The sequence below is a fragment of the Gobio gobio genome (assembly GCF_949357685.1).
Source record: "Gobio gobio genome assembly, chromosome: 11".
Classification (NCBI taxonomy): domain Eukaryota; kingdom Metazoa; phylum Chordata; class Actinopteri; order Cypriniformes; family Gobionidae; genus Gobio; species Gobio gobio.
In genome coordinates, this window is record NC_137104.1 from 12,624,002 (window position 1) to 12,768,180 (window position 144,179).

A 144,179-nucleotide genomic window follows, 5' to 3' on the forward strand; every position below is an offset into this window, starting at 1 on the left:
GTTTGTGCTAACATCTGGGTTCTGTTGTGAAAATGCAAAGCGCTGATTTATTGGATCGTATGATCTGTGATAAACATTAAACATTTGGTACTACGCAAATAAGCTGTACTTATATGACAATATTTATTATGCTTTCTAGTATTGTAGACATTACTGAAATGTTGTTATTTTTTTTCACAGAACTCTACATATAATATACAGATAAAAATATATAGTACTTGTTAAGAAAGAGCTTCTCAGTTTCTGTCAGATTCCAAGAGAAAATTGACTTCTAAATGAACAAGACCTGTGTTTATAAAATGTCCTCCGTGTCCTCCACAGTGTTTCTAGCATTTCTGGGACAGCAGCAACAGCAGCGCCGTCTGATCCAGTGCAGTAGCCTCAATCTCCATGAAGTTGGCCCAGCCACGCCCTCACTATGGGATTCTCCTCTCGCTCCTTCCTCCATGTCTTCACTCAGGACGTCCAGAGAAATCTCCACCCTTCCACTGACACTTTCCACCTGTTCTGTCATCACTCTCTGAGCTCTTCCAAACTGCTCTCCATCTCCTTCAAACATCAGCGTTTGCACTGCTCTGTCCGTGACCTGTCTGAATCGGTCCATCCTCACCGCTGCATCACCGACGAGGCGCTCCATCATCTCCAAGTGCTGTGTGCTTGTTTCTGTCTCTTTGCTGTTCAGTCGATTGATCTCAATCAGCATACACTCCCTTAACAGAAGTACTTCCTTCTCTTTTTCCATGAGCTTGAGTCGGTCGCTTTCTCTCTCATGCCGGAGTGCTTCATTATATCGTTCAATCTCAGCTTTCCGTAGCTCCAACTCGATTTTTTCTCTTTGCATGCCTAGTCTTTCCAGTTCCTTTCTTTGGATGTCTTGTAATCTGTTCTCTAGTTCACCTTTCATTTCCTGTATTCTCCTTTTCATTGTATCTATCTCTTCATACTGTGGTAGAGCTTCTCTTTCTTGGTCTTCAGTTTGTGTTTCTTGGGTTCTCCTCTGCTTCATTTCTTCGGTATGTTCTTGAATGTATTCTATAGTCTCTACTACTTCTTGGTCTTCTAGTTGGCTCTGAATATCCGTTTCTTGTTGAGTCCTCACAGTCCTCTTCATTTGTCTTTGTATGTCAGTCTCTATTTGCTGCAGTTCTCTTCTTTTGCATTCACAGCTTTGTGTGAGATGCTCAATCTCCTCTGTAAGTCTTAAGATCTCGGCTTGAACCTTCTCCAAACTGTTCCTCCTCCTCTCAATACTCTCCAAGATCACTGACTTTTCTTCTTCAGCAGTTCTACATTCATCCCTCACTTTATGCAGGTCTTCCTTTGCCTTCTCCAGCTCAAGAAGGCCAGTTTGTGTGATCTTCATTTTATTCTCCATTTCATCACGTTGCCTCTGTAATTCAACTCGCATGTTGTTCAGCTCATCTTGTTCTAGGATCGTGTCATCCATTAGCTGGAGAACTTCTCCCTCAGTTTTAGATGTTTGTGCCTTGCTGTCTCTGCCTGTCTTTTTCTCCTCTGTAGTGTCTTGTACTTGTTCCAATGATGTTCCAATACCATCTGTCTGTCTCTGGATTTTTAGTCTCTCCTGTTCATTTTGTTTTTGCCGAAGCACCTCGTTTTCAAATTCTTCCTTCTGTTTTTCCATTGCAGCTATAGTTTTTTCCAGTTGTCCCATCTTTCTCATGAATGTTTCAGTGATGCTCTCTATTTCCTTATTTTTCTCATCTAGGGTTTTTGATAAATCCTGTTTGTCTTGTGTAAGTAGTAGCAGTTTTTCTTCATTTCTTGACCTCTCACTCATGGCTTCCTCCATGTTTCTCTCAAAGTCTTGCTTCCTCCTTTGAATGTCAGTTTTAACTTGTTCCAGTTCATCTCTCTCCTTTTTCATCATTGTCTTCATTCTCTCCAAATCATCCATTTCTTTACTTAAAGATTCCCTTATTTCTTGCACCTCAGATGTGTGCGTATCCTCCAACTTTGTCTCAGTTGGTTGTTCTTTCTTTATTGCAGCTGTTTCTTCTTTTAAGTCCTTTTGTCCACTATCATCTGTTTTCTTAGTGTCATCCGTTTGCGTTTCAGCATCTATTGAGATGGTCTTCAGTTGATATATCTGGGTTTCATCTGCATTTTGTTCCTCTCTTAGGACATCAGCATCCCTCTTTGTTTTTATCTCTCCTGGTAAGTAATGGATTTCTGCTTCTTGTCTCTTTAGTTGAATCTCCATGTTTAACGTCTCCAGTTCGGATAATTTTCTGTTTATATGCTCTTTGAGATTATACAGTTCCTCTGTTGTTCTCGCTTTTTCCTCTGTAATGCAGTCCATGTCTTCTTTTTCCTTCTGTATCATGTCTTTATCTTGTTGCAGCAAAGTTCTCTCATGTTGTACACTTTGTCTGCTGACTTCAACCTCTTCCTTCAGTCTGTTTAAATCAGCTCTCTCCATTTCGATGTGACATTTTTCACTATTGATGCTCTTTTTGCTGTTTTCAATCTCTGCTCTGTCCTTTTGAATAGCATTATTAAGCTTGTCTCGTTCTGTCTGCATATTTTCTTTGAGGATGAGCATTTCCTTCTTTAAAGCATCAATCTCTTCTCTTTCCTCTCCAAAATGTTCTTTTTCCCTCTTTGTATCTGTTGTGATTGTCTCAAGCTCATCCGTCTGTTGCCCTGCATCAACCTTGATTTGATCAAGAACATTCCTCTGGTCTTCAAATGTTTTAATGTTTTCTTGCAGTTGCTGTCTCTCTTGTTCCAGATGAGTTTTCATGCTATCTAGATCATTTCTCATTTTTCTGTTTTCAGCAATCAAGTCATCAACCTCCTTCTGCTGTTGATTTATAACATGTTGCCTCATTTCCAGCTGCTTTTTCTCAGCCATCACAATGTTTCTTAGGTTATCCATATCTTTTCTTTGTGTGTCAAGTTCTCTTTCTTTGTTTTTCAGTGCATGTTCTTTAAGTCTTATTTCATTCTGTGTGTTTGCTAATGTGTCTCTCTGCTGTGTTATGTCAGTTATTATCTGCTCCAATGCCAGCCTCTCTTTGTGCAGTTCTTGCATTGTCAAGTCATTCTTTTCTCTTTGTTTTTCAAGATCTTCTCTTAGCGTTTCATTCACTTCATTGCTCTTCTCCAAGCTCTCTTTTTGTGTCTGAAGTAGCAGTAGATCCGATTCCAGAAGCTTTGTCTGCCTTTCAATGTCAGCACGCATAGTACTGAGCACTTCTTCCTTTCTCCTCATGTCGTCCAGACTCTTCTGAGGGTCTTCTTTGTCTTTAAACATTTGAGAGGTGGTTTGCTCTGTTTTACTCATTTCCTCATGAAGCTTTTCAGCCTTTCTTTGTAAATCAGCCTTGATCTCCTCCAGGGAGTCTTTTTCTTTTTGAATATTTAATTTGTCCATGTTCATCTTCTCTATATCGCTGTCCAGTTGAGATCTTTTATTTTCTATTTCGTTCATCAATTGCTTCAACATCATCTTGTCCTCGTCTACGCTTTCCTTCTCCAACTGTAACTCAGTTTTTAGTTGATCCATTTCATGTTTTTCCATTGACAGTCTGTCCATCATGTCTTTCTTCCCTTCAATTTCATTTCTCAGCTTCTTCAGGTCTTCCATCTCACTCTTGGCGGTTTTCAGAATGTTTTCCATCTCTTGTTTTTCGTGTTGTACATCCACTTTCTCTCTGTCAAGTTCACTTTTCTCTCTTTCTAAGATGTTCTTTAGCTCTTCTGCCTCATTTTTCTGTTTCTGTATATCTGCTTCCCAGAGAGTTACTTTCTCCCTCTTGTTTTCTATTTCGGTGGTTTTCCTTTCTAGCTCAACATTCATCTTCTCCAGAGCCTTTCTTTCTTTTTGCATGTCATTCTCTTTGATTTTAAACTCCTCTTGCTGTTTTCTGATTATTTTCTCTAGTTCTTTGCTTTTAGTCTGTAGTTCTGTATTCATCCGATCAACGAGTTCCCTCTCTTTTGCCAACCCGACCTTGTCATTTTCTATGTCCTCTAGCTGTTTTTGAATCTCAGCTTCTGCACGCTCCTCTTTTCTTTTGTTTTCTTTTGCTAGTATATCTATCTCTTCTCTTTCTTGTTGTTGTTGAATTGCTAAAGCATTCAGATTGTCCCTATCTTTTTGTAAGTCCTGCACATTTTTCTCCAGAGCATTTGTTTTGTCCTGAATCTCAGTTTGTATGTCTTCTAATTTTTGTTTTTCAAGCTCTATTTCTTCTTTTTGGTCATCTAACTGGGTTTGCATCTTTTCAATGTGCTCCATCTCTCTGTTAATTCTCTCTTTGGTGGTTTCAACATCCTCTTTCTCTTTCAGTAATTTATCTTTCAGCTGTGTGATCTCTTCTCTCTCAGTTTTCAGGATTTGCCTGTTTTCTTCATCATGTTTGGTCCTTTCTGTGGCTACCTGCGTCTCATCCCACTTCCTTTCTGAAGTTTCCACGATGTATTCCAGTTGTTGTTCTTGTTTGTATATTTTAACCTTCTGTTGTAGCTCACTCTTCTCCATAGTCACTTTCTCCAGAGTTTTCTTCTCTCTCTCCTCCATCTGGGACTTTTGAAGAGCTTCTAATTCCTTCAAGTTAATATTCAGTTCATTCACCAAATCCTGTAATCTTGCCTCCAGTTCTATTTTTTCTCTTTCTAGTATATGACAGTTGCTTTCCATTTCTGTTTTTTCTCTGATCAAATTCTCATTCATCTGTTCCAGGTCATTTTTCTGGCTCTTGGTTTCTTTGAGGATTGCTTCAATCTTCGTAATTTCATCTTGTAAGTTCCTGTCACTGTCCGGGTCCCTTATTTCTGCAGTCATTTGCAGCATTTCAGCTTTCTTGTGTTCCAGCTCACCCTTCTCTCTTTTAATAATGTCCCTCATGGTTTCAATTTCTCTCTGCTCGTTCTGAAGGTCAGCTTTCATCCTTTCTATTTCTTCTTTCTCTTCTTTCAATGAGTCCATAACATCGTGGATTTCATCATATTCCACTTCTGCATCTGTTTTCTGTGTTTTTTCTTTCTGCAAGTCTGTTTTCATTTGCTTCAGTTCATGTTTTTCTCTCTCACACTCTTTTCGTATTTTCTGAATTTCTCCTCTTTCAATGTCAATTTGGGTCTTCATTTTTTCAAATTCTGCTCTCCTCAGCTGAAGCTCTTGATTTTCACTCTCTTTCATGGTTTTCTGTTCATCTAGCTCTTTTAGTTTAAGTTCTTCAATGCGCTCCATTTCTACTTGCCTTGTTGTAATTTCCCCCTCAATCCGTTTAATCTCCTCCATCCATTTATTTGTCTCATTCATAATCATTTTAAACTCTTCTTGTTCTTTGGAAAGTTGGGCTGCTATTTTTTCTACCCTTTCCTTTTCTTTATGAATGTCCTCCAAAAGGCTCTCTGTGTCCTCTGCTTCCCTTAACCTTGATTCCAGCTCATCTTTGTCAGTTTCTATGTTTTGTTGCATGCGCTCAAACTCCTCTTTTTGTATCTCCAGATCGACTCTCATTCCATTTAGCTCATTTCTTTCTGTGTTCAACATTTCCTGACACATCTCAATTTCTGTTCGCTCCCTCTGCAGCCCAGCATGTATTTTTTCTATTTCATCCCTCTCCTTTTGTAATGCCTCTTTTTGGTTCTGTATTTCCTCCATGTGTTTTTTTACAATCTCTCTTTCCAGAAGAATGTCAATGAACTCATGTTCCTCCGTTCCTTTGGCATCCCCCATGCCAGGTCTCTTTCTTTTTATCTCTGTATTTATGAAGTCCAACTCTTCTTGTCTCTGTTTCATCTCATCTGAGATGGTTTCCATTTCTCTCTTCTTCTCTTGAAGCTGAACTTCCATGTTTTCTATTCTCTCCTGTTTGCTCTTGGTCTCCATTAGAATATTTTTAATGTCCATCTCAATTTTTTCTTGAGTCATTTCTAACTCAGATCTTTCATTTTCCATATTCTGTATACATATCTCCATCTCTTCATATTGTTTCTCAAGAGCGGCTCTATGGTTCTCTAGATCGTTCTTCTCTCTGTCAATGTCATGTCTCATTTTCTCAATCTCTTTCTGGTCTCTCTGTAAAATAAGTCTTGTCTTCTCTAGTTCTCTTCTTTCAGTCTTCAGCATCTCAGAAAGGCCTTTGATTTCATCTTTATCGAACTCCACCTTTACTACCATGGATGGATCTGGTACATATTTATATTCACTTGTTGGTGTAGTGTCCTCTCGGCTTGCCTCCATTTCGGTTTCTTCACTTCTCATTTTGAGCTCCATGCCCTCCTGATCGCTCATTCTCTCTAGTTCATCTTCCTTCCCTTTTGTTATGAAAGTTGTATATTCCTTATGAATGTCTGCTTGTTCCTCAACAATCGCTTCTTGAGGGGCTGAGATGTCACCTACAGGTATGTCATCTATATCAGATGTTTGTGTTGCAGAACTAATCAAAATGATTTCCAGCCTCTGTGTTGGTTGTATACTCTTTATCTGTTCAAGTGCCTCTCTCTGATGTTCAAAGATTTGTTTGTTTCTTTCAAGTTCCTCCCGTTCCCTTTGAATCTCAGACAAGAGTCTGTTGACTTCATCTATTTGTATCTGTTTTCCTTGAGAGATTGTTTCTTCTCCCTTCCGTTGAGCAAGCTGTTTAGGTAAACTTTCCTCTTTTAATGTTTCAAATGCTTCTTCCTCTTTTTCTAGTTGATGGGTCTGATCTTTTATGATCTTTATTTCATCAGCCTGTCTCTTGATTTCAGCCTTGGACTGCTCCAGTTCTTTCCTCTCATCTTGCACTATTTGCATTTCCAGTTTGATTTCCTCCTCTTGAGCATTCAGTTTGGCTTTTGTTTGCTCCATTTCATTCTTTAGGCGGTCTAGCATGTCCTTGCTCCTACCGGTTTCTTTTTGTTCCATCAATATCTTGGCCATCAGTTGATCAAGTTCCTCTCTCTCCATCTTTGCTTTTATTCTCATCTCTTCTATTTGTTGTCTGTGTGTTTCAAATTCGTTCCTCATGTTCTCCAGATCTCTCCTCTCCTCATTCATGGCTCTTAAACTCTCCTCTAGTCTGTGCTGCTGTTGATTCTTTTCAGTCTGTAACTCATTTTTTATTTCTTCCATTTCATCTCTTTGTTTCTGTATTTCCTTCTGAAGAACATCCAGCTCATTCCACTTCTTCATTACATCCTCTTTTTCTTTTTCCAGTTCATCTCTCTGTTTTAGGATTTCATCAGCTTTCTGTTCAAGAAGCTTCTTCTCATCATCCATTGCTATTTTACTCATCTCTTCTTTTTCTCTGTGTGTTGTCATGTGCATCTCCAGATCATCAGCTTGTCTCTGTAACTGTTCTCTTTCCTTTTTGATTTTATATCTCTCTTTGTCCAAAAGATCTTTCTTGGTATCAATCTCTTGATTTTCATTTGATTTGTCAAACATGATTTTCTCTAATTCATTCCTTCTCCTGTTTGTTTCTTCTATCACACTTTCATATTCCTGGTTAGCCTGTTTAAGTTTTTCTTCCATTTCTGTTTTTTCTTCATCCTTTCTGCTGTCCTCCTGAATGTTCCTCATGGACTCAGTCTTTGACTGCTCATATTCATCAATTGTCTGTTGTAACTGTGTCCATTTATGTTTTATATCTTGTCTTTCTTGTTCTAGAAGGTCTCTACAGTTCTTCAACTCTTGTTTTTGTTCATTTAAATCTGCGTTTATCTTTTCCAGATCTTCTTTTTGTCTTCTTATTTCTTCAGTGACATTCTCAATTTCTCCTTTGTCCTTTTGTAGATGAGCTTCCATTTCTTTCAGTGTTTCTCTCTCCTTCTTTATTTTCTCCTCCATGTATCTGATTTGTTTACTTTCATTTTGCAGTTCAGTCTTTCTTTGAGCCAGAATATCTTTTTCAATAGTGATATTTTGTTTCTCAAGGTCAAGTTCTTCTTTCTGGAGTTTAATATCATGTCTCTGTTCCTCCACCTCATCCATTATTTTTTGAATTATTTCTTTATTCCTTTCAATTTTGTCCCTTTCTAGATCAATCTCTTGTATTTTCTGGTCAAGTGCTGATCTCTCTAGCTGGATTGCCTCTCTCATGTCTTCTTCCATTTTCTGTCTTTGTGTCATTATTTCAGACCTCATCTTCTCCAGGTCATTTCTTTCCTGTTCAATCATTTTCTGCTCATGATCAATTTTAGTTTTCTCTCTCTCCAGTTCACTCTTTATCTGATCAAGTTCTTCTCTCTCCATCTTTGCTTTTACTTTCATTTCTTCATCTTTCTCTCTTTCTTTCATAAACTGTTCTTGCAGTGTGTTTAATTCTTGTGTTTTTAGGTTTATATCATGATGTTTCTGCTCAGCTTTCGTCTTTAAATCCTGGATCTCTGCTTTGGTCTCTTCTAGACTTTTTCTTTCTTCTTCCATCTTCTTCTGTTCTATTATATCCTCTTCTTTCTGTTTTCTGATTTGAGCATCACATTCATCAATTCTCTGTTTCAACTGTGTCCATTTATGATTTATCTCTTCTCTTTCTTGTTCTAGAAGGTCTCTGCAGTTTTTCAACTCTTGTTTTTGTTCATTTAAATCTGTGTTTATCTTTTCCAGATCTTCTTTTCGTAGCCTTGTTTCTTCAATGAGACTCTCAATTTCTCCTTTGTCCTTTTGTAGATGAGCTTCCGTTTCCTTAACTTTTTCTCTTTCCTTCTTTATTTCCTCCTCCATGGATCTGATTCGTTCACTTTCATTTTGCAGTTCAGTCTTTCTTTCAGCCAGAAGATCTTTTTCATCTGTGATCTTTTGTCTGTGAAGTTCAAGTTCTTCTTTCTGGAGTTTAACATCATGTCTCTGTTCCTCCACCTCATTTATTAAATTCCGAATTATTTCTTTGTTCTTTTCAATGCCGTCTTTTTCTAGATCAATCTCTTGTATTTTCTGGTCAAGTGCTGATCTCTCTAGTTTGATTGCCTCCCTCATGTCTTCTTCCATTTTCTGTCTTTGTGTCATTATTTCAGACCTCATCTTCTCCAGATCATTTCTTTCCTGTTCAATCATTTTCTGCTCATGATCTATTTTAGTTTTCTCTCTCTCCAGTTCACTCTTTATCTGATCAAGTTCTTCTCTCTCCATCTTTGCTTTTACTTTAATTTCTTCATCTTTCTCTCTTTCTTTCATGATATGTTCTTGCAGTGTGTTTAATTCTTGTGTTTTTAGGTTTATATCATGATGTTCCTGCTCAGCTTTCGTCTTTATATCCATGATCTCAGCTTTGTTTTTTTCCAGACTTTTTCTTTCTTCTTCCATCTTCTTCTGTTCTATTATATCCTCTGCTTTCTGTTTTCTGACTTGAGCATCACATTCATCAATTTTCTGTTGTAACTGTGTCCATTTATGATTTATCTCTTCTCTTTCTTGTTCTAGATGGTCTCTGCAGTTGTTCAACTCTTGTTTTTGTTCATTTAAATCTGTGTTCATCTTTTCCAGATCTTCTTTTCGTCGACTTGTTTCTTCAATGAGACTCTCATTTTCTCCTTTGTCCTTTTGTAGATGAGCTTCAATTTCCTTCACTTTTTCTCTTTCCTTCTTTATTTCCTCCTCCATGTATCTGATTTGTTCACTTTCATTTTGCAGTTCAGTCTTGTTTTGAGCCAGAAGATCTTTTTCATCTGTGATCTTTTGTATCTCTAAGGCAAGTTCTTCTTTCTGGAGTTTAACATCATGTCTCTGTTCCTCCACCTCATTCATTAAATTCCGAATTATTTCTTTGTTCTTTTCAGTTCTGTCTTTTTCTAGATCAATCTCTTGTATTTTATGGTCAAGTGCTGATCTCTCTAGTTGGATTGTCTCTCTCATGTCTTCTTCCATTTTCTGTCTTTGTGTCATTATTTCAGACCTCATCTTCTCCAGGTCATTGCTTTCCTGTTCAATAATTTTCCTGTCTTCATCCATTTTCCTCAGCTCATGATCTATTTCATTTTTTTCTCCTTCCAGTTCACTCTTTATCTGATCAAGTTCTTCTCTCTCCATCTTTGCCTTTACTTTCATTTCTTCACCTTTCTCTCTTTCTTTCATAATCTGTTCTTGCAGTGTGTTTAATTCTTGTGTTTTTAGGTTCATGGCATGATGTTTCTGCTCAGCTTTCGTCTTTAAATCCTGGATCTCAGCTTTGGTTTTTTCCAGACTTTTTCTTTCTTCTTCCATCTTCTTCTGTTCTCTGATATCCTCTTCCTTCTTTTTGCTGACTTGGGAATCAAATTCATCAATTCTCTGTTGTAACTGTGTCCATTTATTATTTATTTCTTCTCTTTCTTGTTCTAGAAGGTCTCTGCAGTTTTTCAACTCTTGTTCATTTAAACCTGTGTTCATCTTTTCCAGATCTTCTTTTCGTCTCCTTGTTTCTTCAATGAGACTCTCAATTTCTCCTTTGTCCTTTTGTAGATGAGCTTCCATTTCCTTCACTTTTTCTCTTTCCTTCTTTATTTCCTCCTCCATGTATCTGATTCGTTCACTTTCATTTTGCAGTTCAGTCTTTCTTTGAGCCAGAATATCTTTTTCATCTGTGATCTTTTGTTTCTCAAGGTCAAGTTCTTCTTTCAGGAGTTTAACATCATGTCTCTGTTTCTCCACTTTATCCATTAATTTCTCAATTATTTCTTTGTTCTTTTCAATTCCGTCCTCTTCTAGATCAGTCTCTGGTATTTTCTGGTCAAGTGCTGATCTCTCTAGCTGGATTGCCTCTCTCATGTCTTCTTCCATTTTCTGTCTCTGTGTCATTATTTCAGACCTCATCTTCTCCAGATAATTTCTTTCCTGTTCAATCATTTTCTGTTCATGATCTTTTTCGGTTTTCTCCCTCTCCAGTTCACTCCTTATCTGATCAAGTTCTTCTCTCTCCATCTTTGCTTTTACTTTCATTTCTTCATCTTTCTCTCTTTCTTTCATAATCTGTTCTTGCAGTGTGTTTAATTCTTGTGTTTTTAAGTTTATATCATGATGTTCCCGCTCAGCTTCAGTCTTCAGCTCCATGACCTCAGCTTTGGTTTTTTCCAGACTTTTTCTTTCTTCTTCCATCTTCTTCTGTTCTATGATATCCTCTTCCTTCTTTTTGCTGACTTGAGAATCAAATTCATCAATCCTCTGTTGTAACTGTGTCCATTTATTATTTATTTCTTCTCTTTCTTGTTCTAGAAGGTCTCTGCAGTTCTTCAACTCTTGTTTTTGTTCATTTAAATCTGTGTTCATCTTTTCCAGATCTTCTTTTCGTCTCCTTGTTTCTTCAATGAGACTCTCAATTTCTCCTTTGTCCTTTTGTAGATGAGCTTCCATTTCCTTCAGCGTTTCTCTCTCCTTCTTTATTTTCTCCTCCATGTATCTGATTTGTTCACTTTCATTTTGCAGTTCAGTCTTTCTTTGAGCCAGAAGATCTTTTTCATCAGTGATCTTTTGTATCTCTAAGGCAAGATCTTTTTTCTGGAGTTTAATATCATATCTCTTTTCCTCCACCTCATCCATTAATTTTTGAATTATTTCTTTGTTCTTTTCAATTCCATCTTTTTCTAGATCAATCTCTTGTTTTTTCTGGTCAAGTGCTGATCTCTCTAGCTGGATTGCCTCTCTCATGTCTTCTTCCATTTTCTGTCTTTGTGTCATTATTTCAGACCTCATCTTCTCCAGGTCCTTTCTTTCCTTTTCAATCATCTTCCTGTCTTCATCCATTTTCTTCAGCTCATGATCTATTTCAGTTTTTTCTCCTTCCAGGTCACTCTTTATCTGATTAAGTTCTTCTCTCTCCATCTTTGCTTTTACTTTCATTTCTTCATCTCTCTCTCTTTCTTTCATAATCTGTTCTTGCAGTGTGTTTAATTCTTGTGTTTTTAGGTTCAAATCATGATGTTCCTGCTCTGCTTTAGTCTTAAAATCCTGGATCTCAGCTTTGTTTTTTTCCAGACTTTTTCTTTCTTCTTCCATCTTCTTTTGTTCTATTATATCATCTTCATTCTGTTTTCTGACTTGAGCATCAAATTCATCAATTCTCTGTTGTAACTGTGTCCATTTATGATTTATCTCTTCTCTATCTTGTTCTAGATGGTCTCTGCAGTTGTTCAACTCTTGTTTTTGTTCATTTAAATCTGTGTTCATCTTTTCCAGATCTTCTTTTCGTAGCCTTGTTTCTTCAATGAGACTCTCAATTTCTCCTTTGTCCTTTTGTAGATGAGCTTCCGTTTCCTTCACTTTTTCTCTTTCCTTCTTTATTTCCTCCTCCATGGATCTGATTCGTTCACTTTCATTTTGCAGTTCAGTCTTTCTTTCAGCCAGAAGATCTTTTTCATCTGTGATCTTTTGTCTGTGAAGTTCAAGTTCTTCTTTCTGGAGTTTAATATCATGTCTCTGTTCCTCCACTTTATCCATTAATTTCTCAATTATTTCTTTGTTCTTTTCAATTCTGTCCTTTTCTAGATCAATCTCTTGTATTTTCTGGTCAAGTGCTGATCTCTCTAGTTTGATTGCCTCTCTCATGTCTTCTTCCATTTTCTGTGTTTGTGTCATTATTTCAGACCTCATCTTCTCCAGGTCATTTCTTTCCTGTTCAATCATTTTCTGCTCATGATCTATTTTAGTTTTCTCTCTCTCCAGTTCACTCTTTATCTGATCAAGTTCTTCTCTCTCCATCTTTGCTTTTACTTTAATTTCTTCATCTTTCTCTCTTTCTTTCATGATATGTTCTTGCAGTGTGTTTAATTCTTGTGTTTTTAGGTTTATATCATGATGTTCCTGCTCAGCTTTCGTCTTTATATACATGATCTCAGCTTTGGTTTTTTCCAGACTTTTTCTTTCTTCTTCCATCTTCTTCTGTTCTATTATATCCTCTGCTTTCTGTTTTCTGACTTGAGCATCACATTCATCAATTCTCTGTTGTAACTGTGTCCATTTATGATTTATCTCTTCTCTTTCTTGTTCTAGAAGGTCTCTGCTGTTCTTCAACTCTTGTTTTTGTTCATTTAAATCTGTGTTCATCTTTTCCAGTTCTTCTTTTCGTCGCCTTGTTTCTTCAATGAGACTCTCATTTTCTCCTTTGTCCTTTTGTAGATGAGCTTCAATTTCCTTCACTTTTTCTCTTTCCTTCTTTATTTCCTCCTCCATGTATCTGATTTGTTCTCTTTCATTTTGCAGTTCAGTCTTGTTTTGAGCCAGAAAATATTTTTCATCTGTGATCTTTTGTATCTCTAAGGCAAGTTCTTCTTTCTGGAGTTTAACATCATGTCTCTGTTCCTCCACCTCATCCATTAATTTTTGAATTATTTCTTTGTTCTTTTCAGTTCTGTCTTTTTCCAGATCAATCTCTTGTATTTTCTGGTCAAGTGCTGATCTCTCTAGCTGGATTGTCTCTCTCATGTCTTCTTCCATTTTCTGTCTTTGTGTCATTATTTCAGACCTCATCTTCTCCAGGTCCTTTCTTTCCTGTTCAATCATCTTCCTGTCTTCATCCATTTTCTTCAGCTCATGATCTATTTCAGTTTTTTCTCCTTCCAGGTCACTCTTTATCTGATCAAGTTCTTCTCTCTCCATCTTTGCTTTTATTTTCATTTCTTCATCTCTCTCTCTTTCTTTCATAATCTGTTCTTGCAGTGTGATTAACTCTTGTGTTTTTAGGTTTATAGCATGATGTTTCTGCTCAGCTTTCGTCTTTAAATCCTGGATCTCGGCTTTGGTCTCTTCTAGACTTTTTCTTTCTTCTTCCATCTTCTTCTGTTCTATTATATCCTCTTCTTTCTGTTTTCTGACTTGAGCATCACATTCATTAATTCTCTGTTGTAACTGTGTCCATTTATGATTTATCTCTTCTCTTTCTTGTTCTAGAAGGTCTCTGCAGTTGTTCAACTCTTGTTTTTGTTCATTTAAATCTGTGTTCATCTTTTCCAGATCTTCTTTTCGTAGCCTTGTTTCTTCAATGAGACTCTCAATTTCTCCTTTGTCCTTTTGTAGATGAGCTTCCGTTTCCTTCACTTTTTCTCTTTCCTTCTTTATTTCCTCCTCCATGGATCTGATTCGTTCACTTTCATTTTGCAGTTCAGTCTTTCTTTCAGCCAGAAGATCTTTTTCATCTGTGATCTTTTGTCTGTGAAGTTCAAGTTCTTCTTTCTGGAGTTTAATATCATGTCTCGGTTCCTCCACTTTATCCATTAATTTCTCAATTATTTCTTTGTTCTTTTCAGTTCTGTCCTTTTCTAGATCAATCTCCTGTATTTTCTGGTCAAGTGCTGATCTCTCTAGTTTGATTGCCTCTCTCATGTCTTCTTCCATTTTCTGTGTTTGTGTCATTATTTCAGACCTCATCTTCTCCAGGTCATTTCTTTCCTGTTCAATCATTTTCCGCTCATGATCTATTTTAGTTTTCTCTCTCTCCAGTTCACTCTTTATCTGATCAAGTTCTTCTCTCTCCATCTTTGCTTTAACTTTAATTTCTTCATCTTTCTCTCTTTCTTTCATGATATGTTCTTGCAGTGTGTTTAATTCTTGTGTTTTTAGGTTTATATCATGATGTTCCTGCTCAGCTTTCGTCTTTATATCCATGATCTCAGCTTTGTTTTTTTCCAGACTTTTTCTTTCTTCTTCCATCTTCTTCTGTTCTATTATATCCTCTGCTTTCTGTTTTCTGACTTGAGCATCACATTCATCAATTCTCTGTTGTAACTGTGTCCATTTATGATTTATCTCTTCTCTTTCTTGTTCTAGATGGTCTCTGCAGTTGTTCAACTCTTGTTTTTGTTCATTTAAATCTGTGTTCATCTTTTCCAGATCTTCTTTTCGTCGCCTTGTTTCTTCAATGAGACTCTCATTTTCTCCTTTGTCCTTTTGTAGATGAGCTTCAATTTCCTTCACTTTTTCTCTTTCCTTCTTTATTTCCTCCTCCATGTATCTGATTTGTTCTCTTTCATTTTGCAGTTCAGTCTTGTTTTGAGCCAGAAGATCTTTTTCATCTGTGATCTTTTGTATCTCTAAGGCAAGTTCTTCTTTCTGGAGTTTAACATCATGTCTCTGTTCCTCCACCTCATCCATTAATTTTTGAATTATTTCTTTGTTCTTTTCAATTCTGTCTTTTTCCAGATCAATCTCTTGTATTTTCTGGTCAAGTGCTGATCTCTCTAGCTGGATTGTCTCTCTCATGTCTTCTTCCATTTTCTGTCTTTGTGTCATTATTTCAGACCTCATCTTCTCCAGGTCCTTTCTTTCCTGTTCAATCATCTTCCTGTCTTCATCCATTTTCTTCAGCTCATGATCTATTTCAAATTTTTCTCCTTCCAGGTCACTCTTTATCTGATCAAGTTCTTCTCTCTCCATCTTTGCTTTTACTTTCATTTCTTCATCTCTCTCTCTTTCTTTCATAATCTGTTCTTGCAGTGTGATTAACTCTTGTGTTTTTAGGTTTATAGCATGATGTTTCTGCTCAGCTTTCGTCTTTAAATCCTGGATCTCGGCTTTGGTCTCTTCTAGACTTTTTCTTTCTTCTTCCATCTTCTTCTGTTCTATTATATCCTCTTCTTTCTGTTTTCTGACTTGAGCATCACATTCATCAATTCTCTGTTGTAACTGTGTCCATTTATGATTTATCTCTTCTCTTTCTTGTTCTAGAAGGTCTCTGCAGTTGTTCAACTCTTGTTTTTGTTCATTTAAATCTGTGTTCATCTTTTCCAGATCTTCTTTTCGTAGCCTTGTTTCTTCAATGAGACTCTCAATTTCTCCTTTGTCCTTTTGTAGATGAGCTTCCGTTTCCTTCACTTTTTCTCTTTCCTTCTTTATTTCCTCCTCCATGGATCTGATTCGTTCACTTTCATTTTGCAGTTCAGTCTTTCTTTCAGCCAGAAGATCTTTTTCATCTGTGATCTTTTGTCTGTGAAGTTCAAGTTCTTCTTTCTGGAGTTTAATATCATGTCTCTGTTCCTCCACTTTATCCATTAATTTCTCAATTATTTCTTTGTTCTTTTCAGTTCTGTCCTTTTCTAGATCAATCTCTTGTATTTTCTGGTCAAGTGCTGATCTCTCTAGTTTGATTGCCTCTCTCATGTCATCTTCCATTTTCTGTGTTTGTGTCATTATTTCAGACCTCATCTTCTCCAGGTCATTTCTTTCCTGTTCAATCATTTTCTGCTCATGATCTATTTTAGTTTTCTCTCTCTCCAGTTCACTCTTTATCTGATCAAGTTCTTCTCTCTCCATCTTTGCTTTAACTTTAATTTCTTCATCTTTCTCTCTTTCTTTCATGATATGTTCTTGCAGTGTGTTTAATTCTTGTGTTTTTAGGTTTATATCATGATGTTCCTGCTCAGCTTTCGTCTTTATATCCATGATCTCAGCTTTGGTTTTTTCCAGACTTTTTCTTTCTTCTTCCATCTTCTTCTGTTCTATTATATCCTCTTCTTTCTGTTTTCTGACTTGAGCATCACATTCATCAATTCTCTGTTGTAACTGTGTCCATTTATGATTTATCTCTTCTCTTTCTTGTTCTAGAAGGTCTCTGCAGTTGTTCAACTCTTGTTTTTGTTCATTTAAATCTGTGTTCATCTTTTCCAGATCTTCTTTTCGTAGCCTTGTTTCTTCAATGAGACTCTCAATTTCTCCTTTGTCCTTTTGTAGATGAGCTTCCGTTTCCTTCACTTTTTCTCTTTCCTTCTTTATTTCCTCCTCCATGGATCTGATTCGTTCACTTTCATTTTGCAGTTCAGTCTTTCTTTCAGCCAGAAGATCTTTTTCATCTGTGATCTTTTGTCTGTGAAGTTCAAGTTCTTCTTTCTGGAGTTTAATATCATGTCTCTGTTCCTCCACTTTATCCATTATTTTCACAATTATTTCTTTGTTCTTTTCAGTTCTGTCCTTTTCTAGATCAATCTCTTGTATTTTCTGGTCAAGTGCTGATCTCTCTAGTTTGATTGCCTCTCTCATGTCTTCTTCCATTTTCTGTGTTTGTGTCATTATTTCAGACCTCATCTTCTCCAGGTCATTTCTTTCCTGTTCAATCATTTTCTGCTCATGATCTATTTTAGTTTTCTCTCTCTCCAGTTCACTCTTTATCTGATCAAGTTCTTCTCTCTCCATCTTTGCTTTTACTTTAATTTCTTCATCTTTCTCTCTTTCTTTCATGATATGTTCTTGCAGTGTGTTTAATTCTTGTGTTTTTAGGTTTATATCATGATGTTCCTGCTCAGCTTTCGTCTTTATATCCATGATCTCAGCTTTGGTTTTTTCCAGACTTTTTCTTTCTTCTTCCATCTTCTTCTGTTCTATTATATCCTCTGCTTTCTGTTTTCTGACTTGAGCATCACATTCATCAATTCTCTGTTGTAACTGTGTCCATTTATGATTTATCTCTTCTCTTTCTTGTTCTAGATGGTCTCTGCAGTTGTTCAACTCTTGTTTTTGTTCATTTAAATCTGTGTTCATCTTTTCCAGATCTTCTTTTCGTCGCCTTGTTTCTTCAATGAGACTCTCATTTTCTCCTTTGTCCTTTTGTAGATGAGCTTCAATTTCCTTCACTTTTTCTCTTTCCTTCTTTATTTCCTCCTCCATGTATCTGATTTGTTCTCTTTCATTTTGCAGTTCAGTCTTGTTTTGAGCCAGAAAATCTTTTTCATCTGTGATCTTTTGTATCTCTAAGGCAAGTTCTTCTTTCTGGAGTTTAACATCATGTCTCTGTTCCTCCACCTCATCCATGAATTTTTGAATTATTTCTTTGTTCTTTTCAATTCTGTCTTTTTCCAGATCAATCTCTTGTATTTTCTGGTCAAGTGCTGATCTCTCTTGCTGGATTGTCTCTCTCATGTCTTCTTCCATTTTCTGTCTTTGTGTCATTATTTCAGACCTCATCTTCTCCAGGTCCTTTCTTTCCTGTTCAATCATCTTCCTGTCTTCATCCATTTTCTTCAGCTCATGATCTATTTCAGTTTTTTCTCCTTCCAGGTCACTCTTTATCTGATCAAGTTCTTCTCTCTCCATCTTTGCTTTTACTTTCATTTCTTCATCTCTCTCTCTTTCTTTCATAATCTGTTCTTGCAGTGTGATTAACTCTTGTGTTTTTAGGTTTATAGCATGATGTTTCTGCTCAGCTTTCGTCTTTAAATCCTGGATCTCGGCTTTGGTCTCTTCTAGACTTTTTCTTTCTTCTTCCATCTTCTTCTGTTCTATTATATCCTCTTCTTTCTGTTTTCTGACTTGAGCATCACATTCATCAATTCTCTGTTGTAACTGTGTCCATTTATGATTTATCTCTTCTCTTTCTTGTTCTAGAAGGTCTCTGCAGTTGTTCAACTCTTGTTTTTGTTCATTTAAATCTGTGTTCATCTTTTCCAGATCTTCTTTTCGTAGCCTTGTTTCTTCAATGAGACTCTCAATTTCTCCTTTGTCCTTTTGTAGATGAGCTTCCGTTTCCTTCACTTTTTCTCTTTCCTTCTTTATTTCCTCCTCCATGGATCTGATTCGTTCACTTTCATTTTGCAGTTCAGTCTTTCTTTCAGCCAGAAGATCTTTTTCATCTGTGATCTTTTGTCTGTGAAGTTCAAGTTCTTCTTTCTGGAGTTTAATATCATGTCTCTGTTCCTCCACTTTATCCATTAATTTCTCAATTATTTCTTTGTTCTTTTCAGTTCTGTCCTTTTCTAGATCAATCTCTTGTATTTTCTGGTCAAGTGCTGATCTCTCTAGTTTGATTGCCTCTCTCATGTCTTCTTCCATTTTCTGTGTTTGTGTCATTATTTCAGACCTCATCTTCTCCAGGTCCTTTCTTTCCTGTTCAATCATTTTCTGCTCATGATCTATTTTAGTTTTCTCTCTCTCCAGTTCACTCTTTATCTGATCAAGTTCTTCTCTCTCCATCTTTGCTTTTACTTTAATTTCTTCATCTTTCTCTCTTTCTTTCATTATATGTTCTTGCAGTGTGTTTAATTCTTGTGTTTTTAGGTTTATATCATGATGTTCCTGCTCAGCTTTCGTCTTTATATCCATGATCTCAGCTTTGGTTTTTTCCAGACTTTTTCTTTCTTCTTCCATCTTCTTCTGTTCTATTATATCCTCTGCTTTCTGTTTTCTGACTTGAGCATCACATTCATCAATTCTCTGTTGTAACTGTGTCCATTTATGATTTATCTCTTCTCTTTCTTGTTCTAGATGGTCTCTGCAGTTGTTCAACTCTTGTTTTTGTTCATTTAAATCTGTGTTCATCTTTTCCAGATCTTCTTTTCGTCGCCTTGTTTCTTCAATGAGACTCTCATTTTCTCCTTTGTCCTTTTGTAGATGAGCTTCAATTTCCTTCACTTTTTCTCTTTCCTTCTTTATTTCCTCCTCCATGTATCTGATTTGTTCTCTTTCATTTTGCAGTTCAGTCTTGTTTTGAGCCAGAAAATCTTTTTCATCTGTGATCTTTTGTATCTCTAAGGCAAGTTCTTCTTTCTGGAGTTTAACATCATGTCTCTGTTCCTCCACCTCATCCATGAATTTTTGAATTATTTCTTTGTTCTTTTCAATTCTGTCTTTTTCCAGATCAATCTCTTGTATTTTCTGGTCAAGTGCTGATCTCTCTAGCTGGATTGTCTCTCTCATGTCTTCTTCCATTTTCTGTGTTTGTGTCATTATTTCAGACCTCATCTTCTCCAGGTCATTTCTTTCCTGTTCAATCATTTTCTGCTCATGATCTATTTTAGTTTTCTCTCTCTCCAGTTCACTCTTTATCTGATCAAGTTCTTCTCTCTCCATCTTTGCTTTAACTTTAATTTCTTCATCTTTCTCTCTTTCTTTCATGATATGTTCTTGCAGTGTGTTTAATTCTTGTGTTTTTAGGTTTATATCATGATGTTCCTGCTCAGCTTTCGTCTTTATATCCATGATCTCGGCTTTGGTTTTTTCCAGACTTTTTCTTTCTTCTTCCATCTTCTTCTGTTCTATTATATCCTCTTCTTTCTGTTTTCTGACTTGAGCATCACATTCATCAATTCTCTGTTGTAACTGTGTCCATTTATGATTTATCTCTTCTCTTTCTTGTTCTAGAAGGTCTCTGCAGTTGTTCAACTCTTGTTTTTGTTCATTTAAATCTGTGTTCATCTTTTCCAGATCTTCTTTTCGTAGCCTTGTTTCTTCAATGAGACTCTCAATTTCTCCTTTGTCCTTTTGTAGATGAGCTTCCGTTTCCTTCACTTTTTCTCTTTCCTTCTTTATTTCCTCCTCCATGGATCTGATTCGTTCACTTTCATTTTGCAGTTCAGTCTTTCTTTCAGCCAGAAGATCTTTTTCATCTGTGATCTTTTGTCTGTGAAGTTCAAGTTCTTCTTTCTGGAGTTTAATGTCATGTCTCTGTTCCTCCACTTTATCCATTAATTTCACAATTATTTCTTTGTTCTTTTCAGTTCTGTCCTTTTCTAGATCAATCTCTTGTATTTTCTGGTCAAGTGCTGATCTCTCTAGTTTGATTGCCTCTCTCATGTCTTCTTCCATTTTCTGTGTTTGTGTCATTATTTCAGACCTCATCTTCTCCAGGTCATTTCTTTCCTGTTCAATCATTTTCTGCTCATGATCTATTTTAGTTTTCTCTCTCTCCAGTTCACTCTTTATCTGATCAAGTTCTTCTCTCTCCATCTTTGCTTTTACTTTAATTTCTTCATCTTTCTCTCTTTCTTTCATGATATGTTCTTGCAGTGTGTTTAATTCTTGTGTTTTTAGGTTTATATCATGATGTTCCTGCTCAGCTTTCGTCTTTATATCCATGATCTCAGCTTTGGTTTTTTCCAGACTTTTTCTTTCTTCTTCCATCTTCTTCTGTTCTATTATATCCTCTGCTTTCTGTTTTCTGACTTGAGCATCACATTCATCAATTCTCTGTTGTAACTGTGTCCATTTATGATTTATCTCTTCTCTTTCTTGTTCTAGATGGTCTCTGCAGTTGTTCAACTCTTGTTTTTGTTCATTTAAATCTGTGTTCATCTTTTCCAGATCTTCTTTTCGTCGCCTTGTTTCTTCAATGAGACTCTCATTTTCTCCTTTGTCCTTTTGTAGATGAGCTTCAATTTCCTTCACTTTTTCTCTTTCCTTCTTTATTTCCTCCTCCATGTATCTGATTTGTTCTCTTTCATTTTGCAGTTCAGTCTTGTTTTGAGCCAGAAAATCTTTTTCATCTGTGATCTTTTGTATCTCTAAGGCAAGTTCTTCTTTCTGGAGTTTAACATCATGTCTCTGTTCCTCCACCTCATCCATTAATTTTTGAATTATTTCTTTGTTCTTTTCAATTCTGTCTTTTTCCAGATCAATCTCTTGTATTTTCTGGTCAAGTGCTGATCTCTCTAGCTGGATTGTCTCTCTCATGTCTTCTTCCATTTTCTGTCTTTGTGTCATTATTTCAGACCTCATCTTCTCCAGGTCCTTTCTTTCCTGTTCAATCATCTTCCTGTCTTCATCCATTTTCTTCAGCTCATAATCTATTTCAGTTTTTTCTCCTTCCAGGTCACTCTTTATCTGATCAAGTTCTTCTCTCTCCATCTTTGCTTTTACTTTCATTTCTTCATCTCTCTCTCTTTCTTTCATAATCTGTTCTTGCAGTGTGATTAACTCTTGTGTTTTTAGGTTTATAGCATGATGTTTCTGCTCAGCTTTCGTCTTTAAATCCTGGATCTCGGCTTTGGTCTCTTCTAGACTTTTTCTTTCTTCTTCCATCTTCTTCTGTTCTATTATATCCTCTTCTTTCTGTTTTCTGACTTGAGCATCACATTCATCAATTCTCTGTTGTAACTGTGTCCATTTATGATTTATCTCTTCTCTTTCTTGTTCTAGAAGGTCTCTGCAGTTGTTCAACTCTTGTTTTTGTTCATTTAAATCTGTGTTCATCTTTTCCAGATCTTCTTTTCGTAGCCTTGTTTCTTCAATGAGACTCTCAATTTCTCCTTTGTCCTTTTGTAGATGAGCTTCCGTTTCCTTCACTTTTTCTCTTTCCTTCTTTATTTCCTCCTCCATGGATCTGATTCGTTCTCTTTCATTTTGCAGTTCAGTCTTGTTTTGAGCCAGAAGATCTTTTTCATCTGTGATCTTTTGTATCTCTAAGGCAAGTTCTTCTTTCTGGAGTTTAACATCATGTCTCTGTTCCTCCACCTCATCCATTAATTTTTGAATTATTTCTTTGTTCTTTTCAATTCTGTCTTTTTCCAGATCAATCTCTTGTATTTTCTGGTCAAGTGCTGATCTCTCTAGCTGGATTGTCTCTCTCATGTCTTCTTCCATTTTCTGTCTTTGTGTCATTATTTCAGACCTCATCTTCTCCAGATAATTTCTTCCCTGTTCAATCATCTTCCTGTATTCATCCATTTTCCTCAGCTCATGATCTATATCAGTTTTTTCTCCTTCCAGTTCACTCTTTATCTGATCAAGTTCTTCTCTCTCCATCTTTGCTTTTACTTTCATTTCTTCATCTTTCTCTCTTTCTTTCATAATCTGTTCTTGCAGTGTGATTAACTCTTGTGTTTTTAAGTTTATATCATGATGTTCCCGATCAGCTTCAGTCTTCAGCTCCATGGCCTCAGCTTTGGTTTTTTCCAGACTTTTTCTTTCTTCTTCCATCTTCTTCTGTTCTATTATATCCTCTTCCTTCTTTTTGCTGACTTGAGAATCAAATTCATCAATTCTCTGTTGTAACTGTGTCCATTTATCACTTATTTCATCTCTTTCTTGTTCTAGAAGGTCTCTGCAGTTGTTCAACTCTTGTTTTTGTTCATTTAAATCTGTGTTCATCTTTTCCAGATCTTCTTTTCGTCTCCTTGTTTCTTCAATGAGACTCTCAATTTCTCCTTTGTCCTTTTGTAGATGAGCTTCCGTTTCCTTCACTTTTTCTCTTTCCTTCTTTATTTCCTCCTTCATGGATCTGATTCGTTCACTTTCATTTTGCAGTTCAGTCTTTCTTTGAGCCAGAAAATCTTTTTCATCAGTGATCTTTTTTATCTCTAAGGCAAGTTCTTCTTTCTGGAGTTTAACATCATGTCTCTGTTCCTCCACCTCATCTATTAATTTTTGAATTATTTCTTTGTTCTTTTCAATTCTGTCTTTTTCTAGATCAATCTCTTGTATTTTCAGGTCAAGTGCTGATCTCTCTAGCTGGATTGCCTCTCTCATGTCTTCTTCCATTTGCTTTGTTTGTGTCATTATTTCAGACCTCATCTTCTCCAGGTCATTTCTTTCCTGTTCAATCATTTTCCTGTCATCATCCATTTTCTTCTGCTCATGATCTATTTCAGTTTTCTCTCTCTCCAGTTCACTCTTTATCTGATCAAGTTCCTCTTTCTCCATCTTTGCTTTTACTCTTATCTCTTCCATTTGTGTGTCTAATTCATTCCTCATGTTCTCCAGATCTTTCCTCTCCTTATTCATGACTCTTACACTCTCCTTTAGTCCGTGCTGCTGTTGATTCATTTCAGTCTTTTCAGTCTGTATCTCATAATTAATTTCTTCTATTTCATATCTTTGTTTTTGTATTTCCTTCTGAAGAACCTCCAGTTCTTTCCATTTCTTCATCATGCCCTCTTTTTCTTTCTCTAAGTCACCTCTCTGTCTCAGGATTTCATCAGCCTTCTGCTCAAGAAGCTTCTTCTCGTCATTCATTGATCTTTTATTCATCTCTTCTTTTTCTCTGTGTTTTGTTATTTGCAGCTTCAGGTCGTTGGCTTGTCTCTGTAAATCTTCTCTTTCTGTTTCAATGTCTTTTCTCTCTTTTTCCAGAAGATCTTTCTTGGTATCAATCTTTTGAGTTTGCTCAACTATGTCATTAACAGTCTCTTCCAGTTCTCTCTTCTTCCTCTTAGTTTCTTCCATGGTATTGTCACACTGCTCTTTCATTAGTTTAAGGTGGGCCTCCCTTATGTCCAGTTTTTCTCGCTCCCTTCTAATCTCTTCTAAGATGTTTGTTAGATTGTCAGCATCATTCTGCACCTCAGACTTTGTCTTGTAAACCAATCTTCTCTCCTCTTGCAGTTGTTCTGCTTCAGTTTGGATCTCTTCTTGTTGTTCCACCAGCTTGGCTTTCATGATTTCCAAATCTTTCATTAATTTGTTAGTCATGTCCCTGTTTTCACCATTGTCTTGTTTTTCTCTTTGTATTTCATCTCTCTGTTGTGCAAGTTCTCTTTCCTGCTTTTCATTTGTCCTCATGTCCTCTTCCACCTGTTGTCTCTGAGCTTCTAGTTCAATCCTCATCTTATCAATTTCACGTCTTTCTTCCTTCATCTCTCTTACACTTTGATCCAGTCTTTGCTGCTGCTCAGTAATATATTTACCTCTCTGCTCCAGCTCAGTCTTCTCCATTATCACTGTTTGTCTCATGGTCTCTGTTTCATCATGTATCCTATTTATATCAGCTTTCCATTTCTCAGATTGTTCTCTCTCAGCGTGAAGCTCTCTCTTTATCTGTGTCAGTCTTTGTCTCTCTTTCTCTAGCTCTTCTAATTGGGATTCAACCTCTTCTTTCTGTTGTTCAATCCAGATCTGCAGATCATCTTTTTTCTGATTAATTTCTGACTTTTCATTGTCTATTTCATGTCGGATCTTCTCAAGCAACTCAAAGTCCTTATTATTTTTTTGTTTATGCAATTCTATATCAACCTGCATCATGTCAAGGGCATGTTGTCTCTTATTGGCTTCCTCAAGAACATTATCTAAATGTTCTTGTTCAATCTGAAGCTGAGCAGTGATTCCATCTAATTCCATGTTTCTCCTCTCTACTTCCTCTTCCTTCCTCTTTATTATTATCTCTTTTTCCTCAAGAGCTTTTTGCTTGTCTTGGATGATTTGCCTTTGTAGTTCAATTGACTGAATCTGACTGTGTATCTCAGCTTGCATTTGTTCAACCTGGTCTCTTTCTTTGTTAGTCATGTATTTCATGTTTTCCATTTCTTCTTGGGCTTTCTGAAGTTCTTTTGCTAATTTAGAAAGTTCTTGCTTTTCCTCCATAATTTTTTTGATGCTATCCTCCAACATCTGTTTCTGCTGTTCAAGTTCAAACCTCTGTTGTTCCAGATTTTCTCTCTCTTTCTTGTTTTCCTCCTTGGTTTGATCATTCTGTCGCTGCTGGTTGACTACTTCGACCTGTCGTTCCTCAGTGTTTGATTTCTCCAAAATAAGCTTTTTCTTCACAATCTCATTTTCATTCCGCTGGTTCTTTATCTCTGCTCTTAAAACTTCTAGTTTGATTCTTAAAGTCATCAAGTTATTCCTCTCTTCCTCCGTTTCTTGTTTTTCATGAAGAAGTTCATCCTTCAGCTCCTCAAGGGCCAGCCTCTCCTTTTGTATCTCTTCAATCTGGTCCATCATTTGGTTTTCCAGGTCATTCTTTTCTTTGTCAATTTCTGTTTTTTCATTTTCAAGCATGACTTTTGTTTTCTCATTTTCTTGCTTTTGTCTCTCTATCTCCTTTATCATTATATCAAGGTCCCTAATTTTCAATTCAGTCTCTTCAGACAAACATTTAATTTCTTTTCTGTCTTTATCTATTTGGATTTTCATTTCTCGTTCTTTCTCCTTTAGATTAGTGTCAATGTCTTTCATTTTGTCTGTCTGTCTCTGTATCTCAGCTTTAGTCTTTTCAAGGTCAGATTTAGCGTCTTGAACATTTTGATTATCTTGTTCTATTTCTTCTTTTGTTCTATCCAGTTCAACCCTCATTTGCGATAGTTCTTCCATTTCTTTATATATCTTTTCTTTGCTACTTTCAATGTCTTCTCTATTTTTTTGTAACTCCCTGTGGAGTTTATCAGTTTCTTCCCTCTGTCTCTCTAATTGTCGGATTTCTTCCTCCACTCTTTGCTTTTCCCCCTCAATCTCCAACCAACATTTTTCCTGAGCCTCTCTCTCCTTTTTGATAACATTTTGGATCTCCTTGGATTCTGCCCTTATCTGTTCTAGTGCATTCTTCTCATCTTGTACATTAATTTTTTCATGTCTTAAATTTTGTAATTGCTTCTCCAGATCCGTTTTCATGTTTTCAAGATCTTTGTTCTCTTGATCCATCCACTTTTTTCTGATTTCAATCTGTTCTTTTTCTTTCTGTATTTCTTCAATCATCTTTCTGTATTCATTGCGTTCTGTCTTCATTGTTTCACACATTTCCTTTAACTGCAGTCTCTCCTCTTCAATTTCTGCCTCCTTTTTTTCAAGATTACTTTTAATCTCCAAGATTTCATCTTGAGTTTGTTTCGGCTGCTTTTTCATGAAAGTTTGCTCTTTGTTTTCAAGCTCACTTTCCTTTCTTTGCAATTCTCTTTGAAGTGTAACCAGTTTCTGTCTTTCTGAATGTACATTTTCATTCTCTTTGTCAATATCACCCCTTTCCTTTAGAACGTCCATCTTAATTTGCTCTAGAGCCTCTCTCTTATTTTGAATCTCTTGTTTTGCTATCTCATCTTGTTCTCTCTGCTGTACGGTTTTTCTTTCCAGGTCCTCTGTTTCTCTCACCAACTCTTCCATCTTAAGCTGCAAATGTCTCATTTCCCTTTCATAAGCATGCCTGTCATTTTTCAGTTGTATTTTGTCATCTTGAAGTTCTGCGCTCTTTATATTTAGATTTTTCTTTGTGGTCTCCATTTCTGTGATGGTTTTCTCTATATCTTCGTTTTGCAGTTTAAGTTTTAGACTAAGGTCTATTAATCTGTCTCTCTCATGGTTTGCTTCCTGAATCAACCTGTCAGTGATGTCTGACTTCTTCTGAAGCTCAGCATGGCCATCTTTAAGTTGTTGGGTCTGTTTTCTCACATCTTCTTTCTCTTGTTCAATCAAATCTCTCTCTGTGCTGACCATCTGCTTAATTTCTTCCACTTGCTCTTTTTCTTTGTTTAGTTCACTCACCATCTCTTGTAGTTTATCTTCCCTTTTTGTGGCATCACGGAGGTTTTCAACAAATTTTGCCCTCTGATCTTCTAGTTCATTCCTCATGTTTTCTAGATTTTTCAGTTCCATCTTATTGGCCTTCATGGCTGCACTCATTAGTTGCTTTTGTTGATTGATTTCAACTTTTTCGTCTTCTAACCGTTCCTTCTCTGTGATCAAAGCTTGTCTTGAAGATTCAACATCATCTCTCTGTCTTTGTAGTTCCCCTCTGACGAGCTCAAACTCTTGCTTCTCTTGTCTTAAATTGTCCTTTTCTTTATCTATATCTTCTCTCTTTCTCAGTATTTCCATATTGATCTTTTCTTTCTTCTTCTCTATTTCTTTGAGAATCCAACCCTTCTCCTCCAGCTCATGTTTTTGCTTCTCCAGTATCTGCTGTCTCCTCTTTACCTCAGAAGAAATGCTTTCTAGTTCAGCCTTTTTCTTTTCATGTAGTGTTTTCATTTCTTCCATGGTTTGCCTCAGGTTTTGTGTATCTCTGTTATGCTGTTCCAGATTACTCTGGTTTCTCAAGAGTTCCTCAGCGACCATTTCCGGTTCTTGCTTGTTCTCCCTTGTGTCCGTAAACTCTTCCATTATGTCTTTAGCTATTTCTACCTTAACCAGCTCTCTCTTGGTCTCCACATCACCCTTTTCTCTTTTTATCTCATCCTTAAGCTGCTCCAGTTCTTCTCTTTCTTTCTGCAGCATTTCTCTCATACTTTCTTCCTCTTGTTGCTTCTCTACAAGTTCTGCCCTCATCTTCTCCAATTCATTCTTGTCTCTTCTGGTTGTTTCTATCTCTGCTCTAAGGCTTCCTAGATTTTCTCGTATTTGTCCAATATCTTGAATGAGCCTCTGGATCTCAGACTTAAAGTTTTCCTTTTCATCTTTCTCTGCTTTACTTGTATCCATCCTGTTCTCCATGTCAACTTTCAGATTTCTTACCATTTCCCTGATTTTCACAACCTCTAAAATCAATCTTTGGATGTCAGCATTGGTATTTTCTTCATCTTCTAGATTAGCTGTTCTCTCCACCAATAGTTCAAAATCCTCTCTTGCACTTTGAACATCATTCCTGAGTATTTCCAGCTCCTGCCTCTCTCTGTTGATCTCCTCTCTGGCCTTTGCTATCTCAGTCTTCGTTTTCTCTATCTCGTCCCTCTTTCTTGTCACTTGTCTCATCTTCTGATCCAGATCTCTCTTTTCCAAGACTATCTCAGACCTTAGGACTTCCAGTTCTCCCTTCTCATGCTTCATTTTCTGAATCTTTTTTTCAATGTCTTCTCTCTGTTGCTGTATATCCATCAGCTCCACCTCATTTGTTTTACTCTCAGCGTCCTTTTCCAGTTGTAATATCTCTGACCTCATGTTTTCTAGCTCATCAAGCTGATATTTTAAGTCTGCTTTAGTTTTCTCAAGTTCTGCCTGCTGTTGATGAAGCTCAGACTTCAACTCTGTCAGTTTGTCTATTTGTCTCTTAATTTCGCCCGTCTGACTCTCACTCTCTTCTTGTTGGTCGCCCATGCTTAATGCTTCCATTTTCTCTCTTAATTCCTTTGAATCTCTCCTCGTTTCTTTCTTTTTCCTGGTAAGTTTAACTGTTCTTTCTCTAGTTGTCTCCTCTAGAAGGCTTTCGAGGATCTCTGATTTTTTCTTCACGTCAACCTTTTCTTTCTCCAGTAGTACATTTTCATCATGAAGTTTTTGTTTTTCCAATGCCATTTCTTGTTTTTGTCTCTCCAGATCAGCTCTGATTTGTTCAAGATCACTTCTCTCTTTGCTCAACCAGTCTTTGCTACCCTCTATTTGCTGTTTCTCTTTTTGTATCTCATTGTTCTGCTGCTCATAATTTTCTTTAATGTTCTGTTTCATGGCTTTGATTTCCAGCTTCATGTTCTCCAGTTCAAATCTTTCTTTTCTAGCAGCCTTGATTTCATCTTTCATTCTTCTAAGAACCTCTCTAACATGCTCAATTTCCTGGATCAGCCTCTGCATGTAAGCAGTCATTTCTTGTCTATCCTCTGAATCTGCTTCAACATTAACTTCTCTCTGCATTTCCAGGTCATGTTTTGTTCTCCAAGACATTTCCCTAGTATTTTCAGCTTCTTGAATAAGCCTCTGAATCTTTGTTTTCATATGTTCTTTCTCTTCCATATCTCCACCTCTTTCTTCCATATGAGATTGTAGTTCCTCTCCGGCTCTTTGTATCTCAGCTTTCATTCGCTCCATCTCTTCACGCTCTATACTTAAAATGACCCTGTCCATTTTGACTTTCTCATTTGCACTTTCAATATCAGCCCTTATTTTCTCCAACTCATCTCTTTTTCTTGCTACCTGTCTCATCTTGTGATCAAGATCTTTTCTCTTGCCGTCAGTTTCATCCTGAAGAAGCTTCAGTTCTTTCATCTCATGTTTAGTCTTTTGCATCTTGTCCTCTAATTCCTCTTTCTGTTTGAGCATTTCAGCTCTCATACTAATGAGTTCCTCTATCTCTGACTGCCTCTTAGTCTCAAACTCCTGTTTTTGGATTATAATATTTGATTTGATCTCCTCATTGTTCTCCATTTCTCTCTTAAGCTCTCTTAACATTTCATCAATTGCTTCTCTTTCTTTTGCTAACTCAGATTTAATGACATTGTTTTTGTTTATTTCATCTTGCAACTTTCCCATTCGTACACTCCATTCCTCTTCTGTCATTTGTAGTTTCCTTCGCTGTTCTTGTATTTCTTGCTCTGATTCACCAATCTGTTCAATCAACTCTTCTTTCTGTTTCACTACTTCTGCTCGGATGAGCTCTATTTCTTGATATCTCAGCCTTATTTCTCTCTTGTCCTGTTCAATGGCCTCTTCCTTTTTAAGCAGGTTCCTTCTGATATCCTCAATATTGTCTCTTTCTTTTTGCAAATGTTCCTCCATCTGTTCTGTTACCTGTCTTTCTACATCCTCTTTAATCATCTCTATTTCAGCTCTTGATTCATCTTGTTCAAGCCTAAATTTTTCTAGATTCTCAGCATAACTTTCCAACTCTTCCTTTTGTTTCTGTATCTCAGTATTTGCTTTATCAAGGTCTGTTCTTATCTTGCTCTCTTCAGACTTTTTCTGTACATCTTTTTCTCTTTCACTCCGTATCTCTTGCATTGACTTTTCAATACCATCTGCTTTCGTTTGGAGCTCAGCTTTCATTCGCTGTAGTTGAGCTCTTTCATCTTGAATATCCTGTTTTTGGAATTTTATCTCATCTAATTCTTTATACAGAATTGATTTATTTAGTTCCATATCATCTATGCCTTGGTTCAGCTGCTTTCTGGTTTTCTCAGTCAATGCTTTCTCATCCAAAAGCTCTTGCCTCAGCTGTTCCACATTTTTGATGTCCCTCTTTTGTGTCTCCACCAGGCGCCGCTTCTCTAACATTTCATCTCTTTCTCTCTCTAAGTCATGTTTTTGTTTTAAGATCTCCGTGCTCATTAGATCAAGACCATCTCTCTTTTTCTTCAGGTCTGCCTGTGTGATCTCACTCTCCTCGGATTGCCTTTTGAAATCTTCCTTGGTTTTCTTCAGATCCATCCTTTCCTTTGTAATCATCTCTTTCTCTACAGCAGCAGATTGTTTCTGTCTTTCTATCTCAGCTTGCATTTCATCCAAGGTGTCATTTTTCATTTTGGTCTCCTCAGCAAATTGTTGCCTCTCTTTTTCTAACTCTTCTGCAGCCCTCTGCCCTTCTTTCTTTACTTCTAACTTTAACTTCTCAACATCCTCTCTCTTCTTTTGCAGCTCAACTTTCTCATTTTCAAAAGCTTTTCTCTGAATTTGGAGGTCTCTAGCCAACTCAGCTCTCTTTTGTTCCAGATTCTCCATATCAGTATTTTCTTTTGTCATGTTGTTTTTCATGTCATCCATTTCTTTTAGTTTATTTTGAAGTTCTGCTCTCATTTTATCTAGTTCATTCTCTTTGTGTTGTATTCGTTCCTTCTCATCTTCAATATGGGCCATTTGTCTCAAGTTATTTGTATTCACCTGCTTAAGAATGTCTTTCTCTCTCTTTAAGTCAGTTTTTTGTCTATCTAGTTCTTCCCTGGCTTGGCTTATCTCTGTCTTGGTTTTCTCCAGCTCAAATCTTTCTTCTTGAAGCAAGTCTTTGGCAGACTGAATTTCTTTTCTTTGCTTCTCTGTCTCACCCAAGAGCTCTTTCATTAGTTGGTTGTCTGTAGGAGGAGCACTGCTGTCTAATTGTCTTTTATATTGGACTGCCATCTCCTCCTCCCTCTGTCTTTCATTGTTTGTCGTCTCAGATGGTTTCTCCAAGTCTTTAGCTTGTCTTTGAATGCCAGCTTTCATCTTCTCTAGTTCTTCTTTCTCGTTTTCAATGGTTTGTTTCTCAACTTTGAGATTCTTTAATTCTCTCTCAAATATAATTTTCTGTCTCTCCATATGGTCCAAATCTTTGGTCAACAGCTGTCTGTCTTTTTCAACCAGATCTTTTTCCTCAAGTAACTTTAGTCTCAGTTGTTCACAGGTCTCTTTCTCTATCTTTAGACTGACCATATCCCTCTCTATATTTCTCTCCTGTGCCATTATTTCCACTCTTTCTCTTTCTAGGTTGGTCATTTCTGTCTTTGTGAATTCCATTAGATCATCAACCTCTCGCTGTAATTGATCAATATCAGTTTGTCTCTGGTCCAGCTGGCTCATTTCCATCATGATGATGTTCTTCACTTCATCCATTTCATGTTGTTGTTTTAAAACGTCTTCCTGCAGCTGCGAAAGTTCACTTTCTCTGCGAGAAAGACTTTCATTCTCATTTCCAATAGTCTCCACTTGCTTTGAGATGTTCTCCCTCATTTCTTCAAGAGTGTCCCTTTCTCTCCGCATCTCTGCTATTGTCACCTCATTCTTTTCCTGCTGTTCTGCAAGATGTTTGTTGGCTTCAGCAATTTCTGTTTTGATTTTCTCTAATTCAGACTTCTTCAATTCAAATTCATTTGCTTGCTTTTGTTGATTGAATTTCTGAACAGTAATCTCCTCAATAAAATGTTCAAAACTTCTTCTCTCTTCCTGAAGTTGAGCTGCCATTTCTTCTACCTGCTGTCTTTCATTCTGCGTGTCCTGCTTTTTAATTTCAATGTCATCCGCTTCTCTTTGCAGTTCAGCTCTCATCTGTTCCAGCTTGTCCCTTTCATCTTCAGTAAACTTCTTCTCTGACTTCATCTCATGTTTATGAGGTAAATCATCCATGACTGCAGGTAAGTCTGACTTTTGGCGCTCAATATCTGTTTCTAATGCAACTTTCAAGTCCTTTCCCAGCATCTGCTCCATCAAGACACTTTGTCTATTTGGATCTGACATTTCATTTTCTATTACAGGCTTGACTACATCCATGTCACTCTGTTGAAGAACCATTTCAGCCTCTGACTTCTCAAGCAGGCTCTCTTCAGTTATGCCAAACCTCAGGTGATCTATATCTTCATGTTGTCTTTCAATGTTGTCTCCCCTCATTATTTCAAGTTCTTCCTTTCCTATTCTTAACTCTTCCTTTTCATTTTCAAGTTTAATTCTTTCCCTTGATATTTTCTCACTCATCTGCTCAAGAGTGTTTCTCTCTTGTTGTATTTCTACCAGTGTGATCTCAATGTTTGTTTTTTGTTCAGAAATCTGTTTTTCAAGATCTTCCTTGGTTCGAGACATCTCAGCTATGGTTTTCTCTAGTTCAGACTGTTCCCTTCTAATCAAGTTTTTATCACTCTCAATTATTTCTTGTTCCCTATGTATTCCAGCATAAGTTTCATCCAGAAAATCCCTCTTCTTTTTAATCTCCTCATTGAGATTGTTGATTTCTTCTCTCTCTTTCTGGAGCTGAACCGTCATGTCCTCCAGCCTTTGTCTTTCATGTTGTGTTTCTAGTTTGATCTTCTCAATCTCATGTGCTTCTCTTTGCAAGTCAGTTTTCATCTGTTTCATCAATTCTTTCTCATTCCTAAAAGATTCTCTATCAAGTTTGAGACTCTCTGAATCTCTTTGCAGGTCAGTTTTCACCTGTTTCATCACTTTTTTCTCATTCTCAAAATCTTCTCTCTCAAGTTTGAGACTCTCTGAATCTTTATCTACATTCATTATTTTTTGTTGCAGATCTTCCATGTCTCTCTTCAGCAGTTGTCTGTCATTTTCAAGTAAATCCCTTTCAGTCAATACTGCCTTCATGTGGATCTCAATATCTTCAGACTTCTTTTTCAATTCAGTCATCATGTCCTGTTTTTCCCTGAATGTTGCAGATCTTTCACCTTCAATGCTGCTCTTTTCCTTTTCCATTTCACTTTGTTGTTTATGAATATCTGCTTGCAGTTGCTCTAGTTCATCTTGTTTGAGTCTTATTTTCTCTTTTTCTTTTTCAATATCATCTGTTTGTTTGGAGATGTTCACTCTCATTTGCTCAAGACTGTTTTTCTCTCTTTTTAGATCTGCCAGTGAAGACTTATTTGCAACTTTCATTTCATCCAGGATCTCATTCTTTTTAATTGTATCTTCAGCAAGATGAACAATATCTTCTCTCTCTTTCTGAAGTTGTTCAGCCATCTTTTCCAAACCCTGTCTTTCATTTTCTGTTTCATCTTTTAGCTTTCTGATATCATCAACTTCTCTTTGCAGCTCAATCTTCATCTGTTCTAACTTGTTCTTCTCATCTTCAAACACTTGTTTCTGAAGTATCATCATCTTTAGGTCTTCATCCAGATTCTTTCTCCTTTGGTCTACATCATCTCTTTCTTTCTCCATTTGCAATTTCTGTTCTTCCAACTCTTCTTGATCTTTATATAGTTGTCTTCTCTCATTCCTCATTATTTCCATCATGTCCTTCACTTCTGTCTGTTGTTTGTCAAGCTCAGATTGTTTCAGATCAAGCTGACTTCTGTCCTTTATAATGTTTCTGTCATTGTCTAGTTCCTGTTTCAGATTCTGAATTTCAGTTTGCATTTGCTCGAATTCATGTTGTTTTTGTCTGATTTGTTCCTTTTGATGTTTGATGTCATGCATTTGTCTTGTGATGTTCTCATTCATCTCATCTAATTTGTCTCTGTCTTTCTGGAGTTGAGTGGCCATTTCCTCCAGCCTTTGTCTGTCATGTTGTGTCTCTAGTTTGATCTCCTCAATCTCATGTGTTTGTCTTTGCAGGTCAGTTTTCATCTGTTTTATCGATTCTTTTTCATTCTCAAAAGATTCTCTCTCAAGTTTGAGACTCTCTGAATCTCTGTCTACATTCATTATTTTTTGTTGCAGATCTTCCATGTCTCTCTTCAGGAGTTGTCTGTCATTTTCCAGTAAATCCCTTTCAGTCAATACTGCCTTCATGTGGATCTCAATATCTTCAGACTTCTTTTTCAATTCAGTCATCATGTCCTGTTTTTCCCTGAATGTTGCAGATCTTTCACCTTCAATGCTGCTCTTTTCCTTTTCCATTTCACTTTGTTGTTTATGAATATCTGCTTGCAGTTGCTCTAGTTCATCTTGTTTCAGTCTTATTTTCTCTTTTTCTTTTTCAATATCATCTGTTTGTTTGGAGATGTTCACTCTCATTTGCTCAAGACAGTTTTTCTCCCTTTGTAGATCTGCCAGTGAAGACTCATTCGCAACTTTCATTACATCCAGGATCTCATTCTTTCTCCTTGTATCTTCAGCAAGATGAACAATATCTTCTCTCTCTTTCTGAAGTTCTTCAGCCATCTTTTCTAAATCCTGTCTTTCATTTTCTGTTTCGTCTTTTAACTTTCTGATATCATCAACTTCTCTTTGCAGCTCAGTCTTCATCTGTTCTAACTCGTTCTTCTCATCTTCAAACACTTCTTTCTGAACTATCATCATCTTTAGGTCTTCATCCAGATTCTTTCTCCTTTGGTCTACATAATCTCTTTCTTTCTCCATTTGTAATTTCTGTTCTTCCAACTCTTCTTTATCTTTATCTAGTTGTCTTCTCTCATTCCTCATTATTTCCATCATTTCCTTCACTTCTGTCTGTTGTTTGTCAAACTCAGATTGTTTCAGATCAAGCTGACTTCTGTCCTTTATTATAATGTTTCTGTCATTGTCTAGTTCCTGTTTCAGATTCTGAATTTCAGTTTGCATTTGCTCGATTTCATGTTGTTTTTGTCTGATTTGTTCCTCTTGATGTTTGATGTCATGCATTTGTCTTGTGATGTTCTCATTCATCTCATCTAGGGTGTCTCTCTCTTTCTGTATATCTGCCACTACGATTCTTTGCTTTTCTATTTGTTTTTCAAGATCTTCCTTGGCTTTTTCAAGCTCACTTTTGGTTTTCTCCAGATCATGTTTTTCCTTCTCAAGCATGTCTCTATCAGATTGAATGGCTTTAGTTTTCTCTTCAATATCTGTCTTCATTTCATCCAAGGACATATCTTTTATTTTTGTCTCCTCGATGAAATTGTTGATTTCTTCTCTCTTTTTCTGGAGTTGAGTGGCCATTTCCTCCAGCCTTTGTCTTTCATGTTGTGTCTCTAATTTGATCTCCTCAATCTCATGTGTTTGTCTTTCCAGGTCGGTTTTCATCTGTTTTATCGATACTTTTTCACTCTCAAAATCTTCTCTCTCAAGTTTGAGACTCTCTGAATCTCTGTCTACATTCATTATTTTTTGTTGCAGATCTTCCATGTCTCTCTTCAGCAGTTGTCTGTCATTTTCCAGTAAATCCCTTTCAGCCAATACTGCCTTCATGTGGATCTCAATATCTTCAGACTTCTTTTTCAATTCAGTCATCATGTCCTGTTTTTCCCTGAATGTTGCAGATCTTTCACCTTCAATGCTGCTCTTTTCCTTTTCCATTTCACTTTGTTGTTTATGAATATCTGCTTGCAGTTGCTCTAGTTCATCTTGTTTGAGTCTTATTTTCTCTTTTCCTTTTTCAATATCATCTGTTTGTTTGGAGATGTTCACTCTAATTTGCTCAATACTGTTTTTCTCTCTTTGTAGATCTGCCAGTGAAGACTCATTTGCAACTTTCATTTCATCCAGGATCTCATTCTTTCTCCTTGTATCTTCAGCAAGATGAACAATATCTTCTCTCTCTTTCTGGAGTTGTTCAGCCATCTTTTCCAAACCCTGTCTTTCATTTTCTGTTTTTTCTTTTAGCTTTCTGATATCATCAACTTCTCTTTGCAGCTCAATCTTCATCTGTTCTAACTTGTTCTTCTCATCTTCAAGCACTTGTTTCTGAAGTATCATCATCTTTAGGTCTTCATCCAGATTCTTTCTCCTTTGGTCTACATCATCTCTTTCTTTCTCCATTTGCAATTTCTGTTCTTCCATCTCTTCTTTATCTTTATCTAGTTGTCTTCTCTCATTCCTCATTATTTCCATAAAGTCACTGACTTCTGTCTGTTGTTTGTCAAGCTCAGATTGTTTTAAATCAAGCTGACTTCTGTCCTTCATTATAATGTTTCTGTCATTGTCTAGTTCCTGTTTCAGATTCTGAATTTCACTTTGCATCTGCTCGAATTCATGTTGGTTTTGTTTGATTTGTTCCTTTTGATGTTCAATGTCATGCACTTGTCTTGTGATGTTCTCGTTAATCTCATCTAGTGTGTCTCTGTCTTTCTGGAGTTGAGTGGCCATTTCCTCCAGCCTTTGTCTTTCATGTTGTGTCTCTAGTTTGATCTTCTCAATCTCATGTGTTTGTCTTTGCAGGTCAGTTTTCATCTGTTTTATCGATTCTTTTTCATTCTCAAAATCTTCTCTCTCAAGTTTGAGACTCTCTGAATCTCTGTCTACATTCATTATTTTTTGTTGCAGATCTTCCATGTCTCTCTTCAGCAGTTGTCTGTCATTTTCCAGTAAATCCCTTTCAGTCAATACTGCCTTCATGTGGATCTCAATATCTTCAGACTTCTTTTTCAATTCAGTCATCATGTCCTCTTTTTCCCTGAATGTTGCAGATCTTTCACCTCCAATGCTGCTCTTTTCCTTTTCCATTTCACTTTGTTGTTTATGAATATATGCTTGCAGTTGCTCTAGTTTATCTTGTTTCAGTCTTATTTTCTCTTTTTCTTTTTCAATATCATCTGTTTGTTTGGAGATGTTCACTCTCATTTGCTCAAGACAGTTTTTCTCTCTTTGAAGATCTGCCAGTGAAGACTCATTTGCAACTTTCATTTCATCCAGGATCTCATTCTTTCTCCTTGTATCTTCAGCAAGATGAACAATATCTTCTCTCTCTTTCTGAAATTCTTCAGCCATCTTTTCCAAACCCTGTCTTTCATTTTCTGTTTCGTCTTTTAGCTTTCTGATATCATCAACTTCTCTTTGCAGCTCAATCTTCATCTGTTCTAACTCGTTCATCTCATCTTCAAACACATGTTTCTGAAGTATCATCATCTTTAGGTCTTCATCCAGATTCTTTCTCCTTTGGTCTACATCATCTCTTTCTTTCTCCATTTGCCATTTCTGTTCTTCCAACTCTTCTTTATCTTTATCTAGTTGTCTTCTCTCAATCCTCATTATTTCCATCATGTCCTTCACTTCTGTCTGTTGTTTGTCAAGCTCAGATTGTTTCAGATCAAGCTGACTTCTGTCCTTTATTATAATGTTTCTGTCATTGTCTAGTTCCTGATTCAGATTCTGAATTTCAGTTTGCATTTGCTCGATTTCATGTTGTTTTTGTCTGATTTGTTCCTCTTGATGTTTTATGTCATGCATTTGTCTTGTGATGTTCTCGTTAATCTCATCTAGTGTGTCTTTCTCTTTCTGGAGTTGAGTGGTCATTTCCTCCAGCCTTTGTCTTTCATGTTGTGTCTCTAGTTTGATCTTCTCAATCTCATGTGTTTGTCTTTGCAGGTCAGTTTTCATCTGTTTTATCAATTCTTTTTCATTCTCAAAATCTTCTCTCTCAAGTTTGAGACTCTCTGAATCTCTGTCTACATTCATAATTTTTTGTTGCACATCTTCCATGTCTTTCTTCAGCAGTTGTCTGTCATTTTCCAGTATTTCCTTTTCAGTCAATACTGCCTTCATTCTGATCTCAACATCTTCAGACTTCTTTTTCAGTTCAGTCATCATGTCCTGTTTTTCCCTGATCATTGCCGCTCTTTCACATTCAATGTCACTCTTTTCCATTTCACTTTGTTGTTTATGAATCTCTGCTTGCAGTTGCTCTAGTTCATCTTGTTTGAGTCTTATTTTCTCTTTCTCTTTTTCAATATCGTCTGTTTGTTTGGAGATTTTGACTCTCATTTGCTCAAGACTGTTTTTCTCTCTTTGTAGATCTGCCAGTGAAGACTCATTTGCAACTTTAATTTCATCCAGGATCTCATTCTTTCTCCTTGTATCTTCAGCAAGATGAACAATATCTTCTCTCTCTTTCTGGAGTTCTTCAGCCATCTTTTCCAAACCCTGTCTTTCATTTTCTGTTTTTTCTTTTAGTTTTCTGATATCATCAACTTCTCTTTGCAGCTCAATCTTCATCTGTTCTAACTTGTTCTTCTCATCTTCAAACACTTGTTTCTGAAGTATCATCATCTTTAGGTCTTCATCCAAATTCTTTCTCCTTTGGTCTACATAATCTCTTTCTTTCTCCATTTGCAATTTCTGTTCTTCCAACTCTTCTTTATCTTTATCTAGTTGTCTTCTCTCATTCCTCATTATTTCCATCATGTCCTTCACTTCTGTCTGTTGTTTGTCAAGCTCAGATTGTTTCAGATCAAGCTGACTTCTGTCCTTTATTATAATGTTTCTGTCATTGTCTAGTTCCTTTTTCAGATTTTGAATTTCACTTTGCATTTGATCAAATTCATGTTGTTTTTGTTTGATTTGTTCATTTTGATGTTTAATGTTATGCATTTGTCTTGTGATGTTCTCATTCATCTCATCTAGGGTGTCTCTCTCTTTCTGTATATCTGCCTCTACGATTATTTGCTTTTCTCTTTGTTTTTCAAGATCTTCCTTGGCTCTTCCAAGTTCACTTTTGGTTTTCTCCAGATCATGTTTTTCCTTCTCAAGCATGTCTCTATCAGATTGAATGGCTTTAGTTTTCTCTTCAATATCTGTCTTCATTTCATCCAAGGACATGTTTTTTATTTTTGTCTCCTCAATGAGATTGTTGATTTCTTCTCTCTTCTTCTGGAGTTGAGTGGCCATTTCCTCCAGCCTTTGTCTTTCATGTTGTGTCTCTAGTTTGATCTTCTCAATCTCATGTGTTTGTCTTTGCAGGTCAGTTTTCATCTGTTTTATCGATTCTTTTTCATTCTCAAAATCTTCTCTCTCAAGTTTGAGACACTGTGAATCTCTGTCTACATTCATTATTTTTTGTTGCACATCTTCCATGTCTTTCTTCAGCAGTTGTCTGTCATTTTCCAGTAATTCCTTTTCAGTCAATACTGCCTTCATTTGGATATCAACGTCTTCAGACTTCTTTTTCAGTTCTGTCATCATGTCCTGTTTTTCCCTAATCATTGCAGATCTTTCACCTTCAATGCTGCTCTTTTCCTTTTCCATTTCACTTTGTTGTTTATGAATATCTGCTTGCAGTTGTTCTAGTTCATCTTGTTTGAGTCTTATTTTCTCTCTCTCATTTTCAATATCATCTGTTTGTTTGGAGATGTTCACTCTCATTTGATCAAGACTGTTTTTCTCTCTTTGTAGATCTGCCAGTGAAGACTCATTTGCAACTTTCATTTCATCCAGGATCTCATTCTTTCTCCTTGTTTCTTCAGCAAGATGAACAATATCGTCTCTCTCTTTCTGGAGTTCTTCAGCCATCTTTTCCAAACCCTGTCTTTCATTTTCTGTTTTTTCTTTTAGTTTTCTGATATCATCAACTTCTCTTTGCAGCTCAATCTTCATCTGTTCTAACTTGTTATTCTCATCTTCAAACACTTGTTTCTGAAGTATCATCATCTTTAGGTCTTCATCCAAATTCTTTCTCCTTTGGTCTACATAATCTCTTTCTTTCTCCATTTGCAATTTCTGTTCTTCAATCTCTTCTTTATCTTTATCTAGTTGTCTTCTCTCATTCCCCATTATTTCCATCATGTCCTTCACTTCTGTCTGTTGTTTGTCAAGCTCAGATTGTTTCAGATCAAGCTGACTTCTGTCCTTTATTATAATGTTTCTGTCATTGTCTAGTTCCTTTTTCAGATTCTGAATTTCACTTTGCATTTGATCAAATTCATGTTGTTTTTGTTTGATTTGTTCATTTTGATGTTTAATGTTATGCATTTGTCTTGTGATGTTCTCATTCATCTCATCTAGGGTGTCTCTCTCTTTCTGTATATCTGCCACTACGATTATTTGCTTTTCTCTTTGTTTTTCAAGATCTTCCTTGGCTCTTCCAAGTTCACTTTTGGTTTTCTCCAGATCATGTTTTTCCTTCTCAAGCATGTCTCTATCAGATTGAATGGCTTTAGTTTTCTCTTCAATATCTGTCTTTATTTCATCCAAGGACATGTTTTTTATTTTTGTCTCCTCAATGAGATTGTTGATTTCTTCTCTCTTCTTCTGGAGTTGAGTGGCCATTTCCTCCAGCCTTTGTCTTTCATGTTGTGTCTCTAGTTTGATCTTCTCAATCTCATGTGTTTGTCTTTGCAGGTCAGTTTTCATCTGTTTTATCGATTCTTTTTCATTCTCAAAATCTTCTCTCTCAAGTTTGAGACACTGTGAATCTCTGTCTACATTCATTATTTTTTGTTGCACATCTTCCATGTCTTTCTTCAGCAGTTGTCTGTCATTTTCCAGTAATTCCTTTTCAGTCAGTACTGCCTTCATTTGGATATCAACGTCTTCAGACTTCTTTTTCAGTTCTGTCATCATGTCCTGTTTTTCCCTAATCATTGCAGATCTTTCACCTTCAATGCTGCTCTTTTCCTTTTCCATTTCACGTTGTTGGTTTTGAATCTCTGCTTGCAGTTGTTCTAGTTCATCTTGTTTGAGTCTTATTTTCTCTCTCTCATTTTCAATATCATCTGTTTGTTTGGAGATGTTCACTCTCATTTGCTCAAGAATGTTTTTCTCTCTTTGTAGATCTGCCAGTGAAGACTCATTTGCAACTTTCATTTCATCCAGGATCTCATTCTTTCTCCTTGTATCTTCAGCAAGATGAACAATATCTTCTCTCTCTTTCTGAAGTTCTTCAGCCATCTTTTCCAAACCCTGTCTTTCATTTTCTGTTTCGTCTTTTAGCTTTCTGATATCATCAACTTCTCTTTGCAGCTCAATCTTCATCTGTTCTAACTTGTTCTTCTCATCTTCAAACACTTGTTTCTGAATTATCATCATCTTTAGGTCTTTATCCAGATTCATTCTGCTTTGGTCTACATCATATTTTTCTTTCTCCATTTGCTGTTTCTGTTCTTCCAACTCTTCTTTATCTTTATATAGTTGTCGTCTCTCATTCCTCATTATTTCCATCATGTCCTTCACTTCTGTCTGTTGTTTGTCAAGCTCAGATTGTTTCAGATAAAGCTGACTTCTGTCCTTTATTATAATGTTTCTGTCATTGTCTAGTTCCTGTTTCAGATTCTGAATTTCAGTTTGCATCTGCTCGAATTCATGGTGTTTTTGTCTGATTTGTTCCTCTTGATGTTTGATGTCATGCATTTGTCTTGTGATGTTCTCATTCATCTCATCTAGGGTGTCTCTCTCTTTCTGTATCTCTGCCAGTACAATTCTTTGCTTTTCTCTTTGTTTTTCAAGATCTTCCTTGGCTTTTTCAAGCTCACTTTTGGTTTTCTCCAGATCATGTTTTTCCTTCTCAAGCATGTCTCTATCAGATTGAATGGCTTTAGTTTTCTCTTCAATATCTGTCTTCATTTCATTCAAGACAATGTTTTTTATTTTTGTCTCCTCAATGAAATTGTTGATTTCTTCTCTCTCTTTCTGGAGTTGAGTGGCCATTTCCTCCAGCCTTTGTCTTTCATGTTGTGTCTCTAGTTTGACCTTCTCAATCTCATGTGTTTGTCTTTGCAGGTCGGTTTTCATCTGTTTCATCGATTCTTTTTCATTCTCAAAATCTTCTCTCTCAAGTTTGAGACTCTCTGAATCTCTGTCAACATTCATAATTTTTTGTTGCAGATCTTCCACGTCTCTCTTCAGCAGTTGTCTGCCATTTTCCATTAATTCCTTTTCAGTCAATACTGCCTTCATTTGGATCTCAATATCTTCAGACTTCTTTTTCAGTTCAGTCATCATTTCCTGTTTTTCCCTGATAATTTCATCTTGCTGTCTATAAATCAGAGCTTGGAGTTGTTCAAGTTCAATCTCTCTCACTCTCATTTGTTCCTTCTCAATTACAATGTTATTCTCTTGCTCTGAAATACTGTCTCTCAGTTGACGAAGCATGTCTTGTTCTTTCTGTATTTGTGCAAGTGTGATCTTGTTCTTTTCTCTTTCTTCAACAAGCTGGTTTTCGAGATCCTCTTTTGCACTTACTATGTCTGTCACAGTTTTCAAAGTAATTTCCTGCATCTGTTTATTAGACTCATTTGCTTTCCTTTGCATTTCTGTTTCCCGCTCCCTGTGTTCTAGTTCCTCAGCAAGGCTGTCAACATTGTCTCTATCTTTATTAAGTTGGGTTGTTACTTCCTCAAGCTTCTGTCTTTCATTTTGTGTCTCTAGTTTTATCTTTCCAATATTTTCAGCTTCTCTTTTTAGCTCAGCTTTTATCTGCTCAATTTTGTCCTTCTCATCCTCAATCATTTGTTTCTGAAGTTTATTATTTTCCAACTCTTTAACTACATCAAGCTTTGTTTGTTCCAAATCATCCATTTCTGTTTGTATCCCTTTTCTGGTGTTGTCAATTCCTTCCTTTTCAGCATGCACCTCCTTTCTTAGCAATTCCAACTTTTCACTCTCCTTTTTCAGTTCTTCTCTCAAATTTACCTTCATTTGCTTTTTTTGATTCATTATTTCCACTCTTTCCCTCTCTATATCATCCCTCTCCTTTTCTAGATCATCTCTATGTTTTGATATGTTCATTCTCAACTGCTCAAGAACGTCCTTCTCTTTCTGTATCTCAACCAATGTTATCTCATTTTGTCTTTTCTGAGATTCAAGTTGGTTCTCAAGATCTTCTTTGGCTCTGGGTATCTCTGTCTTAATGGTCTCCAGGCCAAACTTTTCCTTTTCAAGAGTGTCTCTATCAGATTGAAATGTTTGTTTTTGTTTTCTTAGATTTGCTTCCTCTTCTCTGATCCTGGCAACAGAAGTTTCAATATCCTCCTTTTCTTTTTGAAGTTTGATTGCCATTTCCTCAGTCTTCTGCCTGTCATTTTCTATGTCTTGCCTTAGTTTTGCAATATATTCTGTTTCTTGTTGGAGCTCAGCTTTCATCGTATGCAATTCCTGCTTTTCTTTGCCAATCGTTTGTTTATGAAAGTTCAAGGTGTTAAACTCCTCAGATAAGATGGTTCTCTTTTCTTTCATATCCTCTAGATCTCTGTTCAGTATTTTCCTGTTGTTTTCAATAGATTCTTTTTCTCTGAGAACTTTTTGTTTCATCAGCTCCACCGCTTCACTGTCCCTCTTCAGTTCTATTTGCATGTCACTCACTCTTTGTCTTTCCTCCATTATATCAGTCCTCTCTTTCTTGAGTGTGTCCATCACATTATCTAATTCTCTCTTTTGCTTTTCCATTTCGGTCTGTCTTTCATTGAGCTGACTATTCCCTTTATTGATAATATCCTGAATCGCATCTGTTTCTTTTTGTTGTGCATAAAGTTTTGACATGTGCATATTCAGTTCATTTTCTTGGTGTCTTAAACTGTCTTTCTGTTTTTTAATATCATGTTCCTCTTGTGAGATGTTCATCTTCATTTGCTCAAGAGAATTTCTCTGCCTATCAATTTCTGACATATCAATATTGTTATTTTTTCTCATTTCAGCAAGATCTTCTTTTGCTCTAGCTATCTCTGATTTGCTCTTCTCCATGTCAGACTTCTGCTTTTCTAGCATATCTTTTTCACTCTCAATGCATTGCTTTTGTTTTTCTATCTCAATGTGTATCCTCTCCAGAGCTTCTTTTCTGTCATTTCCCTCATTTTGAATTTGGTCTGCCATATCTTTTATACTCTGTTTTTCATCCATCACCTCTTTCTTCATTCTCTCAATATTTTCAGCTTCTCTCTGAAGCTCAGCTCTCACCTGCTGTATCTCTTTCTCAAAACTTTCCCTCTGAAACTGAAAATTTTCTAATTCTTTGTGCAGTTTTGCTTTCTTTTTCTCCATGTCTTCTTTATCAGTTTCCAATGATTGCATGAAGCTTTCAAATAATTCCCTTTCTTCAGTTATTTTTTTCTTTTGGAGCTCCACATTTTCATAGTCTGTCCTCAACTCTTCTCTCAAGTTCTCTATTTCCTGTCTTGCTTCATCCAGATCTGCCATTTCTCTACTTCTTGCAGTCTTTACATATTCTATTTTTTCATGTGAAACATTCCGTTGTTGTTCTTGTTCAGCTTGCATCTTTTCCATCCTTAAACTGCTCTTCAACTCATCCATTTGTTTTTGTTTGTATTCAATCTCTGCTTCTTTTTGCTTTAGTTCATTTTCTCTCCGCCTTAAATATTCTTTATCACTTTCAACAATGCACCTTTCTTTTGAGATGGTTTCACTCATCTGCTCAAGATTGTCTCTTTCTTTCTGTATCTCTGCCAGTGTAATATTGTCCTGTTCTTTTTGCTGAGCAAATTCGTCTTTGAGGTCTCTGAGCCTAGACTTTTCCTGTTCTAGTGCGTCTCTCTCAGAATCAACCGCTTGCTTCTCTTTTTCAATCTCCATTTGCATCTCATCCAGAGCTTTTGACTTCTTTTCAATCTCTTCAGCTAGACTATCAGTGCATCGTCTTTCTTTTTGAATCTGAGCTTCCATGTCTTTTACATATTGCATGTCATTTTGAACAGATTGTCTTAGATTTTCAAGGACACCTGCTTCTTTTTGCAGATCAGCCTTTGTGTCCTTCAATATCGCAAATGATTGTTCCTGCTTTTCTATATCAGCTTGCATTTGGTCCAAGTCCTCTCTCTTTCTATTTGTCTCCTCTGCAAGACTCACAATGGCATCCCTCTCTTTCTTGAGTTGTGCTGCAAGTTTCTGTCTTTCAGCTAGTGTATCTTGTCTTAGCTTCTCAGTATCGACAGCTACTGTTTGCAGCTCAGATTTAATCTGTTCCAACTTGTGTTGTTCTCCTGCAATACCCTGTCTTTGCAGTTTTATTTCCTCTCTCTGTCTTTCCAAATCCATTTTCTTTTGCTCCAGATCTTCTGTATCTCTCATTAAAGTTATTCTGCTGTCCTCAATAAGTCGCTTCTCATTTACTACCTCTTTTTTCACAAGTGCTACCGTTTCAAGTTCTCTGTTTAATGCATTTGTCATGTTGCTCTCCATCTGCTGCTTCTGATCCATTATAGCCGCCCTCTCTCTGTCAAGATTGTCTTTTTCATTTTGTGTGAACTGCATGATGTCATCCACCTGTTTTAGCTTTTCGGCTATTTCATCTTGGCTTTTCTGAAGTTGACTTTTTTGCATGAAAACTATATTCTGGATATCCTGCATGTCTTTTTGTTGTCTGTTAAGATCATCCTGCATTTGCTGCAGTTCGATTTTCCTTTTCTTTATTTTCCCCTTCTCTTTCTCAATATCATCTTTTTGTTTTGAAATGAGTTCATTCATCTTCTCAAGAGTGTCTCTCTCCGCTTTGATCTCCTTCATTGTCAGCTCATTCTCCTCTCTCAGGTTTTCTAGAGCTTTCTTTTCTCCCACTACCTCTTGCATGTCACACATTTTCTTTTCTAGTTCCTCCCTGTCTTTTTTAAGCTGCACTGCAAATTTCTCCATATTCTGTCTTTCTTCCTGCATGTCCTGTTTTACCCTCTCAATGTCGCCAGATTCTCTTTGCAGCTCATATTTCATGTTCTCTAATGCTCTTTTTTCGTCCTCTATCATTTTTCTTTGAGCTTCTATATCCTCTAGTTCTCTAACAAAGGTGTCTTTTACATCAGCCTCCATGGTTTGCTTTTGTTTTTCTATATCCTGTCTAATGTGATTAAGGACATCTCTCGCTTTTTCAATTTCTGTTCTTATCATGTGTTCTTTTTCTCTGCTTTCTGCAATCTCTGCCTGCAGGTCATCCCATCCTTTCTGAATTTCTAGCTTTGTCTTTTCCAGCTCATCTTTTGTTCGTTCCAGCTCCTGTTTTAGCAGCTCTAATTGTAACTCCATGTCTGATTTGGTTTTCGTTGCAGTTTGCAGTGTGGCTTCTTTGAATGAAAGTTCATCCTTGCTCAATTTCATTTCTGCCAGTTGTCTCTCCATTGTACTTTTTTGCACAAGTAAGTCTTCTTTGAAATACTCCAGAGCTTGTCGCTCTTTATCCAACTCCTCCTTGGTCAGGATAATCTCATATTTTCCTGTGTCATCCATCACATCAGTTTGGACTTGAACATCAACATGTTTAATCTCCATCATTCTTATTTCCAATTCATTTTTCTCTCTTTGTAGATTTATTTCCATACTGTCCAGTTCTAGCTTTCGTTGATTCAGCTGCTGCTTCTCTTTACATATTGTATCTAAACTTCTTTGGTTCTCTTCTCTCTCTGATTGCAGCAGTCTTTCCAAATCTTGCAGACTCACTCGTTTCTTTTCCATCTCTTTTTCCTCCTCCTGCAGTCTGGTCATCCTCTCTTCAGCTTCATTTTTCAATGTTTGGACATCCTCATTTGCCTTTTGTAGTTCATGTTTCTCTTTTAAAAATATTTCTTTATAATGTTCCAGTTCTTGTCTTTCTTTCTGTATTTCACTTACACTGAGTTCATAGTCTTCCGTTATAAATCTTTCGATGGCACCTGGTTCTTCTGTTTTTGCATACTTTGGGCTCTCAGGTGCAATGATGGCTGGTTGAACCTGAAATAAATGCTCCTTGTTTGCATCTCTTAGTGCCAATATTCTTTAGATATATAGTATACAGTTATACGGGGTACAGTTCAGTTTTTCACCATTTTTAGTAAAATGAAATGTAAAGTCCCTTGTATTTCATATGGAAAAAGAAATTTAACTTTAAACTTGTTTTGAAGTCAACATGAAATCAAAATTGACCCTTTATGTGTCTGATCTTATTTTGTATGATTCATTGTCAAGTCTATATCTACTTTCTTTTCTCATTCTACTACATTTTGTTACATTATGGAAGTAACAAACGCTTCATGTTGACTTTAAGAATCCAGTTGCTGCTGACAATATCGATAATATAGATAATATTATGAAGCATCTGTCAAATGCATGTAAATTATGACTTACCCTTTCTTTGCCTGCCTTTTCTTGAGCAATGAGTTCTTTCTGTCTCTTTATCTCTTCCTTTGCCTGTTCGATATCCACCAAAGCTTTTTTCACATCTTCTCTCATCTGCTCCACCTTATCATTCTCTTTAATGGTCTCCTCAAGCCTCTCCTCCAGCTCCTCTCTTTGCCGCTGCATCATATTTTTCATGAGTTCTAGTTCATCTCGTTCTCTCATAGTCTTTTCTTCTCTGTATTCAATCTCTCTTCTCCTTCGTTGAACTTCGTTCTTCAACAGCCTCATCTCATCCCTGTCTCTTTTCATCATTTCCTTGTTGTGTTCCACCTCACCCTTAAGACCTCGCAGCATTTCTCGAATGTGTTCGATCTCCAGAATGAGCCTCTGCATCTCAGCATTCATCTCCTCTTGGTCTGCCGTCTCCATCTGACATCCTGCCATTCGGTTTTCAATCTGGAATTTCGTTCTGTGCACCATTTCTCTTGTTGCCTCGATCTGCTGAATAAGGTTGATTATTGTGAGATTCATCTGTCCTTTCTCTTCTTCTAAATCTCTCGCCTCCACCCTTTGTTCAAATTCCTCCCTCGCTCTTTGGATTTCAACTTTAACTTGCTCCATTTCGTACTTCTGCCTCTCCGTCTCCATTCTTTTCCATTCCATCTCATCTCTAGCCCTTTGTATCTCCATCTTCAGTCGTTCCATCTCATCCTTCTTCCTCATGGTCAATTTCATCCTTTGATCAAGTTCTTTCTTCTTTCCTTCCATTTCTCTCTTCATCAGCTCCATTTCTCCAATCTCCCGTTTGGTTTTCTGCATCCTTTCCTCCAGTTCTTCTTTTTGTCTTTTTATTTCATTTTTGACATGCTGCATTTTGTCCATCTCTGCTTTTGCTAGCTCCATTTTCTTTTCAACATCCTCTTTTTGTTTCAAAATCTCAGTCCTCATCAGTTCCATCTGGTATCTCTCACTCTTTGCTTCCATCATCTGATTCTCAATATGCTCTTTCTGTCTCTGGAGGTCTGCTTTCATCTTTTCAAGTTTAGTCATTTCCGACCTTGACTTTTCCATCTTTACATCGATATCCTTCTTCTGTTTCGTTAACTCCACCTTCATGTCTTCAATCTCACCTATCTCCTTTTTCATAGCGTCCATCTTCCTCATTATCTCCTCCTTCTCCCTGTTCATCTTTTCACGTTCCTCCTGCTCTCCCTTTTCAGCCTCATCCCACAACCTTTCCATCTCCGATCTCACTCTGTTAATCTCCTCCTTGACCTCTCCATACGTGTCCTTCCCTCTCAGCGTTTCCATGCGAATCTTCTCCAGATCTTCTCTCTCGTGTTCCATGCCCTCCCTCATCTGCCTCAAAACATCCTCTCGTTGTTTTGTCTCCTCTAACCTTTTATTCACGTCCTCTCTTTGTTTCTGGATCTCAATCATTAGAAGTTCAGCTTTCTCTTTATCTTGTCTCGCTAACTCTCTGCTTCTGTTCATGGTCTCTGTCTCAATAACTAGCTGAGTTTTGATCTTCTCAAGTTCTTCTTTTTGTCTCTGCACTTGAGCACTCTGTTCTACATCATATCTCATCATCTCATACCTTCGTTTTTCTAGATCTTTCTTCTCGCTCTGGACCTGAAATCGAATGTGTTCAAGCTCCTCTCTCTCATTAACTAAATGCTTTTCCTGATCTTCCTTGTCCTTAAGCACAGCTGTTCTCATTTGCTCAATTAACTCTTTCTCTTGCTGTATATCCTCTAACATCTTTTGCAGAATCTCTTTTTCAGATTGCTCCATCTTTTCTAGCTCATGTCTGGCTATTTGTATCTCTTCATTTATTTTTTCTAACTCCTCTGTTTTCTTATGTATTTCATCTCTTTGCTCCAGCGCCTCTGTTATGGTTTCATACCTTCTCTTTTCTGACTCTTCCATTTGCTTTTTTAGGAGCATCTCAGCCTCTTGGACTGCAAGTTTGGCATGGTTTGCCTCTTCTTTTTCTTTTTTTGCAGCTCTAATCCTGTTCTCTATTTCTGCCTGTTGTATTTGTAGCTCATTTCTCATGCTTTTGATTTCATCTGCTTCTTGTTTAGCATTTTCTCTGCTGTTATTAATCTCTTGTTGCACTCTCTCTATCTGTTCTATAGTTTTTTTCAACTCTTCCCCTGTTGCTTTAGCCTCATCCATCTGTTTGATAGCAGCATGTTTGTCTTCTTCAGCTTGAACCTTAATTTTGTCAAGACTGTCCTTCCACTGCATGAGCTCCATCCTGCTCTCCTCAATGTTTTTCTGGGATCTCTGGACCTCGTCCCTTAGTTTTTCCAGTCTTTCCTGCTCATGCTGAGTTTTTGCTCTGATTTCGACTTCCTCTGTCTCAGTTTCATGCCACCTACTCTCCATGTCTTCCTTTACCCTGACGATTTCACTTCTGAGGAACTCACACTGTTCGGTCTCTCTTCTCACCAAATCTCTCTTTCTTTCCAGCTCCTCGCGCTCTTCTTCCAACTCAGCCTTTGTTTCCTCCATTTTTTCTTTAGTTCTTTGGATCTCCTCAACCTTCTTCTCAATATCTTCAATTTGCCCTTGAATTTCAGCTTTCATTTTTTCCATTTTCTCGTTTTCCCGGATTGTGACCTCTTGGCTGTTCTCGATCTCCTCTTTGGCTTTGGCCGTTTCATGTTTAATTCTCTCTAGTTTCTGCCTCTCCCTCAGCATTTCCTCTTGTCTTTGGTTCAAGTTGTCTTTTTCAGCCTTGATCTCTGCTTTGATCAGTTCTGTCATTTCTCTCTCTTGTCTGGCCTCTTCTCTTATCTTAACACTTTCTTTCTTCTCTTTCAGTACCTTTGCTTTCTCCATATCATTAGCTCTTTGTATATCTACTCTTACACTCTCCAGCTCATCTCTCTCCCTCTGCATTCGAGCTCTGTGCTCTAGCTCCTCTGTCACTATCTCATACCTCTTCCTCTCCATTTCTTCTTTAGCTTTCCGTGTGTCATCCCTCTGTTTTTCTAGAATATCTTTGTCCCTCTGCATCTCTGTTTTCATATGTTTCAGCCTCTCAGCTTCTCTTTTTACTTCCTCAACTCTGCCTTCCATAGAAATCATGTGACTTTGTATGTCCGCTTTGGCCTGTTCGATCTTTTCCCACTCCTTTCTAACCAGCTCTCCATTCATTACCAACTCCTCTCGACCTCTCTCCATTTCATGTTTCATCTCTTCCAGATCTTTTTCTTTTCTTAAAACTTCTTGCCATTTCTTTTCAACGAGATTGGTTTCTATAAGTGCTTGAGCTCTCAGCTGTTTTATTCTCTCATTCTGTTGTTTTGTGAACTCTCTGTTTCTTTCAGCCTCTTCTCTTGCTCTTTGAACCTCGTCTTGCAGGTATTTCAGCTCATCTTTCTCTCTTTGAATTATAGCTCTCTGTTCCATTCCTTCTTTCTCTGTTTCACGCCACCTTTGCTCCATTTCCACCTTCACTTGCTGTATGTCAAGTTTAATCTGCTCAAATTGGTCTTTTTGCTTCTTGATGTCATCCTTCTTTCTCTCCAACTCGTTTTTTTCCTCCTCAATTTCAGCTTTCATCTGCTCCATCTCACTCTTTGCTTTCTGTGTATCGTCAATCTTCATTTCTATATCATTAATTTGAACTTGTATTGCACTTTTCATTTGTTCCATTCGTTCCATTTCGTACTTAGTGCTTTCACGGTTGCTCTCCAGATCCTCCTTCTGTCTCAGAACCTCATATCTGATCATCTCCAAATTCTGCCTCTCTCTCATGATATCATCACGCCTTTGCTCCAGGGTGCTTTGCTCGGTTTGAAGGTCAGCTCTCATTTGCTCAATCCTCTCCCTCTCTCTGTTTACGTCCTCTTTATTCCGATCCATTCTTTCAAGGATATGGTCCATCTCGGCTTTCATGTGAGTAATAGTCCTCTCAAGTTGACTTTTCTCTGTGGTCATCCTAGTTATTTCATATTGCTGTAGCTGAATCCTCTGCCTCATGTTCTCTATCTCAGTCCTTTCTTGGTTGGTTCCTTCCCAAAGTTTCTCGATCTGCTCAATTGCACGCATCGTCTCCAGTTTACGCCTTTTTAGCGAGTCTTTTCTCTTCTGAATGTCTCTTGTATGCCCATTCTTATCCTGTTTTCTTTTTTCTCTGGGAGGACTGGGTGGACTGACTGTCTCTGTTTGTGTGTGCTTGCTGTTGTGTTGTCTCCACTCTGCAAAAGAAAAAAAGATAATTTACATCAGGCCTTAAAAACTAAAACAAATAAAAAATAATCGGTTCACTCCAAGCAGAATCAGTATTTTAACGTTTCAGTTCATGCTTTCCTTCTATAACATTATCGTTGCGAAAACAGTTTAATTAGAAAAAATACTGGTTAATAAGGGGGGGGGGTTGTCTCTACTTTACACAAGTTTGAACTGAACTTTATACTAAGTATTGTCTTGTGGCTAAACCTCGTAACTCAAATGGATCCTAAAAAACCTGCTTGAGCTCCACCCACCTCAATCCTGCACACATTTTGGATACTGTCTCTGTGCGTAACACTTTGTCTTCTACAACACAAGCATTTTGCCAAATATATTAAACAACAGTAAAAACTGAGCAACCACATAGCTAACCTTTGTAACCTGTAAGTTAATAAATAACTTGTGATCAGTTGACTGAAACTAAAAAAAATAAGTTATGTGAACTTGACAATTCCCCACAACTTATTTTTTTCAACTACGCATAAAGTTTGTCGACTTAATTTTAAAAACAGGTTTCCTCACTTTTAAAAAAAAGTTAAGTCAACTGATCACTTTTTACAGTGTTCCTCAGATGCGACCATTCTAATGAAGGACAAATCACAAATCTCCGACATTTGCTGGTGGAAATACACAATTTGAGCTTGATTATGGAAACATTTTACAACCCCAAATCAGAAAACGTTGGGACAGTATGGAAAACGCAAAAAAAAAAAGAGAAGTGATTTCTAAATTTACTTTGATTTGTATTTCATTGCAGACAGTATGAACACAAAATATTTCATGTTTTGTCTGGTCAACTTCATGTCATTTGTAAATATGCATCCTTTCCTGTCATTTAGACCTGCAACACATTTCAAAAAAAGTTGGGACAGGAGCAATTTAGGGCTAGTAATGAGGTAAAATGGTTAAATAATGATGTGATTTGAAACAGGTGATGTCAAAAGGTGATTGTAATTATGATTTGGTACAAAAGCAGCATCCAAGAAAGGTCTAATCCTTTAGGAGCAAAGATGGGCCGAGGATCGCCAGTTTGCCAACAAATACGTGAGAAAATTATTGAAATATTTAAAAACAAAGTTCCTCAAAGAAAGATAGGAAGAGATTTGGATTTTTCACATTCAACAGTGCATAACATAATTAAAAGATTCAAGGAATCTGGAGGAATTTCAGTGCGTAAAGGACAAGGGCACAAGCCTAAGCTGAACAACCGTGATCTCCGATCCCTCAGGCGGCACTGCATCAAGAATCGTCATTCATCTATAAGCGATATCACCACATGGGCTCAGGACTACTTTGGCAAACCTTTGTCAAGTACCACAATACGTAGTTACATCCACAAATGCCAGTTAAAACTGTACTGTGCCAAAAGGAAGCCCTATGTTAACAGTGTCCAGAAGCGCCGTCGACTTCTCTGGGCTCGGAGGCATCTGGACCATCACACAGTAGAAACGTGTACTGTGGTCAGATGAATCAGTATTTCAGGTATTTTTTGGGAGGAATGGACGCCGTGTGCTTCGGACCAAAGAAGAAAAGGATCATCCAGACTGTTACCAGCAACAAGTCCAAAAGCCAGGGTCTGTCATGGTATGGGGTTGTGTCAGTGCCCTTGGCAAAGGTAACTTGCACTTCTGTGAAGGCACCATTAATGCTGAAAAGTACATAGAGATTTTGGAGCATAATATGCTGCCTTCAAGAAGACATATTTTCCAGGGTCGTCCATGCATATTTCAACAAGACAATGCAAAACCACATTCTGCACACATTACAAAGTCCTGGCTGCGGAGGAAGAGGGTACGGGTACTTGACTCGTCTGCCTGCAGTCCCGACCTGTTTCCAATAGAGAATGTGTGGCGCATTTTGAAGCGCAAAATGCGACAACGAAGACCCCGTACTGTTGCCCACCTTAAGACTTGTTTGCAGGAAGAATGGGTCAAAATTACACCTGAAACACTTCATCACTTGGTGTCTTCAGTCCCTAAACGTCTTAAGTGTTGTGAAAAGGAATGGCAACATTACAAAGTGGTAAATGCTTTACTGTCCCAACTTTTTTTGAAATGTGTTGCAGGTCTGAATGACAGGAAAGGATGCATGAAATGACAAATGACATGAAGTTGACCAGACAAAACATGAAATATTTTGTGTTTATATTGTCTGCAATAAAATACAAGTCAAAGTAAATTTAGAAATCACTTCTTTTTTTTTTTTTGCGTTTTCCATACTGTCCCAACTTTTTCTGATTTGGGGTTGTAATATTATAACGACACACGCAAGTGTCTGACCATACATATAGCCACAATACCTTTTTTTTGCTTTTTTTCTGAATAGTAGTGGTTACACTACCCTGCAATTTTCACTGGTTTAAAAAACACACCATGCTGGATATAACCTGCCATGGTAACATATCCTCGGATAAGCTCCTGCGAACAGCTAATGCCAGCACAGAGCGTGGGCACTGTCACATTTTCTTAGGCCGTACTCAGTACCGTCACAAGGGCTCTGCCAAGTGTGTGACCGCACAGGGCCTCACGCAAAGTATAAAGTTACAGCTGACTTGATGTAAAAGCCAATAGTAAAAGTTTATGTTTTTGTCCTACAAAATACTATAATAGTTAAAAGACATAGCTAAAAATGTGCATCGTGATGCTGTATTATTCTGCGTGTTAAAAATGTACACTGTGTGCAGAATTATTAGGCACGTTGATTTTCTGATCATATTTTTTTTCCAGGCACATTTGACCAATTCCAAACCACAGTAATCCTAATAACTACTATTAATTTAGTATTTAATAATGTATAAATGATATATAATTGTTCATGAAGGCTGGAAATGAAAAACACCTTATATTCAGATGTGCAGAATTATTAGGCATGTTTTCTTTTACAGATAAATTGAGCCAAAAAAGAGATTTAACTCAGACTGAAAAGTCAAAAATGATTTAATGCCCATGAGAAGGATGCAATACTAATGCAATACTAGACATTGCAGTTAAGGCATGACCATTGGACAGTGAAATGCTCGTTGGGTCAGCAGGGTCAGACAAAAACATGTGGCAGAGAAAAGACACCTGTTAACTGCAAAAGAATAAAAAATTACGGTGAAGAATTAAGTGTGAAACCATCAGGAACCCTTTAGTCTCCAGCGCCACCATTTTCCAGAGCTGCAACCTACCTGGAGTCTCCAGAAGTGCAAGGTGTCAGGATCTCAGAGACTTAAATTAGGTAAAGAATCCTAAAAAATTACCCCCACTAAATAAGAATCAGAAGCTGAAGTGTTGTAAAATACATGAAGAATTCATCTTCCAGAATCTGGCAGTACGTTTTGGGAGTTCATTTTTAGTCCATCTCTGCAAAACGGACTTCAGGATGGACTAAAATGAACTCCCAAAATGTACTGCCAGATTCTGGAAGATGAATTCTTCAAACAGTGGTGCAAGAGGATGTGGTGCTGGTCCTTCAAGAGTCATTCTCAACCTATCTGTCTATAAAGCCTATAAAAAACGGACCCACTTTATATTAGGTGGCCTTAACTACTATGTACTAACATTTTAATTAATAATTTGATACAATGCACTTATTGTGTACATACATGTTTTTACATTGTACTTACGTTTTAAAAAATACCTGCATGTAATTACATCTGTAATTAATTTCTGCAGTTACATTTGTAATTACACGGTTGACACTTCCCTTACACCTAACCCTACCCTTAAACTTACCCATACCACCACACCTGTCCCTAACCCTACCCGTATCCCACCTCAATATCAGCAAAAGTGTTTTGCAATACAATTTGAACACAGTAAGTACATTGTACTTATTTTTTGATGTAAGTACATAGTACTTATGGCCACCTAATATAAAGTGAGGCCAAAAAAACTTATTCATGTATTTTACAACACTTCAGCTTCTTATTCTTATTTAGTGGGGGTAATTTTTTAGGATTCTTTACCTAATTTAAGTCTCTGAGATCCTGACACCTTGCACTTCTGGAGACTCCAGGTAGGTTGCAGTTCTGGAAAATGGTGGCGCTGGAGACTAAAGGGTTCCTGATGGTTTCACCCTTAATTCTTCACCTTAATTCTTAATTCTTTTGCAGTTAACAGGTGTCTTTTCCTCACCACCTTTTTTTGTCTGATCCTGCTGACCCAATGAGCAATTCACTGTCCAATGGTCATGCCTTAACTGCAATGTCTAGTATTGCATTAGTATTGCATCCTCATGGGCATTTAATAATTTTTGACTTTTCAGTCTGAGTTAAATCTCTTTTTTGGCTCCATCTATCTATGTAAAAGAAAACATGCCTAATAATTCTGCACACCTGAATATAAGGTGTTTTTTTTCATTTCCAGCCTTCGTGAACAATTATATATCACTTATAAATGAATAAATACAAAATGAATAGTATTTATTCAGTTTAATGTGGTTTGGAATTGGTCAAATGTGCCTGGAAAAAAAATATGATCAGAAAATCAACGTGCCTAATAATTCTGCACACAGTGTATTATGCAGTAACTTAAAATATTTCTCTGTGCGTGACAGTGAGTCATGCGCATACATGTAAGTCAGCAGGCATCGCACGTCAAGTTCGTAGAGAGCTTAATTCAGACCATTCAAATTCTGATTTTGGGCCATTTGATTTTAAACCATAGATATTAGGCTACCTAAGAAGTTCAAGTAAATAGGCTACACTAGAAATCCGCGCTCATTGAAGGATGTGCATTATTGCATGGACAGAGAAAGCATGGACGCCTGCATTTCATCTGACAGTACGCACAAAAGATTTTTTATTTAACACTATAAAGTTAAATAACCACATCACTATACAACCATAACCATATAACTATTACACGCCTTTCGGAGCATCAAGTAATGCCTACTCTATCTCTAGATGTTTTAAATGTTTTTAAATCTGAAAACTGCAAAAAGGAACAAAATTGTCAGACATCCATTTAGCGCATGTTTCAAACTATTGAAAACTATTGACAGCGCTTTGTTGTTCTTTCAATATACTGTCTGTTTATTTTACTGACTGAGAAATCGCTTCAGGTGATTCAGTGAGAGAGCAGTCCAAATTCATTCAAGTGGATTCAGGCCGTTGTGCAAACACATTTGACCCATTCATAATTAAGAACATAATTTAAGCGTCAAAATGTGCACACTGCGCAGTTCAGTTACAGTTTAACTTCTTGAACCTAATGCTGTTAAACTGAATATACAATTTTTTTTCTTAAATATCCACATAAACAACAAATTGTTCGTCACTATAGCAACAGTAGATTCAAATCACATTCAAACAGGGCCTCGCTCCCCGCTTGCGACGGGCCTGGCCGTACTATTTGAATTCATGATTGGTTGACTGCCAAATTAAAATCTTAAACAGAACAATAAAATAATGTTATTAACCAGTTTTAAAGAAGCGGTTTCTGTTCAGAATGTTTAAACTTTATTTTGTTTATGTTCCTGTTAAAATTTGGTTCACTTCCGTTTTTTTTGTTTTTGTTCTTTGAACCGGTTCAGAGCCCTAATTTACATAAATGTTATGTTACCATAAGAATCTTCATGCAAGTTTTATTTTTTGCATACCACTTCATAAGAGTTTTTAGAGATAAGTTTATAATGACCATGGCTTTAAATTTAAAAAAAGATTAATGATTTAACTTGTTTATTGAAAATAATTCACATATCAGACAGATCCGATGCTTGTCAAATGACACTATTGCTAGCCACTAAAATCCACAAATTTATTAGATTTTCTAACCTAGTTCGTGAATCAGTTCCGGCTCTGTCATTCTCAGGATGAGATGGAAGGACACTCTGTTTCGAGCTGGCTCTCTTTCCAAAGCCTCATACAGGAGCCGCATTGCCTCCTGCTGGGTTGGAGCGGCCTCCACTTGTTGAGCGGCCACTTCATGGATCAGACTTTGGGAGATAACAGCCTCAGCAATGTCACTGACCCGAGTCGCTCTTGTAATTATCTGCTCCTTGAATTCTGTCAGGAAATCTCCAACTGTTGGGAAGAACAACATTTGAAGTAGAAATTTAATAAACTATGCATCAATGCAAATACAATAAATTAATCTTAGATTAAATTAAACGGTGCACTGTGAACTTTACCGTAGTCTCTGGATTCTGCCATGGCTGCTTGCTACATGTTTTTTTTAAATAGATGGTGGTGTGTGAAGTGTGATCTGAAAATGAATACAAATTAATTGCAGTACATAATATACTAAAGCATTACAAAAATAAACGTAAGCATATGTAAAGGTAAGTGTTGAAAAGGTTTTAATTTGTTGTTAAATGTAGAGGAAAAAATGCATTAAATATAATTAATCAAGGTAATACTATATGTTGTTAATATATGAGTATTAAGGAGGCAGAAATGGCATTGTTGTATTTATTATAGATTTTACACAAAAAATTTGACCGATGCTTTTTTTTCTTCTTCGGCTTAAACGGAATTAAGGAAGCACACATATCACCAAAGTACCAGCCAGGACAAGTAGCTAAGACATATCACTTAAACAAGCTATTTATATTATTTCTTATAAAATTGTTAAAAAATATGCTTACCTTCTGTGTTATCATTGGATGTAATTATTTCTGTAAATTGTTGTGGTCTGATGATGGATGTATATTGCTGTAGTAACAGTGAAAGTGACTGTGACATGCAAAAACAAATCTTATCTTACTTCAGCACATGCATAATGTCTACGTAATTTACGTAAATTGTCACAGCTTTGGATTACCATGCATTTGATTGGCTGTGGGTGGCAAAATGTTTTGTGCCTGGTCTTCTCTGATAAAGGCAGTGTACGTACTGTACAGGTCCACCCCTGACATGGTGTCACAATCTCCTCACTGCAACACCCACTTGTACTAACATGGTTTGAGAAAGAAAACATGAAATTCATGCCCTGAGTGCCATACAATCCATGCATACAGACTAAATTAGACATATTATGGTGTCTAAAAATATATAGGCTAGTGATAATAGTGATTGATCATTGCTAGTTCTAATTTAATATTCATTTAATTACAAATTATATTATCAACAGAGCAATTAGATTAAAAAGTAATATTGGTTTGTCCCCCCTTTGCGTTATGCTAATATAATAATAATAATAATACATTTATATTTAATTCTTCAGAATGTATATTTGGTCTGTCCCCCTTTTGTTTTAATGACAGCAGCACACGCAGTTGCTGTAAGTTTGAGTAAAAGCTGATGATCAAAAGAGCATCTTGTGCTTTAATAAAGTGAGAACATCTGACTGTGTACAAAGGAGTTCAAATAATCAAAGATGCAAATTTACTTGATGGGTGGTGTTGAAATCTTTAAGAAAATCTTAAATAGTTCTTAAATTAATCCCATTTTCAGTTTGCGTCCCAATTTGCATACTATCCGAAAACTTAATTAGTAGCCTACGTCCCAAATCTTCGTAGGTTGAAATTATTCCAAAGATACCATAGTGTACTATTTCCGGTTAGAGATCGATGCACACTCTGAACTACAAACGCGGATAAAAACTGTTAAAAAACTACAAACATGACGGATATGCGAGTCCGACGGTTAAAGGGGTTTGAGTGAATAATTATCAGAATCTAACATGACAAAAATATATTTATTTAATATTATCCACATTATATTTAATCTGCAACCTCATTGTGAACTTTTTTAATGATACTATTGGCCATTAACTTTTAAATTATTATTAAATTGCAAACACATGAGCAGATCAATTCATGTGCTACTACATTTCTCTCCGATACGGTAGGAATAAGGAAATTAAATTAAATTGAATGTGAAGGATTTTAACAGTGACAAGATTCACAGGAAAGTTTAAACGGCGAAAGGATGCATGTAACTAAGCGACAGAGATGTCCGTTAAAGATGACGAAGTATGTCCCAAAGCTTGCAACTCTTCTGCTACACTCAAAAGTAACTTATGTAGGCTACTTTTTCTTCACAAAAAGAGTAGGCCTACATACTTTTAGGTCGTATAAAAGCTTATGATTCGTTCGACTGGGACTTTTACTAGGAAAGACTTTTATGATAGACTGTTATCCCGGACTTTTATAATGAAATGGAACTTCCGGCTAGACAAGCGCAGATCGGCGGTGAGCTGCAGACGAAGGCAGAGCATTTCTCTTCAGCGTGTTTCTGTTAAACTGACAAAACGTCTTACGCAATGAGGTATTAACTGTTTTAATCTTTTTTATATATATATATAAAAACTGATTGACTAAGTTACAAACCGAGGTTAATCAAACTGCGGCATTTGTTGTGTTAAATTATTTTTATGCCATGCTAGCCCGGTGCCTGTTAGCATGTTGCTCTGCTAGCCGTGGTGGGCATTTTATGGATGGAAGAAATTATATGTATTTACTATTTGTGCGCGTGCGTTAAAACTGATTAACGATGCGTTTGAATTTAAGTCCTCTCATTTTGTTGTCTGTAAAACGCTATGTATTCTAGCAAGGAAATTGTTCGTTCATGAACGAATGAATGAAGAACCGAGCATTCGCATGAACAATGGTGCCCCTTTTTACCTGTGATTTCATGTTTTCGGGGGGCTGGAAGCTTAGCTTCTTTGACACATTTTGCTAGATTTATTTTTATTAAAAGGAGTAGCATGTGTATATTTCGCACTGTAATTGAATTACTGAAATGAGTGTTTTTGTTTTTCACAGAGGAGATCGTGGCAGGGGCCGAGGTGGCCGATTCGGCTCCCGCGGAGGTTTGGTCCAAGGGTGAGTTTTTATTTATTTGTAAGCGTATTTTTTTTATTTGCTGACTTTAATTTGTTGACATTGGTCTAACATTATTGTGTGTCTTCTGTTTTCTCAGGTATCGGCCCTTTGTCCCTCACATCCCATTTGACTTCTATGTTGTAAGTGCATTTCTATATTGATTGTTTGCTTTGAAACTTAAGCCTTTAAACCTCCAGCTCATGAATCGCTTGTTACAGTGTGAGATGGCCTTTCCTCGAGTGAAGCCGGCTCCTGATGAGACCGCTTTCAGTGAGTGTCTGCTGAAGAGGAACCAAGACCTCTCTCCTAACCCTTCTGAACAGGTACAATAATTTTCCATTAGGATGAATGGCTAAAGGCAGTAGTATATTTCACTTATTACGCGCATGCGTGGGTCAGCATACTGAATTTTTGTAACTGCAGGTAACTTGTACGTGCAGGTTGCGCATGCACATTTATTTTTTTGCAGAATTTACATGGGTTGTGGAGAGATTGCACTTGTGTACACGTAAAAATTAAAGCATACTTTTGGCTTAAGACAATCAAATGTGTCCTTCCTATTAGGGGTCTTACTGGTCTCACAATTTAATTAGATTATGATTGTCAGCGATTCGATATCACAATGCATCGCTGCAATATTAGCACTGCACATGGCTTAATTTTTATAAGTGAATACAAGCATATATGAACTCCCTTTTTATTTTATCTGCTCCGAGAATGTACACTTCCTGAATGTAGTCAAACAAAAGTCTGAACTCGGACAACAGGGGCATTTAGAACTGATAAACACTAGTAAATGCAAAGTGTATGAAACTGTTTAGTGTACTTAAATTACAATAACACGCACACACTCTTGCTGTAAATGTTAAAATAGTGGGTGCAATTTTTTTTTAACTCGCTTGTGTTTCGCCTACCTACACCATTTTATGCTAGCGAGACAAGTGCGTATGTGACACTTGACATCAGAGAAACGTCAGTAGGCTATAATCGATTATGGTCTATTACTGCATCGATGCAGAATCGTCCATTCACGCATTGCAATGCATCGTAGAAACAATTAATTTCAACACCCTACTTCCTACGCAGGTTAAACCATAGATCAGCAAATGATTGAGCGTCATCCACCATTTTTATTTATTTTAAAATTATATTTTATGAATATCACTGGGTTTAAATAATTTGTTTACGTTTATTCATTCTGTTGCAGGCCTCCATTTTGTCCTTGGTCACTAAGATTAACAATGTCATTGACAACCTTATCGTGGCACCTGGAAACTTTGAAGTGGTAAGAAGGCATTTCAATAAGTCAATCTTCAACAAATCACTTTTGTATTATTAAATGCTTAATGTCTTACAATTCCCTCTAGCAAATTGAAGAGGTAAGACAAGTGGGATCGTATAAAAAGGGCACCATGACGACAGGACACAATGTTGCTGACCTTGTGGTTATCCTGAAGATCTTACCCACCTGTGAGTCTCATTTCATGATTTCTGTTCTGTTTAGTTGTATAATATGTTGGTCACTTCTAGCCCAAGTGCTTGGTTTATTGATGATCCTGTTATTTTTTGTGTTTTAGTGGAAGCTGTCGCTGCTTTGGGAAACAAAGTTGTTGATACACTGCGTACACAGGACCCTGCAGAGGGTGAGTATTGCTTTTAATCTGGCAGGCCAATCAGAGTGGAGAGTACACCTATTTGTAATCAAAATGGGGGGGGAATTGATCTACTTTGACTGCATTTTCAATGATACATGTTCCTCTTCTCTTCAGTGCTGTCCATGCTGACCAACGAGACAGGTTTTGAGATCAGCTCTGCTGATGCCACGGTGAAAATCCTCATCACCACGGTTCCACCCAACCTGCGCAAACTGGACCCAGAGCTCCACTGTAAGTCACACTCAAACACTAGAGCTGTTTGTTAACATCTTTTCTTACAAATGAGCTTTCTTTACTGGGGATGTATAATAATGTACTATGCTGCTCCGTTTTTTTAATTGTACACACTGGTTTTAGCCTATTTTCTCGATTAGATTATTGCTATCCTCTAATGCAAAAATAATAATTTAACAATGTTAACTAATATCATTATCAAATCTCAAAATAAATATCCATTGTAGTAATGATTGGTTTTGTTTATTTAGCCTACATACATTTTAAAGGGATAGTTCACCCAAAAATAAAAATGGTCATCTCACCCTCAAGTTGTCAAACCTGTATTTTTTTCTTTCTTCTGCTGAACACAGAGGATATTTTGAAAAATGCTGATAACCAAGCAATTGACTAAACCATTGACTTCCATGGTCACCCCCCCCCCACACACACACACACACACACACACATTCTATGGAAGTCAGTGGCTAACGTCAACTGTTTGGTTATCCACATTCTTTAAAATATCATCATCTGTGTTCAGCAGAAGAAAGAAAAACATACAGGTTTGGAACAACTTGAGTGTGACTAAATAACATTTTCATTTTTGGGTAAACTGTCCCTTCAACATCAGGCATGAATCAATTATTGGCCATAACAAATTATTTGTATCAGCCAGATTTTTAACAGCAGTTTCTTCCTATTCCTTTTGCAGTGGACATCAAGGTTCTGCAAAGTGCTCTGGCAGCCATTCGCCACGCTCGCTGGTTTGAGGAGAATGCTTCTCAGTCAACGTAAGGACAGTTGTATCTCTTATAGGATTAGTTCACTTTTAAATAAACTTTTGCTGATAATTTGTCATCCAAGATGTCCATGTCTTTCTTTCTGCAGTCGAAAAGAAATTAAGGTTTTGGATGAAAACCGTCCAGGGTTGTTCTTCATATAATGGACTTCAATGGGCCCCAAACGGTTCAAGGTCCAAATGACAGTTTCAGTACAGCTTCAAAGGGCTTTAAACAATACCAGGCGATGAATAAGGGTCTTATCTAGCGAAACAATCAGTTTCTGCGAGAAACCGAGCCGTATTTATGCTATTATTTTACCTCTTATCAGACGAACGTGATCATCTCTAAGCTCAGCCATAACTTCCGCTAAGTGAGGTCAAAATAGAGCGTGGTCATAGATGTATACGTAGATGCCTCATTAGCGCTTGTACGGATCAATAGAATTAGGCATCTATGATTGATATATCTATGACCATGCTCATATTTTGACCTCACTTAGCGGAAGTAATGCCTGAGCTCAGAGATGATCACGTTCGTCTGATAAGAGGTAAAATAATAGCATAAATACTGCTCGGTTTCTCACAGAAACTGATCTTTCGCTAGATAAGACCCTTATTCATCGTTTGGTATTGTTTAAAGGCCTTTGAAGCTGTACTGAAACTGTCATTTGGACCTTGAACCGTTTGGGGCCCATTGAAGTCCATTATATGGAGAAAAACCCTGGACTGTTTTCATCCAAAACCTTAATTTCTTTTTGACAGCAGAAAGAAAGACATGGACATATTGGATGACATGGGGGTGAGTAAATGATCAGCAAAAGTTTATTTAAAAGTGAACTAATCCTTTAATGGACGTAAAGAGATGGTTCACCCAAAAATAAGTCATCATTTACTCACCCTCATGTTGTTCTAAACCTGTATGAATTTATTCTGCTGAACACAAGATGTTTTAAAGAATGTTGCTAATCAAACAGTTGACGGTAGCAAATTACTTTTTTCCCCCTACTATGGAAGTCAATGGCTAGTCATCTGTTTGATTAGCAATATTCTTTAAAATATTATCTTCTGTGTTCAACAGAAGAAACTCGTACATGTTTGGAAGAACTTGATATTGAGTAAATGACAATTGAATCTCATGCGTTTTGTGGCTTACTTTGGTTTCTATGTTGATTCAGTGTGAAAGTTTTGATCCGCTTGCTGAAAGATATTCGTGTCCGATTCCCTGGATTTGAGCCTCTCACTCCCTGGATTCTGGATCTGCTGGTGGGCATTATCACAGTCTAACTTATTTTTCTAGTCTACACCAGTTGATGTGCCCGCTGTAATGTTGCTCTCTTCACAGGGACACTCCGCTGTCATGAACAACCCCTCTAGGCAGCCACTGCCTCTCAATGTTGCTTACAGGTAAGTCAGAACTTCCTGTTTGTGGTAAACCAATTGCTTGTTAAGGGCATTAGTCTTTTTTTGAATCTTGGGGTAAAATGAGCGTATGTATTGCAGGCGCTGTCTTCAGATGCTCGCTGCTGGTCTTTTCCTGCCCGGTTCTGTAGGAATCACTGATCCGTGTGAAAGCGGAAACTTCCGTGTTCACACTGTCATGACACTGGAGCAGCAGGTAATGCAGATTTCAGGCAGCAGGTAATGTACCATTTTAATGTTAAAAACAGATAATCTGATTAATCTATTTCTGCAGGACATGGTGTGTTTCACAGCCCAAACACTGGTGAGAGTTATCTCTCATGGAGGATACCGCAAGATCTTGGGCCTTGAAGGAGATGCTAGTTGTGAGTGTTTGAGGTTTATTCTAGATTATTCTTGATTTATGAAGTTCCAACATCTGTCATTAAACCAATTGTTTGTGCTGCTCATCTGCAGATCTCACCACCGAGATGTCTACATGGGATGGAGTGATCATCACCCCATCTGAAAAAGCCTATGAGAAACCCCCAGAGCGCAAGGAAGAGGAGGATGAAGTGTTGGAGGAAGGAGGAGAAGGGGAAGATGAAAGCATGGAGACCCAGGAATAATGCAGTGGTCCCTGACAACGTTTTGGCCTGATCATTTGTATTTATGTTGGGTTTTTTTTATAGATCTGTCTCGTATCTACAAATTTTACCCAGAAGTCCCCTGTACATCAGTCTGTACCACCTAATATCCATGGTAGTAAACAGCACACAGCTATAACAAGGACCAAAAGGCAATGGCCCATTATTCTGTCTTCTCAGCACATTCTGATATGGTTATATCTAGGAGGGGGACTGAATTTTTGTTTTTTCGGTTTGTATTTTCATCACTGATCGATCAATTAAAGTTTTTATTTCTCCCTTTGTACTATATGTCTGCTTTCTGTTTCTTATTACTGAGTGTGGTGTAGTAGTTTACTGCTCCCACTGATCTTGGACAAATACTTAAAGGGATAGTTCACCCAAAAAAATAAGTGTCTTCTACTTTTTATACATTCTTCATGACCTTTCTTCAGAACACAAAGCTATTTTTAATTCTCAATTTTCCATCCATCTAAAGTTCATGACACCAAAATTCCCTCACTTCAAAAATTTACCAAGGGATCATAAAAATGTAATGTGACTCAAGACATCTGAAGACACGGGATCACTGTATAAGATGAACAGGTTTAATTTACGCAAGTCCAAATAAGTTTGTTTTGTGTTTAGCGTGTGCTGTTAAGCTTTAGTGTCCATAAAAAAAGACATTAAAAGTACCTCCATGTTTTGTTCAAAAGTTGAACAAGGTCTTTTTGGTTTGGAGCTGCATGAGGGTGAGTAAATGAGACATTTTTTATTTGTTTGGTGTAGCCTAATGGCATGCAACCAAAATTGCTGCTGTTTGGAATGTCATACAGAAATGCTGATATACTCAGATTTCAGTACTGGTAGAGCTATGAGGTTGCGTTTATTAGAATTCAATAAACGGTAAGTTAATATTGAGTAAATTACATTTTAACTCAATCTTGCCATTTTCTCTTTTTGCACCACCAACTGGTTTCAAACGACGTGGGAAAACAAATCATCTCCGGACATAAACAGTGCCCGAGATGCTTCTGAAATTTAGGTCAAATGCTATTTTTTGCTGCATATAAAACATGCAATATGATTTAAATGTTTATTCATTAATATACATTTAATGATACGATGATGTAGCTGTTGTGGAAAAAACTAATAAAGCAGACCAGTCACAGAAGCAGTCGTTATGGCACGCCAACTCGGAAACTCAAAATTATCTCAGAGTTTTCCGGTAGTAGGCCTAACCCTTACGAAACAAAAATATATTGCAGTATATTGGAAAATATCATGTAATACATTAGGCGATATATTCCCATATATGGGATTTAATATTTATATTTTCCAATATATTGCAATATATTGAAAGCGGCAATCATTTGTATATTTTGCAATATACTGAAATATATTACATATATTGTATATATGTACCATCAATATATTAACAATATATTATAATATATTTCAAGTAATATATTGGTAAATATATTTTCCTTTCGTAAGGGAAATACGACTTGAGAGCACGTTTAAGTCCATTTTCCGACTAGCAAACTCATTAGAATTCCGATAACACATGAAGGCATGGCGGCGGCGACGACATAAGCTGCAGCGTGCCGCGAGCAAACAAAACGGTAACAAATCTGTTGGTGTGGGCGCTAATAGCACTGATAAACAGGCCTTAACTGAGGCTTATTCTAAAGTGAGTATACTTTTAAACTGATTTTTCAAAAGGTTTAGCCTGTTGAGTGCACTGAATTTCGTGTGAAATATGAGGAAAATAACAGAACACTAACCGGACAGCAGTCATTTTACCTTGCTAAAATAGCTTTATAGTAATTTTTATAAAATGTTTACAACCGTTGACAATATTACATTCTGTTTAGGTTTACCACATCACAGTGTGCCATCTCTCTGATTTAATGATAGTAGACATTGAGCTGTACATCAGTGGCGAGAAAACAAAGACTAAACATGATCCATGATTTTTTTCAGCTGTGCCATATTCATTATAAGGCCTCCACCATTTCTTTTCAACAAACCAGTAAAAGATTCAGATTTATTTCAAATCTGGAAATAATATATTGAAAAAGGTGAAGTTGCAGTAAGCTTGCAGTTTGGTAAAACAATGTAAAACGCATAGATACAAAATCAACTTGGCACTGTTAAACAAATAAATGATAACAAAAAAAAAAAAAATACAACCATAAATAGTGATTAACGTTAATAATCAAATCCTCCACAATGTTCCGAGTAACTCAAAGAACATAAAAAAAGTACAGAATTGTTTTGCTACATCATAAACTGCCCAAATATTATCTCTTCCATTATGAGAGGGGAAGTATTCCTATAGTCTTCAGATCTGCATGTTCATTTGACGATTGCTGTCATGTGATATCTTGCACACAAATGCTAGAGGAGATGGACCTAACATTAGCTGTTATTTTTCAATTAATCTCGTCTCGTCTATTCTCTACATTAGCAGCAATTACAAACATAAGAATCAAATCTAAATCGGGTGGCTCTTTACACATGAACACCCTGGAGAATACAGAATAGATTTTCTCATTACTGTAATAACTTTTTTTTTTTCATTATATATGAAATTATCAATAATACCAGTAATCATCATAACAATCCATTGAATATTAATAATAACAACTTCAATTGCAACAGATATATTTACTGTACATAATACAACGGAACTGAGAAGGTATTTGTAATTACACAGTAATTGTTTGTAAGTCTATGACCCATGTAATTTCCAGTGATCAGTAATGTGGTATAGAATCCAACGTAACGTCTACGTCACACTGCTACAAGCTCCTCTGTGCTACGAAGAAATATTCATCACTTACTCTAGCTAAATCGGTTTACGGCATATACAGAGGCTTCGCCAACACTTTTTAGACTCGTTTTTGTTCAGTTTAAAGGAGCAATGGCAGACAGTTTCAGCCACTCGTTCTGACCTATTAAGAGAACCGACAACATATTGATCGGGTCATGTGTTGACATGGGAAGCTTTACATGATGCAGCCATTAATATTGGATCGGACTAGGTTCCATCATCCATTTACGTTGGAAAATGTTGGTTAGAATAGAAAGGCCATCAAAATGGTCTTTCTGAGCAGTCCATTTGAGCGTCAGATTGATTCCTGTCAGTGCCCGAGAAGGCAAGCGACTTGGCGCAGGGGGGGGAAGTGTGGTCAGTCAGTCTTGCTTGAAATTAAGTTTCGTTGGTATATCAAAAACATATGGCCCTGATAAGAGATCATCCTATTTCTCGCACTGGAAACCCCAAACGGCGTGTCGTACATAGTCTTTCAGTGTTTTGAGAAGGCAGGAAGTCCTTCACAGTGGAAGAGGAAATAGTCTGTTGTGCTTTTCTGTCGCCTGCGTCCGAAAAACGTGTTGACTGTAAATACAACCATTTTGAAGTTTAAAAATGTACAAATGTAAAACAAATAAATAAATAAATAAAAAGGAGATGATTGGCAACAGTAAATAAATAAATAAAAACATACTGCAAATAACTGTCTGACTAATACATTGATTAAAAAAAAAATCCAGTGAGATTAGATACAGAAATGTGTGTAGTTATTGTAAATAAATAGATAAATACTCCTGCCCTTTTTTCCAGACAGAGGATAAAATCTACAGTTTTGATAGACGAGTTTGCTCATTTTTTCATGGATTAATAAAAGCATGCAGGTTACATAGAAACATCCAGTGTGAGGTGGTTATTAGCTGGATGAGGTGTGACAAATCAAATTATTAGAACAATACATATTGTGTGAGTTATATATCTCGTATTGAATATAATACTGAATAGTTAGATTTAAAAAAGCCACACATAGTGCTGTTAGGCACGTGTAGATAGTCAAGACATAGAAAACAGATTATATTTCCCGCCCGTGGACAACATGGCAAGTCTTCTTTTGTCAAAAGTCTTTAAGCAGTCCATTTCGAGGATTGACAAAAGAGGAACGCAACACGGTTCTCGAGTTGCCCGAAGTCTTCTTGAAAGTCCACAGTTGTCACGAACCGAACGCGTAAATTCTTAGACACATATTTGAACACCACTTTTGACAACATATGTTCATCTGCTAATCTAAAAATGTACTTTATAAAATATACATCTTCCAATAAAATATTTCCCATCTTATTCCATGGTTAAACATACCGAAAACAAACAAACAAAAAGAAATGTTCATGCAGTCAACATTTTTTTCCTTTTCTGAAAACAAACATAAGAAGTATGACAATGAGTTTGCAAGAATGATTGTGTGATCTGGTTTCCAGGTTGCTTTCATCCAAATTAAAAGTTGAATGCACACACACACACACACACACACACAATTCATTCTCCCTATCACATTATAATGTTCATTAATGTTTGCTTTCTTCCATAACCACACAAAACTTCACCACTTAAACTAAACTATACTTTTGCCGTAAAGTGGACACACTTTTAGTTCTAAAATCATCTAAAGTATAATATTTATTTTAGTTTGACCCTCAGACAAAATTAAAGAGGGAAATAATAAGATCATTTTGCAAACGTTGTGGGCCAGACCACTGGAAAATGGAACTGGAACTAATCAGAAAAAGTGATTTGATTAATTTCTCCAAAACAAAGTAAAAAAAAAACAAAACGAATAAAATTAAAGCACTCAGGCAAAATGTAGACGCTACATTGATTTCACGGTTTTCATCTGTTACAAAAAAGGCAGAGGGGTGAAATGAACAAGATGCTTAACCTTCCTTCAGAATGATCATTTTTCAGTGTGCAGGTCAAGTGTGAAATTAAGGATTGTCTTCTGCACTCCTGGGACAACCGCTGCTGCTTTTGAAGAGTCTTATGTAGACCATCCTGTCTCAGGAAGCTTGAATGTTTTTGTTGTCTTCTCACTTGGCTGATGAGAAGCCTGAATGCAATTGCAAAGTGATATTGCACTATACAGGAGACGAATCCCTGTGACGATTTGATAACTGGCTTTCAAAAAAGGCATTTATCTTTACTGCAAACGTTGAGTTTTACTACTGCACTGCTAAGACATTCAGTTTCGGGCCCAAATTTACATCAGGGTGCATTGCTCTACTCTGGCCACAAGAGTGCGCTTGTGTCACAGTGAAAGGGGCTACGTCCGCCGCACTGTGGAGTCGATTAAGAAACACGTACACAGCCAAGATTATATCAAAACAATGTCTATTTTGTAAAATAACAAGATAAGATCCTTTTAATATGTGATATTGCACCCGTATGTGTTGGCGTGGTTCATTAAAACAGTCCTAAGGTTTTTATATATGTTTGTGGACTTACAAAAGTCTCAATCTTGTAACACTTGGTTGTGCTGGTTGAGCCCTTTTTTTCTGAGAAGAATAATAACACTTGCTCAACAACAAAAAAGTCAAACAAAATGTGTAAGCTCACATCCAAACACCAGCAGCATACTAGTAGGCCATCTCTAGTTCTCTATCACACTAAAGTAAGGAATTGCACTCTTTGTAACACAGGCGTCTGTGCAGAGGGCCAGAGAAGAGCCGTAGTGGTTGTTGGTTACGGGGGTCCGACTGATTCAGAGTCTTGTCTGAGCCTCTGTGATGTAGATCTCGATGCTGTCAGCGCTCTCCGTGGCGGAATTCTGGCGGAAAGAGGCGGAGCGTTTGGTCTGGAGCAGCCTGCGCCGCGTCTCCAGCTTCTGCCGTTCGCCCACGTCCAGCGATTTCTCCCGTTCGGGGACGCTACGTCCGCGCGAGACCACCAGCATGCCTCCGGCCTCGGCTGTGCTGTCGGCCCTCAGGCTGCCCGTTACGCCACCGATGGGCTTCTTTGGTAATGGCGGTGGAACCTTCTTGTCCTCCTGAGAGGAAGAGCGGGGGAGTGGCGTGACAGCATGGATGACCAATGCAGGGATGGGCGGGAACGCGGGGGAAGGACACCGAAAACGCACACGTACAAGCAGAGGATATGTCAGAGAGGATGGAGACCAGGACATATACGGAGAAGGGACGGCACCATGAAGTTGCAACATAAGAATGATTTGGATTAGTGTATTTAGGATGAGACATGAAAGCAGCAGACAGCAAAAAGAAAGAAAACAGAGATATTAGTTACATATTTGTTAGGCTTTAATATCTCAAAGCAAATGAGCAGGTCTCTAGGCAGTAAATCAGCTGTTATTCCAGAACATGCATGTCTTTTTCCCCCTCTCTAGTTTAGTTCCTTTTCTTGCTGAGGTGTTTGTGTGATGGCAGAGAGCTGCTGGGGCCCAGCACATGAGCGGTTCTCCTGCCCATTGCTGTTTTGGCACTGGAGTGGAGCTGTGCAGTGACTGGAGCAGAGCGGATCTCCACTCTCACCTTCTTCTCGGGAGGCAACCTCCAGCCCGAGTCCTTCAGCCGCTGGAGGTCCTGAAACTTCACTCTGATGTCCTCGATGGCTAGCTGGAGGAGGTCCCAGTAACCGGCCAGATCCTGAGTGGTGGGCTGAGGGTATGATGAAGGATCCTATGAGAAGAGTGGGGGATATTATAGAGTGCCGCAGGTATGACATATTTTTGTAGGCCAAACACTTCTGGTTGCATCGTCCTAAAGGCAACGTTTTTTGAACGAGCTTTTTGTTAAATGCCTTAATATATTTTCATGTTTTACTCTACGGCATAAAATACGATACCTTGTGATTTTACTTGGCTTGAAAATGGCTGTTGCTGAGAAGTGGCTAAATGGGACCACAGAGGTTGTCGGGGACATTAAATGTCCTCACATCGAACAGAAAATCTATTCATTGGTCTGCTCTCAGCCTCGTTGTGTTTATAATCACGCTCTTGCAAACTATTCTAACTCAAACCAAGGTTTATTGATGGTGACAGTAGCTATGTTTTCATCCAAATTTGCACATTTAACTTGTTCAAGAGAACAAAATCGTCACTTCCTGGGAAATTGGTGCAAAATATCTGTAATAAAAATGGTAGTTGCTGGAATTGGGGAAGCTACTGTGGCTCCTTTTTCCTACATCATAAATGACTTGTGTCTCAGAGAGCACAGATTAAACAATAAACGCTGTTATGTTATCTTGCGTTCAGATGCTGGTGTTTGGGAACGCAGTCGTGAGACGCTTCTGGGCGGTCATTTATACCAAATCATTCTGATGAAAGACTTTGGCTCAGGCATTTCATGAGGATTAAACCAACATTTGAGATGCTGTGCAATGAGATTGGTCCGCTGGTTAGTCCAGGTATCCAATCACATCATCTGTTGAGTTAAAGTCTTTGAGTTAAAGAGTTTTTTGTTGCACATCAAGGGATTTATTCAGTAAATAGGATAAAAAAAATACATTTTATGTGCAATTTTAGAACTTTGGCGTTTCATCCAGCGTTTTTTTTTTCATGCAACATCCCAAAAGGTGCATAAAAATAGGTGATTGGAAACATCTATTGAAATCATGTGACTGTGTTTTTTTCCTTACAGGGATTCCTTAAAGGGATAGTTCACTCAAAAATGATCATTCTGTCAGTAATCACTCACCCTCATTTTGAGGTCCAATGAGGTTCATTCTCGTGTTACGCAGCACGTTTAAGCTTCCGCAAGAACCAATGAGGTTCATTCTCATGTTACGCAGCACGTTTAAGCTTCCACAACAACTAATGATGTTCATTCTAGTGTTATGCAACACGTTTGAGCTTCCGCAAGAACCAATGAGGTTCATTCTAGTGTTATGCAGCACGTTTAAGCTTCCGCAAGAACCAATGAGGTTCATTCTCATGTTACGCAGCACGTTGGAGCTTCCACAACAACCAATGAGGTTCATTCTCATGTTACGCAGCACGTTGGAGCTTCGACAACAACCAATGAGGTTCATTCTCGTGTTACGCAGCACGTTGGAGCTTCCACAACAACCAATGAGGTTCATTCTAGTGTTATGCAGCACGTTTAAGCTTCCGCAAAAACCAATGAGGTTTATTCTCATGTTACGCTGCACGTTTAAGCTTCCGCAAGAACCAATGAGGTTCTTTCTAGTGTTATGCAGCAGGTTTAAACTTCCGCAAGAACCAATGAGGTTCATTCACGTGTTGCGCAGCACATTTGATCTTCCGCAAGAACCAATGAGGTTCATTCTCGTGTTACGCAGCACGTTTAAGCTTCCGCAAGAACCAATGAGGTTCATTCTTGTGTTATGCAGCACGTTTAAGCTTCCGCAAGAACCAATGAGGTTCATTCTCGTGTTATGCAGCACGTTTAAGCTTCCGCAAGAACCAATGAGGTTCATTCTCATGTTACGCAGCACGTTTAAGCTTCCACAACAACTAATGATGTTCATTCTAGTGTTATGCAACACGTTTGAGCTTCCGCAAGAACCAATGAGGTTCATTCTAGTTTTATGCAGCACGTTTAAGCTTCCGGAAGAACCAATAAGGTTCATTCTCGTGTTACGCAGCACGTTTGAGTTTCAGCAAGAACCAATGAGGTTCATTCTCGTGTTGCGCAGCACGTTTGATCTTCCGCAAGAACCAATGAGGTTCGTTCTCGTGTTACACAGCACGTTTAAGCTTCCGCAAGAACCAATGAGGTTCATTCTAGTGTTATGCAGCACGTTTAAGCTTCCGCAAGAACCAATGAGGTTCATTCTCATGTTACGCAGCACGTTGGAGCTTCCACAACAACCAATGAGGTTCATTCTCATGTTACGCAGCACGTTGGAGCTTCGACAACAACCAATGAGGTTCATTCTCGTGTTACGCAGCACGTTGGAGCTTCCACAACAACCAATGAGGTTCATTCTAGTGTTATGCAGCACGTTTAAGCTTCCGCAAAAACCAATGAGGTTTATTCTCATGTTACGCTGCACGTTTAAGCTTCCGCAAGAACCAATGAGGTTCTTTCTAGTGTTATGCAGCAGGTTTAAACTTCCGCAAGAACCAATGAGGTTCATTCACGTGTTGCGCAGCACATTTGATCTTCCGCAAGAACCAATGAGGTTCATTCTCGTGTTACGCAGCACGTTTAAGCTTCCGCAAGAACCAATGAGGTTCATTCTCGTGTTACGCAGCACGTTTGATCTTCGGCGAGAACCAATGAGGTTCATTCTTGTGTTATGCAGCACGTTTAAGCTTCCGCAAGAACCAATGAGGTTCATTCTCGTGTTATGCAGCACGTTTGATCTTCCGCAAGAACCAATGAGGTTCATTCTCGTGTTACGCAGCACGTTTGATCTTCGGCAAGAACCAATGAGGTTCATTCTTGTGTTACGCAGCGCTTTTGATCTTCCGCAAGAACCAATGAGGTTCATTCTAGTGTTACGCAGCACGTTGGAGATTCCGCAAGAACCAATGAGGTTCATTCTCGTGTTACGCAGCACGTTTGATCTTCCGCAACAACCAATGAGGTTCATTCTCGTGTTACGCAGCATGTTTGAGCTTCAGCAAGAACCGATGATGTTCATTCTTGTGTTACGCAGCACGTTTGAGCTTCTGCAAGAACCAATGAGGTTCATTCTAGTGTTACGCAGCACGTTTAAGCTTCCGCAAGAACCAATGAGGTTTGTTCTCGCACATCAAGCAAGTTCGGTTGAAGTTTCTGAAATAAAGCGATTGTGTCTCTTCAGAAAAATGTATTTTTACGATCTCTTTATTAACTTTTGAATTTTCAAAGTGGTAGTTGTGTAGCTGTCTATAGAGGGACAGAAAGTTCTCAGATTTCATCAAAAAGATTTGTGTACTGAAGATTTGTGTTTGGAACGACAAGGTGAGTAATTAATGGCAGAATTTTCATCTTCGGGTGAACTATCTCTTTAAACGTAACTGTAAATGGTTCATATTATATTCCATTATACTGTGAAATACCAGAGGTGGACAAAGTACACAACTCTATTACTTGAGTAAAAGTAAAAGTACTACTGGTCAAATATTACTCCGTTACAAGTGAAAGTTCTAAAAACTGATTTTTACTTAAGTAAAAGTACAGAAGTATTTGTTTTTAAAAGTACTTAAGTATTAAAAGTAAATTTCATTTTTTATGTCAATGCATTATTTTATTATTGTTGCATTGTTGTATAAATGCACATTATGCCATCATGTTGGTTTAAGCCAGTCAGTGATGCTCCATCCGACATGCTAGCATACGACTACCTTAAACTCATTTCTTTACATTTAGAGTGTCCGTATAGAGTGTTGTAACTTTAAGTATTGAAATTTTCAATTTCTTGTATAAAAGTTACAAAGCTCTTTACAAAGCTGCTGTCACTTTACGGCTGAATGCATGGACCCTATACTCTGATACGCATCCGATATTCTCCCAACTGTTTACTCTTCTCCTTCTCCCAGACATCTACATTTTTGAAAATTTTATGAGACATGCATCAAAGTGTATGCCAACTAAACTAATCTTTTGAGAAAACTGAAACATACATTTTAAGTAGCCATGGGTGCACACACTGTGCCGAGGAACCGTCGTCTTCCATTTTGCCATAAACTGATCAGTGTTTAAAAAATGTTGGCAAACTTCACATGACCCTACAAGAGTGATTACTGATAGGCTGTCTGCAAAAAAAAAAAAAAAAAAAACTTTTAAAGAAGACAAAAATCATCCACTGACTTTTAAAGCTGCTACAGAAACGACTTTCGACTTTGAGGACCTTGATAGAAATGTAGTGGAGTAAAAAGTAGGATATTTGTCTTTCAAATGTAGTGAAGTAAAAGTAAAAGTATCCCTAAAAAATAATACTCCAGTAAAGTACAGATACTCAAAAAGTGTACTTAAGTACAGTACTCAAGTAAATGTACTTAGTTACTGTCCACCTCTGTGAAATACTGTCAAATTTACTAAGATCTCGGTCATCATGTGGCTTTTTGTTGTACCACCTGTATTATTATGGTGGTTATTTTAAGATAACAACATAAGACAAAGATAAAAGGCAAGTAAGGACGTCCTCCCTTTTATCCACAACAGAAAGAGTTACAAAGCACTCACCACACTCTGTTGACACATCCTGAAGAACTGCTGGACTCTTTGTGACATGAGCATCTGAGCACTGCCGACAGCTCCTCTGATGAGTTCCAACACTAAACCACAAAACAAACCAATGAGGAGGGGGCAGCAAAATACAACAGATTCAAGACCCCATGAAATCAAAATGAGTGTTTTGTGGCTTTTAGTCAATGTCATGTCTGATCCAACCATCTCTTCTGTTATTCCTCACTCACCGTCTTCCGGCAGTTCATTCGTCTCTGCCTCTCTCTCCATGTTCTGGCACCATCCCTCCATCCTCTCTACCTCTGTCTGCAGGAGCCGGAGGAAGAACTCCCCGTCCCGTAAGCAGGGTGAGGCTCTGCCCGAATCTGGGAGGCTCCGAGGGCCCTCGCTCCAAACTCCCACTCCGCGCTCAGGGGCCAGAGGCAGAGGAGAGTGGGAGCGGGGCAGGGCCCTCAGTTCTGGAGCGCCGGGCTCGGTGGTGTAACCGCTGTGGTAATCCTCACGGTAGGCCCACTGGCCCTGTGTGTGCACTGTGCGGTACTCTGCAAACTGACCGGCTGATTCTGGTTCAGACGAGTGGCGCTGGAATGAGCAGCCAAACTGCAGGCCCTTGTCTTGAGTGGGGACCGTCAGCCCACCAAAACCCTCTGTCTCAAGGTCAGCCTGGACACTTGCTGTCACACTGTTGGAGCGTTTGAAACGGGCTCGTCTGGAGCAAACAACAACAGAAGAATTAAACTCAAATGTAGTGGTAGACCGATATAACTATATGTAGTTACTGATATAGTGATATTTAACTCATTTATGACGTAACATTGATTGCTGCAAAAGTAATTTCAACTTGTCCCTGGTTTTCTTTAAACATACCAAAAAGGAGGCATTTACAATGAAGTAAATGGGTCCAATTTATGAAGGAATGTGAAGCTCATACATTAAAAAAACATTTTCAATTCTGTTAAATGTGTGTATTATTTGAGCTTTAAAAAATGTGTGGCGTTGCATTCCATAGCAACAAAGTTGTAAAATTGGATGCAACTTTGCAGAGTAAAGGTTAGAAAGCTTTTTTTTTCACACTAAAATCATATTAACACAGCCGTTCTGATGTAATTTCTTGGATTCATGAAATGAGTTGGTCTTGGCTCCCTATCACATGTAAATTGTGTGTAAAACAATCAAATGTTCTTCTAGGCAAACTGATAACTTGCTTTATTGACACTATTTCACAAGTTTGATTGCCCTGTCTTTTTATTTTTATTTATATTTTTTTTGTAGCTGAGAGTTGAAAACTCTTACATTTTGGGTAAAATGCAGCAATCGTCACTGTCACTTTTTACCCAGCCGTCCAGTCACTGTGGAGGGGCGGGACAAATACTACAACAACCAGTCATCCTACTTGTACAATCTGAACAGCAATTAAGTTAATATTGCTGGTTATTGCATTTTTATATTCAGTAATATTCTTCAAAATGAGTGCACATTACGGCCTGGCCAGACTGATCTCATGAAATAGCGTATGTATGACACGCCAATTCGCTATGCCATTTTGGCGTGCTATCAAGAAGCATAATCGCTTTTTAGCGTGTTTATCAACGCCGTTTCATTCTATTCGCCTACACTGCTCCTACCCCTAAACCTACCCATCAAACACACATACATACACACACACACACACACACTGCCCATGCCCCTAAACCTACCCATCACAAAAAAACATTCTGCATTTTTACATTTTCAAAAAAGCATCATTTAGTATGTTTATAAATCCATTTACATTCACGCGGAATCACACGGCGTTGACATACACACGGCATACACATGATACACGCGGAATCACACGGCGTACACATACACGCGGAGATGATGTTCGTTTCGGCGTACACATACACGCGGAGATGATGTTCGTTTTGGCGTACACATACACGCGGAGATGATGTTCCTTTTGGCGTACACATACACGCGGAGATGATGTTCGTTTCGGCATACACATACACGCGGAATCACACGGCGTAGACATACACACGGATAGCTCAAAATGCGTACAGATAACACGCCATTTGGCTTTAGAAAGTGGCGTGTATGTTTACGCAAAGTCATGATGTCATGTTGGCCTGGCATATTCTGTATCATCATCATCATAGCAACCAAAGCATCTCAGCTGGAAAAATGCTGCGCATCCAAAGCGCTCTCATTCATTTAAGTAACATTTAAGTATCAAATCGCATAGTGTTAGTAAATCCAGAGGAGAGTTTTTGGGAAGGTCAGTTTTACGTGCAAAATACTCATATTTCCCATGTTATTTATGTTTTGTGGCTATACTATTGAAAGTATTTTAACGGTTACAGATTTGCTCCAATCATTTCCATTGTAAGTGCTGCAACTATAACAGAGACTGCAACAACCGTAACCCTCGTTCCCTGAAGGAGGGAACGGAGACGTTACGTCGATGATTGATGTAATGGGATCCCATTACGTCAGTCATCGACATAAAGTCGAACATGACTGACTGAAAGGGAACGTCTCGGTTACCTATATAACCTCGTTCCCTGAAGGGACGTTACGTGGAGGACTAACGTAATGGGATTCCTGTTCAGTGCTGTTCAGTCACTTGTTTTTTTGAGGAAAATGAAGGACACATGGAAATTATGTTTTGTGGAAATCAACATTATGCCAAATATACTGTTGATTGAGCGTGTACTAATTAAACCTACTAAACCACACCTTTAATAAAAGTTTTAATACCAAAAATACATGAAATATGACCCCAGTGACTGCTAAATCAAGAAGGAGGCTGACAATGGTAATTAATGGTCAAAAGGCACAAAGCTAATTTATGGATGAGTGACAGTGACATCATTTCACAGGTTTTGCTGTGTTGCGTAATGGCTGCCTAATTATACCCTCTCACCTCACTCCGTGTTCCTAGCACGTACACCCACTGCATGTGCGTTTGCTTGCGCGTGTGAACCTTGCACCTGCACCTCTTGCTCATCTAACACTGACACAATCACACTCCCCACCTCAGAAATAAACCAACCACCCCTGACAATGTTTCACCAATTAGGAGAATGAAGAGAAACATGAGAGATTTAAAGTTTTTAGTCCATTAGATTCATTTGAGCTAATCTATAGTGCACTGGTTCTCAACAGCTTAGACTTCATATTCAAGTACGGAATCAATATATGTATATATATATATATGGGATGGAAATTGTAGACAACTTAATTATTACTTTTAATAAATAAAAAGAAATACAATTCTATGGAGCTACTAAAGGGACACGTTGATGGAAAAAATATGAAATGGGAGAATTTTTTTTAAAAAATGCTTTTGCATTCGCTCGCAAAAGTTCCGCGTTCCCCCAAGAAATGCTGCGTTCCCTCGCAAAACCTTCAAGCACGGCCAAACTTACCATGCAGCCAATGGCCCCGCCCAGTAGGGCCCCCCTCCATTACCCATTTACGTTTGTTTGATTTGTTCAGTTATATGCGATTGCCAGTCAGAAATTATTAGCCGCATTTCTACTGTCTGGCCAGTGCGAGTGAGAGCTAAAAACAGGCCAGCCAGGCAGTACCGTCGCAAAGGCTGTGCCAAGTGTGCAACCGCACAGGGCCTCGCGCCTCACCAGGGCCTCACGCAAATGTAAAGACGACAGCTGACTTGATGATGTAAAGCCAATAGTTAAAGTTTATGCTTTTGTACTATAATAGTAAAAAAAAAACATAGCTAAAAGTGTGTATCGTGATGCTTTATTATTCTGCTTGTTAAAAATGTATTATGCAGTAACTTGCAAAAGCCTATTTCTCTGTGCGTGTATTAATGCGCATGCATGTCAGTCAGCACTGCATCGCACGTCAAGTTCATAGAGCTTTATTCCCAGTCCATTCAAATTTCAGATTTTGGCCGCCTCTGACATGTGTCAAACCAAAGATATTACCTACGAAGTTCAAGTAAATACGCTAGAAATGCGCGCTCATTCAAGGATGTGCATTTACTGCATGGACGGAGAAAGCGTGGACGCCTGCATTTCATCTGACGGTATGCACAAAAGGTTTTTTATTTAACACTATTAAAGTTAAATAAGCATAACCTAACTATTACTCACCTGTCGGAGCATCAGTGAGAGCAATGGCACCGCAGAACAAGTAAAACCTACTCTATCTCTTGACGTTTTAAACGTTTTTAAATCTGAAAACTGCAAAAAGCAACGAAATTGTCAGACATCCATTTTGTTCATGTTCACAGAGGAAATACTGAAAAACAGTGCTGGTCCTCTCAATACTGTCTGTTTATAATTTTACCGACTGAGAAATCACTTCTGATGATTCAGTGAGAGAGCAGTCCAAACTAATTCAAGTGCATTCAGGGCGTTTTGCAAACGCGTTATACCCATTCATAATTTAGAACATATTTTTAGCGTCAAAATGTGCGCACTGCCCAGTTCAGTTACACAGTTTAACTTCTCAAACCTGCTGTTAAACTATATATATGATTTCCCCCCTTAAATATCCACATAAACAACAAATTGTTCGTCACTATAGCAACAGTAGACCCCCGTTAATAGGCTATACCCCCGGGCCTCGCACATCACGTTCGCACAGGGCCTCACACCCCCCTTGCGACGGGCCTGCAGCCAGGGATCATCCGACTGTGAGCTTCAAGGCCATAATAAAATGCCGTAAACTGATATTTAGCATTACTTCACATAGAAGAACACACATGTTGAATCGCATCTGCTCCATTGTGATCACATGGCTACTTTAAACAGCTTCATTAAGGCTTTTAGCTCAAAAGAGCGCATATTTAGAAAGATCTTGATAAATTATCTTGTTCACATCTCATTTCTTTTACAGAGAATTAACGTTTCTATTAATTTCCCACTAAATGATGCGATCTGAAGAGTTTTGAGCGCTCTCCCGTGTCACTGTCATCACATTACAGTGGGGCAGAAATATCATCAAAATGATTAAAAAAAAACATTTAATGAGTTCCTGTTTTTTCTTATATTTATAACATAAGCCTATGATATAGGCTATGAGTTATCACACAAGCAAGAGTGCTGTTTATCCGAAACATCTGCACGATCGCAAATGTGACATTGATTTTATACAACAGTTCAATAAACAAGCAACTGACTAACTTTCATAGACAAAACACATTCTGTTTTTGCTCTGTTAAAGAAAATGGAACACACAGCAGAACCGCTATGTCTCCGAGCAACACAATAAGGAATAAAACAAAGAAACAGCATATTTGAACAAATCAGACGATTAAATGATTCAATTTTATTCAATTATAAATACAGTCGTTTGTTTAGTTAAAGGGGTCATGAATTGAGAAACCAACTTTTCATTCAGCCTTTGATATATAAAAGTTAATCGTGATATAAGAAAATCCTGTAAGTTTCAGAGCTGAAAACTTCCTTGTTAGTCAAAAAAAGCTTTTATTGACACCAGGCCCAGATCTCCGAATATGCCACACCTTGACGTCAACATGTTGTGAAACACCGCCTCAACAGAACGCCTGATTCTGTAGCCCCGCCCACCGACTCGTGGAGCTAAACAGATCGCGCTACCGAGCAATAAACGTGCTGAAGATAGCAAGATATTGCGCTGTGCCTGGTTGTGGAAGAACACAGTCGCTGCATAAGCTTCCTTCGGATTCTAATATTGGGAATGTGTGGTCGAATTTCGAGCTCACGTGGGAAAGACATTGAGCGTTTGTTCCTACATTTTACCATGGATTCGTTTGTAAACAAAAGACTGGATTTGCAGACAGGATGAGATTACATGAATGAATGAAGCAACACACTTGTGTGAGTAAAACATGTTTTTTATATGTGATAGTGGTAAGTTATGTTTAGTTAGAGACGTACACATAATCAATATATATCAAACGATCTGCAACAATGCAAAACTGTCAAAGGGCTAGCAAAGTCCAAGGTCCTGGGGCTAAGTGTTTTCCAGACGGGCTACCAATACGTATCATTTTAAATATTGAAATAACATCCCTTTCTTTATGCGTGTTGTTCACTCTCTTGACTTGATATTTGAAGGAAAAATACAATAGCGGAAGTTTAGATCATGCTGTCTGCAACGAACTTGGCGTGTGTGCGTGATGCACGGTTCACGTTATATTAACCAATCGGGTGGGCCAAGTAATATAAAAATAACTTTCCAATTAATTGCGGGTGGATGAGAAATAAATCATTGTGTTTGTCTAATAAAGACATTTTGCGAGCCCTAGCTGTGGGACGAATCGTTCCGGTTGTCGTTTTCCAACATGCTTTCAAAACAATGCCTCACGTGGGGGAGCTGAAGCTCATTAAATATGCATAGCTTATCCAATCACAGCAGTGGGCGTTTACTTCCAAGTCTTCAGTGTGGCACGCCCATAAAAAAACGGGCATTTCTTGAGAGAGGCTCAAAACCAGGGCAGAAAATAGCCCTTTTACTTATTCATTATGTTTTTGAATGTAAAAACCACACCAACTGCATAAGTAGACCTCAGACAACAGTATACATTTAAAAAAAAAAAGCCAGTTCATGACCCCTTTAAATGAATTAGCATTTTTGAACAAATAGTTTAAAATAAAGGATTCAACTCACTCATTGGCGCCACCTAATGGCGGTTTTAGTTTCATAGTTAAAAAGTACACTTATAAAATAATTTAATATTTCTACATTAAAATGTTACATTTAAAACATTAATATCTTAACATAATTTATGCAATTATCATTTGCTGTGTAAATCCATACATGACATGTCTGAGCTGCATTAAAGAGTATGTGTATATCCAAAGATAGATTTTATTGATACTGACTTCATTTTGTTGGTAATAATAGCCGTACTATAGAAGCTTGTAATTCAGTGTCTTTGTATTCTGATTTAATTTATTGATTACATTTAAGAAATCTGACAGAAGAGGACAGAAATGACAATACATTTAACAATACTGTTAATCTCTGGTCTAACCAAACATAACTTTTTATTGCTGAGTGTTATTTCAGGGTTTGATCTTCTCTCAACTCAGAGAGCACATCCAGTATTTTATTTGATTATAATTACTATTTTATATTACTGCTAAACTTTGACTAGGCTATGCATGGCATATTAAAGCATGGCTGTGCATATTAATTGTTCTAGGAACCTCAAAGCATATTTAAATCTTTGTGTATTTTGTGCTCTATAATGCTTCTAGTTGAGGTCATTTGTTGCGTAGGAAGGGCCCAAATATAAACTCAAGCCCAGTCCCCCAAGTCCTGCCCTGTTTGCGAGAGAATGCAACGTTTCTCAGGGGAACGTAAAATTCCATTGCCAATTGATGAGAACTTCAATAATAATAACGTGTACAGTAAAAATGTATTGAAAAAGTTGCATTTAAACAAAAATTGTTAATGACTTTTTAAAGGAGGCATAAATGCAATCAAATAATTTGCCTTAACTATATATTAAACAATACTATATTTTTTAGCATTCATTAATATTATAAAATATTGTAAAAAAACGTTATCAACATGTTACTGTACTGATTCGTTACGTGTCTCTTTGAATCACTGAAAAAGAACACCATTTGATTTATTATTCTTAAATGGAACAATTCATGACATTCCTGAAACAGGCTTACAACCCTATTTATCATATTAAAAACAGAAACAATTGTAACACATTTAATATACATAGTTAAAATGGGCTGTCTTTCTCTTTTGGGAAAGATTATCGATGCTACTCATAGTGCACTCGAGCGTTAAAAAATAATTAAATGCTGTCTAGAATGAGAAATGTCCTTCCCACTAATACCACCTGCTACCAACCAGCAATAGCAAGTAACAACTCATGATTCATGACTATCATGTAAACGAAAGAGGTGGGGAGCCCTTCAATACTCATTTAATTGCAAATACATAAACACAGGAAAGATGTCTGTGCTATTTAATTCCATTTGTTATGGAAAATGTTATGGGATTTTTAGACAGAGAGAAAAATGAAATAGCTAGATCTACCTTTTGTCATCCTCCACCTGAACGCCTATGGAGTGCACCTCTCTCAGCGCTTTGCCTTCAGGGTCTGAGTCAGACAAAGTCTCTGAGCTGTCCACCTGGAAAACACACAGAGAGACATTTAACAAAATGTTGCACAGGAGAGAGAGATGAGTCTGAATCTCTCAGGGGATAGTCCCCTCTTATACCTGCACTGCAATAGAGGGTCTCCATTTCCTCCCTCGTCCTTCCTGTTTGAACTCCTCTCCTCCAGTCAGTGCTTTCGCTAGGGACATGCTGTTCTGGGGCAGAGAGGCCGATTTTCCCAGGCTGCCTCCAGCCCGCTCCCTGGATCCCCGAGGCCCCTCCAGTAGGTTATCGGCCGAGCTGCTGTGTTTCGGTTTCAGTGGACCAGGTCCACCAGGGTAGCCGATGCTCTGAAGGGCCCTGCCATTCAGACTCTCTGCGGAGTTGCTGCTCTGTCTGACCCGCGTCGTGGTCCCGCCGAGGTAATGCCCACCTCTTGAGGTACGGCCCCCGCTGCTCTCCGTCAGGTCCACCGAGTTGCTGTGCTGTCTGGGCCGGACCAAAACAGGCTGTCCTGTACTCTGGAAGTAAGCGTCCTGAGTGGACTCAGTGCTGCTTTGAGCTGTCACAGAAATCATTGGCTTGGACATGCGAGGGGGAAGAGGAGGGGGTCCTTTCCTGTATGGGAACACTAGACCTACAAAGACAGAAAGGATTTGTTGTGACCTGTATTCAAACATATTCATTTGAAAAATGAATGGCTGTTCACTCAAAACAATCCTTTGATTTAACTCTCCACTGAAGAAGGGAAATCATTAGTAAGGAGAACGTTGAGAAAGGTAAGGATGCAAAGACTTACAACAGTACAATGCCTGCAAAAGTCCTCAAGTACTAGGCCCATTTTTCGGTTTGATTTTATTTTGATGGTTCCTTTAACATATTCTGTTGAATTTAAGTAACGTTGCACCTACATGTCTACAAACTCTCATTAGAGTGTTAGTAGAGTATTAGTAGACTGGGAAGGTTAGGGTTTGAATAAGTTGACATGTACTTGCAAAGTTGATCAGTAGAATGTCTGTTGGAGGACCATCACAATAAAGAGTTAGCAGATGTTAAGCAGACAGTCTACTAATACTCTAATGAGAGTTAGTTTACACTAACTGGTAGTTGCAAAGTTAAAATACAACCAAGACAAACATGTAGCACCTTTAAAGGAACACAATGTTTAAAATTTCAGCCTCTGAGTTTCGTTTGACCGTAACGCAAAATGAAAAAAATGACAATGTTCATGACTACTGTTAGCTTTTTTACTGTAAGTGTTTGTATAAAGTTTATAAAAACATTTCTGCACATTTCGATATATGCTGTAATATACAATATGGCCTAAAACATAAGTACAACTCTTTGCAAATTATTTTATATTTACATCATACATATGTATTTGTGTAGTTTTATAATTTTACAGTTATACAGGTTTTTTGAAACCTTTGATTACAATACAAAACTCTAATAGACAGATAAATGTACAGTCACAATCATTTTATATCATAAATAATTTTTTTCCCTTGCCGAGCTATAATACGGCTTCTTAACACAGAAAAGCATTACAATTTACAGAATAGAGAATTGTGAGAATGCATATAGATATATGCAAATTTAGTTTCTATATAGAGAAGACAGAAACATAGAGAAATGTATATACATTATAGCCTAAAAATCCCCAATCGAGAATCATCATTCAAAAGCTTTAGACACATCCTCATGGCTTAAGAAACATCCGCTCGCGCACACACACAAGCTCTTGAGAGCGCAGACATAAAATTCAGTGGGACGCACTCGGAGATTAAATGAGTTTAAAAAAAAAGCATGCCTAAGCCCTCCTTCCATCTCTCCTGTCCTCTCCTCATCCCTCTCTCTTAAGAACACTCACACTCCGGTGTGTATCATGAGTGTTGCCTTGGGAAACTGCAGATGGATGCTTTTGACACTTCACAAGGGCTTTAATAAATCTCCTGTGAGAGTCTCTACTCTAAACGAGAGAATAAGGGACAATGGAAAAAAGATGGAAAGTCATCCAAATAATAGAGAGAACAAAAAATCATTGCAATTACGACCATGCAGTTAATTTTTTACACAGATTTTGTCTTTTGGCTTTTGTCCTCTCTTTTGGATTTTGTCACATTAATTAATTTCAGTGTTTAATTGACGAGATTAACACTGCCACCATAATCTTGACTACAACCCAAGGGATAGTCAAGGAGACAGCACTAAACCATTTGAGCATTTTACAGTGTTAACGATGTAACATTTGTTTACAGTCTCGATATACTGAGAGCGGAGAGATAGAAGCAAAGTAGTTTTGATCTAAATCCCTTGGCTGAAGCGCGTTTCTCCAGCAATTCCTATGAGACTGATCCAAAAACTCATTAAATCTCTAATCTAATCCCTGTGACAGCATGGAGACTAGGTATACCCACACATACCTAAACACATGCTGATGACTCACCTGCTTCGCCCTTCACACTCCCCTGTGGGCCAGACATGGAGAAGACAGACAGGCAGTCGTCGTCCTGGGAGCAGCCGGCTTGGATGGCCCGTACGTAGCTGTGACTGCGGGTGCGGAAGCATCCGGGTAGATCCAGTGCTTCGACAGCCTGTGATTCCATCTCTCCAAACAGGTTCAGAGTGTCGCTCAGCTAACACACACATAGACCATGTTTCAATGAATGTTGAGATCCATATGTTTTAGACTATTCATGCAACTGTTCAGTTGATAAATGATATTGTTCATGTATCAACTAATTGTGACTGCACATTAGTATTACTAGTATTAGATATAGGGTTATATCTTGTGACCAGAATATTATTCGCAGAGCAAAGGGGGTGTGCTTCTTTGACTTGGGACAATCAGTATTTACCTAGAACACCCTAACAAGCACCTAGTCATGTCCTAGCAACCTACAGAGCACCCGAGCCACCACCTAGTTATGACTTAACGGCCACCCAGAACCCACTAGGAACTAACTAGTTATGCCTTAGCTACTACCCAGAACTCCCCAGGTACCAGGGGCTTTTCCTCCGAGTAGGCAAGGGAGGCAGTATCTCCTCAAAAAAACTGGATGCGAAAATAATCAATATCACAAAAATAAAACAATGCAAATATTACAAAATGTGACATTAAAAAGTGTAAAAGTTTCCAACAGCGACACAGCCGCAGGTAAAGTGACAGCGGGAGGCTTGCCTCAGGCTTGCCTTTTTTATGTAATGTTTATTTAACCAGGAAACTTAAGTGTAACAGGGACATACATTTACCTTTGACAAGCCCCTTTCACACAGAGATTCCGGAAAATACACTGATAATGTGTGCTGGGATCGTTTGATTTTGGTTCATTCACACTGCCAGTCATTTTTTGCAATCTGTGCATGCGTTCACACACATCCCCGTAAAAACATGACATCAGGATGTGAAGTGTAATATCTCTGCAGTCTTAAGTTTGCTTATGATCAGCGATTTTTTTTCTCTCAAGAAACCACATTTGTGCTTTTTTTTTAACTGTTCCACTAAGCTGGCAAACAATCTCAGTTTCAGCGTCATCACTACGACACACCCCTTATGGCATTGGTCCTGCCTTTTGTTCACACAGGGCACGTTCCTGGACTGATCCCAGCAATGTCACTAGGTCTCCATCCTGGGATCAATCCCACTATGCGTTTGTGTTCACACAGAAGGCACTCTAGAAATTCTATGGCAACTTTCTGGGATCAACACTCTGTGTGAAAGGGGCTATATATATATATATTTATATATACAGTGGGGGCCAAAATTATTAGAACACTTGGCATCTGGGAGTCGTCTTCTTGGGCCTGGATTTATTTTTCAAGAGGACAATTACCCGAAACATCGTTTTTACTACTGCCGGAACTACCTGCGATAGAAGGAAACTGCTGGAACATTGAAAAAAAAAAGGATGGACTGGCCCCCTCAAAGTCCGGATCGCAACCCCATCGAGCACATTTGGGGCGAGTTGGAAAATAAACTAGACAGATCTATTGTACATTCAAAGGAAAGCCTTTGGCTTCAGTTGCAGAAGGCATGGGATCACATTAGTGTTGAAGTTCTCAGAGGAAATATATTGACACTATGCCAGAGAGAAGTGCTGCTGTAATTGCTGCAAAAGGTGGACATACCAAATATTAAAGTTAAAAGTGGATAAAAACAGTACGACTCACTTCATCTGATATTTGATGGTCAGAGCAACCATCTGCATGTTTCATGAACATTATAAAATGAAATCATGTTTTGGAGGCAAAAACAGGTCAATATTTTCAGATCTGTCAGGTGTTCTAATAATTTTGGTCATCACTGTAAAAATGTGAGGAAAAAAACACCACTGCTGGTACTACCTTAAGCCTTAACAACCAGCGAGACACCCTAGCAATCACCAGTAATTCTATGGCAACTTTCTGGGAACAACGCTTTGTGTGAAAGGGGCTATATATATATTTAGAACTATATATATAAAATTATTAGAACACTTAGCATCTGGGAGTCTTCTTATTGGGCCTGGATTTATTTTTCAAGAGGATAATTACCCGAAACATTCTTTTAACTATTGCCGGAACTACCTGCGATGGAAGGAATCTGCTGGAACATTGAAAAAAAATCATGGACTGGCCCCCTCAAAGTCCGGATCTCAACCCCATTGAGCACATTTGGGGCGAGTTGGAAAATAAACCTTTGCCTCCTCATTTTAAAACACCACTGCTGGTACTACCTAGTTATACCTTAACAACCAGCAACACACCCTAGCAATCACCAGTACACCCAAGCCACCACCAAGTTATGCACTAGCAGGACAACCTAGCAATCACCAGAATAACTGTCACCGCTCAGTTATATCCAACTAAAAAGCAGAACACCCTAGCGATCACCTATTTTTGCCCCAGCAACCACCCAGACTTCCCAAGCTCAAAGTTCAACATCCTAGCAATGTATTACAACATTCATTCAGTTCAATTCACATTTATTTATATAGCGCTTTTCACAATACATATTGTTTCAAAGCAGCTTTACAGAAAATTCATGTGTCTACATTACAATTTAGAGTGATCTGTTAACAGAGGAATGTGTCAAAGTAATGGATTTCATGTACATATACAAATGTCGCAGTTGGCTAACAATTTATTAATTTAAATAATGTATTAATTTAAGGCAGAAACAATGAGCTCAATGAATTAACACATGTTAACAAAATCATAACACTTCTATTTTAATAACTGGCTATTTAAGTATTTAATAGCTTGGATAACTAAATAAATGTGATGTAAACACAGTGCATTGTGTGAGTGTGTTATACCTGAGCGCTGGTCAGAGAGCGTGTGTAGCTGCGGGAGCGAGCGTGGCCTTTAGGCGTAGTTCGGCTGCTCGGGTAGACGTCTGTACACTGTTTACACGAGTACCTGAGGAGAAGAATACTCCGTTAAAGTCTCCGCTGGCACTTCTACTACACGGTAGCCCAAAACGTGCTACTTTTTAATACAGCAAATGCAAATCTCAAAGCAGCAACAAACTGAAAATCAAGTGGCTACTGACTTGGATGTGGTGGAGGAGCGCTGGTCCATGCTGACGGACCGGCGGAAGGCTTCTCTCTGGGCGATGAGGGCTGATTTGGGTGAGGCTTTGGGGCTGGTGTCTGAGTCAGCGCTGTCATCGTCCCCCATGGCCTTGATGTAGCTGCCACTGCGCATACGTCTGCAGGGGATCTCCCCAGCACTGTCGGACGGACCGCCACCACACCAGTCATCTGAGGGCACCTGCAAGAGACACATGACTTGCTGTCAGCCTGGCCTTTACTCATGAAACTGATGAGGGATGAGGCTGTTCTATATCAACACAAGAAGTTAATATGGATAAACTTACAGTTTAGACACAATATTGGCAGTTTCTTTGAATCTTTTGAATGATTCATTGACACCCAGATAGTTTCTTGTTTCTTTCGTGAATGTATTTTTGTTTTTGAATGAATCAGTTGAGTGAATGATTTAATGACTCGCTCATTACAAGAGTCACTTGTTTCATACCTGAATGAATCAGTGTTTTTGAATAAATCAGATGAGTGAATTATTAAATGACTCACTTATTAAGACAATGGCTGCACCAAAATCACATAATCTCTGAGTAATTACTTTGCGATTATAAAAATGATGTTATATATAGTATGAATGTGTGTTTTATGAATACAATTCTGGACATACTACATTAGCATTAATTGTCATGTGGCCTACCAGCGTCAGTTGCATCACTTCACTGACATTCACAATTCCTCTCCCTTGGCCTCACGGATATTAAATAGTTAATCAGATGCGCACTTCAGAATCTCATCGGAAGTAGTAAGTCATCCAGGTACTTTTCACTTACTGTTTTATGAATACTATTCTTTTCACATTCTGTTTTTTGCCAACTAGGGAAGAATGCAGGCATTCAATTGCTTCACACCTGAACGAATCAGTGTTTTGAATGAACCAGATAAGTAAATGATTCAATGACTCGCTCAAATAGACATTCACTAGTTTAATTGTTGAATAAATTCGTGTTTTTTTAGCGAATTGGTTGAGTTGGTCTATCTCAATATGACCTACTGGTGTATCGATGTAACCTGCAGGAAGAGTCACTAAAAAAATGCACCACTGAATTGCAGACTAAGGGCCCTATTTTAAAGATCTGAGCACATGGTCTAAAGCGCACGCCGCAAGTCCACTTTTGTTAGTTTAACGACGGGAAAAAAAGTCGCCGCATGGTCTAAAAGGGTTGTCCCTATTCTTAATGAGTCATGGGTGTGTTTTGGGCGTAACGTGCAATAAACCAATCAGAGTCTCATCTCCCATTCCCTTTAAAAGCCAGTTGTGCTTGCACCATGGTGGATCCACTATTATAGACACCCTCAACCTGACGAGTCAGTTTAAATACATGTGTGTATTGCCACGATTGGTTAAAAAAGTTGTCAATTTCATTCATCATTACTGCTAATAGGTAATTCTGATATGCAAAGACAATCCATTATGACATGTAGGCATTTTTATCTTTATGTACACAATAATAATCTTTTACATTGTAATTCTTTTATTTTGAATATTTGGCAAGTGCTGCTGCGCATCCCGGTGTGTGTGTAACAAGCAGAGTGCACGCGCGCTGTGCGCCCAACTATAAGCGCATTTTACTAACACAAAAAATACTGCACTATTGACTCTAGACCAGGTTTTTGTTGGTCAATGGCGCAGTCGTTTTCAGTTGCCTCAAAATTTCAACGCGCCAACAACGCATCTGAACACACCTCGTTTTTAGACCAGCATTTGCTATTTAAACAACATGGTGCTGGACATGAAAATGATGACTGAAACTAGCAAAAAACACTTGCGTTGCGCCTGGCATCGCATTGCGCCGGGTGTATGATAGGGCCCTGAGAGTCTGTCTGAAACATGCAGACACAGACAAGTGGAGTGTTTCAAACTGTGAAATTTCCCAATGGTAAATATTGGGGGACCGAAACGTAATGACCGAAACGTAATGTTCTATAAATATATTCCACTGATATGAGAGAAAATGCAATGATAATGCAACTAAAGGATTATGTATATCAGAAAAAAACAGCCTTGTTAGAGCTATGGCTTTCTGGCCACAGCGTGACCAGGGGGAATAAAGGGTTGAACTGAGGGCAGCTGAGTAAAATGAAATCTGATTGGTTGACAGGGATGAAAGGCACCAGCTGTACATTTAGAGCTGTCATCACACTCAAGAGCTGCCCCTGGGCTAGGGCATGGACACAGCGCAGATGTGGGGAGATAGCAGGTTATAGAGGGGAGAGGCAAGATTATTTATTTTCATGAATTTTGCTCTCCAGAGCCATGTCTTTTTCTGATAGCATCGCTGTGTATTATTGCTGTTTTTACCTCAGCATCTGCTCTCTGTCACATATTTTGTTCACATAAAATAAAAAAGTCTGTCTTACAAGCTGCACAGCGACTATAAGGTGGCTAGACATTTAATAACAGAACCAATAACTCTTTTCATTGATGGTGAAGTGAGACAGACACAGGTCCAGTATTTTCTGTGTTTGACAAGAGAAACTTGATGCTCTCCTCACTGTTTTATTGCATGTATTTTCTCTGGGTATCATGTTTTGTTTATAATTCAGCTCTCACTGCGAGGACACAGGAACATTTAATAAAAAAACAAAAGAAAAAGAAAATATTATTAGCATACCTAAAGGGATAGGTTGCTTACTCACCCTCATGTTGTTCCAAACCTGTATTAGTTTCTTGCTTCTGTTGAACACAAAAGAAGATATTTTGAAGAATGCTGACCAGACAATTGACGGTATAGCCATTGACTTCCATAGTATTTTTTTCCTACTATGGAAGTGAATGGGTATACCGTCAACTAATTGATTACCAACATTCTTTAAAATGTCTTTAAAATGAAATAAACTCATACAGGTTTGCAACAACTTGAGGGTGAGTCAGTGATGACAAAATGTTGGGGTGAACTATCCCTTTAAGACTGTAGGTAAAGTGTTATAAAGGGACATTTTGTCCCAAGATTCAATATATTAAAAAATATAGACACATACAAAACAACTAACTATAACAACAGAGGGCTTTATTCTTCATTTTACTTCTTTTCTCACCCCTTTCTTTCACTGACATCAGATGATAATCCCACCACCAAATGACCAAGGGGAGGTGCACTTGTACACACACACACGCACACAAGATAAGGAATGCCTTATCTTTCAATTGACCACTCAGTGGGGTATTTAAAGGTCATCCTCTTTCAAAGGATGATGTGACTTGATCTCTCTATCCATCTCTGTTTTTCTTGTCTCCATCCCCTCCCATCTTCCTTGTAATACACACAAGTGCACTTATGTACACATAAACACACCCATACACAAACATAATTTTGAATCAGGAGCTCAACTGTCATCTTCTTGAGAAGCCGATCATCAATTTTTCTAATCCTTGGTTTGAGCATCTCTACCATTTTTCTACCTCTTTATTTTTCCTCAGACTTCCATTTTGTTTTTGTAATGCAGCAGAAAAATGCCAAAAGTTCCAACAAATATGTAAGTGTAATGTCACTGCAATAATGTTATACCTTTTTTCTCACACTTTCACATAATTGCCCTCCATTTGACCTTCTGTGGAACTTAAAAGAAGATCTTTTGAAGAATGTCATTGCATTTTTTTTGTCCATACAATGTTGTTTTGTTTGCCGTTGACTTTCAAAAACAGCTGTCCAAACTAATGTCTTTCTTTATGTTCTGCTGAAGCAAGAGAGTCAAACAGGTTTGTATCCACATGAGGATAAGTAAATAGTGACAACACGTTATTGATAGGTAAATTATTAATTTAAAGATGGCATAAACGGAAGTTGTGATAGTCTTTTCTTCCCTATTGCATATCTTGAGTGAAAAGGCTTCTTGAACAAGAAAGAATGTAGGGCGGGACTTGGTTTTGTCCAACAGGGGATTGATTTGATCGTTGGATCATTTTAGTTTGCTATTGCTGCGATTTGAGTTACCAACCTGATCGCATGGGAAAACGTAACTACTTTACAAGATAGCGTTTTTGTATGATTCGTACAAAGTTAATCGTGAAAGTTAGGAAAAAATGTAAGCGTGAAGGTCCTAACATACCAGTCACTGGGGCGTAAGATCATGAACACATACAGGTGAAATTGTACAAATTCATACGAATTATTCACCAATGTGCCAAAACGTAAAATAGTTATGAATTATGATGTGCATGGATAAATCAAATAAAATCTATAAAAACCACAATATTCCATAAAAGCTATAATTACCAGCTTTGATATCATGGTGACTTTAAGATTACTGATTCCCAAACACGCACTTTCCTTCCTTGCAACCCGTGTTATTGTTCTCGTCCTCTTATTTTTTCCCCCTACTGCCCCTGGCATTCTTTCTCATTATATTGACACATTTCACTTCCTTCAGTTCCCCTGCTAATTGCGACGCAGATAGGCTGACTTGTAGAAGAGGATTCATCTGGTTTATCCCCACGTCTTCAGATCAGATCACATCAAAAAACTGCTCTCCCGCAATGGAGCCCACAGCTGGGTTTCTTCTCCCCAGAGGCTCAGGGTAGCTGAGTCAGCTGCTCTGCCTTCAGCTATCACTGTAAGACCTCACTCAGCTTCCTCTGGACCAGTTGCTCTTCATGATGGAACAAAGAATCAGCACAGATGGGGACTATATGCGGGTTATCTAGATGTCAGAAGCTACTTTAAATCATGAATAGCTTGTAGCTTTGGAAGCTACAATTTTTAAAGTAGTCAAACTACTCTTGTGTGAAAAGTAGTTAGCGGCACTACAAACTACTAACATATAGTTACTAATTGCATTAAAGCTATTAAAGGGTTAGTTCACCCAAAAATGAAAATTCTGTCATTAATGACTTACCTTCATGTCGTTCGACACCCGTAAGATCTCCGTTCATCTTCGGAACACAAATGAAGATATTTTAGTTGAAATCCGATGGCTCAGAAAGGCCTCCATTGGCACAATGTCCTGTACACTCACAAGACCCATAAAAGGTACTAAACACGTCGTTACAAAGTCCATCTCACTACAGTGGTTCTACAATAACTTTATGAAGCAACGAGAATAGTTTTTGTGCGCAAAAAAACCTAAATAACGACTTATATAGTGATGACCGATTTCAAAACACAGCATCATGAAGCTTTGAAGCGTTATGAATCAGCGAGTCGAATCATGATGCTGAAATAATGCTGAAATCACGTGACTTTGGCGATCCGAACCACTAAATTGACTCGCTGATTCAGAACGCTTCGAACCTTCATGATGCTGTGTTTTGAAATCGGTCATGGGAGTGAGGTTGACACGCACAGCTCTTACTGTCCTACGTCTGTTACACCCGCCATTGACGGAAATTTCCATAATTTATGAGACAACGCTTCCTTTTATTGACAGAATTTTCCGTGTGCTCACTGTTAAGAAGATGCGCTATTACACAAAACATCAAAAAAGAAGCAGAAACAAGCAATAGCATATGTAAGCAGATGCATATGTTAAATAACACAATCATCAACATTAAACGGCATATAAATCAAAACTGCCTAATGTTACTGAATTAAATGTCGACCCAGGATGAGGTATAGGCCTGTGTAAGCTGTGGGGGTGTTGATGGACTCGATCTACTTGTTTGATCACTAAATATACACTGAATACACTAAATCAAATCAATCATGGATTGAACCAATTCTTTCACATGGACCATTCAAAATGAACCAACTCTCTGCAATGATTTGGACTTCCCAACACTACATAGAGAAAGTGGACATTTGTCACTACTTGTAGTTTGTTACTCTTCTCCACTGCTGGCTATGGCAATGTGTGTAGCTACACAGTGACCATTGAAAGATCGTATGTGTGTACCATACTGAGTGGGTGTGTATGAGAGTTGATTGACTGTCTCACTGTGACAAATTAGCTAAACAAAAGTGCCGACTGACCAAATGTATTTCTATCACGTTGAAGCTGATGTTCTGTGTAATTGGAGCTTGCAAGTGCTAATATTACAGGAAGTTAAATTAGTGTCAGGGTGAGACCTCCATGCGTGTTCCTGTCGCCCTAGGCAACAATAGCAGAGAATGCAGGAGACGGCACAGTTTGTTATGTCGTCAGAATGCATTGAGTTTTCTCTCTGTCTCCCACTCAAGAGCCTGGGGACAGAGCAGCAATGACATGGGGTGCACCTGATATTTATTGTGCCTTCTCACAGCTACCATGCGGTCTATACTTTACTGATACTAGTCTTCTTTTCTTCAAGCACTAAGTGTTTGAAGTCTAGGCATGATGTGATATAGCATGGCTGCAACAAAAATTATAACCGCCATGTCACAAACTACTGGACCTATCACTTCCCCTACAGCCTGATATTTTCTTTTGCTATCACGATAAGGGCTGAAGTGTCATGTAGTCAACTTACATAAAAAAATAATAAAAAAACAACAACAAAAAACCCAAATAAAATATACATACATATTAATAGTTAATTATTTACTTATATTTTATATAATAATTGTATTCATTTAATTTAGTAGAATTTATTGTTAGTTTGCGAGATATAAATTTGCATGTGAAAAAGTCAGAATTGTGAAATAAAGTTCATAAATTTTATTAATTTATTAATATATATATATATATATATATATATATATATATATATATATACAATATATATACAAGTACGGACTTGTTTGTTCAGAACATCCCACAGATGCTTGATTGGATTGAGATCTGTGGAATTTGGAGGCCAAGTCAGCACCTCAAAGTCGTTGTTGTGCTCCACAAACCATTCCTGAACCATTTTTGCTTTTTGGCAGGGCGCCATTATCCTGCTGAAAGAGGCCACAGCCACCAGGGAATACCGTTTACATGAAAGGGTGTACATGGTCTGCAACAATGCTTAGTTAGGTGGTACGTGTCAAAGTAACATCCACATGGTTGGCAGGACCCAAGGTTTCCCAGCAGAACATTGCCCAAAGCATCACACCGGGTGCTTCTCAATTCTTATTTGTGCATCCTCGTTTCCTTTCCTAGCTTCCTTTCCTCACGTCTTATCTCCACCCTTTCAGGATGCGAGGGAAGGACGCAAGGAAAAGACACGAGGACGGAGGAATTGAATCAAGTGAAATTATATATCCTCGCTCCCTTTAGCGTCACTTCAGAGCGTTGTCAAATAATGATGACTCTACACCGCTGCGCTGGATTTAGTTTGCACATCGGAATTCTTGAACATTAGAGATAACTATTTATTGTAATAGTTTCAACCCCTACAAAATTTATCCCCCCACATTTATCCATATTGTATTTAATATTACCAGTTATTAATAACAACTAATTATTCCCAGTTATTAACTGCTTTTTATTTGTTGTATAGTATTACAGTTTGTTTCTTTAATTTTGTTGTGCGTTGATATAATTCTGCAACTGTCAGTTGTTGTTTTTTTACATACATTTGTGTCTTGTACATGTAAACATAATAATAATAATGAATAAACTGTGGCACGGTGTGAAGGGGAAGGAGAATTTATACGTGTGTCACGTTTAATCGATAAAACACTTCCGCAAAGGATACACCCGTGTATCCTCGCTCATGACTCCTCAGGAAGCCTCCTCGCGATGCAATTAGCGAATTGAGATGTCCTACAAGATGTCTGAGATCGGTCGGTTTCCGGGTCATAGGACGGAGGAGCAAGGAATGTGCCATGTGTTCCCCAGGTAAGCGACGAACATGAACCCAGCCATCCACGTAATGTAAAAGAAAATGCAATTCATCAGACCAGGCCACCTTCTTCCATTGCTCCGTGGTCCAGTTCTGATACCCACTGTTGGCGCTTTTGACGGTGGATGGGGGCAGCATGGGCACCCTGACTGGTCTGCGGCTATGCAGCCCCATATACAACAAACTGCGATGCACTTTGTATTCTGACACCTTTCTATCAGAACCAGCATTAACCAGCAGTCTGTTTGATTGGACCACATGAGCAGGCCTTCGCTCTCCATGTGCATCAATGAGCCTTTTTAAAAAAAATCTCCCTCAGGGTAACAATTGAGCCAGGACTCCCACTGGTGTCCGCTAAAAAACAACATGATGCACGCAGAGATAGTGTGAATCTGTAGTTCTTATTTTATAAGTGGTGCTCAACTGTGGCTCAATGTTGTACCTGGAAAGGAGTGTGACCTCCTAGTGCTCTGTCCTGTTACCTTAGAAACATAACCATATGCTGACACTCGGTGTGAAGTGTGAGAGAGTGCATATGAGGCACTCAGAACAATTATCCTCATTTAACCTGTTGTCATGTCAGATAGAGTTTGCTCCCCCAATTGTGTGTGTCAAAAATAAGTATTTGTGGTAGCATAAATAGCTGTGTTCACAGTGGGTGAGTATAGCAGCCTAAGAGTTCATATGCAAGAAGAAAGAAAGGCAGAAAGGAAAACAGTAATTGAGTCCAATTACAGTTTGTGCTGCTTATTCATCAAGGAAGCAGCAGGACACAGTACAGAACTTCCAATTGTCAATGTGTGTCATTGTTCATAGTTTCTGAAGTTGTTTTTGGGGAGGGGGAAAGATTGTAACCCCATAGCCCAGTGAGTAGATTAAGTCTCAAGTACTGTTGTCAAAAGTATCGATTTCGGTACCAAGTCGGTACTGATATTTTAGAAATGTGACGGTTTGAGCACTGTTGAGCGGAATCATAAACACCTGATTGGCCCTTGTGTTCACGCGCTCATAGGGATGTAACGATATTGACGATATCGCGCTATCGCGGTGGTAAACGTGTCTCGATATCGTCGTGGTTGGGTTACAATATTAAAAGGACAGGTGTCCGTCAAAAAGCAAGAGCGTCGTCACAACAACCGTTGTTAAGCCAATAGGATTGCACGCTGCACGCTGTCCACACAAGCTCACAGCAAGCCAGCATGGCCGACAGCGATACTTGTAAGGATGAAAACAACAAAACCGAAGTTTAACATTTTAAACCATTTATATGTTTGTTTTATACACACAGTCAGTGCGCTATCTCAGATAACATTTTAAACCATTTATATGTTTGTTTTATAACGCACAGTCAGTGCGCGATCTCAGAGAACATTTTAAATCATTTATATGTTTGTTCCATACACAAAAACCGACTCTTACTGCAAAGAAGCATTAGTTTCTCTGTCTGTTTGCCCTCTTAAGTGGTGGAGAGACAATGCAGGGTGGTATCCTATTCTGTCTTCATTAGCAAAGACCTACCTGTGTAAACCCGCTACCTCAGTGCCCAGTGAAAGAGTATTTTCAACAGCAGGGGATATTGTAAATGCCCAGAGGTCTCTTCTTCTCCCTTGCAATATAGATCTTTTGATCTTTCTAAAGAAAAACTTGAACATTAGCTAAAGGATAGTTCAGTGTTTTTCAGAAGGCTTTTTGCCAGACTGTTTAAGGATTTTTTTGTACTGTTTTTTTTTCTTCTCCATTGCAATGTAGATATTTTGATCTTTCTGATGAAAAACGTGAACATAAGCTAAATGATAGGTCAGTGTTTTTTTAAAAGGCTTTTTGACTGACTATTTTATTTAATTTATGTTCCTAAATACCAGTTTTAAAAGGCTGCTTTTATTTGCCTTGCACATTTAAACCTGACTTAACTTGATCTTTGTTTGAAGGGAATTCCCTATTGTTTACAATTGTTCTAGTTGCTTCTTAACTTGAACATTGCACAGAAGAATCAGTTATGCAACCAAATATTACTATTCGGAATATTGATGTTCCTGACTACAACTTGCACTTTAAAAGCAGCGTTTTATGTTGTCATGGATCCATAAATACAACAATAAATTGCCTGTTGACTGGCAAAAGCAGAATAAATGTCAGTATTTTTTCGCTATTATCATCACAAACACTATTGTGAGCTATTTAACAATACCGTGAGCTTTTCCACAATATTCCAATAAATATCGTACCGTGAGGTCAATATCGAAATTGTGTCGTACCGTGAGATTTTGATATCGTTACATCCCTACGCGCTCATGGGATATGTCTGCGATTGGCTACAACGATCAACGCACGGAAGTGTTTGAAAGTGTCACACCACCTGTGTGACATCATTAACCAACGTGGTTGAACGACAGATTTGCGACATTACAGTTTCGGGAAACAGTTGTGAATAGCTTGTTGATTTCTTCAACGATGCAATGTACTATGGTAGTTAAGCAGTGAGTTACGTCGTTGTATGGTAAACGCACCCCAGGTCGTTCACACCTCAGAGTTGCAAAAAGTCTCTGCAAATGGGGGGAAGAGGGGACACAACAACCAGTAAAACACAGAAATGACTCATTACACATTCATTATACAGACACATGGATATTAAAATATGACCACGGGGAGTTTGAGGGCACCTTGATGCATTTTTTAAAAATAACCCTATTTGACAACAAACTTCCAAAACGAGGGAGAAACGTTTTTTGGGGTTTCATGACCCTTTAACGGCTAATGCTAACACTGCAGCTGTGTTGGTACGCAGTAAAGGAGACCAGAGGCCGTTTTTGGTGAATGATGTCAATGGAGAAGAGGCTTCAATACACTGAATAAATCCGCTTTTGTGAGGAAATAGCTTATCATTTAATGAATCGACTGCCTAATCTTCAACATGTTTTATTTTATAAAAGAAGGCAGAGAAGGGAATGTCGTGACAGGTAGGACTCATTTACGGCATTACCATAGTATTCAATAATAATATTGAGTGATATTGTATATTGTCTAAAGAAGATTCCACAAACAATGCAGTCCTACTGCACCTTTACTAGCAATATAACACCAAATATAGAACATTTATTCATAAGACCAATGCACTAATAATTCACAAGAAACTGATTAACGTAGTTAACGGTCATAAAACTTTGAATGGCGGGCACTGATGTCACTGCCATTACACAATAGGCTGAGAGATGCTAAACGTTTACCAAGTTAGCCGCTGCTTTCTGCAATGGTAAGAGATACAGACCCTCTCCCCATAATAAGACAACCTCTGATATATGTGTGTAAGAACAATGAATGTATGATGCAGTTGCCCTTCTATTCAAACCAAATAGGCAGATGAACTATGATGCTAAGAAGTATCCTGTATTCTAGGACACTTGATATCACAAAGCAGGATGTCAGCGATGTGTGTTTAATTGAGCAGATGAGTAGGAGAAATGGAGCACACAGCTCGCTACTGATATCAATAGCAGCGTTTGTGAGTGTTTTTGTAAAGGCCAGAGGTTAATGTGTTGTTTTCCTGTATCCTCCGATGCTGTTTTGCACCCTTTCACACTGAGCTGACAGAGGTTGAAAATAGCATCAGCCTCCATTCTTCACAGCTAGCAGCTGATAACAAACATAATCATCGAGTTATTTTATTCTTTCTCTCACAGAAATTGTCATTTAGTGCAGATCTCATCTCTGTAGACAGATGAATTCTTTTGACAATGAAATTAATCTGCAAGTCAATAAGGAAAGCAGACTGATTGTATTTGAGAACAGAGACTCCACATAAATATTGAAATCTCAGTGGGAGCCAATTTGGGGTCACTGCACTGACTTGAAAATGGGCTCACATAAAGTAAAAGTTTGTCTCACTTACATACTGGGGTTGTACGCCATTCAGAATTGAATTGACAATGTCTTTAAATTCCAAATGCAGATAGGCCTTATGGCCTGATTGAACAAATTATGGATGGATGGATGCAATTTGATTAGATCCAATTAGATTCAAATTCACACTCATGAATTCTTCAATTCTGAATTTGGCACAATGCATGTGTATGTGAATAAAAAGAACTTGCCTGCAGATAGTGGAGTGATCGTTCCTTCATTTTGGGATCCAGAGGAACCAATGCCTTGTCATATCCTCCTCCACCTCTTCCCGCTCCTCCTCCTCCTCCACTTCCACCTCCACCTCCACCACCACGGGAAGATGGATAGACCTCTCTAGCCTGACTGACCGTCATGGCTGACCATGTGCTCCTCTTCAGAGAATGTCCGCTGTCCCCAGCCATGGCTATGTTGGTGCAAGCCAGACACTCTCCTGGAGGTGGACCCTTAGATTTCCTCAAGGTAAGCTCCTGGATGGCAGCATCCAGAGTCTCGTGTCCAGTGGGATACCCTCGACCACCCCTGCCCGCACCCACAAGAAAGCTGCTGTCACTGTCCAGGTTGTCATCGGAGCTCCACCAGCCAGCTGTTTTGCTGCGGTGGCGGGAGCTTCTAGACTCATGGCGGGAGTCTCCGCTCTTGCTTCGTTCTCGGCTCTTGTTGCGGCGGGCAGAGCGAGACTGGTGTGTTCCCGAATAATGATGTCCGCCGCTTTCCTCGCCACCGCTGCGGTGCCCCCTATCCCTTTCCCGATACTCTCCCCCACGGGTGCCGTTAAACTCCCGTTTAGAGGGCGTTTCTAGAGAATGAGACTTGGCGAAGAGACGCTGAACCGAGTTCACCAGATGCCGTATGCGACTCGGACTCTCGCTGCGTTGCTCCCCGCTGGGCGAGCGTTGGTACTGCAGGGTGTGGAAGCCATCAGGGTGGAAGGGCAACTGTTTCTCGAACTGATCCAGAAGGTTGGGCGGGATGCGATGCATCTTTTGCCCGTGGCCATGCCCTGCCGAGGATAAACACTCTTCACACGTGGAGTCGTAGGGTTGCGGCTGACTGGGGTGTGAGCGAGGGAAGGTGCCTCCACCAGATGGGACCATGGCCAGGGGTTCAGGTGGCCCACCAGGCGGGTAGTAGGGGTGGTCATTGTGCCCCTGGTAGTGATCGGGGTGGTGCATGTAGTCCCGCGCAGTGTCGCAGTCCTCAGGCATGCAGTAGCAAGGCCCAGAGGAGTGTTGCGACAGACTGCGACTCACCTGGTAGCCCTTCATGGACGGGGCATGGTGGGCCGCCCGGGCCGAGAGGGGGCGCTGCGGGCGCGACAGGGCTGCGCCGGAGTCAACTATAGAGAGAGACAGAAACAAAAGGAAGTATTTTGATGAGACAAATGAACACTTTTGCATATAGTACATTTAATAACAGCATTATTCTCAAAATACGGTGACCAACATGTTCCTTGACTTTTCAGACATAAAAAAAGATTTCAATTTAAGTGGAGAAACTCTGTATAAAAGGCATTATCTTATAACTTATATCATTATATAAAATAACTTGAAATGGTCCATTTTAATCTTTAAAAATGTTTTTTAAATTAGTCATATGCCTGAAAAAAGCAATTGTCCCCTTCATCTGGTACACCACTTTAAATACATTTATATTTATTTATTTGTTTTTTTATATATTTTTTTTCTGAGTTCAGCATTAGTGCAAAACAGGAAAACAATATTTAATACATTAAATAGAAGAATGTAACAATATATAAAATAATATTAACAATATAATATAAACTAACATAAATAAATGAAAATGCATCAATGTTAAAAATATATATATTTTGATTAATTGAAAAAAAAACATGGTTCTCTGTGGCTGAAAAAAAGGTATTTTATAATTTACCTTCAAATGTTATATTGTTAATTTTCAGCAGGTTATAGGTGTTATAATTTCTGTGTAAAAAATGATTAAATGCTACTCTTTATTGATTTTAGTCTAATCAGCACTATATGTTTTGAGATTATATTGACATCATCTAAAAAAAAAAATCTCATGAAAAGTTGTCACTGGTGTTCCAACCCTTTCATTATTATTTTTTTTAAAGTCAAGCTGTCATTTATTATTGGTAATAATGTCAAAATGTTTACTATGAGCTTTTATGGAAGACAACTGAACAAAATGTAAAAATTCAAGGTTGGAAAAATCAACACATTTTGAGAACAACCCACCAAGAAATGGTTAATGTTGTAGCAAATTATATAATTTTCCTTTTCAGGGATGTGTTGTTCTGTATTCCAGTAGCAACTACAACCAGGCAGCTGACAATGCAGAACAAGCACACTCCGATCCTTCTGGCATAGCAGCGCTGCCATTGACCCTGAACACACACGAGTGACGGTAGGCAAATTCTGTGCAAAAAGGACTCTTATTTTCATTTAATTCCCTCTAGGTTCTTTGCTGGATTGAGTCATTGTGTCACTATCTCTCAAAATCTGTTCATTTGGCAGAGCAGGGCATGATTCTCTGCTAATTCAACCTTTAATCTAGTTCATGTTCATTACTGATAAAACTGATTATTGTTTCACAATACAATCTGTGCCCATTTTGTGATCTCAAAGATAAAATGGGCAAAAAGCCTGAAAGGAAACGGAGTGAAATGGAAAAAGGCTTGTGCTTGTCAGATGGTTGCCATTCATCCGGGCCTGGTCTTTGAAGCAGGTGGCGTTTCCAAACGCAAGCTATTGCTGACAGATGTTGAGGTGATCATTAGATGGAGATTAGCCTGTTACTTTTAATGAGCTAAATTTGCACATCTAGCTTGATCCTTTGTGTCATGATCTCTGAGCTCAAAACAGCAGAACGGTGCTTACTCTTCTTGTTAAATATTGAGAGGTCATTATTTTTTCCCTGAGGAAGTCATGTTAAATTTGGACTTTACAGACAACACGTCAGTTTTTCCCACACAACCTCTGTAAAAGAATTGAGTAAATGACATAGTTTTTTTGTCCATTTAGGGGTTTCTTTAAGAAATGTCTGTATTGTATTTTTCACATTGTTTCTACTAATTTACTTTGGCCTTTAGTGAATGCTACTAAAGCCAAAATGCTTCATTATGGATTTAAACCAATGTATAGTGTCAAGGAAAACTAAAATGAAAATTGTATTTTATTGAAATTTGATTAATTTAATTGAAATAAAAACATAACTAGGAAAGTAAGACTTGTACAACTATCCTTGGGTTACCGATTTGAGTTTTAGACCATTGAAGGGAGGACAAAGAGGACATTTTGGCTGGTCCTCACTTTCTGAGACACCTTTAAAGGCCTGTTTGAGGGTCAAGACGTTTTAGGGATAATATTATAATTAGGTTAAGGGTAGGCAATTAGTTGTGATGGGTAAAATTAGGGAAAGGAGCTAGATACTACGTTGTGTCAGTGAATGTCCTAACAAAGATAGATGTACAAAAATGTGCGTGTGTGTGTACAGGTTTATATTACATTGTGGAGGATAGTAAAACCTGAGACCATCTACATTGTCCACGAGGGAAATGGATTGATAAACATACTAAATTAAGTTTTTTTGAAAATGTAAAAATGCAGAACCTTTTCTGTGATGGGTAGGTTTCAGGGGTAGGGTTAGTGTAAGGGGATAGAATATACAGTTTGTACAGTATAAAAACCATTACGTCTATGGAGAGTCCCCACAAAGATAGTGAAATCGAGTGTGTGTAGTCCCAGTAAACCCTATATTATTGGGACAAAACAAAGATGGCAATACTCTTGTCCTCGTGAGGACATTTGTTGGTCACCATGAGGAAAACAGCTTATAAATAATACTAAGAATTTATTTTGGTTTTTTTGGAAATGGAAAAATGCTGAAAGTTTTCTGTGATAGGTTTAAGGTTTGGGGATAGAATATACAGTGTGTGTGTGTGTGTGTGTGTGTGTGTGTGAAAGACTTAAAGAACAAACGTTCACGGTGTACATCAAGTTGCACGGTGCCGTCACATCTCACAGCATGAATAACACAGAGTCTGGTGTTTCCCGTAATTTAGTAGAGGCTTCTGTCAATCAATGTCACTCAGCAACACTTCAGGTGCCAGCTGGTCTCGCTTTGCCTCCCATGGCATCATCACACCGTCTCCTCCCTGAACCCGAGATGAAAATGGAGATGAAAACAAAAGAGGGCATGAAACCCATCCTATCATTTCCATTCTCCCTCTCCTCACCAGCTCAGAGTCTCTCCAGACACTCTCTCTTGCTTCTGACCTACTTCTTTCACTCGTTTATGAGGCTGCCGGTCTGTCTGTTTCATCACCAGCTGCTCGAAAGCCAGTATAAGTCTCTTTATTTGTTTGTCTGTCTATCTTTATATGTCTATCTCTTATGGTACAGTCTTGCCAATATACTAGCAAAGGCATATGGAGCAATCAAAAATCTTTCCCTTCACATATAAACACAAACAAACCACTTCTCCAAACATCACAGTGTACTAGAACTAATATAATGGCTCTATACGCTTATAGCTGAAAGAAACAAAGAAAACACAATTTGCACAAAATGTGTAGGACTGCACAATATATCATTGTAGTATGTATACACCCTTTGTTTCAGTTGCTCTTGGTCAGTTCTCATCTAAAATATGTGGCTGTTCTGTTCTTGTATTTGTTACAAGATTTCCAGCTGAAGTTTAATAAACAGGCTGTTGCAATTATATCCAACACCTTTATTTTCTGTGTTTTTGCAACCCACGCTGACAAATCGATAATTCCATTGTAACAAGGACACCTTAAAATAAAGCGTTATCCTAAGTGTTATCCCCCCCCCCCCCCAAACCTATAGTAAGTACATGTAGTTAATAATTATACCTCAGTACTTAAATGTAAAATTACACAGTAATGTGAACACCTTAAAATAACATGTAACCCTTGGTAACACTTTATGGTAACACTTTGTTTTACAGTGTCCTTGTTACATATGTTAAAAGTACTTACCATAGTAATAACAGTAATTTATGGATAACTACATGCAACTAACCCTCAACCAAACCCTAACCCTATAGTAAGTACATGTTGTTAATTAATATCAATCTGCACTTAAATATATAATTACACTGTAACAATGACAGCTTAAAATAACGTGTAACCCACTTTATTTTACAATGTCCTTGTTACACGTTACATGTATTATTTACTATAAATTGTGCATAATTACATGCAACTAACCCTATTCATTATTATTACACAGTACTTAAATGTATAATTACACTGTAGCATGGACCCCCTAAAATATATATTTTTAAATGATCATGTTTCTATTTTTACATTTAAAGTTACATTAACTTTGCCGTCATCTAATGCTCACTTAAAGTTAGTCTTTAAAAACATTAATAATTTACAAATCATAATGTAAATCATAATATGTTTATGCCTAAATTCACTTGTAACATTCAAAATGGACACTTTTAGTTTTTAGTGTGTATGTTACACACTTTTTTAATTTATTTAATCAAAATAGTATAGTGTTGGTTAGTGGCCATAGCTTATTAACAATTAAAATAACTATCAGAATATAAGTATTGACCGAATATATATATTTTTTTCATCTAAAACTAATAAGAAATATCAAAGACATAATACACATATGCACACAATAAACTGAATACACAAATGTACACTCTAAAAAAAAAAGGTTCCTATATGGCACTAAAAGTGGTTCTTTGTCGTAATCATAGAGGAACCACTATTAGTGCTATATAGCACCATATCTTAACATGGTCTGTATATGGTAGCGGTGCTATATAGCACCTTAGTCAGTGGTGCTATATAGCACCTTAGCAAAAGAACCGCTGAAGAACCACTGAAGCACCAAAATTGGTGCTATAAAGCACTTAAAAAGGTTCCCCTATGATTACGAGCCAAGAACCAATTTTAGTGCCATATAGAACCTTTTTTTTTTAGAGTGTATTCACCTGTAAGGGTTACACTTCATTCCAATGGTCCCCTTTAGAAACTTTACTAACTATAAGTATCTTGTCAACTACATGTCAACTAGTCCGACAGCAGAAGGTCTGGACTCTATCGCAGCTTTCATTAGTCAAGGACCGCCCAAGAGGACTTGACTGACATGTAATGCAACCAACGACAGTTCAATTTGTTCTGTGTCATGTTTAAGGGCGGGAAAAGTCGATGTCCCTGCAAAAACCGACTGGTGTGCATCTATAAATTATTCATTCAAAAACGATGTGCAAATTTACTGCAGCAATGGAACTGCGAACTTCCAGCGTTTAGTTGATCCTGGTAAGCAATCATTGTCACAGTTGTAAACACGACGGCATTCTGCTTCCATGAGGGAGTTTAACATCATGGCATTTGTTTCCAGGCGGACCGTTAAAGAACGCAACACACACATCTCGCAGATATCCTGTAGAATTCAAACAATCAGATGCAGCTTCGAAACTCTTGAAATGTTTCCAGATAAGTGTGCCATATGCATAAGACATTCAGCCAGTGCTCCGTGGGAGTGACGTCTGAGGCTGAGACTACATGTCATCTAGAGTACTCATTAGAGTATTAGTAGACTGTTATGGTTAGGTGTTACGGTTCGGGTTATAAGTTGATTTGTAGTTGTAAAGATACTTAGCAAAATGTCTGTTACAATAAAGTGTTAGCAGATATTAAGCAGACAGTCTACTAATACTCTAATGCGAGTTAGTTGGCATGTAGTTCCAAAGTTGTTTATAGTTAGTAGAATGTCTAAATTGAACCATCAAAATAAAACCCTTGTATCCCTTGTAAGTGCCTCACACAAAATCTTTAATATCTTTCAGTGCCACTAAGCTTACGATTACAATTTTCAGCATCCCTTACCATTTTGGAGCACAGTATGCATCAGATGACCATCTGAGTAAAGACTTATTTGAAAGCAGGTGTAACTGAAAATATAAAATCTTTTTGAATTAAGTTTTGTGACCTCCTGTGGTCAAATACTAGCCTATTCTTTCTCATGTGGTCAGTTAGCATCAGTGTATGGGTTCCGCCAGGCCAAAGAAAAAGGACTCATTTTGTTGTCTGGCTTGAGTATTAAGCAACCAGAGAGGAATCCTACTAAGCCAAAATACAGTTAACGGGTCAATAGTGATGAAAATAATAACAATAATATCAGGCAGCAGCACACTGGTACGTGTCTTTATTACAAATACGTGCGGAGATTCCAAACTCTGCCATCTGTGTTGGCGAATGCCATTTAAATTGAACTCTTTCAATGCAGAGACAATGCCAGTGATGTGAGACTTCCGCACAGCTAGCTAAGAATGAATACACTGTCCTCTTAATAGCTCCAGCCATTGTTCCTTTTTTTCCGACGGAGACTATTGCCGAATCAAGCTCGCTGATACAAAAGAGCAGATACGTCCTAGGCTTTTCCAGAATGTTATCTCATTCTCACATAACCTTATGCACATCTGCTACCAGCGATGGCCCCATTCAGACCTATTAGCATGTAGAGATCTCTCTCGTTAAATATTTAGAATTGTTCAACGAGGCTTCGTTAATTTTCTGTAATTGGACTGGAAGGTTGTCATTACGGATGTGAGAACATTGCAGAGCAGATAGAATAAAAATGGATTTACTTAAGGCCTGTAAAACAGCAGAGGATGAGCTGGAGAGGGAAACGTTGCAATGGTCATTATTCGCCCTGGAGATTTTACTTTACTTGATTTTTTTAAAGAGCAAATTGAACCCCAGTGCCATCCAAAATAATGATTTTTGCATAGAAACATGCTTTGCACAAGAATGGTTGGATTAATTATTGAATTTGTGGATGAAGGGGTACACGTCTTTTCAGACGTGTTGATGATGCATTACACTGTATATGTTGAGGATGTGAGAAATTCAGTTATTATCTGCAGTGAAATGTTACTTCAGCCCTTGGGTAAAATAAATAAATGCATGGCAGCATTTCATGGCTCACCCTTTTAGAAATGCATGTATATTCCTTTTCTGCTATAGTTGTATAAAGACTGCAAGATTTTACATGCATTTTGAATGAGATTCTATTCAGAACATGCTTTTTGTAACCCAGTTCTAGCCAAAGATCTGGTCTTGAGAAAGCTTATGAAAAATGCAAAGATGCACCACAGAGATAGAAAGAGAATGATGAGGGAAGGCGGATGATGAGTATATTGTGGCTGACATTCCAGTAGTCTTGTCAGGGTGCAATGGTATTAGTGTGAGTTGATTTCCGAATTCAGACTGCAGTTATGCTGCAGTAATTGACAAGCGAGTCTTATTTAGGCTGGAAACATGGCAGTGTTTTGAGGACAATTTCTGCTTAAAGGGAAAGTTAAACCTCAAATTAAAATCATCATCATCATTTACTCACTCTCATGTCATTCTAAACCTGTATGACTTGTTATGTAGTAAATCAAAGAACTGACCACTGTTTTTCATTTGACAATTAATGATCTGGGTTATCATCTGTCGAGCTCAATAATGATAAAAAACACCATAAAATAACTTCATTTTAATTTATTTTATGCCATTTTTTGTGTCATTAAAGGGTTAGTTCACCCAAAAATGAAAATTCTGTCATTAAATACTTAACCTCATGTCGTTCGACACCCGTAAGACCGCCGTTCATCTTCGGAACACAAATGAAGATATTTTAGTTGAAATCCGATGGCTCAGAAAGGCCTCTTTACACTCTCAAGACCCATAAAAGGTACTAAAGACGTCGTTACAAAGTCCATCTCACTACAGTGGTTCTACAATAACTTTATAAAGCGACGATAATAGTTTTTGTATGCAAAAAAAACCTCAATAATGACTTATATAGTAATGACCGATTTCAGCACAAGGCATCATGAAGCTTCGAAGCGTTATGAATCAGTGAGTCAATTCAGCGGTTTGGATCGCCAAAGTCATGTATTTCAGCAGTTTGGCGGTTTGACACGTGATCCGAATCATGATTCGACTCGCTGATTCAGAACACGTCGAAGCTTCATGATGCCTTGTTTTGAAATCGGTCATCACTATATAAGGCGTTATTTAGGTTTTTTTTTGCGCACAAAAAAAAAATTATCGTCGCTTCATAAAGTTATTGTAGAACCACTGTAGTGAGATGGACTTTGTAACGACGTCTTTAGTACCTTTAATGGGTTTTGAGAGTGTACAGTGCATTGTGCCAATGGAGGCCTTTCTGAGCCATCGGATTTCAACTAAAATATCTTCATTTGTGTTCAGAAGATGAACGGAGGTCTTACGGGTGTCGAACAACATGAGGGTAAGTCATTAATGACAGAATTTTCATTTTTGGGTGAACTAACCCTTTAACCTTCATTTTTTTTAAATAATTACTTTCTACATTCTTCATGTTTTTTTCTAAATATGTACATTTTATTTAAGATTTTATTCAGAAATATTATTTAAACACGACCTTTTACGTCTTTTTACAAAGTCCTGATTTTGTTTTGTGGTCTACTAGAATAGTTTTTCATTTTCGATTGTTGAAAAAAACCCCCATTATTTTCACATATTTTACTTTGTTGCAGCTCCTCTCTTCCCAGTCTGTCAGTAACGCTCTGGGGTGCGTTTCCCGAAAGCATCATTAGCCAACTATGTTCGTAAGTTCCGTCGTTATCAACATAGTTCAACCAGTCTGTGTTTCCCGAAACCATAGTTCCAACGAACATTCGCAAACAGCATCGCAAACTTGTGTGGTTGCAACGACAGCTCTCGACCTGTGGTTAGAAGCATAGTTTCTTGTTTGCATGACATGTGGACTTAATAAATCCTTATATTGAGCAAAATAAGCAAGCTGACATTTAGTCCAATCAATATCTTTTATTTAGAATGCATACAAATGTAATTTATGTCTTTTAGTTTGTCTTTGAGCATGTGCGGACGTGCTCTAGTACGTATGAATCTGAAAATAAAGCAAAATAACTGAGAAAAATAAGAATTAGTCCTCGGGTGCCATGTCCATAATTTATAGCTAAAAATCTATCATGAATTCAATCTCCAAATAATTCATTAAAAGTAATTATTACTCCACCAACTGCGTGACATCATTAACCAACATGGTTGAATGACAGATTTGCGACAATACGGTTTCGGGAAACAGTCGTGACTAGCTAGTTGATTTCTTCGACGATGCATCATACTGTGGTAGTTAAGCAGTGAGTTATGTCGTTGTAAGGGAAATGCACCCCTGTTTAGTTCCTGTCTCTATTTAGCCCCTCCTTCCAAAAAGCGCAATGTGCTCTGATTGGTTGGCTGGATGAATGTTTTGTGATTGGTCAACTGCTTCCAACGTGTTATAGAAATTTCATGCCCCTTGTTTTTTATAACTTTGCAGACCTTTTCATGCTCAAACAGCAATACTACACACGAAAGAAAGTTGAAAATGTAAAAAAAAAAAGCTTCTTTAAAGTGATAGTTCACCCAAAAATGCAAATTCTGTCATCATTTACTCACCCTCAAGTTGTTCCAAACCTGTATTTGTTTCTTTGTTCTGCTGAACACAAAAGAAGATATTTTGAAGAATGTTTGTAACAAAACAGATAGATCAACCATTCACTACCATTGCATTTTTTCCCCTACTATGGTAGTCAATGGTTGCTCTATCTGCTTGGTTACAAACATTCTTCAAAATATCTTCTTTTGTGTTCAGCAGAGCAAAGAAACAAATGCAGGTTTGGAACAACTTGAGGGTGAGTAAATGATGACAGAATTTGCATTTTTGGGTGAACTATCCCTTTAACATCAATGAATCAACCTTCATACATTCGGTGGCACCAACAAAACAAAGTCTACAGGTTAGATCAGGTAGAAATAGCTCCTTCTGGTGGCAATTCTAGCACTTTATACAGTACATAGAAGGAAAAAAAAGTTTGGATCAATATGCAGGTGAGTAAACGATGACAGAATTCATCAGTTCTGAGCACAGAGATATCCAAATGAACTTGTAGACCAAGTCAGACCATTACACACACATACTCCTCACAGGTGAAGGGGTTTGATATGATTTCTCTCTAAATCCCTCTCTCTCAAAGAGATAAGCACTTGCATCATCCCTTCTCTGGCCTGCTCAATCCATCAACTCCAGCATGGAGAGATGGACAGTAACAGATAAATGAGAATTCACACCCTGAGGGCAGTTTTCTCTGTCTCCTGCATCTCCCACTCTTTCTTCTCCCTCTCTACAGGTGAGGCTGGCCTGCTCCTCAGAAGGAGAGGCTTTGAAATCCGATTCTTCCCAGGAAGAGAGTAATCCTGAAGAGAGTGCGATTGTGAACGAACCTTTCTTGTATGCAACAGTTTCCGAATCAATCAGGATGTCGGATTTAAAGGAATATTCGGAATTCAATACAGAGGCCAGTTGCATAAACATTGCCATAATGTTAAGACTGTGTCTTAAAGGCACAATATGTAGTTTTTCAGATGACGACTTCGAAACTCTTGAAGTGTTTCCAGATAAGTGTGCCATATGCATCAGACATTCAGCCAGCGCTCCGTGGGCATGTCGTCTGAAGCTGAGACTACATGTCAACTAACTCTCAGAGTATTAGTAGACTGTTATGGTTAGGTGTTAAGGTTCGGGTTAGTAGAATAAGTTGATATGAGGTTATAAAGATACTTAGTAGAATGTCTGTTACAATAAAGTGTTAGCAGATATTAAGCAGACAGTCTACTAATACTCTAATGAGAGTTAGTTGGCATGTAGTTCCAAAGTTGTTTATAATTAGTAGAATGTCTAAAGTGAACCATCAAAATAAAACCCTTGTATCCCTTTTAAGTGCCTCACACAAAATCTTTAATATCTTTCACAGACTCAGTGCCACTAAGCTTACGATTACAATTTTCAGCATCCCTTACCATTTTGGAGCACAGTATGCATCAGATGACCATCTGAGTAAAGACTTATTTGAAAGCAGGATATAAAATATTTTTGAATTTAGTTTTGTGTCCTCTTGTGGACAAATACTAGTCGACACTAAACGCTAAAGAAAGTTGAAAATGTAAAAAAAAGCATAATATGTCTTCTTTAACATCAATGAATCAACCTTCATACATTGGGTTGCACCAACAAAACAAAGTCTACAGGTTAGATCAGGTAGACATAGCTCCTTTTGGTGGCAATTCTAGTACTTTATACAGTGTACATAGAAGAAAAAAAGTTTCTGATGACAGAATTCATCAGTTCTGAGCACACAGATATCTAAATGAACTTGTAGACCAAGTCAGACCATTACACACATATAGGTGAAGGGGTTTAATATGATTTCTCTCTAAATCCCTCTCTCTCAAAGAGATAAGCTCTTGCATCATCCCTTCTCTGGCCTGCTCAATCCATCAACTCCAGCATGGAGAGATGGACAGTAACAGATAAATGAGAATTCACACCCTGAGGGCAGTTTTCTCTGTCTCCTGCATCTCCCACTCTTTCTTCTCCCTCTCTACAGGTGAGGCTGGCCTGCTCCTGAGAAGGAGAGGCTTTGAAATCCAGTTCTTCCCAGGAAGAGAGCAATCCTGAAGAGAGTGCGATTGTGAACGATCAACATAAAAACTCAAAGAGAAAAAGGACTTGAATCACATGACCTTTCTTGTATGCAACAGTTTCAGAATCAATCAGGATGTAGGATTTAAAGGTATATTCAGAGTTCAATACAGAGGCCAGTTGCATAAACATTGCCATAATGTTAAGACTTAAAGGCACAATATGTAGTTTTTCGCCGCTAGAGGTCGCCTATTCAAAACAAAGGCGTAGCTTGAAGACTCCGAGATTGAGAGCGGATTCATGGGAGATGTCGTCTTCACCTCATAGCCGTTGGGAAAGAATCGGGACGGAATCATGCTCATCCAGATTATTAACATTACTGTAATGTGAAGCCGAGCAGGGCTGAGTGTTGTGGGAGCGCAACGTGGCCACTGGAGCGATTGCTAATGAGAGACGAGCGCGTATAATGCTTATAATGCTACAGTAGTCACTTCTGCTTTTTCCGGTCAAGCGTATGTGGGGTAACACAGTGCTGTTGATCATATTAGAGTGTGTTGAAAATTACGTACTAAGTTTACTCTGTGCGTTCGCTCCGCGGCTGCTATGAGACACTTGTTGCACACTGCAGTAAGCTAGATTGATTTTAGACATGAAAAACATGGTACTCGAGAAAACAAGATTTAAACAATACGACTAAAGGCCGATACAAACTCAGCTAGAACATAGAAAAAAGTTCTCACTCCCAGGTCATTTTGTTCTCAGAACCCTGGTTTGGGAGTTCTTGCAGCTTGTTCTTGACACATCGTCTGAGCAAAAACGTTTTTTCTTGTGGTTGTCCGAGAACTATTGTGTGATTGGTCAGAATTTTAAAGTGGGCTGGGTTAATGTGGAGAAACTGAGAAGTTCGGCACCTGCTTTTCTCGTGAAGTATGAATGTCCTGGCCAGAACAAACTTTGTTCTAGTTCTTGCCACCTCGAGAAAACTAACAAATTTCTTTGTTCTTGCAGAGTATGTACCAAGCTTAATGCTGTGTTCACACCAAACGTGAATAGAGCGTCAAAATGATAATTTTGCGCGAATAGATGCGCGTTTACCGCATCTAGTTGGATGCTTGAACATTTTTAATCCATTTGTGCGTCCAATTCGTATAAATTGAGCATTTGAAGCGAAATAGACACGCGTTCAAGGTTCTCCAGGAGAAATATGTCATAAAACACCTCTTTTCATTTTCATTAAAAATATATATTAAACATTAATAGCCACACAAATGTGGTCCAGGCAACTCCTACATTATCTTCACTGCATGGATATTTAATTATCCTTAAAAAATAAAGTTATGAAACTTTTCTTTGCCCTCAGTCATAATGATTTGGCAGACAACAAATGATAGATTCATGAGAGAAAAGATCGCCTGTTAGATCCACACAAGACGAACCACTACAGGACATCAGAGCCAGCAGCAAACGTCAGAAGGACTGTCCGAGGAAAGGCTGCTCTCGCTGGGGTTAATGTGCACTGAGCGCTGCTGATCCACTGGATCTCACAACTCCAAAAACGCAAGATAATTTAATTATCTTTAGTTTAATTTAATTTAATTAAATAGGCGCTTAAATAGGCGCTCTCTTTATAAATAAACCACAGATTTGAAACTTTAAACAACTACATTCTCACCTGAAAAAGTCTTAAAACTAAATTTTGTGACACAATAACAGTAGTATTTTTAAATTAGGCAGGGTTTCTCATCACATCACTTGACCACGTGACAGCAGCAAGCAGGCTCCTGATTGGTTAACGCAGTGCAAATTGATGCCATAGTTAAAAATTTTCAACTCGGGCATCAGACGCGAATTCGCTTCAAATGCGTGAATGCATAAAAGCACCATTCGTGGGTATCGCGCAAGACGCTCAATTTGCGTCAAATTCACGTCATTCGTGCAAATTCGCGTGGTGTGAACGCAGCATAACTGCGTTGAGCTATATAACAATGATTAGTTTTCAGTCTATAAATGTATCCAAACAGTTGTCCCCTTGTCTAATAAAACATATCACAAATTAAAGCGTCTACGATGGTTAGATGATGTCAATCTTACACCGTCCGTGTCCTGGTTAAAATTGCTTATTATTTTACTGAAAAGTGAAATGATAAAATCTTGGAAATTAATAGTTTTATTCTAGCCTAGAAATCTAGACGCACCCTAGTGGCAGAAAATTTATTTTGCCGCGAGTGTAGTCTAGCAACTCTCGGTAGACCTCAGAGCTGGAAAAACCAAACTTTGGTCAGGCCAATCACAGCGTGTGTAGAGTCGGTGGGCGGGCTTAACATAATGACGGAGCAGAGTTGCAGAGATTCTGCGTGCTACAGGTAAACAAAGAAGCTGATGACCAGCGTCTTTCAAATCGGTTTTGGCCGCTACTCTGGAAGACTTGGAGTTAAGCTTTTCTTTGAGGAAAGAACAAAGAACGGCACTTAAGTCATTCGTAAGAAAGGAAGATGTATTCGGAGTTTAATCTGTCAACTAACGTTAGCTCCGCCTCGGTTGGTTGTGGCGCTATCCAATTGCGTGCAGAGGAAATTTGACAGACAACCGTTTATCCCGCCCCTCGGATTGAGCCCTGTCAATGGTGAGTTTCCAGACCAAACATCTTGATGTGGGTCTGGCTTGTCAGGCTAGTTTTATTCAGTAAGGATGCATAAATTGGTAGCACTTTATTTTACAGTCTTGTTTCCCATGTACATATGTGCTTATTATAGTAATTACAATAACTGGGTAATAACTAGGTACTAACCCTGAACCTAACCTTAACCCATGTAGCTCCCTTATATTAAGCAGTCTTTTCTTAGATAAGTACACTGTAAGTGCACATACTGTAAAATAAAGTGCAATCATTAAATTGATCAAAAGTGACTGACATTAATCATTTCCATTTTATATAAATTCAGTTCTTTTCAACTTTCTATTCATCAAGAATAGAAAAAAAATGTGTCATGGTTTCAACAACAATATTAAGCTGCAAATTTGTTGATAATTGTTAACATTGATAGTAATACAAAATGTTTATTTAGTACCAAATCAGCAATCAGAATGATTTCTGAAGGATCATGTGACACTGAAGACTGCAAAATGGCTGTTGAAAATTTGCCATCAGAGGAATAAATGGGGGTCATGTGCAACAAATGCATGTCTGTGTATGAATATCTAACAAATGTATGCATATCTAAATGGTTTTTTGGTTGCACTTTATTTTACAGTATGTGCACTTACATGTACTTGCCTAATAAAGTACTGGGTAATATAAGGTAACTACACAGGTAACGTTTAGGGGTAGGTTGGTTCATGGTTAGTACCTAGTCATTACCCAGCTATTGTAATTACTATCACTACTTTTGTCCACTTTCAACCATTTCTGTCCTGATTTCTTTGAGGGGAGGGTCTATGGGCGGATAAATGTATGGGCTTTTTCAGACCTTTCAAATGGACGTAATCAGCTTGTGCAATTTACATATGAATACGCCCGGAGATGGCGGAAAAACATTTGGAGAGCAGCAGCTTCGTTTTTGCTCTGATAGCCGCCAGACCATGGCAAGTGCTGTGAGTTCATGTTAGAAATCAGGAGTGGTGTGAGAACATTGAGCTTGGTACGTTTTTCATCTTCAAACCAAACTTGGGTCTCCAGCCGACAAAGTTTCAATCTCGTCTGGTTAGCGTGCTTCCCATATTGTTTACACGTTTGGTCAGTAGGTAGATAATAGGCGGTCTTTTGTAGCTGTTCGTACGCATTTGGCTACATGAGTGTTTACACTACGAAAGCAATTCAGTTGAATGCGTTTTCGACTACCTCTGGAAGTGGTCGAACGTGGACAAGCTCAAACCGTTTACACCTGTATTTAACGTCGTCCACATGTGATCCATTCAACCAAAATGCATCTTAATACAAGGTGTAAACAGGGCCTAAGTGTCTCACTGTTACCCAGATTTGTGCTTCTTTTTTTAACCATTAATCGTCCCTTGGGGTCCAGCTGACCCCACTGGACTTTTCCTCCATTTTTTAAAAGTGTTCCCTTCATCTCAGGGCCATGAGACTCTGTGACGTTTCCTAAATAATCTATCTAAACATGCACAAAAAATCTGGGCTTGATTTGGTTGTTCTAAAGGTGTGTAACATTTTTTTTACCGTTTAAGTCCCTCGGGGTCAGATTGAGCCCACATTGAAAATGAATGGGAAATACATTTTTTTTTCACTTTTTTTGTCAAAAAAATTTAACTAAATCCAGTATAATCCTGAAAATTTCCACATTTATATCAAGGTCTGGTCCTAGAGCATAAAATCAAAGTAGAACGAACTTTCTATCTCATACACACACACGTACACACACACACAAACACACACATGTGTGTGTGACTGCAACAGAGAGTATTTTTTATTGAAATTGGCCAATTAAAATCATCAAAACTGGCGTAAATATGAAAGATTTTCATACATAAATGAAGTACTAATACTAGAGCACAAATGCAATATGGAACAAGCATGTTCACTCACACACACACACACACACACACACACACACACACACACACACACACACACACACACACACACACACACACACACACACACACACACACACACACACACACACACACACACACACACACACACACACACACACACACACACACACACACACACACACACACACACACACACACACACACACACACACACACACACACACACACACACACGTGTGTGACTGCAACAGAGAGCATTTTTATAGAAACAGGCAAATAAAATCAACAAAACTGGCATAAATCTGAAAAAATTCCATACATAAATGAAGGACAAATACTAGAGCACAAATGCAACATGGAACAATCATGAGAAAGAGAGGGAAATGGATAATGTGGTCATTGCACTCTCTTTCTCTTTAACTATAATTCCTAAAGTTTTTCCACAAACCTAGAGATGGCGGTATTCTATCCCTAACACATAGAGCAATGTCCAAAAACTATTTATATTTATTTAAGATCATCATTCAAGTGATTTTTTCATAAAAAAATAATTTTTAATGAGCCAATTTATGACATAGTTAAGTATTTGTGCAGTAAATAGGTAAAAAACTACCAAATACCCACAAAAACACAGCATAAATGTATAGTTGAGAAGTAAATAAAAAAAATGATATATAGTTCTCCATGTAAAAAAAATATATTTCCTTATGCAATCGCTCTGTAAAAGTTTGGGGTCTATCTGACCCCAAGGGACTCAAACGTAAACCCTACTTGAGGGACGATTAAGGGTTAAAAGAAAACAAAGGAACAGTAAAAATGAATTTTAGTGGTAATCTCACCAACATTGTAAATTGAGCTTAACTTGTACTTAACCCAGAATATTATTTCAATACAGGCAAAGTAAACAGCGTCATCAAACCCTCCGGTTTTACATCTAAAAATAGGAGGAAAAAAGATGTCCTTTAATTTCAAAGAACTGATCCATCTTTTTTGCAGCTCCTCTCCTCCTCTCCATCTTTCAGTGCCTCAAGTCATCGACAGCCCAGAGCTCAATATGAGAGAGGATGGAGTCATTTATCAATCGTTCTCCAGTCAGACTATCAAAGTGAGGAAAAAGGCGAACTTTTCTGCTTCTCTGAAGTCTAGCACCGCAGCATTTCACACGACAAATTCAGTCCATTACTCTATAAAATACTGTATCCGATGCACCCTAAAAACATGCTCCTCTTTTCTAGAGAGACCAGGATGGAGAGAAAAGAGGGGAAAGGGTGAGAGAGAGAGCACGCCCAACCCCCTCCGGTCCCTCACCCGCGGCGGGAGAGAGAATAAGACAAGGCTGCCGAAGAAAAACGGGAAGAGCTGAGACATTGAAGGACAAAATGGAAGGTCAAAAACTAGGCGTGAGGGAAAATGGAGGGAGAATACAGTGAAAAGATTAGGATGGACAGGAACATGAATTGGTAATAGAAGAGATATAGATATCACACTTATCGGCATGGAGATGTGTGACTGATATCAAACTACAGTAGATAAATCACGTGTTTCTGCTGGTATTTATGAACATTTATCCTCAGCGAGACTACAAAGAGAAATCATTTGTTATAGCCGCACAAAATAAGATGCAGAATGGCAAAGAAACGCGTGTTAGTGTGCATACGTGATGTGACGAGACTATCGAACGTGCCCGCAACCATGTGAGAGGACCGTTTTACCCTCTTTGATCTTTTAGCCTAGGCTTCTGCTTTGGTGCAGATATGTTGAATATTCATACACGCACATCTCTTTCATCCTCTCAGTCATTCTTTTCCTTTCTATCTCTCTCACAGTCACTGTTACCCAGCCCATAGAGTACAATAAGCCCAGGTGCTCGTGTGTTAATGGATGTTATGCTCATTATTCATGTTACGGGCCTGTGCACTATTAGCACTGTATGAGTGGAACAGAGGGTTGAGAGGGATTTAAACAGCCTTCTGCTCTTTTTACTGACTGCTTTACTGAGCAAACAGTCGTTTAGCTGTGCTCATACGAGGACGTCGAGCCACGTCGCCTCTGTGGCGGTGGGGGGTGGAATCGGACCATCTTATGCTATTCCGATTTATGCCATCAAAGCTACCAGGAAAGCATGTTCTTCCGCACACATGTTCGCTAGCACACCCAAAGCTCTGTGTTGCTAGGCTACACCATTAACTAGGTTATTTCATGTACTACAGGGATCATTTTCATAATGATTTCACGTTGGTTTTCGCCAGATAGAGATTGCGTCCTGTTGGGCGGGCTCAAAGAGTTGGTCCTTTCTGAAAAGCACCAGCTTGGCTTTGAAGTCATGCTGAAGTACGGACGTCGAGTTGGTAGAAAACGTCTCGGTTACGTATGTAACCCTCGTTCCCTGAAGGAGGGAACGGAGACGTACGTCGGAACTGACCGACTGAAAGGGAACTACCAAAATAGATGCTCATTGAATGCCAGAGTGAAATTGTGTATTGGATCAGAGTTTTCTGATGTATTTGGAAGCAGAGGAGGTTGTAATGGCAGGCAAATGTTGGTCATCGCCGCCTGTTTCTTCTCATCTCTCTGAACTGAATGGCAACAAAAACAGACAAACACACCGGTGTGAAAAGCAGGCCTGCAGTGCCAAGGTCTCTCTGAAGAGGTTCACAAGCTTGTTTTTTAAAGGAACACATGACATTGTTTGGAACAGTTGGAAGGGGAATGTTGAAGTGAAAAAGAAAGAAAGAAAAAAAATATTTTGTTTATAATTATTTTAATTTTAAAGAAAGAAAGGAATGAAATCTATAATTATTTACATAATTATTTACTATAATCAAATTGTTTTCATTAGAATCTATAATATATTTTTTAGTTAATATAATTAATTTTCTTTAATTCATAATTATTCTTTTTTTAAAGCAAGAAAGAAAAGAAACAACTATGATTATGAATATAATTATTTACTATAATAATAATATTCATTAGAATCTATAATTATTAGAAATTTTAAATCCATAATTATTATTTTAGAGAAAGAAAGAAAACTAAATCTAAATCTAAAATTGTTTATATAATTAAACTATAATTATAATCTAAATTATCTATTATAATCTATGATTATTTGTTTTTTAGTCTCATTTTAAAGAAAGAATAAAAGAAAGAAAAAATATATAATATATAATTATTTACTATAATCTAAATTATTAATTATAATATAATTCTAATTCCCCTTAAATTCATAAATATTCTTATTTTAAAGAAAGAAAGAAAGAAAATAGTCAATATTAATAATAGCCTATAAATAGCTTATAATATCTTATAAAGCCTATATTAAGCAATAAATGGAAGATATGATAAGTGTATATTAAAATATTATTATTAATAATAATAATAATAATAATAGAACTACGTGCTACAAGTGAATTTATGCTTCACATTATAATGCATAAGATAAAAATGGATATTCAGATTTATAGAAAATGAATATGAAAATTAGCATGTACAATTAAATATCTAATATCAGCTAATATCCAATATAACAAATGGGCTCTAAAATACAAATAAACTTTTTATTTATTTATTTTAAAATGTAATAACAGATAACAGATATGTAGCGATATACTGTATATGGCTCCAAAGCTACAAAATCATGAGGTTTTTGATTTTGTCAAACACACAAAGACACATGCACAGAAGTTGCACAGACATGTCAGCAGTGTATAATAAATAATAATTGTATTAAAATAATTGCCGCAACTTGCTTTTATGGCAGCCACGCCAAATTACCAGAGCTGTAGCTCGGTCATGTCATCCAAATAAAAATAAATTGCGACAACTGGTTCAGTTGGCTAATGACCAGACCGACAGATGATCCTCGTGATCATTCTTGTTTATATCAATCTGTTGTCTTCAGGCAGGGGACAACACATATCTGGCAGTCCAGATCTGTCACACTGTGTGAAGTACAGTAGATGTTGACTGTAGTTTCAGTTCCGTGTGCTTTATTGGCATGACAAACAACAGGCCATTTCTATTATGGCCCCAGCTTTTGCAGCTTAAATGCTGAAATAAACAAACCCTGGCGTCCAGTGTGAAGAGCGACAGTCAAAAGATGTGTGGATAAACAGCTTTTAGTGAGCTGTGCAAATGAGAATGCGAGTAAAAGCCTATCATGCATTTGTACACAACCATGGGTGCAAACAGACACACAGCGGGAGGAACAGGGTGCTTTTAATGCGATCTCATTAGCAGACATACACACTGTTCATTCTGCGATAAGAGAACCACAGCAACTGAACCGATGCGACACAGACCCTGACGGACTACAGATAAATAACTAACCTAAACATCAGCATTACGACAGACCAAGCTTATACCAGAATCTATAAATGCAGACGAGACAAGTCCTTTACTCTTGCAGACATGCATCAAGTTTCCAATGTGTGATCAATGTATTGAATTCTCTTTTAGAAGACGCATTGACAAACCAATCTTCCTCTCTTGCTTTGGGAAGGTTGTAAGTGCAGGCCCTATCTGTAATACTACAGCACTGTGTCAATGATCCTTTAATTTCTCAGACCATCAACACAGTAGTATAGATTTATCAAAACAACATGGAAGTATATTCATTATTTGAAATCATTTTCCCCATCTAACTGCCATTTTGATGAGTGTGGGATTTTCCAGTGCAAAATCCTGCATGTCATTCACCCATGATGACCTCTTTTCAATATAACTTATAATCATTTCATAATAATACAATGTGCGTATTTTATAGTAATATATATATGCGTAGTAGTATATACACTATTTTGCCAGAAGTATTGGGACACCCCTCCAAATCATTGAATTCAGGTGTTCTAATCACTTCCATGGCCACAGGTGTATAAAATCAAGAACTAGGCATGCAGACGCTTCTACAAACATTTGTGAAAGAATGGGTCGCTCTCAGGAGCTCAGAGAATTCAAGCGTGTAAAGCACGCCGCCACTGGACTAGAGCAGTGGAGACGTGTTCTCTGGAGTGACGAACCACGCTTCTCTGTCTGGCAATCCGATGGACGAGTCTGGGTTTGGTGGTTGCCAGGAGAACAGAACTTGCCTGACTGCATTGTGCCAAGTGTAAAGTTTGGTGGAGGGGGGATTAAGGTGTGGGGTTGTTTTTCAGGGGTTGGTCTTGGCCCTTTAGTTCCAGTGAAAGGAACTCTTAATGCTTCAGCATACCAAGATATTTTGGACAATTTCATGCTCCCAGCTTTGTGGGAACAGTTTGGGGATGGCCCCTTCCTGTTCCAACTGTGCACCAGTGCACAAAGCAAGGTCCATAAAGACATGGATGAGCGAGTTTGGTGTGGAGAAACTTGACTGGCCTGCACAGAATCCTCACCTCAACCCGACAGAACACCTTTGGGATGAATTAAAGAGCACCTATCATGGAATTTTGAAATTTACCTTTCATGTAGTGTGTAACATAGATCTAAGTGAACAAAAACATTCTGCAAAGTTTTGAAATATGACAGTACACCGTATATATAGTTATTTTCTTTCAAAAATAAGAGTCGACTCTGAGTCATTTTTAAGAATCGTTAGAAGACCGAAGCTTTTTCTCTGACTAGATGACGTCAACTTGTCAAGTTATTTGAATACGATACGCCCACTTATTGCGCTCCAAGACGCCAGTGAAAACTAGAAAACATCATGGCGACGAGACGCTGTGTTCTGAAGTGCGACTCAAAAGCAAACTTTTTTCATCTGCCCAAGGATGAGCATTTGAAGACTAAGTGGCTTGAAGACATGAAAACCATTCATCGTCGCGATTGTGTTTATTAGTCTTCAAATGTATGTTTCGCGATCTCAGGAAGCTTTTATTATGGACTTCTATTATGGCACATGGTATCTTCTTCGTCTGTCTGTACATGGGCTACATGTGCACAGAGCGCCCTCCGGCTGCCAGGATGAATTGAAAACAACACATAAGAGACTCAATCGCTCATGATTAGGCTATATCTGCGCATTTTGAGGAAGTATTGAATAAAAAATACTCCTCTGTTTAGAAATTTGACACAGACATATGAGAATCTATCAATATGTCTCCTCATCTGCACACTTTTGAACTAAAAGCCCTGAGGGATGTTGATTTGTCGCGAGTCTTCGTGAGGAGAATAGAGGAGTTTTTTTTATGAATGAGATCAGCTGAGGCTCATATTACAATCAAACGGTACAGACGCGGTTTTCATATTCATAACTCCTGACACATATTAACAAATTACTGTCACTATAAGACTTTGATGGGCGTTCCGTTTCCGAAAATATCTGCACAGACTATACCAATCACAACTGACTGGGTCATCGGACCAATCACCGCAGATTAGCGTCACGTAAAGGCGGGGTTTTGAAAAGTGAATCACTAAAGGAATCATTTGAGAATCGCTGTCAAAACAGGTAAAAATAAATGCATATTATAAGAAAACTAAAGTCTTTTTTGTCATTGCATGCATGCAAAACTAGCCTGGATGCCAGCCGAACTTAGCCCCTCCCACAACATTTTTACTCGGGCAGTTCGGTCTGGACTTGCTCAATAGAGAAGTAATTATGCCCGAACCGAAGCTGTTCGGACCAATGAAATTGTCAGGGCGGGCTTTAGACGATGATGGACAGATGATCAACAGTAACGTAATCATCCACGTCATCAAAAGCCGCTTGGGTTGAATTTGTTCTAATCCTAACGGAGAACTTGTTCGTATATGCGTTCACCTTTACTATTTCTCTCAGAAATGATGATCGTGTTGGTAAGTACTCTGTGTATCCTTAAATTCTTTTTTTACAACACCGGCAAAGTTAGTTTACACTCATCTTTTTCTTCTAACGTTAGTCCAGCGTGCGTGCAGACAGGGTTGCCAAGTGTTTACAACAAAACCCGCCCAATTGCTAACGTTCCTCAAAACTAGCCAAAAACAAGCCCAATAGCTTTCCAAGGGGGTTCTCCAGGAAAAAAGGCATTTGGGGGGTAAAATATGTGTTATTTTGGAAGGACTGCCTGCTAAAATTTGCATTCCTGGGTCTGTATATCACATAATTGCGGTCGCTTCAACCCGTGGACTTGGCAACACAGTGCAGTTGAGTTCTGTTGACATTTGACAACTAACGTTATGCGTCGCTCGGTCGCTCCGTTGCTCTGATTGGTTGTAGGTCTATCCAATTGAGGTCTTTCCTGGTTCGGTTGAAACACGCCCCATAATCACAGCCCAACGGAGCAGAATCAGACTCATATTCTGACTAGAATTGAGTATGACGACGTCAGGCTAATGCAAAACTGTTGTTGGGGACTTCTAAAACAATATTTGGAACATTTTAAATGCCATGATAGGTGCTCTTTAAAGCGGAGACTGTGAGCCAGGCCTACTCGTCCAGCGCATTTGTGAGGTCAGGCACTGATGTTGGACAAGAAGGCCTGGCTCACAGTCTCCGCTTTAATTCATCCCAATGGTGTTCTATCGGGTTGAGATTTAATATTATAATTTATATAATATAATATAAATGATATATTATAATTTAATTTATAATATACATTATTTATTATAATCTATATTTATTTTACATTTTCTTTCATTCATAATTATTCTTATTTTAAGGAAAATAGAAAAGAAAAAAGAAAAAAATATATATAATTATTTATATAATGATTTACAATAATCTACAATGTAAATTATTCATTATAATATAAAATTAGTTTTATTTTTTATCCATATTTTTCTTATTTTAAAGAAAAGAAAGAAATAAAGAAAGAAAATATATTAAAAAAAGAAAAAAATCTACAATAATTTATATAATTATTTACCATAATTATAGTCTAATTATTTCACTATGATCTTTAATTATTTGTGTTTTTATATTCATAATTATTCTTGTTATAAAGAAAGAAAACATCTATAATTTAAATAATTATTTACTATAACCTATAATCTAAATTATTTATCATAATCTATATTTATTTATATATTTTTCTTTAATTCATAATTATTAATAATTTAAATAAAAAATAAAGAAAATAAAAATAACAAAATCAGTCAGTAATTTCTTTTAAGTAATTTTATTTTAATATTTTATTCTGTATTAATATTGTTTATATATATATATATATATATATATATATATATATATATATATATATATATATATATATATATATATATATATATATATATATATATATATATATATATATATATATATATATATATATATATATATATATATATATTAAATGTAACATTAATATTGTTTTATTCTGCAAGGATGCATTCTTTTAAACTTAAATTTATCAGACATACCTGATTTTTTTTTTATCATGGTTTCCAAAAAAATGTATGAATCTGCACAACCATTCAACGTTGATAATAGGCCTATAAGAAATGTTTCTGGAGCAGCAAATCCGCATATTTGAATGATTTCTAAAGGATCATTTGACACTGAAGACTGGAGTAATGAAAAAATAAAAAATCCGCTTTGCCACCACAGGAATCTTTTCAAATAGATTTAAATTGCAATCATATTTCACATTATTAATGTTTTTACTTTATTCTTAATCAAATAAATGCAGCCTTGGTATAAGAGACTTTAAACTCACCTCAAATGAGACTTCTGATAGAACGCATGTCATTGCATTTAAAATCTTTAGAGATCCTTAGAGACATTTCATGCACAGACGTGTGTCTGTTGATAATGGTAATAAAGTTATTCATCTAATGATGTTCAAATGAAGGATCATTATATAACCAGACATGCAGTGTATTCAAGCACTTTCAGCATTTTAAACAGCTGATTCAGATGCCTGGATTGCAGTGATGGAGCAATGATGTTCAGTCCCATTAATACGGCAGATTCCCGTTTCTGTCTTGATTTTCGTAAAAAAAAAAAGCTAAAAATAGAAATTTCCCCAATTAATCAGTGCTGCTTATTTCCATGCACAATATATCTGATAGCTTCAGTTCTATGATAAAAACCAATAGACATGCAGATGTACTCCAATTGAAATTCTGTCCATTCATTTTTATCTTGTTCGATAAATCTCTAGCTTTTCCCCACATATTTTATCTAGAGCAATATCATTAGTGTTGGGCTGTGCATGCATAGAGGAAACAATGCTGGTTGAAAGTGAGGAAATGAAGATTTATTAAAAAACACAGGCCGTCTTAGGTGTGCACAGCCCTCGAAGCCTCATGGAAAGCAAGAAGAGCTGCTTCCGCATGACGACATAAGAAATCCAGTTACAATCTGACAGTGGGAGTGATCGTTTCAGGGCCGGTGGCAATGTGCAAACTCCAGAGTTTGGCATTTTGAAACTTTTGGAAAGGCTATCATAAAGAAATGAAAACACAGACACATGGCGAAATGCATGCTAATGTTCACAGCTGCACACGTGGTCACACATACACACACACACACCGTTTAGTTCTATAACAGAACTAGGTCACTGCTACACTCGAGTAAGAATTTCTGCATAATAGCTCCACATGTTCTACTTTTCCTCTCTTGTCCTTTTCCCCCATCGTTTTTGGGATAATTTCTCCTCCCCTGGTGCCGGCACACACACATAGACGCACACGTAATAATCTCCCTTAAGTGACTAGTTGCCCCAGTGAGCGCTCTCTTCTCTAGTTTCTAATGAAAGATTACAGCATTATGCTCAGGAGTCAAAGGGATCGATTCTCTCATCAATAAATAATAGCTTCATCTTGGGGACTGTTCTGATGGTTCTTGGCCATTCAAAACAAAATATAAAAAAATGGTATAGTTGAAAGCATAAGCAATAAAATGTGTATTACTCTGCTGACAGAATCTAAAACAAAAGAATTTAATGTACACGTTCAAACGTTTGGGGTTGGTACGATTTGTTGGTATGAATGGTTTTGAAAACAAATCTCGAGCTCACAATAGCTGCATTTATTTAAAAATATAGTAAAACATGAATATTATTACAATATAAAATAATTATTTTTATATTATTATAGAGATTATTACAATTTAAAAGAACTGATTCATTATTACTATATTTTAAATTGTAATTTATTACAGCCACATCCTTTAGAAATCCTTCTAATATGCTGCTTAATATTTTTTGTGGAAATCCTGATACATTTTTTTCATAGTTCTTTGATAAATGTAATGCTTTTATAATATATATATTATATATATATATATATATATATATATATATATATATATATATATATATATATATATATATATATATATATATATATATATATATATAATTATTTTTATTTTTTTTCTAACAATGTAAAAGTATTTATTGTCACACTTGATCAATTTAATGCATCCTTGATAAATAAAAGTATTCATTTCTTACAAAAAAAACCCAAAAAAACCCCCTCCAAACTGCAAAAACGTTTTGGACTTTTGTGACTCCACACTAGTGTATGAATTTTCAAATACTATCTTTTTAGGTTCATAGAATGTTAAATGCAATGAATAAGTTAATTTTACTATTTAATCAGTGATACAGTGCATCCAGAAAGTATTACATTAAAATAATACATTTAATCAATTTTGGAATAAGGCTGTAACATAACAAAATGTGGAAAAAGTGAAGCGCTGTGAATACTTTCCGGATGCACTGTATAAATTAAACATGTTCAATCTGCCTATTATTTTGTTATGATTAGATAGATCAGACAGACAGACAGACAGACAGACAGACAGACAGACAGACAGACAGACAGACAGACAGACAGACAGACAGACAGACAGACAGACAGACAGACAGACAGACAGACAGACAGACAGACAGACAGACAGACAGACAGACAGACAGACAGACAGACAGACAGACAGACAGACAGACAGACAGACAGACAGACAGACAGATAGATAGATAGATAGATAGATAGATAGATGGATAGGATTTGATATGATATGATATAAAGATGTGCATACATTTTATATGCTATCAATATGTCCAGTCAAACGCTTCCAATTATATTAAAAAATACAAATATGTTATGTATGATGAATATTAAAAATAAAGTATTTCCTTTGCATCTGTCTATAACTTGCAGTCCCATCTCCTCTTCTCTTAATGAGTGGTTATGTGATAGCACAGATGTGCCATAATAGGTTAACTATGAAAAGCGAGAAAACCCAAGAGACTTACTTACTACCAGATCCAGTCCACAGGGACATCCAGCTCAGCTGTCACTCACCAACTAAAAAGCAGCCCGAAAGGGTAGGTTACACATAAATACTCAAGCCTAGAGTAAGTTAAGTGAAAATGATGCATTTATAGACACATATGAGCCTGTATGAGTGAAAGTGATGAAGAGATAAAAAGAGATAGAAGTGATTTAGCTGTGAGTGTGCATGTGTGTGCTGTGATTGAACTGTGCTGGCGCCATGGGGTCTGCTATGTTTAATGCCAGTGTCGCACTGTGTCTGGCTCTTGTGTCGTATAGATCTGTGTGCCTAAGCAGGAGGAAGCTGTCAATCACAGTCAACACAGAAATGCTAAAGGCTTTTAAGAGTCACGAGCAAGAGTGTGAGAGAGACAGTACTCCATCCTTCCCTTCTTCTCTGCTGGAGCCCAAATGGAAGAAAAAGGGAGAATGGGATAGAAAAAAAAACACAACAGAAGGAGAAACCGACAGACAGGAACTGAGAGTGCCATAAGCTGTTTGAAAAATGCTTCACAAAATACAGGAAGCTGCAGGACCAAACGAGACAAGCACTTCATTCTTCAAAGCCATTACACTGGGTACGTTCTAACCAGCCAATAGTGCCCTGCAAATTGGACTTTACAGGGTATCCAGACAATTTAAGTGAGATTTTAAATCGTAGGGAGTGTATATGCTCAATCCAAATATTGCAACAGTCACCTATATTAATTTAAATATATAATAATATGCATTATTATTGAATTGGAAGTCTTATAATATAATTAATATAATTAATATAATATAATATAATATAATATAATATAATATAATTAATATAATATAATATAATATAATATAATATAATATAATATAATATAATATAATATAATATAATATAATATAATATAATATAATATAATATAATATAATATAATATAATATAATATAATATAATGATTTAAAGGGGACATGTTATGCGAAATTCTGTTGTTGTATGAGTCATAATAACAGCATATATAGCAATATGTACTGTATATGACACTGCTCTCACTTTAATACCCAGATCGGTAACACTTTATAATAACTACACCCTATGAAGCATTAGTTAAGCATTAGTAAATAGTTAATTCATAATTTATAAAGCATTGATAGACATTAATAGGCAGGTTATAAATACAGCTATAAATGTTTTTTTCTTGATTTATAAGCATATCTATAATGTGTTTAATAATTTTATTTTCATAAATTATAAATTATAAATTTATAATTTTCTAAATGAAGTATTACATTATTTACAAACCAGTTATTTAGGAGTTTTCAGTGGTTCATATGATCATTTAGAAACTGTAAGTAAAGGATTAATAAACTATTTAAATGTACATGTATACATCTTATTATTTAGACATATAGTAATAGTTACTCCGCGTGTTAATAAATGCTTTATTAACATGTATTCCTACTGTAATTCATGATTCATTCAGGTGGTTATAAAACATTTACTAGTTGTCAGTTAACTATTTTTGTGAGCTCATCTAAAGTGAGGACTATTTATGCCTCGTAAAGCTTTTACAAAGGAGATTTAAAGACTCGGTTCTCTTCTGAACAGCTGTTTTCTAATGTTTTAAAGTTTTGACACTGCAAAATATTTTATTATTTTATTATTGTTTTATCTAAATTGTATTTTGGCACTCTTGTAATCCAGTGTAATCCGCTGGTACATTTTTATTCAGCAATGTTTACACTTTACAGAAATGTATTTTTATATCAGATTGCAGAGGCTTAGTTTCATTTGACTGCAGTTATGGTTTCTGGCGGTCTACAGGAATATTATTTTCTATGACATTAAAGAGGTTTCATTTTAATTTGATATTAAGTTACTAGTTGGACAGTCTCCATTTTTGCATTTTGAAATAAATATTTATATGTGCTATATTCCTCCGGTGTTGTATTTGTTTCCTTTTTCTGTTCAGAAGAGAACCGAGCCTTTAAATCTCCTTTTTAAAAGCTTTACGAGGCATACAGAGTCCTCACTTTAGATGAGCTCACAAAAATAGTTAACTGACAACTAGTAAATGTTTTATAACTACCTGAATTAATCATGAATTACAGTAGGAATACATGTTAATAAAGCATTTACTAGTAACTATTACTACATGTCTAAATAATATGTATACATATACATTTAAATAGTTTATTAATCCTTTACTCACACTTTCTAAATGATCTTATGAACCACTGACAACTCCTAAATAAATAATGTAATATTTCATTTAGAAATTATAAATTGATAATTTATAAAGTATGAAAATACAATTATTAAACACATTATAGATATGCTTATAAATCAAGAATAAAGCATTTATAGCTGTATATATAAACTGCTTATTAATATATTAATGCTTTATAAATGATGAATTAACTATTTACTAATGCTTAACTAATGCTTCATAGCGTGTAGTTATTATAAAGTGTTACCCAAAGGTCTAATATACACATGCGATTTCTTTACTTGCTGTTTACATTCACAGATATAACTGACTGTGTTTATGTGAACTTTGTGTGTTTTTGACATAACCTTGTGTGTATTGGACAGTTGAAGCACAATAAGACGTGAAAGAAAACTTAGTTTAATACTCACAGGACGCACCATATGAAATCCAGCTTTCTGTGCGCGTGCCTCGGATGTGTGCACTCAGAAAACCAAATATCAAAAGTTTAAACTGATATGGCTTTAAAACGCATGTAGATAATAAACGTTTATGATGATGAAGAACTGTAGTGTCACGTGAGCATGACTGCGATAGAGATGATAACAAAACCAAACTGAGTATCCGAGGCACAAGCTGTTAAAGCTCCGCCCTCTTCTGGAAAATGCTCGGGGAGCATAGACTGTAAAAAAATAGTGACGTAGTGTCCGTGACGTCACCCATAGGATTCTGAAGAGCAGTTTTGAAGTGCAAAGTATGGTCGAGATGGCTGTTGCCATCTTGGCAGCGAGTCATCGCACGTCACTCACGGATAACAGAAAATGGGCAAAGAGGCGGGACGTGGGCGGAGCTGAAGTGACGCGATGACTAACAGACAGCAGATAAATGGCTATCCACCTGTCACTCAAAGTGGCCACGCCCTTAATTATGCAGAACTTTAATGCTTTATAAAATGTAAACTAATGAGTTATAAAAAAATTCACCCCCCTCACAGTTGTCATAAAGGGCCACAATTTGTACCAGGCTGTAAACATGTTTTAATCTGCTGTAAAGTTTGCCATTTTAACATGGGGCTCAATGAGATTCTGCTCCCTTCTGGAGCCTGTCCCTAGCAGCCAGTTGATGAATTGCAGTATATGTCACTTCCGTATTGGCTTCAAGAGAAACCGCGGGAGGTTGCTGCTTGGCGGGGAGTAGCAGCCCATTTGCATTTAAAGATACAAGTACAAAAACAGCATGTTTTCCTTCCCCTCAAAAATGATAATGATCTGTGGGGTATTTTGAGTTGAAACTTCACAGACACGTTCTGGGAAAACCTGACTTATATTTATCAATACATACACACACCTAGTGTTATCTGTGTGTGTGACGATGTTGCAGAGCATTCCAAATGAATTAATTTTGACCCTATAAATCAGATTGCCATGTGATTGATATGGGAAAGTCAGTTTAAAAGTAATGATCATAAAGGTCAGCAGCAGCATCAGAGCCCGACTGCCTCGTGTCAACAAGATGTAACACGCTCTGACCGTCTGAGGTGAATCTTAATGAGCAGACGCACTCGTTTCGTAAGAGGATGAATGTGGTAATATAAGCAAAAACATTTGAGGCAAGAGGGAGGAAATGGAGAAGGGGAGAGTGGGATATATTTGGAAAGAACGCTGTCTCGGACCACAGGGCTGTTAGTTCTGCCTTTCACAGGGGAGTGAATTCTAATCAGACCAAACAGCTTGTCATCGCACACTCATCATAATCTAATTAAGTGCAATCTAAATAATGATGACATTAGCCTTCTGATTGCACGGGTATAAATGCTCAGAAATGCATCAGTCCCATGTCGTCATGGTGCTGAGGAATCGTCTATCTTGATTTGGAGCGACTGTCTTTGCATAAATGCCCTTTTTACCTATACAAAGTCCTAAGAAATGCTACTGAAATCATGTATTTAAATTTACATTTTGGTAGCATTCTTAGAACTTTGTATATATGTGACCCTGGACCACAAAACCAGTCATAAGTCGCACAGGTATATTTGTGGCGATAGCCAACAATACATTGTATGGGTCAAAATTATCGAGTTTTCTTTTATGCCAAATATCCTTAGGATATTAAATAAAGATCATGTTCCATGAAGATATTTTGTAAATTTTCTACCGTAAATACAGTATATAAAAAATGTATTATTATCAGTAATATGCATGGCTAAGGACTTAATTTGGACAATTTTAAAGGCAATTTTCTCAATATTTAGACTTTTTTGCACCCTCAGATTTCAGATTTTCAATTGACCCTTATAACTGGTTTTGTGGTCTTGGTTCACATATTACAATTAATATGTGGGCTTTCCATAGACACAATGATTTTTATACTGTACAAACTGTATATTCTATCCCCTACTCCTAACCCTACCCATCACAGAAAACTCTCAGCATTTTTACACTTAAAAAAAAAAAAACATCACTTAGTATGATTTATAGGCTGTTTTTCTAATGGGGACCAAAAATCGCCCCACAAGGGCAAGGATTTCGGATATTGCCATCTTTTTGTAAGTAAAGATACCTTCCAGCAAAAAAATGACTCCATTACAAGTTACAAGTCACCAATTCCAATACGTTGAGTAAAAGTCTTGGAGTATCTGATTTTAACAGAACTTTACTTAAGTATTTTTAATGACCTTATACTGAATGTATGCATAGATTCACTAGTCCTCAACACCTAAGATACATGCCAGTGAAAAACCAAGAAACAGCTGATTTGTGAGGAGAGCAAACATGTTTATTTTGTAAAATCAAAATAAAACTGAACACCTCAATATTGAAATAAATCAATTTCGACACTCTTAAAGCTGCAGTCCGTAAGTTTTACCTCTTTGACATAATCTGTGTTTGAACCCTGAAATTGCAGTTCTCTTACGAGAGGTTCTCTCGTATTGCGTAAGTTCCTTACGCTACGGGAAAGTATTCTTTCTTCGAGATTTCTGAAAAACCCAAAATTATCCTTAATTTTGTAACATTGTCAACGCAGTGCGGCAGCCTGGCAGACCATAGCAGGCTATTCCAGCGTGCTATTGGCTGCTCTGCTGGCAACTGCAGCAGCCTATCGGTGAGCCCGCGTGACGTGGCGACCAATGAGGGCGCTTCGCGCCCACCTGGCTTCATTTGCCTACAGGTGGGGCGTGGCCACGTGTATATAAGCAGGGCTCACGGGCTGCATATTCGATTTTCTTTTCTTCAGCGAAGCCCTTCGCATCGCTGGATCTGGAACCCGCCGCCGTGACCGCGCAGACAAGCAAGCAGAGGACAGCGCCTGAGGAAGCCGGCAGCATCGCGCCACCTTCAGCCTTCCGTGCCTGCTCTGCTATCCGGCAGCCCCATATCCTTTTACGCTCAAAGTGTTGTCGCCGCTGCGTCACACTTTTCACAAAAAGAGCCGAGCGTTGATACAAATGTCTCGTTCCACCTGCGGCTCGTGTCACGCGCAGCTCAGCTCCGGGGACCGCCATGTGATCTGCGCTCTCTGCCTGGGCCGTGATCACGCCGCCGCCGCACTCCACGCTGGCGGATGCCAAGAGTGCGAAGAACTGACGATGTCGACCCTGCGGGCTCGACTCGTCCTGTTCGAAGATGATATCCCTCCAGTCCCTGCCACGCCGCGCAAGAAGAAGCGCCGCTCGCAGCGAACTCCGGAGCTCGCAGAGAGAAGCTCGCCGGAACCTTTCCCGCCCGCTTCACTCTCGCCTTCCCCGCCCCCACCCCAGGCCGCCATTTCTGTTGCCGCCTCCGGGGATGAGGCGGATGCGGCCGCGGAACGCGCCGACAGCTGCTCCATCATGGCTTCCGACAGCGAGGACTGGTCTTTCGCGTCCTCTTCAGTCCGGGGCTCCGGACGCTCTCGAGCGGGTGAGGACGCCGAACTCTTGCGCCTTCTCACCCGGGCTGTCGAGCAGCTAGGCCTCGAATGGGCCCCGCCCAAGGTGGCAGCGCCGAACCGACTTGACGGATGCTTCCTAAACAGTCGCCGCCGTGCGCCCACCTCCAGGACTGCACACTTTTTGCCGGAGCTTCACGAGGAGCTCGCAAAGTCCTGGAATGCGCCATTCTCCGCGAGGGTCTCGTCTCAGGCTTCTTCGACGCTCTCACAAGTTGACGGCGCGGCCGAGAAAGGCTACAACGCTATCCCTCCGGTGGAAGAGGCGGTTGCAGCGCACCTTTGCCCGCCTTCTGGTTGGCGCTCAAAGGCTGCCCTCCCGTCTAAGGCCTGCAGAGTGACGTCATCGCTGATCGGCCGCGCTTTCGCTGCCTCCGGTCAAGCTGCGTCCGCTCTGCACTCTATGGCCGTGCTGCAAATCCTCCAAGCTAATCTCCTCCGCGACATGGACGAGAAATGCTGTGACGCTGAGTTAATCACGGATTTGCGAAGCGCGACGGATCTCTCCCTTCGCGCCACCAAGACCGCAGCACAGGCCCTCGGACGCTCTATGGCCTCCCTCACGGTAGCTGAGCGCCACCTCTGGCTCACGCTCGCGGACATGCGAGAAACAGAGCGCGCGGCCTTCCTAAACGCCCCGCTCTCTCCGTCTGGGCTTTTCGGACCAGCGGTCAAGGGGATCGTCGACCGTTTCTCCGAAGTGCAGAAAACGACGCAGGCCATGAACCTTTTCCTGCCTCGACGCCCCGGCGCTAGCAATAGCTCCGCTGCTCGCCGTCCTCGTGACCAGCCAGCAACGAGCTCCGCGCAGCGCCCAGCGCGGCCCCCTTCGTCTCAGAGAAGACCGAGCGGCCGCCCCAGATCGCGCTCTTCCAGCCGTGGTAAGCCGCCTCCACCTCGGGGCCCCCGGCCTAGGATCACGCTGAAGCCCGAGCCTCCAAAGTCCTCCTAGCAAGAGGCGAGAAACGACGGTTAAGTCCCGCCGCGGCCGGACCACCGTCAAAACTCTTTTTCCTGTCAGCCCCCACCACTGTGGCTGCTGCAGATGGATTTCACGCAGCCAACGAGCCGGCAAAAATGCCTTCTCGCCTGTCAATAACCGCCGTTTTTACGGCGAACCAGAGAAATCACAAAAGTTGCATTATTTCTGGTCGCACGGCTCGCGCCGTATGTGTTTCAAATGCAGTAAATGTGCCCACTTTTCTGTGTTCACCCCTGCACACAAGCACTATAAACCCTGTGTCCCCCACTCACATAAAGCGGCCACCGGCCGCTCGAGTGCTAGAGTTAGGTCACGTGTCCGCTTGTTTGCGTCCACGACTAACCACCACACGCGCTGTCACACAGCCACTCTTAACCGGTCATGTTCCACGCGTAAGAGTTGTGCCCGCTCAAACGCGCTCACACATTTTCGCGAACATTATGCCTCAGGCGCCACGCGCCACGCCACACACCATTTATTTTCCGCCCAGGGTGGCCGGAGCGATGAGTGTAGGGCCGCACACAAGCCACTCCCCGCTCGAAGCGGCAGAGATGCAGTGTGTAGGGCGGCCAGCCATCGCGAGCGATCGGCTGGCCCACAGCACAGAGAGCGCGCGCACTGCGCCCGCCCCTCCTATACGGGCCGTCAAACCCGCGAAGCGCGGCGTTTCGAGCCCGGAGGCCGTTCTATCCCGTGTGGCGCCGCGAGAGCGTGGGAAGCCATTCCAGGTGTATCAGAATGGGTGCTGAAAACAGTGAAGCACGGCTACACTCTGCAGTTCGCTCGCCGCCCTCCGCGCTTCTGTGCGCGTACAGAGACGAGAGTGAGCGAGGAAGTAGCACATCTACTTCGAGCAGAAATAGCCACGCTGCTGTGCAAAGGGGCTATAGAACCGGTTCCCCACTCTATGAGCGAGTCAGGCTTTTACAGCCGGTATTTTCTCGTGCCAAAAAGGGATGGGTCGCTCAGACCGATTCTGGATCTGAGGCGTCTGAACAAAGCTCTTATGAAAAGATCGTTCAAGATGCTCACGACCAAGCAGATCCTCGCGCATATTCGCCCGAGAGACTGGCTAATCTCCCTAGATTTGAAAGATGCATATTTTCAAATCAAGATAACGCCGCGTCACAGGCCATTCTTACGATTCGCCTTCGACGGCCAGGCTTATCAATACACCGTCCTTCCGTTCGGCCTGTCACTAGCACCCCGTACATTTACGAAGTGCATGGACGCGGCCCTCGCTCCTCTGAGAAATCGAGGGATGCGAGTATTGAACTATCTGGACGATTGGCTCATCCTGGCGCAGTCGGAGGCCGAGCTCCTCGCCCACAGGGCAATGCTGCTCAGCCATCTGGACAGCCTAGGGCTCACGGTCAATTGGACCAAGAGCTCATTAGTGCCCACGCAATCAACCTCATTTCTGGGTTTGAATCTGGACACTGTGGCAATGTCAGCCCGCCTGTCACCCCATCGCGCGCGCCAAGTTCGGCGCATGGCTGCGTACTTTCGGCCAGGCAAAATCGCACCTCTCAAGCTGTTTCAGAGGATGCTGGGACGTATGGCCTCAGCTGCAGCTGTGCTCCAGCTGGGCTTAATGCGCATGCGCCCGCTGCAATGCTGGTTAAACGCCCGAGTGCCTCACAGGGCCTGGGCGTCCGGTGGCTTCAGGATCAGAGTGACTCAGGGCTGCGTGTCAGCCCTAGAGCCCTGGTTAGTAGCCGACTGGTACCAGAGGGGAGTGACGATGGGAGCCATCTCACACCGCAAGGTCATCTCGACGGACGCCTCCACCACGGGTTGGGGCGCCGTTTTCGAGGGCAGATCAGCCTCGGGCCTTTGGTCGAGCGAGGAAAAACTCCTACACATAAACTGTTTGGAGATGATAGCGGTAGAGAACGCGCTCAAGCAGTTTCTCCCGCTTATACGAGGACACCATGTGTTAGTCCGGTCGGACAACACCACAGTGGTGTCCTACGTGAACCGGCAGGGCAGTGTCAGGTCCAGAGGTCTGGGCAATCTGACAGAAAGCCTGCTCGTGTGGGCACACAGCTCGCTGCGCTCGTTGAGAGCTGCGCACGTGCCGGGCCACCTCAATGTGGGCCCGGACAAGCTGTCCAGGGGCCTCATTCTCCCAGGAGAATGGTCCCTGCACCCCCAGACAGTCCAGCTGGTATGGCGCCTGTTCGGCAGAGCGGAGCTCGACCTCTTTGCAACAAAAGAGAACGCCCGCTGCCCGACGTTTCTGTCCAAAAGCGAGGATGCGCTGTCCCAAACTTGGCCCAGCCTCCCGCTGTATGCTTTCCCGCCGATCTCCCTATTGCCCCAGGTCATAGCGAAAATCAGGGAAACGCGCCGTCCGGTGCTCCTTATAGCACCGCGCTGGGAGAACCAGATTTGGTACCCAGAGCTGGTGAAGCTGTCGCACTCACCCCCCTGGCCAGTTCCGCTGAGAGCAGACCTTCTCTCTCAAGCAGGAGGCTCAGTTTGGCATCCCCATCCAGAGCGATGGTCTCTGCATGTATGGGTGACCAACGGATACCCGTTGACCTGCCCGAAGGGGTTATGAACACGATTTCACACTCTAGAGCCCCCTCGACGAGGCGGTTATATAGTTCTAAGTGGTCGGTGTTCACTGAGTGGTGTGTTTCCAAAGGATTGGACCCACAGCAATGTGGGGTCCAGCGGGTGCTCTCCTTCCTCCAAGAGCTTTTGGAATTGGGCAGGTCCCCTTCCACGCTCAAAGTGTATGTGGCGGCTAAAGCAGCGTTCGCTCAGACGACGCTAGGTAGCACGCTAGGAAGGAACGAGCTCATCGTCCGTTTCCTCAGAGGAGCCAGACGGATGAATCCCCCGCGGCCCCCGTCGGTTCCTATATGGGATCTGGCCTTGGTCCTAGAGGCCCTGAAGGCTCATCCCTTTGAACCGCTCGAGACTGTGGAACCAAGGTTCCTTTCGCTGAAAACCACGTTTCTGATAGCTCTGGCTTCAGTGAAACGCGTGGGGGATCTACACGCGCTCTCAGTGAGCCCGACGTGTATGGAGTTCGGTCCTAATGACTCTAAGGTCATTCTCAGACCGAGGCATGGTTATGTCCCCAAAGCGATCGGCACTCCCTTCAGGGTGCAGATTATCTCCCTCTCGGCTCTGCCAGCATCCGATGAGGGGGACGGTGGCAATTTCCTCTGCCCTGTCAGGGCATTGAGGGTTTATGTCACACGCTCCGCCGCCTTCAGGCGTTCTGAGCAGCTATTTGTTTCGTTTGGTGGGCGCACTAAAGGTCTCGCCTCCTCGAAACAGACCCTGTCCAGGTGGATAGTGGACGCGATTGCAACTGCATACGCTTCCAAACACCTGCAGTGCCCGCTAGGTGTCAGAGCACACTCCACCAGAGGCATGGCCTCTTCGTGGGCTTGGGCCAGAGGGATTTCCATCCACGATATCTGTATGGCGGCAGGCTGGGCCTCCCCGTCTACGTTCGTGAGATTTTACAATCTGGAAGTTCCTGCCTTACAGGCGAAAGTGTTATCAGTTCAATAGGGCCGTTGGTTCTGCCCAGTGATTCTGCGCAGACATAGCTCACATACTGGTAGTAAGTTCGGTACTAGGCTCATGTGAATTTGAAGGAGACCGGCGGTGCCGTTCCCTCATTTACGAGACGAGCTGTTGTGAGTTTGAAGGTGACCGGCGGTGCCGTTACCTCACTCATATAACAAGATATTGTGAATTTGAAGGCGACCGGCGTTGCCACTCCCTCATTCATGAGACAAGGTGTGGTGAATTTGAAGGAGACCGGCAGGTGCCGTTCCCTCATTCATGGGACAGGGTGTTGTAACCACCCGTCGTAAACCACCCGTCAGTTCGAATGAAGTGTCTGTATATGTGGTGGCCCGTTTTTTCTTTACCGGCCACCCTGCCCGAGCAGTGTTATGGTCCCCGGTTCCCTGGGATACATATGCTGTATGCGAGGCGCGCACGGCGTTGACAATATGTTCCCGTAGCGTAAGGAACTTACGCAATACGAGAGAACCTCTCGTAAGAGAACGATACTCGGTTACTTAACGTAACCTCGGTTCTCTCTAGAAGAGGGAACGAGTATTGCGTTCCTTGCCGTGCGCCCCGCTGGCTTTTACGCTTCAGAACTAAGAAAACCGAATATGCAGCCCGTGAGCCCTGCTTATATACACGTGGCCACGCCCCACCTGTAGGCAAATGAAGCCAGGTGGGCGCGAAGCGCCCTCATTGGTCGCCACGTCACGCGGGCTCACCGATAGGCTGCTGCAGTTGCCAGCAGAGCAGCCAATAGCACGCTGGAATAGCCTGCTATGGTCTGCCAGGCTGCCGCACTGCGTTGACAATGTTACAAAATTAAGGATAATTTTGGGTTTTTCAGAAATCTCGAAGAAAGAATACTTTCCCGTAGCGTAAGGAACTTACGCAATACTCGTTCCCTCTTCTAGAGAGAACCGAGGTTACGTTAAGTAACCGAGTATCGTTATCTTCTTTATGTGGGTTGTACATCCTCACCGCGGAAGAATCTGATGTTTTGAGGTGTACGTGTGGGTTGTCTATTAACGCACTAGTTGTCAATGAGATTATCGTTTTGAACTTTCTGGATGACAAGCCGCCATCAAAATGACAAGTTTAATTGCATTCCAGCTGCTGTAAGAAGAGGACATAAACGATCCGCCACCTGCAGCATCCACACATGCAATTTAGCCTACTATCCCGGACTCCTTTATGTATACAGATGTGATGTAATGACGCAACGACGAACAGCGAAAGCTCGAATTTCCAGAGGAAAGCTACCAGTACCACTTAAATTATAACATATTATTACAAGCTTACTGTTATGAATCGGGCAAAGGTAAGGATATTGTTTTGAACACTGGCTGGTTATGTGCTTGCTCAAATGGATTTTGGATAATTTTTAACCAAACAAAGTTACAATAAAGACTGCAGCTTTAAATGTCTATAAACACTCAAGTCTCAGTTAAGCTGCTCAAAAAGGGTGCAAGTAAACCAATATCCTTTAAAAAGGTCTCTTCAATATAACGGATAAATAAAATAATGTTAAGTAAAATTAAATAGTTAAAGCCTATTTTCCCTGCGCTGACTTCAGCTGCAACCATCTCATATATGAAACACCTGCGATTCCTCAGCAACTGCTTGCGAATGCACTCACATTCATGTAAAGTAGCCTTGATGACAAGTTTGGGTGAGTAAGGTCAAAATGCACAAGATATAGTAGCTTCAATGCCCCGTAGATGGCGATATCGCTTCTTTTGTAGCAGAAATAAACTGCTGCAGAAAAGGTTAGGTGCCAGGCAAGTAACTGCATTACTCATCACAGATTTATTGGAGTAAAGAGGTTATGTTTATTCAAAGCATATGCTTATTCAAGACATATAAATTTAGTCAAGTAGTGAGTTAAAGTAACTAATATCCTTAATACTAAAACTACAAAGTTGCCAAAAAGATACTTACTATATGTGCAGTAACATTTACTCAAATACTTTACACCACTTATTTGTACCATTTGCGATTTGCAATGGTAATATTATTTAACTCTGAATTCAGTCAGCCATCCAACATCATGTCAATTTTTCTCTGTCTCCATATGTAAATATAGTTATGCCACTAACAAATGGTAAAACAATCCACCATGGTACTTAATAATTACCAGAGATTTAGGTAGCACTGTACACTGTAAAGAAATATTGTTGGTTTAACTTAAAAAACAGTAAGTTTCCTGGTTGCCTTAAAAATTTTAGTTCATTGAAATTAAAAAATTGAGTTAATACAATGAAGGAGATTGGTTTAATAAATAGAAACTCAACTCATTTGACAAAAGATAAAAAGTTGTGATAGCAAATCATATGATTTTTTTTACAGAGTATAACCATGTTGAAAAACTACTTCCATGGTATCTTTTTGTTGCTGAAAGCCTGTTAGCTGAGTGCCAGCTAGGGTTGGGTACCGAAACCGTACCTATATAACCGGTATGTAACGGACCGAATCAGAACACAGATTTCAGTGCCTCATTTCGGTGCCACTTAAATTCAAACCTGCTTTTGCGCTTTGGCTGGCGCTGAGCCAGAGACAGACACGCTCAGCGCTCGTCACATATCACAACAATCCAGTGTTTTCAACCACATAATGTTTATTTTAGGTTTCAGACATTTAAATGCTCATAAGTACTAGCAAAAAACAAACACTGATGTCTATGGAAGCGGCAAAAACAATCCTTTCAGACAGTTATAACTTGACTACGTGTTTTATTCATATTAGATACACATTATATAGTAACTATATAGTTTACTTTATTCTTCTCCCAGTTCACTGGTCACTTACTTTCATGTATTTCGTGAGAAGTGAATTAATTTACATGATGTAAAGATCCGATTGAAACTAACACGGCACCGCCCATCGCGCAGTATAGATCAACTAACACACATTCACTCACACATAGTCGAAAATCAGAATATCAGATAGTTCATGACAGTTAGCAAGTTTGTGAATATTTTGAATAAAAAAGAAAAAACGAATTAAACCCGATACAGCTGAGCTGTCATACAGCGCTATTGTGGCTGCTGTGTGTCTTGTGAGAAGCATGACGCGTCGCCATGGAAACAATAAGGCGGTGAGTTCTAAAATATTTAGCCAGAGAATATGGTCATAATTCTGCAAAATAAAGCTGAAGCTTGAAGCTGGTTTGTAGCATACCAAGAATACAGACTACTGCTGTTATTAGTACTGTAGTGTAACTGTTATTTAGAGTTAAATTAGGCCTGTTGTAGTTGGGTTAGGTGGCTTTAGTTTTACTGTGAATGTGTTAAGTAAGTTTGGTTTGTATTTATTTATATTAATATATTTAAGTATACTTTAAAATCGTAATAAATTGTTCAATTTAAATAATAAAAAAATAAATAAAAAGCCATTCTTTAATCTCATCCACCTCGTTTTGTGGCTCTTTTTTTTTTTTTTAAGTATCGGTTTGGCACCGGTATCGAAACAAACCCACACGATACCCAACCCTAGTGCCAGCTCATGGTCCTGAGAAATGAGGATGGGTTCTGATGCTTTTATGGCTTTTCGAAGTTCTTTGAAGAACACGAGGAGAGACTTCACCTGTCAAGTGAACAGATTCTTTTGCAATCTCCACAACATCAATACCTCGCTAACAAGTCTGCTAATGTCAATTAGAGCTGCTGATTTCTACTTAAGATACAAGGACTAGTTCATTCTGTGGCTTATCAGTTCTACACATCGCTGATCATCGCGCTCAGTTTGATAATAAATGTCGAGCATTTACCCTTCAGAGAACATTCATTCATTTGATCACATTCACTTGCAGCTGAATCATGCTCTTACTGTGTAGAACAATACAATAGACTTATAATTTCACAATGTGTCAACCCAAATGATTCCTCCATTCATTTCAGTGGGGGCCAATGAGATTGGCTTTTTCCATTGTTACAAGGTGAGGCCTTTCAAAAGTCCTGAATTGATTCAATTATACAGATAATTCGGGATTGTCGAGAGTGCTCTGTTTTACAATAACACCGAGCGATGCACAAAAGAACATGTTTGAGAAATCATTTATTGCACCACAATGCGAACAGTGCAATAATCCTTCGCTGCTCCCAAAATCTTTTCACGTTGATCTTTCAGCTTCATAAAGAACACAGAATGAGCAAAACTGGGTTACATCAGAGAGTTGAGAATGCAGGCTCAAAATCTATTCAAAAGTGCATGAGATCAGCACTCTACTGTCCATTAGGATATTAGCTTTCAGGATAATCTATGCCACAGAGCCTGAGGTAATACACATTAGTGTGAATAAAATGACTTTGTCTTCATAAGAGCTTACAGTAATATCAGACCATTTCTCTCTGTTTCCTCTACAACTCCTTTATTATTAAGAATCACGGT

General features: G+C 38.5%; 3 protein-coding genes across 3 annotated transcripts; 1 reads left to right on the forward strand and 2 right to left on the reverse strand.

Annotated features, from left to right (window-relative positions):
- Positions 1 to 292: 292 nt before the first annotated feature.
- On the reverse strand, positions 293 to 58,841 carry LOC307134330 (uncharacterized protein; the record flags this gene model as incomplete). Its single annotated transcript, XM_079829974.1, has 7 exons — positions 58,669 to 58,841; positions 58,102 to 58,231; positions 57,926 to 58,013; positions 57,470 to 57,543; positions 57,114 to 57,362; positions 47,114 to 51,321; positions 293 to 46,720 (listed from the first exon to the last, which is right to left on the reverse strand). The coding sequence occupies exons 4-7, from the start codon at positions 57,489 to 57,491 to the stop codon at positions 293 to 295; spliced, it is 50,907 nt and encodes a 16,968-aa protein (XP_079686100.1). The 5' UTR covers positions 57,492 to 57,543; positions 57,926 to 58,013; positions 58,102 to 58,231; positions 58,669 to 58,841.
- A 590-nt stretch (positions 58,842 to 59,431) lies between these two features.
- ilf2 (interleukin enhancer binding factor 2) lies at positions 59,432 to 65,089 on the forward strand. Its single transcript, XM_079829975.1, has 14 exons — positions 59,432 to 59,549; positions 60,047 to 60,106; positions 60,204 to 60,246; positions 60,325 to 60,429; positions 61,314 to 61,391; positions 61,474 to 61,576; positions 61,684 to 61,749; positions 61,876 to 61,992; positions 62,690 to 62,768; positions 63,934 to 64,021; positions 64,101 to 64,162; positions 64,259 to 64,373; positions 64,452 to 64,542; positions 64,634 to 65,089. The coding sequence occupies exons 1-14, from the start codon at positions 59,545 to 59,547 to the stop codon at positions 64,783 to 64,785; spliced, it is 1,164 nt and encodes a 387-aa protein (XP_079686101.1). The 5' UTR covers positions 59,432 to 59,544; the 3' UTR covers positions 64,786 to 65,089.
- Positions 65,090 to 70,352: 5,263 nt separating this feature from the next.
- On the reverse strand, positions 70,353 to 102,299 carry dlgap3 (discs, large homolog-associated protein 3; the record flags this gene model as incomplete). Its single annotated transcript, XM_079828885.1, has 10 exons — positions 101,166 to 102,299; positions 89,342 to 89,562; positions 89,106 to 89,208; positions 86,255 to 86,444; positions 83,931 to 84,439; positions 83,746 to 83,840; positions 75,975 to 76,453; positions 75,742 to 75,833; positions 71,137 to 71,283; positions 70,353 to 70,637 (listed from the first exon to the last, which is right to left on the reverse strand). Exons 1-10 carry the CDS (start codon positions 102,240 to 102,242, stop codon positions 70,353 to 70,355), a joined length of 3,198 nt encoding a protein of 1,065 aa, XP_079685011.1. The 5' UTR covers positions 102,243 to 102,299.
- Between the last annotated feature and the right edge of the window lie 41,880 nt (positions 102,300 to 144,179).

Excerpts from the sequence above, each read along its gene's own strand:
- ilf2 (XM_079829975.1), top strand. Across the intron at positions 60,247-60,324 it reads TCCCATTTGACTTCTATGTT|TGTGAGATGGCCTTTCCTCG; the intron begins GTAAGTGCATTT and ends CGCTTGTTACAG. Across the intron at positions 62,769-63,933 it reads GAGAATGCTTCTCAGTCAAC|TGTGAAAGTTTTGATCCGCT; the intron begins GTAAGGACAGTT and ends ATGTTGATTCAG.